The sequence below is a fragment of the Mustelus asterias genome, chromosome 21, assembly GCF_964213995.1.
Source record: "Mustelus asterias chromosome 21, sMusAst1.hap1.1, whole genome shotgun sequence".
In the NCBI taxonomy this organism is placed as follows: Eukaryota; Metazoa; Chordata; class Chondrichthyes; order Carcharhiniformes; family Triakidae; genus Mustelus; species Mustelus asterias.
Window position 1 is genome coordinate 5,054,907 of NC_135821.1, and position 121,896 is coordinate 5,176,802.

General features: G+C 48.8%; 1 protein-coding gene across 2 annotated transcripts; it reads left to right on the forward strand.

Annotated features, from left to right (window-relative positions):
• Positions 1-11,844: 11,844 nt before the first annotated feature.
• LOC144509045 (receptor-type tyrosine-protein phosphatase H-like) lies at positions 11,845-117,147 on the forward strand. 2 transcript variants are annotated; one of them, XM_078237326.1, is made up of 21 exons: positions 11,845-12,036; positions 35,576-35,603; positions 46,273-46,506; positions 47,886-48,158; positions 50,680-50,958; positions 53,571-53,849; positions 57,866-58,138; positions 66,018-66,296; positions 67,160-67,438; positions 76,420-76,692; positions 78,040-78,312; positions 84,321-84,414; positions 87,163-87,216; positions 89,731-89,812; positions 90,059-90,149; positions 100,365-100,441; positions 103,822-103,956; positions 105,283-105,405; positions 110,517-110,674; positions 114,379-114,514; positions 116,652-117,147. In XM_078237326.1, exons 1-21 carry the CDS (start codon positions 11,980-11,982, stop codon positions 116,805-116,807), a joined length of 3,633 nt encoding a protein of 1,210 aa, XP_078093452.1. In that variant the 5' UTR covers positions 11,845-11,979; the 3' UTR covers positions 116,808-117,147. The 2 variants fall into 2 exon arrangements, with proteins under 2 accessions (XP_078093452.1, XP_078093453.1); XM_078237327.1 differs by lacking the exons at positions 67,160-67,438; positions 76,420-76,692.
• The last annotated feature ends 4,749 nt before the right edge of the window (positions 117,148-121,896 follow it).

The window sequence follows — 121,896 nt, forward strand, 5'->3', positions numbered from 1 at the left end:
AGGTGTGGTGCACTTGTTTTCTTCCCGGGTTTTAGAGACTAACAAACTCACTCTACCTTTAGATCATAGAATCCCTAAGTACAGAAGGAGGCCATTTGGCCCATCGAGTCTGCACCGACCACAATCACACCCAGATCCTATCCCCATAACCCTATGCATTTACCCTAGCTAGTCCCCCTGACTCCAAGGGGCAATTTTAGCATGACCAATCCACCTAACCCGCCCATCTGTGGACTGTGGGAGGAAACCGGAGCATCCGGAGGAAACCCACTTCCTCTGATTCAAGAAAACCTGGTTTGATTGGCTCCTTGTTAAATTGGACTGGGAAAGGTGAGGGGGGAGGAGGGGATAAGGGGGAGTTGGGATTTTAAACAAACCTTTGTTGCGACCAACAGTGGGAGTTGAATAAAAGGGGGGAGCCACCTCATTCCTCCTTCCCCCAATCGTAACGATGTTTCAGCTGTTTATCCCTCCTTGTGTGGTAACACAGATTCCAGATGGGTGCACCTACAATTGGATCGCTGTTCAATGCTTGCAAAATCTCACTAACTGTCCTGGCTGGAGACAATACACACCTCTTTAACCTGTGCTTAATCCTCTCTCCACTCCCATTGTCTGTACCTGTAAAGACTTGATTACCTGTTAAGACTCGCATTCCAACCATTATCTTGTAATTGAGTTTGTGTCTATATATGCTCTGTTTGTGAAACAAATCCTACACTCACCTGATGAAGGAGCGGCGCTCCGAAAGCTCGTGCTACCAAGTAAACCTGTTGGACTTTAACCTGGTGTTGTGAGACTTCTTACTGTGCCCACCCCAGTCCAACGCCGGCATCTCCACATCAAATCTCAGAGGAAATCACAATGTGCATTGCATGAGAAGAGGGTTGGCTGATTGGTTGCCGAGTGGACTCTGACGTGCCAGGGAATAGTTAACTGCCAAGCTTTTGTTTAAATTCTCTGGCACGTTCTCCCATGGCGACACCTCTGCCAATGCTGGGGAGGGGTTCTGGGCGGAGAGAACCAAGCTCTGAGATTTGGTATTCTGGCGGATCAGTCACGATGGGTGCAAGATGAAAAACTTTGACAGTGTCTATTATTTTTCAGCAATGCTCAATTTCTGAACCAAGGGAGGATCTATCATGTTCTTGGGAGGTTGCAAAGCACATCACAGACTATCAGTTACTTGTGACTCATTTATACATGGACATGGATATTAACATTAAATTTGATTTTGGTTTCTGGATAATGCCCTAGATTGGAAACTTCGCAGCTCCTCATCAAAGCACGTGAAGGCAAATTACCCACACATCAGTTCAATTATTCACACAAACAACAATGTAACTCTGAAACCAATATTAAAATTAGATGTTTGTTTAATAACATATTCAAATCATGGGATTCAAATCCTCAGCTGCCAAATTCAAAACGCAGGAAAATCAAAACATTTTATCTGTTTGTTTACCTGTGACTGGCCATGCTAACATTTATTACCCATCTCCATAAGTGAATAAAGGGAGCTTTACTCTGTATCTCACCCCGTGCTGTACCTGTCCTGGGAGTGTTTGATGGGGACAGTGTAGAGGGAGCTTTACCCTGTATCGAACCCCCGTGCTGCACCTGTCCTGAGAGTGTTTGATGGGGGACAGTGTAGAGGGAGCTTTACTCTGTATCTAACCCCGTGCTGTACCTGTCCTGGGAGTGTTTGATGGGGGACAGTGTAGAGGGAGCTTTACTCTGTATCTAACCCCGTGCTGTACCTGTCCTGGGAGTGTTTGATGGGGGACAGTGTAGAGGGAGCTTTACTCTGTATCTAACCCCGTGTTGTGCCTGTCCTGGGAGTGTTTGATGGGGACAGTGTAGAGGGAGCTTTACTCTGTATCTAACCCCGTGCTGTACCTGTCCTGGGAGTGTTTGATGGGGGACAGTGTAGAGGGAGCTTTACTCTGTATCTAACCCCGTGCTGTACTTGTCCTGGGAGTGTTTGATGGGGGCAGCGTAGAGGGAGCTTTACTCTGTATCTAACCCCGTGCTGTACCTGTCCTGGGAGTGTTCGATGGGGGCAGCGTAGAGGGAGCTTTACTCTGTATCTCACCCCGTGCTGTACCTGTCCTGGGAGTGTTTGATGGGGACAGTGTAGAGGGAGCTTTACTCTGTATCTAACCCCGTGCTGTACTTGTCCTGGGAGTGTTTGATGGGGGCAGCGTAGAGGGAGCTTTACTCTGTATCTAACCCCGTGCTGTACCTGTCCTGGGAGTGTTCGATGGGGGCAGCGTAGAGGGAGCTTTACTCTGTATCTCACCCCGTGCTGTACCTGTCCTGGGAGTGTTTGATGGGGACAGTGTAGAGGGAGCTTTACTCTGTATCTAACCCCGTGCTGTACCTGTCCTGGGAGTGTTTGATGGGGACAGTGTAGAGGGAGCTTTACTCTGTATCTAACCCCGTGCTGTACCTGTCCTGGGAGTGTTTGATGGGGACAATGTAGACGGAGCTTTACTCTGTATCTAACCCTGTGCTGTACCTGTCCTGGGAGTGTTTGATGGGGGACAGTGTAGAGGGAGCTTTACTCTGTATCTAACCCCATGCTGTACCTGTCCTGGGAGTGTTTGATGGGCATGATGTGGAGATGCCGGCGTTGGACTGGGGTAAACACAGTAAGAAGTTAACAACACCAGGTTAAAGTCCAACAGGTTTATTTGGTCAAATAAACCTGTTGAACTTTAACCTGGTGTTGTTGAACTTCATACTGTGTTTGATGGGGACAGTGTAGAGGGAGCTTTACTCTGTATCTAACCACATGCTGTACCTGTCCTGGAAGTGTTTGATGGGGACAGTGTAGTGGGAGCTTTACTCTGTATCTAACCACATGCTGTACCTGTCCTGGGAGTGTTTGATGGGGATAGTGTGGAGGGAGCTTTACTCTGTATCTAACCACATGCTGTACCTGTCCTGGGAGTGTTTGATGGGGGACAGTGTAGAGGGAGCTTTACTCTGTATCTAACCACATGCTGTACCTGTCCTGGGAGTGTTTGATGGGGATAGTGTGGAGGGAGCTTTACTCTGTATCTAACCACATGCTGTACCTGTCCTGGGAGTGTTTGATGGGGGACAGTGTAGAGGGAGCTTTACTCTGTATCTAACCCCGTGCTGTACCTGTCCTGGGAGTGTTTGATGGGGGACAGTGTAGAGGGAGCTTTACTCTGTATCTAACCCCGTGCTGTACCTGTCCTGGGAGTGTTTGATGGGGACAGTGTAGAGGGAGCTTTACTCTGTATCTAACCCCGTGCCGTATCTGTCCTGGGAGTGTTTGATGGGGGAATAGTGTAGGGGAAACATTACTCTATTTATCTCACATTGTGCTTTGTTGAGCAGTATATAATTGAGCTTTGTACAGCATGTTTTACAGAACAACATTTGATTTCACCCCCTGCAGGTTCTTTCCCCTGTAATCCAAGAATAATGACACCTCAACCCTCTGGTTGGCAATCTGGATAGGTATTGGATAGGCTCAGAGATGCACTCTGCAGGGGGCGATCTTGAGTCCATGCTCACCGTCCGTGAGAATGTCGGCGGTGGCTCAAGATCCGTAAGTCCTAGTTCTCGCTGGCGCCATTGCGATTTCGGATCTTCCGCCTCCCTTGCCACTGATGTCACCAGGTTCACAGGCTTGAACCTGTCTGAAGGTAGTGGTGAACCTGTCGTGGCGGAGAGGCGGGGGGGGCAGTGGGGTGGTTGTGGTGGCCTCTTCCTGGGGACATAAATGTAAGTAGAACCCGCAGGTTAGACAGGCATGGCCAAGCTGTGGCCAACCTAGCAATGCCATCTTGACAGTGTCAACCTGTGCCAAGGGATGGACCCCAATGGGAGCCTTATGGGGAGGGGGGCGGGGTTAGAGTTTCATTTATGTACAGCAGGCAGTAAAGAAGGCAAATGGTATGTTGGCCATCATAGCGAGAGGATTTGATGTTTTGCTGCAGTTGTGTAGAACATTGGTGAGGCCACACCTGGAGTATTCCTATTCCTACAATACGAACCGATGGGCGGCACAGTGGCACAGTGGTTAGCACTGCTGCCTCACAGCGCCAGGGACCCGGGTTCGATTCCCAGCTTGGGTCACTGTCTGTGTGGAGTCTGCACATTCTCCCCGTGTCTGCGTGGGTTTCCTCCGGGTGCTCCGGTTTCCTCTCACAGTCCGAAAGGCGTGCTGGTTAGGGTGCATTGCCCGTGCTAAATTCTCCCTCAGTGTACCCGAACAGGCGCCGGAGTGTGGCGACTAGGAGAATTTCACAGTAACTTCATTGCAGTGTTAATGTAAGCCTACTTGTGACACTAATAAAAATAAACGTAAACTTATTGGGTGCAGTTTTGGTGTCCTTATCTGAGGAAGGATGTCCTTGCTATAGAGGGAGCGCAGCGAAGGTTTACCAGGCTGATTTCTGGAATGGCAGGTCTGCCATATGAGGAGAGACTCAGTCATAGAATCATAGAATCCTACCGTGCAGAAGGAGGCCATTCGGCCCATCAAGTCTGCACCGACTACAATCCTATGCAGGCCCTATTCCCATAACCCCATGCACTTACCCTCTCTAGTCCCCGCTGACACAAGGAGCAATTTAGCCTGGCCAGTCCACCCAACCCGCACATCTTTGGACTGTGGAAGGAAACCGGAGCACCCGGAGGAAACCCATGCAGACATGGGGAGAACGTGCAGACTCCGCACAGACAGTGACCCAAGCCGGGAATCGAACCCGGGTCCCTGGCGCTGTGAGGCAGCAGTGCTAACCACTGTGCCACCGTGCCCACCATCGGTTAGGATTGTATTCATTGGAGTTTAGAAGATTCAGTGGGGATCTCATAGAAACTTATAAAATTCTAACAGGGTTAGACAGGGTGGATTCAGAAAGAATGTTCCCGATGGTGGGGGGAGTCCAGAACTAGGGGGTCATAGTTTGAGGATAAGGGGTCAACATGTTAGGACTGAGTTGAGGAGAAATGTCTTCACCCAGAGGGTGGTGAATGTGTGGAATTCACTCCCACAGAAAGTAGTTGAGGCCAAAATGTTGTGTGATTTCAAGAAGAAATTAGATATAGCTCTTGGGGCTAAAGGGATCGAGGGATATGGGGAGAAGGGGGGAATCAGGATATTGTATTTGATGATCAGCCATGATCAAAATGAATGGCGGAGCAGGCTCGAAGGGCCGAATGGCCTCCTCCTGCTTCTAGTTTCCATGTTCCCATTTGGGTGTTGGCCAGGAGTGGATGGAGGGGCAGGGGATGTGGAGGATGGGTGAGGGACGTGTCTCCGACTGTAGGGGGAGGGCCGAAGATCGAGGGGTTGGGCAGAGAAGGCTGACTGCAGTCAGGGATCGGGAGGGGGAACCTCGGAGGTGGGAGGTTTACTCCAGTTATGATCGGGGCACCCTTTAAACATGGCGCCCTGATCTCTGAGCAGCTGCGTCTAACCAATGAGTTGAGACCCTCCCACCCAGCCCCCCCGCACCCCCCCCCCCTCCCCCACCCTCTCCACACCCCGCATGATGGTGTGAAACAGGCTCCTTTGATGTTTTAGGCAGTGTGGTAAGATCTGGAGAGAAACACACCAGTTTCCTCATTGGAAACACAACACTCTGCCGTGTTTTGGTAAGATTCCCGCTCCCACCCCAGTCTTCCTCTTGACATTCAGTGAAGGAGACACGAAGGTCTGTCCCGGGGGAGGGGGTGGCGGGGGGGAGGGGGGAGGGGGGGGCGGAGCTGCTTCAAGTTGTAACTGTGAGATCACCACAAACTGCACCTGATCCTGTGGATAATGAGAATCAGACAGCACAGCAATAATCACCCCAACACCACCTCTCATATTCATATTGCAGCTCATTATCCTTCAATTTATCCTTCAGCAGGATGTGGTTTTGACCCAGTCAACATGATCACGGAAGGGAACCAACTTCCTCCACTTGCTGTTAATGCCCTGTAATACCAGTTAGTGCACTGTACACTGGTTAGTGCACTGTAATACTGATTAATGCACTGTAATACCGGTCAGTGCATTGTAACACTGGTTAATGCTCTGTAATACCAGTTAGTGCACTGTAATACCGGCTAATGTACTGTAATACCGGCTAGTGCTCTGTAATGCCGGTTAATGCTCTGTAATACTGGTTAATGCTCTGTAATACTGGTTAATGCACTGTAATACAGTTTAATGTCCTGTAATACCGGTTAGTGCACTGTAATACTGGTTAGTGCACTGTAATACTGGTTAATGTACTGTAATACCGGTTAGTGCACTGTACTGCTGCTTAATGTACTGTAATACTGGTTAATGCACTGTAATACTGGTTAGTGCACTGTAATACAGGTTAATGTACTGTAATACTGGTTAATGCACTGTAACACCAGTTAATGCACTGTAATACCGGTTAATGCACTGTAATACTGTTTTATGTACTGTAATACCGGTTAATGCACTGTAATACCGGTTAGTGCACTGTAATACTGGTTAATGCACTGTAACACTGGTTAATGCACTATAATACTGGTTAATGCACTGTAATACTGTTTTATGTACTGTAATACCAGTTAAAGCACTGTAATACTGGTTAATGCTCTGTAATACCGGTTAATGCACTGTAATACCGGTTAATGCTCTGTAATACCGGTTAATGCACTGTAATACAGTTTAATGTACTGTTATACTGGTTAATGCACTGTAATACCAGTTAGGGCACTGTAATACTGTTTAATGTACTGTAATACTGGTTAATGCACTGTAATACCAGTTAATGCACTGTAATACAGTTTAATGTACTGTTATACTGGTTAATGCACTGTAATACCAGTTAGGGCACTGTAATACTGTTTAATGTACTGTAATACTGGTTAATGCACTGTAATACCAGTTAATGCACTGTAATACAGTTTAATGTACTGTTATACTGGTTAATGCATTGTAATACCAGTTAGGGCACTGTAATATTGTTTAATGCACTGTAATAATGGTTAATGCACTGTAATGCCGGTTAATGCACTGTAATACTGGTTAATGCACTGTAATACCGGTTAGTGCATTGTAATACTGGTTAACGCACTGTAATGGGTGTTTTTCCGGTTGGAGGAAGGTAACTAGTGGCGTGCCGCAGGGATCGGTACTCGGGCTGCAACTATTTACCATTTATATAGATGATCTGGAGGAGGGGACAGAGTGTAGGGTAACGAAGTTTGCAGACGACACAAAGATAAGTGGAAAAGTGAATCGTGTGGAGGACGGAGAAGATCTGCAGAGAGATTTGGACAGGCTGAGTGAGTGGGCGAGGATATGGCAAATGGAGTATAACGTTGATAAATGCGAGGTTATACACTTTGGAGGAAATAATAACAAATGTGATTACTATCTCAATGGAAACAAATTAAAACATGCTACCGTGCAAAGGGACCTGGGGGTCCTTGTGCATGAGACGCAAAAGCCCAGTCTGCAGGTACAACAGGTGATCAAGAAGGCAAATGGGATGTTGGCCTATATTGCGAGGGGGATAGAATATAAAAGCAGGGATGTCTTGATGCACCTGTACAGGGCATTGGTGAGGCCGCAGCTGGAATACTGTGTGCAGTATTGGTCCCCTTATATGAGGATGGATATATTGGCATTGGAGGGAGTGCAGAGAAGGTTCACCAGGTTGATACCGGAGATGAGGGGTTTGGATTATGAGGAGAGGCTGAGGAGATTGGGTTTGTACTCGTTGGAGTTTAGAAGGATGAGGGGGGATCTTATGGAGACTTATAAGATAATGCGGGGGCTGGATAGGGTGGAGGCGGAGAGATTCTTTCCACTTAGTAAGGAAGTTAAAACTAGAGGACACAGCCTCAAAATAAAGGGGGGTCGGTTTAAGACAGAGTTGAGGAGGAACTTCTTCTCCCAGAGGGTGGTGAATCTCTGGAATTCTCTGCCCACTGAGGTGGTGGAGGCTACCTCGCTGAATATGTTTAAAGCGCGGATGGATGGATTCCTGATCGGTAAGGGAATTAAGGGTTATGGGGATCAGGCGGGTAAGTGGTACTGATCCACGTCAGATAAGCCATGATCTTATTGAATGGCGGGGCAGGCTCGAGGGGCTAGATGGCCTACTCCTGCTCCTATTTCTTATGTTCTTATGTTCTTATGTAATACAGTTTAATGTACTGTTATACTGGTTAATGCACTGTAATACCAGTTAGGGCACTGTAATACTGTTTAATGCACTGTAATACTGGTTAATGAACTGTAATACTGGTTAGTGCACTGTAATACTGGTTAATGCACTGTAATGCCAGTTAGGGCACTGTAATACTGTTTAATGCACTGTAATACTGGTTAATGCACTGTAATACCAGTTAACGCACTGTAATACCAGTTAATGCACTGTAATACTTGTTAATGCAGTGTAATACCAGTTAATGCACTGTAACACCGGCTAATGCACAGTAATACCAGGTAATGCTCTGTAATACCGGTTAATGTACTGTAATACTGGTTAATGCACTGTACTACTGGTTAGGGCACTGTAATACTGGTTAGTGCACTGTAATACTGTTAATGCACTGTAATACTGGTTAATGCACTGTAATACCGGTTAGTGCACTGTAATACTGGTTAGTGCACTGTAATACCAGTTAATGCACTGTAATACTGGTTAATGCACTGTAACACCAGTTAGGGCACTGTAATACTGTTTAATGCACTGTAATGCTGGTTAATGCACTATAATACCGGTTAATGCACTGTAATACTGGTTAGTGCACTGTAATACCAGTTAATGCAGTGTAATACCAGTTAATGCACTGTAATACTGGTTAACGCACTGTAATACTGGTTAATGCACTGTAATACGGGTTAGTGCACTGTAATACTGGTTAATGCACTGTAATACCGGTTAATGCACTGTAATACCAGTTAATGCACTGTAATACTGGTTAATGCACTGTAATACTGGTTAATGCACTGTAACACCAGTTAGGGCACTGTAATACTGTTTAATGCACTGTAATGCTGGTTAATGCACTATAATACCGGTTAATGCACTGTAATACTGGTTAGTGCACTGTAATACCAGTTAATGCAGTGTAATACCAGTTAATGCACTGTAATACTGGTTAACGCACTGTAATACTGGTTAATGCACTGTAATACGGGTTAGTGCACTGTAATACTGGTTAATGCACTGTAATACCGGTTAATGCACTGTAATACCAGTTAATGCACTGTAATACTGGTTAATGCACTGTAATACTGGTTAATGCAGTGTAATACCAGTTAATGCAGTGTAATACCAGTTAATGCACTGTAATACCAGTTAATGCACTGTAATACCGGTTAATGCACTGTAATCCTGGTTAATGCACTGCAATACCGGTTAATGCACTGCCATACTGGTTAATGCACTGTAATACAGGTTAATGCACTGTAATACCAGTTACTGTACGGCTGGGTCACCAGCAGAGATCTTGAAAAATTATTCCATGAGTATAATTGCTGGCTCGGCCAGCAACTACTGCTCCGCCCCCCCCCCCCCCCCCCCCCACCCGCCCCCCCGTTCCCATAATTGCTCTTGAGAAGGTGGCGGTGGGTCCAGTCTAACAGGAACATCCTTTAGCTCCCAGCCAGATTGATCTGTGGTTGCACTACTGAACTATTCTCGGTGATGGACATTGAAATCTCCCACCCAGAGTACATTCTGCACCCATTTCACTCTCAGTGCTTCCTCCAAGAGCGACACAGCGGCACAGTGGTTAGCACTGCTGCCTCACAGTGCCAGGGACCCGGGTTCGATTCCTGGCTTGGGTCACTGTCTGCGTGGAGTCTGCACGTTCTCCCCGTGTCTGCGTGGGTTTCCTCCGGGTGCTCTGGCTTCCTCCCACAGTCTGAAAGGCGCGCTGGTTAGGGTGCATTGGCCGTGCTGAATTCTCCCTCAGTGTTACCCGAACAGGCGCCAGAGTGTGGCGACTAGAGGAATTTCACAGTAACTTCAATGCAGTGTTAATGTAAGCCTTACTTGTGACTAATAAATAAACTTTAATCAGCAGGAGGTTTCCTTGCCCATTTTTGACCTGACATCATAAGATATCATGGGGACCAGAGTCAATTTTGAGGACTCCCAGGGCAACCCCCTCCCTGCTAGTGAGACAGGATGTACCCAGGAATTGTGATGGTGGTGTCTGATAGAATGAATGATAGAAACCCTACAGTACAGAAAGAGGCCATTCGACCCATCGAGTCTGCACCGACCACAATCCCACCCAGACCCTACCCCCATATCCTTACATATTTACCCACTAATCTCTCTAACCTACACATCCCAGGACACTAAGGGCAATTTTTAGCACGGCCAATGAACCTAACCCGCACATTTTTGGACTGTGGGGGGAAACCGGAGCACCCGGAGGAAACCCACGCAAACACGAGGAGAATGTGCAAACTCCACACAGACAGGACATTATCATAGAATCATAGAGTCCATACAGTACAGAAGGAGGCCATTTGGCCCATCGGGCCTGCACCAATCACAATCCCACCCAGATCCTATCCCCATAACCCCATACATTTACCCTAGCTAGTCCCCCTGACACTAAGGGGCAATTTAGCACAGCCTATCCACCTAACCCGCACATCTTTGGAGTGTGGGAGGAAACCGGAGCACCCGGAGGAAACCCACGCAGACACGGGGAGAACGTGCAACCTCCACGCAGACAGTGACCCAAGGCCGGGAATTGAACCCGGGTCCCTGGCGCTGTGAGGCTGCAGTGCTAACCACTGTGCCACCGTGTCGGAAGGTATGATTCCGCAAATATGGCTACGTCAGGCTATTGCTTGGCTAGTCTGTGAGATAGACGGGGCAGTGGGGGGGGGACCTTGCAGGGTCAACAGGGCTGGGTCTGCCATTGGCTCCAGCACCTGTAAGTGGTTCAAAATCCTAGAACTCCCTAAGCGCACTGTGGGTATACCTACATCACTTGGACAGCAGCGGTTCAAGAAGGCAGCACACCCACCACCTCCTCAAGGGGCAACTGGGGACTGGCCTCACACACATCCTGTGAAAAAAGGAACAAAAAAACACTCGACTGGTTAACCAGTGAGAGGAAGAATTGGTTTCCTCTGATTACATTCACTGGAGTTTAGAAGAGTGAGAGGGGATTTATCTATCTATCAGTGTCACAAGTAAGGCTTACATTAACAACGCAATGAAGTTACTGTGAAAATCCCCCAGTTGCCACATTCCGGCACCTGTTCGGGTAACACTGAGGGAGAATTTAGCACGGCCAATGCACCCTAACCAGCACGCCTTTCAGACTGTGGGAGGAAACCGGAGCACCCGGAGGAAACCCACGCAGACACGGGGGGAACGTGCAGACTCTGCACAGATGGTGACCCAAGCTGGGAATCGAAGCCGGGTCCCCGGCGTTGTGAGGCAGCAGCGCTAACCACGTGCTACCGTGCCAGACAAAGCAACCTGCAGGTGCACACCCGTGTTTAGATCCAGGCTAAATCCCCAGCCACTGACACCCACAACTGGTGTCACTTAATTGTAGGCGTTTTCTCTCTCTCTCTCTGCGGGAGAAGAGAATGGAAATCGCGTTGGCCAGCAATGATTTACTGTAGAACACAGCGTGGAAACCAACAAGACAAAAAAAAATAGATAAAATAAACAGTGCGGCCTTAAATCAATTCCTTTGGGTGGATTGAGTTGAGCTGCTGTGATAAACCCTGTCACCAAAAAAAACTCTCAGCACCCATTTATTTCACTTCCTCATTAGGGTTGGGTGTGCAAAGTCCACACCGCAGTTCTGTGATCTGCTTTATTCCAGTACACACACAGGGACAATGTGGAACTGCTCTGGGAGCAGCAATGAAGGGGTTCTCCGGCAAGCTGACCTCCAGGCAGCTTTCTGAGTTGGAGTTGGTGATTTATTCTTTTGTCTGCCGGCGTGTGAGTGAGTGAAGCCGACACTGGAATGGGTCCTAGTGATAACTGCTGGCTGCTGCTGTTACTGACACTGATCCCAGCCTGGGTAAGATAACTCCAATCTCATTCAATCTTCAAACCTCGCCACTCAAAGTCTTCTCATGTGTCACTCTCTCTCTCGTTGTTTAACACCAACGTCAGTTATTTATTTCAAGGGAGTTGGATTTGGTGAAGTTTATCTGTTAAGTTTTCATCGAGGTAGAGAGAGGGGAGAGGATTGATGTATATTGCAGAGGAGGGAGAGTGAGTGGGGTGAGAATGTTAGTGAGGAGAGAGTGGGGTTGAGAGTGAGGGGGGGGGGAAGTGAGAGTTAGCAAGGGGAGAGTGAGGGGGGGAGTGAGGGTTACAGAGTGGAGAGTGAGGGGGGGGAGTGAGGGATAGTGAGGGGAGAGCGACGGTTACAGAGTGGAGAATGAGGGGGCGTCAGGGGGAGAATGAGGGAGGAGAGAGAGGGGGAGAGTGAGGGGGGAGTGAGGGGAGAGTGAGGGGAGAGTGAGGGGTGAGTGAGGGGTGAGTGAGGGGAGAGTGAGGGGGTGAGTGAGGGAGAGAGTGAGGGAGAGTGAGGGGGTGAGTGAGGGGGTGAGTGAGGGGGGAGAGTGAGGGGGGAGAGTGAGGGGGGAGAGTGAGGGGGGAGAGTGAGGGGGAAGAGTGAGGGGGGAGAGTGAAGGGGGAGAGTGAGGGGGACGAGTGAGGGGGGAGAGTGAGGGGAGAGTGAGGGGGGAGAGTGAGGGGGAAGAGTGAGGGGGGAGAGTGAGGGGGGAGAGTGAGGGGGGAAGACTGAGGGGGAGAGTGAGGGGGAGACTGAAGGGGAGAGTGAGGGATAGTGAGGGGGTGAGTGAGGGGGGAGAGTGAGGGGGAGACTGAAGGGGAGAGTGAGGGGAGAGTGAGGGGTGAGTGAGGGGGAGAGTGAGGGGGGGAGAGTGAGGGGGGGAGAGTGAGGGGGGAGAGTGAGGGAGAGTGAGGGGAGAGTGAGGGGGAAGAGTGAGGGGGGGAGAGTGAGGGGGAGGAGGAGGGGGAGAGTGAGGGGGGAGAGTGAGAGTTACAGATTGGAAGTGAGGGCAGAGTAAGAGTTACAGGGTGGGGAATGAGGGAGGAGTGAGGGGGGAGTGAGGGGGCAGTGGCGTAGAACATGTTTTTTGGCATTTTATTTAATATTTATACCCTGTGGTGGTTTTCCGAATAGAATTGCTTCGGCCTTTCCAAACCCGGGCCGCTTCATCCTGGGTCAGTGTGAAGCTCTGGCGGGGATTGCTGGATGGGTTAGGGTTAGGGTTAGGGCAGACACACTTCCTGTCGAGGCAGCTTCAACTGAAGCCTTCAACCGGAAATGAATTCGACTCTTACCTGAGAAGGAAGCAACATTACAGGGTGAAGGTGGAGAATGGCACTAATTGTTCATTGGGCAAGCACATATGACGGGCTGAATGGCCTCCTCCTGAGCTAGAATGATTCAATGTTAAATTACCCTTGGTGTAAGAGGGAAGTGTAATCACCAGTGGAATTCATTGGCACCTTGTGCCATTGTGACTGGAGATAAATTAATTAAATGGAGAAGTTAATGATTAAGACTGAGGAATTTCCTGGCAGAAGGTGCCAAACCACATCAACTAATTGCGAAGGAAATGTTTGCAGGACTGAAGATTCTTGGGATGGAGGTGCAATTGGCAAAGGGTGGCATTCAGTACCCATCTCTAGTTGTCCTGAGAAGGTGGCAATGGGCCCTCTTCCTGTTGAGTAGGAGGCCTGGTCTTTGTGGTGATGTGACATGGGTGATTTCAGAGGGTCCGTTGCGTCGCCAATGGGACTGGGGTCACCTTGGGCCATTCGAGAGGCAGCATAGTCACTTTATCACTGAGGAAGCCATCACGACATTCTGTAAACTGTCCAACCTTTCCCCAGCTAGGATCTACAGCAAATTGCAGACTTACTCCACAAGACCATTGGCCAGTGGAAAATGCTAGAAAAACTCAGCAGGTCCGGCAGTATCTGTAGAGACAGGAACAGAGCTAACGTTTCGAGTCTGTACAGCTCTTTCTCGGCAGAACCACAGAATCATAGAATCCCTACAGTGCAGAAAGAAGCCATTCGGCCCATCGAGTCTGCACCGACCACAATCCCACCCAGGCCCTATCCCCATAACCCCACATATTTACCCTGCTAATCTCCCTGACACTAAGGGGCAATTTAGTATGGCCAATCCACCTAACCTACACATCTTTTAAAGTGAGAGGGGAAAGATACAAAAGTGTCCAGAGGGGCAATTTTTTTACACAGAGGGTGGTGAGTGTCTGGAACAAGCTGCCAGAGGTAGTCGTAGAGGCGGGTACAATTTTATCTTTTAAAAAGCGTTTAGACAGTTACGTGGGTAAGATGGGGATATGGGCCAAACGCGGGCAATTGGGACTAGCTTCGGGGTTAAAAAAAAAGGGGGCAGCATGGACAAGTTGGGCCGAAAGGCCTGTTTCCATGCTGTAAACCTCTAGGTCAACGGACCGTCACATGCTCTGCCCCTCGCCCGCCCACTCCGATTCCCGTGACGGGTGGGCAGGCCGGTAAAATTCCAGCTGGAATGTTAGCTCTGTGGCCGGAATTCTTCGACCGTTCACGCCAGCGGGATTCTCTGGTCCCGCTTGCAGTGAACGGAGATTTGGCCATGCTCTCTGTCCTCGCTGACAAGGGACGGGCGGGCAGTGAAGGGGCCGAAGAATTCCGACCGGTATCTCACTCCGCTGACAATCGCAGAGATTCTTTCAGTATTTGTTGTTTTTATTTCAGATTTTCCAGCAACTGCAATGTGGTGATTTCATTTTAGAATCTAGGTGCTGTGCTCTTTAAAACTCCATCAGAAAACTCACTGAAACTACTCTCAAAGTGCTTTCTTGATACGAAAAAGGAAGCTCAGTTAGGGGTTGCAAAGGCTACTTCTGCTCCCGATTCAGGTCAGCACTGTGCATGTGTGACCTGGAGTTACTCGAGCTCGACTGGGATCAGATTTGTCCCGTTCTGGTCCCCGCTCGGCACTTTTCCTCTTTAACCTCACGTGGACGCTGAGGGTTCCACAAAACGCGTGCCGGCGTGGGGTGCTGCGGGGTCTCTGCGGTCACACCCACCTTACCGGTTGTCACAGGGGTCCGAGCCGGTTACCAGTGGCAGTGTGACTCTGCTCAAACGTAACAACATTACCGAGCAAAGATGAAATAAATTGACAATGATGAGGAACTGAAACCTCGAGAGGGGGGGGGGGGGAGAGTAAGAACTGTTGGGTGCAAATCTAAAATTAGACTCAGTAGCTGAGAACAATTAAAAGAAGAATTTATAGCCAACGATAGATTCAGTGTTTAGGATGGGGGGTGCCACTTCAGTTATCAAGCGTGGAATTTGACAGACCCTCCCGCCGGTGGGATTTTCCAGTCCCGTCGAAGTCAATGGACTCGTGGATGGCTTGCCGCGAATTTCACAGTAAATTCATTGCAGTGTTAATGTAAGCCTTATTTGTGACTAATAAACTTGAACTTTAAACTTTAAACTTTTAAACTTTAAACTTTTTCTGGCACCTACCGCACCCCCCCCCCCCCCCCCCCCCCCCACCTCCCCTGGCAACAGGACTAGATGATTCCGCCCAAAGGAGTAATCTGGCCCCCTTGTGAATCAACGATCATAGAATGTTCTTGCTCTCGAGAGAGAGTGCAGCGAAGGTTTACCAGGCTGATTCCGGGGATGGCGGGACTGATGTATGAGGAGAGATTGACTAGGTTAGGATTGTTTTCGCTGGAGTTCAGATGAATGAGGGGGGATCTCATAGAGACTTATAAAACTCTAACAGGACTAGACAGGGTAGATGCAGGGAGGATGTTCCCGATGGTGGGGGGAGTCCAGAACCAGGGGTCACAGTCTGAGGATTCAGGGTAGACCATTTAGTGCAGAGATGAGGAGACGTTTCTTCACCCAAAGAGTGGTGAGCCTGTGGAATTCATTACCACAGGAAGTAGCTGATGCCAAAACATTGAATGTATTCAAGAGGCGGCTGGATATAGCACTTGGGGCGAATGGGATCAAAGGTTATGGGGAGAAAGCAGGATTAGGCTATTGAGTTGGATGATCAGCCATGATCGTGATGAATGGCGGAGCAGGCTCGAAGGGCCGAATGGCCTCCTCCTGCTCCTATCCTCTATCTTTCTATGAATCATAGAATGTCTACAGTGCAGAAGGAGGCCATTCAGCCCATCGAGCCTGCACCGATAACAATCCCACCCAGGCCCTGTCCCCGTAATGCCACGTATTTATCCTGCTAATCCCCCTGACACTACGGGGCAATTTAGCATGGCCAATCAACCTAACCTGCACACCTTTGGAGTGTGGGAGGAAAGCGGAGCACCCGGAGGAAACCCACGCAGACACTTGCAGACTCCACGTAGACAGTGAGCCGAGGCCGGAATTGAACCCGGGTCCCTGGCGCTGTGAGACAGCAGTGCTAACCACTGTGCCACCGTGCCTATTGAAGATGCTTTGGTTGATCGATAAGGTTAACAGACAGGAGCAGTGGTAAGCCCAGTCTGGTAAGCCATTCAATGGCTGCCCTTATTGTGACCTTTTATAGAATCATAGAATCCCTACAGTGCAGAAGGAGGCCATTTGGCCCATCGAACCTGCACCGACAACAATCCCACCCAAGCCCAGTTCCTGCCCAACAAAGCTCCGTCTCCCCACCCCACAGCCTCCCCCATAACCCTCGGCACAGGAGTGGACCATTCAGCCCCTTGAGCCTATCCTGCCATCCAAGTGTGTCACAGCTGATCAAAGATTTACTTCTCGCTCTGAGATCCTCAGCGCTTTTCAATCTCCAGGTGCTCCTATTAGTCAAATGTATTAAAAGTAACGCAAATGAGACCCACTTCCCTAAATCTCAGACGCATTTCCTGCCACACTTTCGCTGTCTTGTTTTATCTGATGCATCGCTCATTGTAAAATAGTGTGTCTCTGGGAGTAATGCCATGGGAGATTGGCAAATAGTATGGTAACACGTCCGTGCCTTAGAGACCATAATACTGTAATATGGCATGCAAATATGGCAAAGTTGTAATGCAAATATTTTTGCTTAATGTGGAGGGGGAGGTTGCTTTAGATGGCAGGTCTTTTGAGAAGGCAATTGTTTGCCATTGAGAACCTAACAGAACATTGAGACCTCCAGCTGGGCCTGTGTCCATGGTAAGGTTGGAGGTTGCCCCAGAATCAGGGGATGAGAGGGAATTTACACTGTAGCAAAGCTTTTTCTGGGAGTGTATGATCATAGAATGGTTAGGGTGGCATGGTAGTTAGCACTGCTGCCTCACAGCGCCAGGGACCTGGGTTCGATTCTGGCCCTGGGTGACTGTCTGTGTGGAGTTTGCACGTTCTCCCCGTGTCTGCGTGAATTTCCCCCGGGTGCTCCAGTTTCCTCCCACAATCCAAAGATGTGCAGGTTAGATGGATTGGCCATGCTAAATTGCCCCTTATTGACCCAAGATATACAGACTATGTGGATTGGCCATGCTAAATTGCCCCTTGGTATCCAAAGATGTGCAGGTTAGGTGGATTGGCCATGCTGACTTTCCCCTTAGTATCCAAAGATGTGCGGGTTAGGTGGATTGGCCATGCTAAATTGCCCCTTAGTGTCCAAAGATGTGCGGGTTAGGTGGATTGGCCATGCTAAATTGCCCCTTAGTGTCCAAAGATGTGCGGGTTAGGTGGATTGGCCAGGGTAAATTACCCTTTAATGTTAGGGGCATTAACAGGGTGGGACTACAGGGATAGGGCCTGGGTGGGATTGTTGTTGGTGCAGGTTTGATGGGGGCCGAATGGCCTCCTTCTGCACTGTAGGGATTCTATGATACATCACAGAAGGAAACCATTTAAAAATATATTCTTTTATGGAATGTGGGCATCGCTGTTTAGGCCAGCATTTGTTGCCCATTCCTAATTGCCCTTTGAACTGACTGGCTTGTCCCCATTGTTGTGGCTCTGGAGTCACATGTAGGCCGGACCAGACTTCCTTCCCTAAAAGACATCAGGGAATCAGATGGGTATTTCCGACAATTGGCAATGGGTTCATGATCGCTGTTACAAACTACATTCCAATTCCAGATTTAATAATCGAGTTCAAATTCCACCAGTTACCTGTGGAATTCTTTCCCACAGAGGGCTGTAGAGGTTGGGTCATTACGTATGTTCAAGGCTGAAACAGACAGCTTTTTAATCAGTAAGGGAATCAAGGATTGTAGGGATAAAGCAAGAAGTGGAGTTGAGGATTATATTAGATCTCATTGAAGAGAGGAGTAGACTCAATGGGCCGAATGGCCTATGTCTGCTCCTACGTCTTGTGGTCTATTCTGGGATTTGAACCCGTGTCCCTCAGAGCCTGGGCCTCTGGATTACCCAGCTCAGTGACTTTCCCACCATGCCACCCTCTCCCCAATCAGGCCATTATGTCCGTGCTATCCCTCTGCTGGAGAAACTCAGTTGATCCCACTCCCTTCTCCTGCAGCCTACCACTTTCAATTCTTCAATGATCCAATTCCCTTGGAAAGCCTCGATTGAACCCGCCTCCACCACACTCCCCGGCAGCACATTCCAGATCCTAACCACTCGCTGCAGTTAAAAATAAGCTTTTACCTCGTGTTCACAGAATCATAGAATCCCTACAGTGCAGAAGGAGGCCATTCAGCCCATCGACCCTGCACTGACAACAATTCCATCCAGGCCCTATCCCCATAACCCCATGTATTTATTTTTATTATTTATTAGTGTTAGAAGTAGGCTTACGTTAACGTTGCAATGAAGTTACTGTGAAAATCCCCGAGTCGCCACATCCGACGCCAATTCGGATCAATGTAAAATTGCCCCTTAGTGTCCCAAAATGTGTAGGTTATGTAGCGGGGTAAATATGTGGGGTTATGGGGAGAGAGCGGGGGATGGGCCTAGGCCTAGGTAAGATGCTCTGTCATAGAGACAGTGCTGACTCGATGGGCCAAATGGCCTCCTTCTGCATTGCAGGAATTCTCTAATTTCATTTAAGTTTAAGTTTATTTATTAATGTCACAAGTAGGCTGACATTAACACTGGAATGAAGTTACTCTAAAAATCCCCTAGTCGCCACACTCCGGCGCATGTTCGGGTACACTGAGGGAGAATTTAGCACTGCCCAATGCACCCTAACCAGCACGTCTTTCGGACTGTGGGAGGAAACCAGAGGAAACCCTCGCAGACTCCACACAGACAGTGACCCAAGATGGGAATCGAACCCGGGTCCTTGGCTGTGTGAGGCAGCAGTGTTAACTATTGTGTCACCGTGCCAACCACAGGGCTTGATCCTACTGCAGGTATCTGTGCTAAGAACCCAACTGTTCACATCATATATTAATGATTTGGACGAGGGAAGTGAGTGTATTATCTCGAAGTTTGCAGATGATACAAAGTTGGGTGGGAGGGTGAGCTGTGAGGAGGATGCAGAGTTGCTTCAGCGTGAATTGGACAGGCTGAGTGTGTGGGCATATGCATGGCAGATGCAGTATAATGTGGATAAATGTGAGGTTATCCACTTTGATCGCAATAATAGTAAGGCAGATTATTATTTGCTAGGGTGTAAATTGAGAGAGGTGGATACTCAACGAGACCCTGGTGTCCTCGTGCATCAGTCGCTGAAAATAAGCGTGCAGGTACAGCAGGCAGTAAAGAAGGCAAATGGTATATTGGCCTTCATAGTGAGAGGATTTGAGTATAGGGATAGGGATGTTTTGCTGCAATTGTGTAGGGCGTTGGTGAGGCCACATCTGGAGTATTGTGTGCAGTTTTGGTCTCCTTATCTGAGGAAGGATGTTCTTGCTATAGAGGGAGTGCAGAGAAGGTTTACCAGGCTGAATCCTGGGATAGCAGGTCTGTCATATGAGGAGAGATTGAGTCCAAAAGGATTATGTTCACTGGAGTTTAGAAGAGTGAGAGGGGATCGCGTAGAAACTTATAAAATTCTAACAGGATTAGTTAGACAGGGAAAGTTCAGAAAGAATGGTCCTGATGGTGGAGGAGTCCAGAACTGGGGGTCATAGTTTGAGGATAAGGGGTAAACCTTTTAGGACTGAGGTGAGGAGAAATTTCTTCACCCAGACGGTGGTGAATGTGTGGAATTCACTCCCGCAGGAAGTAGTTGAGGTCAAAACATTGTGTGATTTCTCGAATAAATTAGATATAGCTCTTGGGGCTAAAGGGATCGAGGGATATGGGGGGGAAGGGGGGGAATCAGGATATTGAATTTGATGATCAGCCATAATCAAAATGAATGGCGGAGCAGGCTCGAAGGGCCGAATGGCCTTCCCCATGCTTCTCGTTTCTATGTGAGCCAAAAGGCCGAGTAGTGAACCTCTGAGGAGTTAAGGTCCCAGTTGAAGATTACCCTCGGCGATGAAACTTTATAGAAAGATTTAGCACCTTTCTCAACTTCAGGATTGCTTTACAACCAATGAAATAGTCTTGAAGTGCAGTTCCTGTCATCAACATAGGAAATCTGATTCTTTTTCATTTGTGGGACATGGGCCAGCATTTATTGCCCATCCTTAGTTGTCCTTGAAATTGAGTGGCTTGCAGAGAGGCAGTTGAGAGTCAACCATTTTGCTGTGGCTCTGGAGTCACATGTAGGCCAGACCGGGTAAGGACAGCAGATTTCCTTCCCTGAAGTGACATTAGTGATGGGTTTTTCCGACAATCGACAATGGTGTCATGGCAGATTCTTAATTCCAGATATTTTTTTATTGAATTCAAATTCCACCATCTGCCGTGGCGGGATTCGAACCCAGGTCCCCAGAACATTAGCTGAGTTTCTGGATTAATAGTCTGGTGAGAAGACCACTAGGCCATAGCCTCACCAATGTAGTGCAAACCTTCCGTACAGCAAGCTTGACAAACAGCAACGGAATGAATGATTGAACAACCTGTTTCTCTCGTGTTCAGTGACAGATAAATGTTGACCAGGGAAACTCCCCAAATCTTCTTTGAAATGTTGCCTTGGGATTTTTACACCCACCCAAAAGGGGAGAGACTCAGTGGGCCCTTATTTTACCATTTTGATTCTAAGTGTTGGGCGGACTTGAAACTGGGTGTTTCAGATCCGCCTTTTAGACCCGTTCTCAGGCGCCCCCAGACGCACTCTGACTGAAAAAATATCAGCGAGTCCGAATCGTGCTGCGCAAGACTGTGGGCGGGGCTTAATGCGCCCGAAACCCTGCAGCTCCGCTCGGAGCCTCCAACTGCGCATGCGCAGAAAAAATGATAGAATGCGGCTCCCCTGACATATTGCACCCTGCCCGGATAATGCCTCTCCCTGACCCCCACAGACATTTCCCCACCCCCACACCATTACTGACCCCCTTATTCCCCCCCACCCCCTCCCGCCACCCAGACTGATCGCGGCCCCCTGCCCCCCTTCCCCCCCACTGTCACAGGCAGAGTCACAGCGGACCCCCCCCTTCCCCCCCACTGATCACAGGCAGAGTCACAGTGGACCCCCCCCTTCCCCCCCACTGATCACAGGCAGAGTCACAGCGGACCCCCCCCTTCCCCCCCACTGATCACAGGCAGAGTGGCAGCGGACCCCCCCCCCCTCTTTCCACTCACTGATCACAGACAGAGTCACAGCGGACCCCCCCCCCTTCCCCCCCACTGATCACAGACAGAGTGGCAGCGGACCCCCCCCCTTCCCCCCCACTGATCACAGGCAGAGACACAGCGGACCCCCCCCTTCCCCCCCACTGATCACAGACAGAGTTACAGCGGACCCCCCCCTTCCCCCCCACTGATCACAGGCAGAGACACAGCGGACCCCCCCCTTCCCCCCCACTGATCACAGGCAGAGACACAGCGGACCCCCCCCTTCCCCCCCACTGATCACAGACAGAGTTACAGCGGACCCCCCCCTTCCCCCCCACTGATCACAGGCAGAGACACAGCGGACCCCCCCCTTCCCCCTCACTGATCACAGGCAGAGACACAGCGGACCCCCCCCTTCCCCCCCACTGATCACAGACAGAGTTACAGCGGACCCCCCCCTTCCCCCCCACTGATCACAGGCAGAGACACAGCGGACCCCCCCCTTCCCCCTCACTGATCACAGACAGAGTTACAGCGGACCCCCCCCTTCCCCCCCACTGATCTCAGGCAGAATGGCAGCGGACCCCCCCCTTCCCACTCACTGATCTCAGGCAGAGTGGCAGCGGACCCCCCCCTTCCCCCTCACTGATCACAGGCAGAGACACAGCGGACCCCCCCGTTCCCACTCACTGATCTCAGGCAGAGTGGCAGCGGACCCGCCCCTCTTTCCACTCACTGATCATAGGCAGAGTGGCAGCGGACCCCCCCTTCCCCCTCACTGATCACAGGCAGAGTGGCAGCGGATCCCCTCCTTCCCCCTCACTGATCACAGGCAGAGTGGCAGCGGACCCCCCCCCTTCCCCCTCAACTGACCTCCAGCAGAGAGCCGTTGGATGCTCGACACTTACCTCCTCACTAACTGGAGCACCTGAATCGGACTTTTGTGGAGCATGTCTGTTTTGCGCCGAATCTGGATGGGCGAACGCGGTGGTAAAGGGGGAGGTGCCGTTAAGGTTGGGCGTGCAGCCCATTAAGTCAATTTTAATGCATGCCAATGCATTTAAATGGCCGTCGCGCCTGTTTTGGGCGCGGTCCCGATCGTGGCCATTTTTGGGCCTTGGGAAAAGGGGAACTGATGCGGAGGTGGATGCGGATCGCGCTACTCACCTTGCGCCTGACTTTACCACGTTTCCACGCTCGAAAAGGGGCGCAACCTGATGGTAAACCCAGGCCCAGAATGTGTCATCTGAAAGATGGCACCTCTGACTGTGCAGCACACTCCCTCAGTGCTACATCGGAGTGTGGGCTTCGAACTTTGCTCTCAAGTCTTGGAGCTGGACTTGAACCCACAGCACTGACAAGGGGATACTTGCTACAGCTAGTGTCAAAGGCTAAAGAAAAGGAACATAAAACTGATATTGCAATGCATCTATTAAGCAAGCTGCTGGAAGCAAATGGAAAGTTGTTGTAGAGATATCCAGAGAGAAGGTCATATCAGCCTGTAAACATGTTACATGCTGGGAATTGCAATGAACGTTAATACTCAAAATGGCAGCATTTAATGGGAATAGACCAATGGTCTACACTTCCCGCTGCCTCGGCAAAGCAGCCAGCCTAGTTAAGGACCCCACGCACCCCAGACATTCTCTCTTCCACCTTCTTCCTTTGGGAAAAAGATACAAAAGTCTGAGGTCATGTACCAACCGACTCAAGAACAGCTTCTTCCCTGCTGCTGTCAGACTTTTGAATGGACTTACCTCGCATTAAGTTGGTCTTTCTCTACACTCTAGCTATGACTGTAACACTACATTCTGCACTCTCTCCTTTCCTTCTCTATGAACGGTATGTTTTGTCTGTATAGCGCGCAAGAAACAATACTTTTCACTCTATGTTAATACATGTCACAAATAATAAATCAAATCAAATCAAATGGTTAAAATGAGAGTTCTTCGCTTCCCACTCATTCTTTGAATTGATTTGATTTGATTCACTATTGTCACATGTACTGGGATACAGTGAAAAGTATTGTTTCTTGCATGCTATACAGACAAAGCATACCATTCATAGAGTACATAGGGGAGAAGGAAAGGAGAGTGTTGTGAATAAAAGCCTTTATTCCCGGGTACGTCCTAGCCTCCCGTGTGAATCAATCGCGCATCAGTTACGTTAACCTTTGGGTTGGGAGAAAGGAGAATCATTATCTGGGTAGGGTTGCCAACTGTGATTACATAAGAACATAGAAGCTAGAAGCAGGAGGAGGCCATTCGGCCCTTCGAGCCTGTTCTGCCATTCATATTGATCATGGCTGATCATCAAATTCAATATCCTGATTCTCCCTTCCCCCCCATATCCCTTGATCGCTTTAGCCTCAAGGGCTATATCTAATTTCTTCTTGAATCAGACCATGTTTTGGCCTCAGCTACTTTCTGTGGCAGTGAATTCCACAGATTCACTCTCTGGGTGAAGAAATTTCTCTTCACCTCTGTCCTAAAAGGTTTACCCCTTATCCTCAAACTATGGCCCCCGAGTTCTGGACTCCCCCACCATCAGGAACATTCTTTCTGAAGCTAACCTGTCCAATCCTGTTAGAATTTCATAAGTTTCTACGAAGAGCCCGTCTCGCTCTTAAATTTGATTTGATTTATTATTGTCACATGTATTGGTATACAGTGAAAAGTATTGTTTCTTGTGCACTATACAGACAAAGCATGCCATTCATAGAGAAGGAAAGGAGTGCAGAATGTAGTGTTACAGTCATAGCTAGAGTGTAGAGAAAGATCAACTTAAAATAAGGTAGGTCTGTTCAAAGGTCTGATGGCAGCAAGGAAGAAGCTGTTCTTGAGTCGGTTGGTACGTGTCCTTAGATTCTTGTATCTTTTTCTCGATGGAAGAAGGTGGAAGAGAGAATGTCCGAGGTACATGGGGTCCTTGATTATGCTGGCTGCTTTGCCGAGGCAGCGGGAAGTGTAGACAGAGTCAATGGATGGGAGGCTGGTTTGAGTGATGGACTGGGCTTCGTTCACAACTCTTTGTAGTTCCTTGCAGTCTTGGGCAGAGCAGGAGCCATACCCAGCTGTGATACAACCAGAAAGAATGCTTTCTATGGTGCATCTGTAAAAGTTGGTGAGAATCGTAGCGGACACACCACATTTCCTTAGTCTTCTGAGAAAGTAGAGGCGTTGGTGGGCTTTCTTAACTATAGTGTCGGCATGGGGAGACCAGGACAGGTTGTTGGTGGATACATAAAAACTTGAAGCTCTCGACCATTTCTACTTCGTCCCCATTGATCTAGACAGGGGCATGTTCTCCTTTACGCTTCGTGAAGTCGATGACAATCTCCTTCATTTTGTTGACATTGAGGGAGAGATTATTGTCATCGCACCAGTTCACCAGGTTCTCTGTCTCATTCCTGTACTCCGTCTTGTCATTGTTTGGGATTCACTCCACTACTAAATCTATTCCGAGAGGTTTCATCAAAAAGTTTACCCCCACACTCTGGCCATTAGTCGGCCAACACATCCATCCTTGTGACGTACAGCCTTCCCAAACCAATTGGAAAGGAAAAAGATTCAATACCCAATTGCATGATGTTTGACTGGCAGCCCAGTCAATGGCCAACAGCCATTTTCTAGCTGCCACTAGGCGATGGCCTGGTGGTATTATCGCTAGACTATTAATCCAGAAACTCAGCTAATGTTCTGGGGACCCGGGTTCAAATCCTGTCATGGCAGATGGTGGAATTTGAATTCAATAAAAATATCTGGAATTAAGAATCTACTAATGACCATGAAACTATTGTCGATTGTCAGAAAAAACCCATTGTTGTTTTCTTTTGAACATTTCTCCCCACCAGATAAAATTTTTTAAATTCATTCATGCGACATGGGCAGCGCTGGCTGGGCCAACATTTATTGCCCATCCCTAGTCACCCGAGGGCAGTTGAGAGTCAACCGCATTGCTGTGGCTCTGGAGCCACATGTAGGCCAGACCAGGGAAGGACAGCAGATTTCCTTCCCTAAAGGGACACTAGTGAAGTACAAACCAAAAGGCATGTCTCAGTGTAGCGTACTACACTGGGACATGCCCCTTGGTTAGTGCTACACTGGGACATGCCCTTTGGTTAGTACTACACTGGGACATGCCCTTTGGTTAGTGCTACACTGGGACATGCCCCTTGGTTAGTACTACACTGGGACATGCCCTTTGTTTAGTACTACACTGGGACATGCCCTTTGGTTAGTACTACACTGGGACATGCCCTTTGGTTAGTACTACACTGGGACATGCCCTTTGGTTAATGCTCCACTGGGACATGCCCCTTGGTTAGTACTACACTGGGACATGCCCTTTGGTTAGTGCTACACTGGGACATGCCCTTTGGTTAGTACTACACTGGGACATGCCCTTTGGTTAGTGCTACACTGGGACATGCCCTTTGGTTAGTGCTACACTGGGACATGCCCTTTGGTTAGTACTACACTGGGACATGCCCCTTGGTTAGTACTACACTGGGACATGCCCTTTGTTTAGTACTACACTGGGACATGCCCTTTGGTTAGTACTACACTGGGACATGCCCTTTGGTTAGTGCTACACTGGGACATGCCCCTTGGTTAGTACTACACTGGGACATGCCCTTTGGTTAGTAATACACTGGGACATGCCCCTTGGTTAGTACTACACTGGGACATGCCCTTTGGTTAATGCTCCACTGGGACATGCCCCTTGGTTAGTACTACACTGGGACATGCCCCTTGGTTAGTAATACACTGGGACATGCCCTTTGGTTAGTACTACACTGGGACATGCCCTTTGGTTAGTACTACACTGGGACATGCCCTTTGGTTAGTGCTACACTGGGACATGCCCCTTGGTTAGTACTACACTGGGACATGCCCTTTGTTTAGTACTACACTGGGACATGCCCTTTGGTTAGTACTACACTGGGACATGCCCTTTGGTTAGTACTACACTGGGACATGCCCTTTGGTTAATGCTCCACTGGGACATGCCCCTTGGTTAGTACTACACTGGGACATGCCCTTTGGTTAGTGCTACACTGGGACATGCCCTTTGGTTAGTACTACACTGGGACATGCCCTTTGTTTAGTACTACACTGGGACACGCCCTTTGGTTAGTACTACACTGGGACATGCCCTTTGGTTAGTGCTACACTGGGACATGCCCCTTGGTTAGTACTACACTGGGACATGCCCTTTGGTTAGTACTACACTGGGACATGCCCTTTGGTTAGTACTACACTGGGACATGCCCCTTGGTTAATGCTACACTGGGACATGCCCTTTGGTTAGTGCTACACTGGGACATGCCCCTTGGTTAGTAATACACTGGGACATGCCCTTTGGTTAGTACTACACTGGGACATGCCCTTTGGTTAGTACTACACTGGGACATGCCCCTTGGTTAATGCTACACTGGGACATGCCCTTTGGTTAGTACTACACTGGGACATGCCCTTTGGTTAGTGCTACACTGGGACATGCCCTTTGGTTAGTACTACACTGGGACATGCCCCTTGGTTAGTGCTACACTGGGACATGCCCTTTGGTTAATGCTCCACTGGGACATGCCCTTTGGTTAGTGCTACACTGGGACATGCCCCTTGGTTAGTACTACACTGGGACATGCCCCTTGGTTAGTACTACACTGGGACATGCCCCTTGGTTAGTACTACACTGGGACATGCCCTTTGGTTAATGCTCCACTGGGACATGCCCCTTGGTTAGTACTACACTGGGACATGCCCCTTGGTTAGTAATACACTGGGACATGCCCTTTGGTTAGTACTACACTGGGACATGCCCTTTGGTTAGTGCTACACTGGGACATGCCCTTTGGTTAGTACTACACTGGGACATGCCCTTTGGTTAGTGCTACACTGGGACATGCCCTTTGGTTAGTACTACACTGGGACATGCCCTTTGGTTAGTACTACACTGGGACATGCCCTTTGGTTAGTGCTCCACTGGGACATGCCCTTTGGTTAGTGCTCCACTGGGACATGCCCCTTGGTTAGTACTACACTGGGACATGCCCTTTGGTTAGTGCTCCACTGGGACATGCCCCTTGGTTAGTACTACACTGGGACATGCCCCTTGGTTAGTAATACACTGGGACATGCCCTTTGGTTAGTAATACACTGGGACATGCCCTTTGGTTAGTGCTACACTGGGACATGCCCTTTGGTTAGTGCTACACTGGGACATGCCCTTTGGTTAGTACTACACTGGGACATGCCCCTTGGTTAGTACTACACTGGGACATGCCCTTTGGTTAGTACTACACTGGGACATGCCCCTTGGTTAGTACTACACTGGGACATGCCCTTTGGTTAATGCTCCACTGGGACATGCCCCTTGGTTAGTACTACACTGGGACATGCCCCTTGGTTAGTAATACACTGGGACATGCCCTTTGGTTAGTACTACACTGGGACATGACCTTTGGTTAGTGCTACACTGGGACATGCCCTTTGGTTAGTACTACACTGGGACATGCCCTTTGGTTAGTGCTACACTGGGACATGCCCTTTGGTTAGTACTACACTGGGACATGCCCTTTGGTTAGTACTACACTGGGACATGCCCTTTGGTTAGTACTACACTGGGACATGCCCTTTGGTTAGTACTACACTGGGACATGCCCTTTGGTTAGTGCTCCACTGGGACATGCCCCTTGGTTAGTACTACACTGGGATATGCCCCTTGGTTAGTAATACACTGGGACATGCCCTTTGGTTAGTAATACACTGGGACATGCCCTTTGGTTAGTGCTACACTGGGACATGCCCTTTGGTTAGTGCTACACTGGGACATGCCCTTTGGTTAGTACTACACTGGGACATGCCCCTTGGTTAATGCTACACTGGGACATGCCCTTTGGTTAGTAATACACTGGGACATGCCCTTTGGTTAGTGCTACACTGGGACATGCCCTTTGGTTAGTACTACACTGGGACATGCCCCTTGGTTAATGCTACACTGGGACATGCCCTTTGGTTAGTAATACACTGGGACATGCCCTTTGGTTAGTGCTACACTGGGACATGCCCTTTGGTTAGTACTACACTGGGACATGCCCTTTGGTTAGTACTACACTGGGACATGCCCTTTGGTTAGTACTACACTGGGACATGCCCTTTGGTTAGTACTACACTGGGACATGCCCTTTGGTTAATGCTACACTGGGACATGCCCTTTGGTTAGTGCTACACTGGGACATGCCCTTTGGTTAGTACTACACTGGGACATGCCCTTTGGTTAATGCTACACTGGGACATGCCCTTTGGTTAGTACTACACTGGGACATGCCCTTTGGTTAGTACTACACTGGGACATGCCCCTTGGTTAGTACTACACTGGGACATGCCCTTTGGTTAATGCTCCACTGGGACATGCCCTTTGGTTAGTACTACACTGGGACATGCCCTTTGGTTAGTACTACACTGGGACATGCCCTTTGGTTAGTACTACACTGGGACATGCCCCTTGGTTAGTACTACACTGGGACATGCCCTTTGGTTAGTACTACACTGGGACATGCCCTTTGGTTAGTACTACACTGGGACATGCCCTTTGGTTAGTAATACACTGGGACATGCCCTTTGGTTAGTACTACACTGGGACATGCCCTTTGGTTAGTAATACACTGGGACATGCCCTTTGGTTAGTAATACACTGGGACATGCCCTTTGGTTAGTACTACACTGGGACATGCCCTTTGGTTAGTACTACACTGGGACATGCCCTTTGGTTAGTAATACACTGAGGCATGCCCTTTGGTTTGTACTACACTGGGACATGCCCCTTGGTTAGTAATACACTGAGGCATGCCCTTTGGTTAGTACTACACTGGGACATGCCCTTTGGTTAGTACTACACTGAGGCATGCCCTTTGGTTTGTACTACACTGGGACATGCCCCTTGGTTAGTAATACACTGAGGCATGCCCTTTGGTTAGTAATACACTGAGGCATGCCCTTTGGTTAGTAATACACTGAGGCATGCCCTTTGGTTAGTACTACACTGGGACATGCCCTTTGGTTTGTACTACACTGGGACATGCCCTTTGGTTTGTACTACACTGGGACATGCCCTTTGGTTAGTAATACACTGGGACATGCCCTTTGGTTAGTAATACACTGAGGCATGCCCTTTGGTTAGTACTACACTGGGACATGCCCTTTGGTTAGTAATACACTGGGACATGCCCTTTGGTTAGTAATACACTGGGACATGCCCTTTGGTTAGTACTACACTGGGACATGCCCTTTGGTTAGTAATACACTGGGACATGCCCTTTGGTTAGTAATACACTGAGGCATGCCCTTTGGTTAGTACTACACTGGGACATGCCCTTTGGTTAGTACTACACTGGGACATGCCCTTTGGTTAGTACTACACTGGGACATGCCCCTTGGTTAGTACTACACTGGGACATGCCCTTTGGTTAGTAATACACTGAGGCATGCCCTTTGGTTAGTACTACACTGGGACATGCCCTTTGGTTAGTACTACACTGGGACATGCCCTTTGGTTAGTGCTACACTGGGACATGCCCTTTGGTTAGTACTACACTGGGACATGCCCTTTGGTTAGTAATACACTGGGACATGCCCTTTGGTTAGTACTACACTGGGACATGCCCTTTGGTTAGTAATACACTGAGGCATGCCCTTTGGTTAGTAATACACTGAGGCATGCCCTTTGGTTAGTAATACACTGAGGCATGCCCTTTGGTTAGTAATACACTGAGGCATGCCCTTTGGTTAGTACTACACTGGGAAATGCCCTTTGGTTTGTACTACACTGGGACATGCCCTTTGGTTAGTAATACACTGAGGCATGCCCTTTGGTTAGTACTACACTGGGACATGCCCTTTGGTTTGTACTACACTGGGACATGCCCTTTGGTTAGTAATACACTGGGACATGCCCTTTGGTTTGTACTACACTGGGACATGCCCTTTGGTTAGTACTACACTGGGACATGCCCTTTGGTTTGTACTACACTGGGACATGCCCTTTGGTTTGTACTACACTGGGACATGCCCTTTGGTTAGTAATACACTGGGACATGCCCTTTGGTTAGTAATACACTGAGGCATGCCCTTTGGTTAGTACTACACTGGGACATGCCCTTTGGTTAGTACTACACTGGGACATGCCCTTTGGTTTGTACTACACTGGGACATGCCCTTTGGTTAGTAATACACTGGGACATGCCATTTGGTTAGTAATACACTGGGACATGCCCTTTGGTTAGTACTACACTGGGACATGCCCTTTGGTTAGTAATACACTGGGACATGCCCTTTGGTTAGTACTACACTGGGACATGCCCTTTGGTTAGTAATACACTGGGACATGCCCTTTGGTTAGTACTACACTGGGACATGCCCTTTGGTTAGTAATACACTGGGACATGCCCTTTGGTTAGTAATACACTGAGGCATGCCCTTTGGTTAGTACTACACTGGGACATGCCCTTTGGTTAGTACTACACTGGGACATGCCCTTTGGTTTGTACTACACTGGGACATGCCCTTTGGTTAGTACTACACTGGGACATGCCCTTTGGTTAGTACTACACTGGGACATGCCCCTTGGTTAGTACTACACTGGGACATGCCCTTTGGTTAGTAATACACTGAGGCATGCCCTTTGGTTAGTACTACACTGGGACATGCCCTTTGGTTAGTACTACACTGGGACATGCCCTTTGGTTAGAAATACACTGGGACATGCCCTTTGGTTAGTAATACACTGGGACATGCCCTTTGGTTAGTACTACACTGGGACATGCCCTTTGGTTAGTAATACACTGGGACATGCCCTTTGGTTAGTAATACACTGGGACATGCCCTTTGGTTAGTAATACACTGGGACATGCCCTTTGGTTAGTACTACACTGGGACATGCCCTTTGGTTAGTACTACACTGGGACATGCCCTTTGGTTAGTAATACACTGAGGCATGCCCTTTGGTTAGTAATACACTGAGGCATGCCCTTTGGTTAGTAATACACTGAGGCATGCCCTTTGGTTAGTACTACACTGGGACATGCCCTTTGGTTAGTAATACACTGAGGCATGCCCTTTGGTTAGTAATACACTGAGGCATGCCCTTTGGTTTGTACTACACTGGGACATGCCCTTTGGTTAGTAATACACTGAGGCATGCCCTTTGGTTAGTACTACACTGGGACATGCCCCTTGGTTAGTACTACACTGGGACATGCCCTTTGGTTAGTAATACACTGGGACATGCCCTTTGGTTAGTACTACACTGGGACATGCCCTTTGGTTTGTACTACACTGGGACATGCCCTTTGGTTAGTACTACACTGGGACATGCCCTTTGGTTAGTACTACACTGGGACATGCCCTTTGGTTTGTACTACACTGGGACATGCCCTTTGGTTAGTACTACACTGGGACATGCCCTTTGGTTAGTGCTACACTGGGACATGCCCTTTGGTTTGTACTACACTGGGACATGCCCTTTGGTTAGTACTACACTGGGACATGCCCTTTGGTTAGTACTACACTGGGACATGCCCTTTGGTTAGTACTACACTGGGACATGCCCTTTGGTTAGTACTACACTGGGACATGCCCTTTGGTTAGTACTACACTGGGACATGCCCTTTGGTTAGTAATACACTGGGACATGCCCTTTGGTTAGTAATACACTGAGGCATGCCCTTTGGTTAGTACTACACTGGGACATGCCCTTTGGTTAGTAATACACTGGGACATGCCCTTTGGTTAGTAATACACTGAGGCATGCCCTTTGCTTTGTACTACACTGAGACATGCCCTTTGGTTAGTACTACACTGGGACATGCCCTTTGGTTAGTACTACACTGGGACATGCCCTTTGGTTAGTAATACACTGGGACATGCCCTTTGGTTAGTAATACACTGAGGCATGCCCTTTGGTTAGTACTACACTGGGACATGCCCTTTGGTTAGTAATACACTGGGACATGCCCTTTGGTTAGTAATACACTGAGACATGCCCTTTGGTTAGTACTATACTGGGACATGCCCTTTGGTTAGTAATACACTGAGGCATGCCCTTTGGTTTGTACTATACTGGGACATGCCCTTGCATCATCAGAAAACATTCTGTTAACGTTTAGCTTGTGGTTTGAATCAGCAGACTGTCACATGACTTCCAACTACAGCGCTGACTGCCGTCATTTAAGCTGAAGTATTAGAATTGGATTAGAATCATAGAATCGCTACAGTGCAGAAGCATTAATTCGGCCCATCGAGTCTGCACTGAGTCTTCGACAGAGCATCATACCCAGATTCTATCGGCTTAACTCAATATACTTACACTGTTAATACACCTAACCTTGACATCCTTGAACATTAAGAGGCACATCTTGGGACACTAAGGGCCAATTTAGCATGGCCAATCCACCTAACCTATCCACTTTGGGAAACTAAGGTGCAATTTATCATGGTCAATCAACCTAACGTACACATCTTGGGACATTAAGGGGCAATTTAGCATGGCCAATCCACCTAACGTACACATCTTTGGACACTAAGTGACAATTTAGCTTGGCCAATCCATCTAACCTGCACATCTGTGGACACTAAGGGGACAATTTAGCATTTCATGATTGGAGCATGAGCTCCCTGGTTGAGGTAATGGTTGCTTGTCCAATCAGAGAGTCTCACATGTGTATATATTGAGGAGTGTCATGGCTACTGACCCTCTGGATTCTGATTGTGTCCCTGAAGCAGTCTTGGGAGTGCAATTGAGTTTGTAAATAAAGGGAATCTGGTGAAAGGACACCGACCTCTGAGGAATTATTTACCCTCACAAGTGCATATTTAATGAGCGTTGTTTTTAATTCATTCCTGCAGCCGTGTGGTTAACTGCCCCTCTGAAATGGGCTGGCAAAGCACTCAGTCCAAGGGAAATCAGGGATGGGCTACAAATGCTGGGCCTTACCTAGCGACATCCACATCCCATGAAAGACTAAAATGTATAAACCACTGCCTATATCACTGAATATATTCCAAATCCTGTGATTATGTTACATAATCACAACAATGACCGAGATTCTCGGAGCTCGCCTACGGGTGGGATTTTCCAGACCCGTTGCGGTGAATGGAGATTTGACTGCGTGCCCAATTCTCCAGTCTCGGTACCTCAATCGGGGAGCTCAAACTCCAATCATTACCTCAATCAGGGAGCCCATACTCCAATCATTGCCTTAATCAGGGATCTCACACTCTAATTATTACCTCAATCAGGGAGCTCATACTCTAATCATTTCTGCAATTAGGAAGCTCATACTCTAATCATTTCTGCAATTAGGAAGCTCATACTCCAAGAGGCCAGCCTCATAGGCTTTGTTGAGGTCATGACAAGGAAATCTGCCAACCTTACCTGGGTCTGATAGTCACATAAAGGCCAGACCGGGTAAGGATGGCAAATTTCCTTCCCTAAAGGACATTAGTGAACCAGATGGGTTTTTCCAACAATCGACAATAATTTCATGGTCAGATTTCTATTGAGTTCAAATTTCATTATCTTTTTAAAATTCATTCGTGGGACATGGGTGCCACTGGCTGGTCAGAAATTATTGCCCGTTCCTAGTTGCCCGAGGACAGTTGAGAGGCAACCACATTGCTGTGGCTCTGGAGTCACATGTAGGCCAGACCGGGTAAGGACGGCAGATTTCCTTCCCTAAAGGGACATTAGTGAACCAGATGGGTTTTTCCGACAATCGATGATAGTCGTCATGGTTTCCATAATCAAGACTAGTTTTATAATTCTAGATTTAGTAATCTAGATTTGATTTGATTTGATTTATTATTATCACATGTATTAGTGTCCAGTGGAAAGTACTGTTTCTTGTGTGCAATACAGGCAAAGCATACCATTCATAAAGAAGGAAACTAGAGAGTGCAGAATGTTACAGTGATAACTAGGGTGTAGAGAAAGATCAGCTTAATGCAAGGTAGATCCATTCAATAGTGTGGTGGCAGCAGGGAAGAAGCTGTTCTTGAGTCGGTTGGTACGTGACCTCAGACTTTTGTATCTTTTTCCCCACGGAAGAAGGCGGAAGAGAGAATGTCTGGGGTGCGTGGGGTCCTTGATTATGCTGGCTGCTTTTCCGAGGCAGCGGGAAGTGTAGATAGATTCAATGGATGGGAGGCTGGTTTGCGTGATGGACTGGGCTTCGTTCACAACCCTTTGTAGTTCCTTGTGGTCTTGGGCAGAGCAGGAGCCATACCAAACTGTGATACAACCAGAAAGAATGCTTTCTATGGTGCATCTGTAAAAATTGCAAATTCTAATTCCACCAGCTGCCATGGCGAGATTTGAACTCATGTCCCCCAGAGCATTGGCCTGGTTTTGGATTGCTAGTCCAGTGACATCACCAGCTACACCACTCTCTTTCCCATTTCTCCAACGTGGAGCCCTGCCATAAAGTAGCCCCACTTACCCTCCAAGAGTGTCTCCCACCTTCCAGCCCACTTCCGCCAACAGAACATGCCAGAATGTGGGAGAGGAGTGAGGGGAAAGGGTGAGGGGGCGGAGGTGGAATGACGGAGGGAGAAGGGAGGAAATGAGGGAGGTTGAGGGAGAATGAAGGAGGGAGGAGAGATGAGGGGGGAGGGAGGGAAAAGGGAGGAAATGAAGGCAGCTGAGAGAGGAATGAGGGAGGGAGGAGAAATGAGAGGGAGGGAGGGAGGGAGGGAGGGAGGGAGGGAAGGAAGGAATGGGGTGCGAGAATAAAGAAGGGGGGAATTGGGAGGGAGAGGGAGGAGAGGGACTGGAAAATAGAGGAGTCGGAAGGGGAAGATTTCCAATGATCAGGAATTTGGGAAAAATCGATCATTTAAGGAATGAAGCTTTTGAAAAGTCAATGTAATGCTTTCTGTACTATCCCTTTACTAATGCATATTCTTTCTCAACAGGAGGTCATTGGCAGCAGCAATTGTTCAAGTGAGTCCCACAGTTTTCTTTACATTTGAATATTTGATAAGTATTCTGTTAGATTGCTCTGCTCAATATTCTGTTTGTCCTTTTCATGTTAACTGATTTCTTGCAAAGCTAACATTCTAACTTCAGGCTAAAGTGATCTGGTAGCAAAGCGACATTGGTTTGATCAGGCACTGCAACTTTTCACAATGCTACATGAGCAATTCTCTCATTTATTATCACATGTAATGCGATACAGTGAAAAGTATTGTATCTTGCATTGCTCTACAGACAAAGCATACCATTCATAGAGTACATAAGGGAGAAGGAAAGAATCGTAGAATCCCCACAGTGCAGAAGGAGGCCATTCAGCCCATTAAACTTGCACCGACAACCCACCCCGACACTATCTCTGTAACCCCATGTATTTACCCCATAGTCCACCTGTCACTAAGGGACAATTTAGCATGGCCAATCAACCTGGGCGGCACGGTAGCACAGTGGTTAGCACTGCTGCTTCACAGCTCCAGGGTCCCGGGTTCGATTCCCGGGTCGGGTCACTGTCTGTGTGGAGTTTGCACATTCTCCTCGTGTCTGCGTGGGTTTCCTCCGGGTGCTCCGGTTTCCTCCCACAGTCCAAAGATGTGCGGGTTAGGTTGATTGGCCAGGTTAAAAATTGCCCCTTAGAGTCCTGGGATGTGTAGGTTAGAGAGATTAGCGGGTAAATGTGTGGGGGTAGGGCCTGGGTGGGATTGTGGTCGGTGCAGACTCGATGGGCCGAATGGCCTCCTTCTGCACTGTAGGGTTTCTATGATTTCTATGAACCTAACCTGCACATCTGTAGGGATTCATTGGCCATGCTAAATTGTCTCTCAGTGTCCAAAGATGTGCAGGTTAGGTGGATTGGCCATGCTAAATTGTCTCTCAGTGTCCAAAGATGTGCAGGTTAGGTGGATTGGCCATGCTAAAATGCCCCTTAGTGTCCAAAGATGTGCAGGTTAGGTGGATTGACCAGGCTAAATTGCCCCTTAGTGTCCAAAGATGTGCAAGTTAGGTGGATTGGACATGTTAAATTGCCCCTTAGTGTCCAAAGATGTGCAGGTTAGGTGGATTGGCCATGCTAAATTGCCACTTAGTATCCAAAGATGTGCAGGTTAGGTGGATTGGCCATGCTAAATTGTCCCTTAAGTGTCCAAAGATGTGCAAGTTAGGTGGATTGGCCATGCTAAATTGCCCCTTAGTGTCCAAAGATGTGCAGGTTAGGTGGATTGGCCATGCTAAATTGCCCCTTAGTGTCCAAAAGAGGCGCACGCTTTAAGATATACTTCTGTAGGGATTCTATGATGGATTACCCGCAAGGATGAATTGAGTTGTCAGGATGGCATCCTTCTCTGGAGAGCATGAGTCATTGTCCCTGTACCCAACAGAGAGCTACTTCTATTGGAATTACATCGTGTTCATCTCGACATCTCGAAGATGAAGATGCTCGCCAGAAGTTATGTCTGGTGGCCTGGCACTAATGCCAATATTGAGAGCCTGGGCAAGCACTGTGAACAGTGCCAATTGCAACGAAGCTTACCTGAGGCAGGCCCACTACACCCTTGGGAATGCCCTGGCCAGCCATGGGTATGAGAAGGATGAAGAGGCTTTGGAGAAGGTACAGGAAAGATTTACCAGGATGTTGCCTGGTATGGAGGGCTTTAGCTATGAGGCGAGGTTGGAGAAACTTGGTTTGTTCTCACTGGAACGACGGAGGTTGAGGGGAGACCTGATAGAAGTCTACAAGATTATGAGGGGCATGGACAGAGTGGATAGTCAGAAGCTTTTTCCCAGGGTGGAAGAGTCAATTACTAAGGGGGCATAGGTTTAAGGTGCGAGGGGCAAGGTTTAAAGGAGATGTACGAGGCATGTTTTTCACACAGAGGGTGGTGGGTGCCTGGAACTTGCTGCCGGGGGTTGGGGGGTGGGGGGGGGGGGGCTAGTGGGAGCAGATACGATAGTGACTTTTAAGGGACGTCTTGACAAATACATGAATAGGATGGGGATAGAGGGATATGGTTCCTGGAAGGTTTTATTTCATACGGGGAATATGGTCGGTGCAGGCTTGGAGGGTGGAAGGGCCTGTTCCTGTGCTGTAATTTTCTTTGTTCTTTGTTTTTTGTTCTATTCATATCAATCAACACGGTCACTTATGGTGGATGATGTTGTGTGTGAGGAATTTTGGTAGTGGGTCGAATTGGATCCCTGAAATCATCTCTAAAGCTCTTTTTTTTTGATTGGTGGTTGGCTGGCCAGTATTTATTGCCCATCGCTGAGGGCATTTAAGAATCAACCACATTGCTGTGGGTTTGGAGTCACATGTAGGCCAGACCGGGTAAGGATGGCAGATTTCCTTCCCTAAAGGGACATTAGTGAACCAGATGGGTTTTTCCAACAATCGACAATGGCTTTATGGTCATCAGTAGATTCTTAATTCCAGATTTTTAAAATTGAATTCAAATTCCACCATCTGCCGTGACGGGATTCGAACCCGGGTCCCCAGAACATTAGCTGAGTTTCTGGATTTAATAGTCCAGCGATAATACCACTCGGCCATCGCCTCTCCCTGGTCTACTGGGGGGGGCGGCACGGTGGCACAGTGGTTAGCACAGCTACCTCACATCACCAGGAACCCGGGTTCAATTCCGGCCTCGGGTCACTGTCTGTGTGGAGTTTGCACGTTCTCCCCGTGTCTGCGTGGTTTTCCTCCGGGTGCTCCGGTTTCCTCCCACATTCCAAAGATATGCGGGTTAAGATGATTGGCCATGCTAAATTGACCCTTAGTGTCAGGGGGATTAGCAGGGTAAATATATGGGGTTACAGGGATGGGGCCTGGGTTGGATTGTGGTTGGTGTCGGATCGATGGCCGGATGGCCACCTTCTGCACTGTATGGATTCTATGGATTCTACACTAGCATGACCCTTGCGACGTGTAGTGGATCCTATGACTGTGAATATGTTTCCACGTGTGTTCTCCTGTCTGGGAAATGAACTGAAAAGGAACCCAGTGAGAGGGGTTGATCAGGTGTGTCTACGTGGAACAAATGAACGTAAACAGAATATATTTTTCCATTGAGTTGCTGCCTCTATCCCAATAGACTCAACTGATTAACAGGTTAGCTGTCCCTGAGCTACCTGGAACATGACTCATTTATGTTTTTCCGTTCACTCGCCGTGACTAACGTCAAACATCTCTAAGTTTGTTCACCAAGCTTACTTCCCACACTGCCTGAAATCGAAAGAGCCAGCAACACCGGTGGCTGAGATAGTTCCTCACTTGTCCGACCATTTGCATGACTGACTTACAGGCGCCATGTCCCATCAACCCACCAAGTTCAAGATCTCCCTTGGCAACCCATTGGTTGGAAGTTCCTCAGTGCGATTGTATTAACCAATAGGAATTTTGAGTGAGATAAATGGAGTTGTGAGGGTGTTCATGTTTGCCAATGATTTGTGCCTCGCCTCTGAAGTAAAAATGGACTCTCTGTAGATTCGATATTATTATTAAAAATTCATTCATGAGATGTGGACATGGCAGCTTGTCCTTGAACTGAGTTCTGGTAGGGTTCTGAAGAATGTGGAGGAACAGAGAGATCTTGAGGTTCATATCCACAGATCTCTGAAGGTTGCCACTCAAGTGGATAGAGCCGTGAAGAAGGCCTATAGTGTGTTGGCGTTCATTAACAGGGGGTTTGAGTTTAAGAGCCGTGGGGTTATGCTGCAACTGTATAGGACCTTGGTGTGACCACATTTGGAATATTGCGTGCAGTCTGGTCACCTCACTATAAGAAGGATGTGGAGACACTGGAAAGAGTGCAGAGGAGATTTACCAGGATGCTGCCTGGTTTGGACGGTAGGTCTTATGAGGAAAGGTTGAGGGAACTGGGGCTTTTCTCTTTGGAGCGGAGGAGGTTGAGAGGGGACTTGATAGAGGTTTACAAGATGATGAGGGGGAGAGATAGAGTGAACGTTCAATGATTATTTCCTCGGGCGAATGGAGCGGTAACTACAGGGGCATAACTATAGGGTTCATGGTGGGAGATATAGGAAGGATGTCCGAGGTAGGTTTTTTACTCAGAGAGTGGTTGGGGTGTGGAATGGACTGCCTGCAGGAATAGTGGAGTCAGACACTTTAGGAACATTTAAGAAGCTATTGGATAGGTACATGGAGTACTTTGGGATGATAGGGAGGAAATAGCTTGATCTGGGTTTCAGACAAAGCTCGGCACAACATCGTGGGCCGAAGGGCCTGTTCTGTGCTGTACTGTTCTATGTTCTATGATCTATGAGTTGCCGGAATTTTACCAGCACGCCCGCCCCGATTCCGGGGCAGGCGAGGCTCGCAGAACGGCATTCCCGGTTGGCCTTGGGCAGAATCTAACGAGCCTCGAGCAAGCAAGGCAGTAAAATTCCAGCAAGTGTCTTGCTCGGCCATTTCAGAGGGGCAGTTAAGAATCAGCTACATTGCTGAAGGTTTGGAATCACATGTAGGCCAGGCCAGGTAAGGACGGCAGATTTCCTTCCCTGAAGGGACATTAGTGAACCAGGTGGGTTTTCCCGACAATCGACAATGGTTTCATGGTCATCAGTAGATTCTTAATTCCAGACATTTTTACGACAATCGATGATAGTTGTCATGGTCACCATTACTGAGACTAACTTTATAATTCCAGATTTCATTCGACTCATAGAATCCCTACAGTGCAGAAGGAGGCCATTCAGCCCATCGGGCCTGCACTGACAACAATCCCACCCATCCCGCATCCCCGTAACTCCACGTATTTATCCTGCTAGCTCCCCCTAACTTTAAGGGGCAATTTAGCACGGCCAATCCGCCTAACCCACACATCTTTGGACACTAAGGGGTAATTTAGAATGGCCGATCCACCTAAACTGCACATCTTTGGAGAGCTGTGGGAGGAAACCGGAGCATCCAGAGGAAATCCATGTGGATACGGGGAGAACGTGCAGACTCCACACAGACAGTCATCCGAGGCCGGATGCGAACCCAGGTCTCTGGCACCGTGAGGCAGCAGTGCTAACCAGCGCTGCCGTACCATCCTAAGTTATTACCCATCCCTAATCACCCCTTGAACTAAATGGTTTGCTGGGCAATTTCGGGAGGGCAGTTATGAATCAACCACATTGCTGTGGCTCTGGAGTCACATGTAGGCCAGACAGGGTAAGGACGGCAGATTTCCTTCCCTAAAGGGGACATGAGTGAACCAGATGGATTTTAACAGCAATCGATGACAGTTGTCAAGGTCACTCTTAGTAGTAGTTTATTTATTAGTCGCATGTAGGCATACATTAACACTGCAATGAAGTTACTGTGAAAATCCCCTCGTCGCCACACTCCGGCGTCTGTTCGGGTTACACTGAGGGAGAATTTAGCACGGCCAATGCACCCTAACCAGTCTTTCGAACTGTGGGAGGAAACCGGAGCACCCGGAGGAAACCCACGCAGACATGGGGAGAATGTGCGGACTCTGCACAGACAGTGACCCAAGCCGGGAATCGAACTCGGGTCCCTGGCGCTGTGAGGCAGCAGTGCTAACCCACTGTGCCACCGTGCACTGAAAGGCGCTTTCAATTCCAAATTTCACTCAATTGAATTTAAATTTCACCAGCTGCTGTGTCCCGTGTCCCCCAGACATTTAGCCTGGGGATTCTGGATAACTAGCCCAGTGACATTAACATGGCTGTCTCCCCACTCACCCCCTATCCTCCTGGTTCAATTAAATGACGGGTGTATGTTTGCCAGTAAATGCCTTTCTAAACTTTGTCTAATTGTGCAACATTGATTCAAGGAAAATCTTCTCCTGGTCACATAAAATACAGGCAAAAAATATAACACTGGGATTTATAACTGATGGACTTTCACATGGTGAAAACACCATGGCAACCAGCACAGGAAACCCATTGATTGGAAGTTCCTCAGGGAGATTATATTTACCAATAGGAAAATGTTGAGTTGGATAAATGGAGTTATGAGGGTGTCCATGTTTGCCAATGATTTGTGCCTCGCCTCTGAATAACAATGGATGTTCCTCAGTTGAGCCTGTTAACCAACCCATTCGCTAATGTCTCAGCTCTGCACGGGTCACAGTAGCTGTTCAGACCTAGTTGGGGAGGCGATGGCCTGGTGGTATTATTGCTAGATTAGTAATCCAGAAACTCAGCTAATGTCCTGGAGACCCGGGTTCGAATCCCGCCACGGCAGCTGGTGGAATTTGAATTCAATTAAAAATATCTGGAATTAAGAATCTACTGATGACCATAAAACCTTTGCCGATTATCGGAAAAACCCACCTGGCTCACATGGAAAGGAAATCTGCCGTTCTTACCCGGTCTGGCCTACATGTGACTCCAGAGCCACAGCAATGCGGTTGACTCTCAACTGCCCTCCAAGGCAACTGGGGATGGGTAATAAATGCTGGCCCAGCCAGCGATGCCCATGTCCCACGAATGAATAATAGCGAGTGTGCAGAGTGGTCCAAGTGCCCGTTCTGTCTTGGTGAGTATTGGAAGGACTGCCCACCCACATCAATATCAAGCTCTGTAAAACAAAAGGTCTTTCTTGAAGAGGAACGCCGCATAGTAACGTTAACATTGTATTGTGAATGGGAATTGACATCATCAGCCCTGGTCACACCCGACCTAATGACATCAAATCTGACCTTAAAACTAAATTTTGAGACCGGATGCCAAGAGGGAGTGCTTGGATCTGAGGTAAACTGATGAGATATGACGCCTCCAAGTGAGTAGGCGTGGCAGAAATGGGGCGGCACGGTGACACAGTGGGTTAGCGCTGCTGCCTCACAGCGCCAGGGACCTGGGTTCGATTCCCGGCCTCGGGTCACTGTCTGTGCAGTGTCTGCACGTTCTCCCCGTGTCTGCGTGGGTTTCCTCCGGGTGCTCCGGTTTCCTCCCACAGTCTGAAAGACGTGCTGGTTAGATTGCATTGGCCGTGCTAAATTCTCCCTCAGTGTCCCCGAACAGGCGCTGGAGTGTGGCGACTAGGGGATTTTCACAGTAACTTCATTGTAGTGTTAATGAAAGCCTACTTGTGACACTAATAAATATACTTAAATTGAATTGTAGAATTCCTGCAGTGCAGAAAGAGGTCATTCGGCCCATCGAGTCTGCACCGACTCTACGACAGAGCATCTTACCCAGGCCCAACACCTGCCCTAACCCCACGACACCATATATTTACCATGGCCAATCCACCTATCTACACATTTTGGACACTAAGGAGACAATGTCGCATAACCAATACACCTAACCTACACATCTTTGGACACTAAGGGGTGATTTAGCACGGTCAATCCACCTAGCCTACACATTTTTGGACACTAAGGAGACAATGTAGCATAACCCAATCCACCTAACCTACATATCTTTGGACACTAAGGGGCAATTTAGCAAGCCAATCCACCTAACCTGCACATCTTTGGACACTAAGGAGACAATTTAGCATGGCTAATCCACCTAACCTGCATACCTTTGGACACTAAGGGACAATTTAGCATGGCCAATCCACCTAACCTACACATCTTTGGACACTAAGGGGCAACTTAGCATGGCCAGTCAACCTAACTAGCACATCTTTGGTCTGTGGGAGGAAACCAGAGCACCCGGAGGAAACCCACGCAGACATGGGGAGAACGTGCAAACTCCACACAGACAGTGACCCAAGGCTGGAATCAAATCAGAGTCCCTGGCGCTGTGAGGCAGCAGTGCTAACCACTGTGCCACCATGCCGCCCATGGAATGAACCAATAGCCAACATTTTTAATGGCATCTTCTTTGACGTTTGTTCAGTGTAAGCACCGAAATACTAGCCTGATCTTCTGTCCTGAAGCCCTATTTTGAGATGTAGTTGAAATTTAAGCTCGTAATTAAACATATTACCCATGCTATGATGCAGAAGACGTAAGAATGTGGAACCAGCCCAGAGAAAAAGCAATGGAAAGCCTTTCTTACCACTTTTATTGTTGTTAATCTATCAAATCCTGTTATCGCAGCGATTTCATGACCTTGTGGGAAGTTTGAGAGAAAATTGACTCCCGCCCTGTATCTGTGCAGCAGTGTTTCTTTGTATCATTATCTTTCTTTTAAAATTAACTTAAGCACTGAATAAATGTTAACACAGGGTTGGGATTGTATACCCTGGAGCAGGCAATGGGTAGAGAAAGACTTTGGTGGACTGGTCAAAACTGTGAAGGTAAAACTTACATAGAGTAACCAAATAGGAAGGTTCCCAGTGACAGGAGGGTCAGGTTCCAGAGTTTTACAATAGCAATTTACCTTTCTATAATAAAACGCCCTGAAATGCTTTACAGAAACAGTTATCAAACACGATTTGGCACCAAGCCACAGAATGAGGTGGTTGCCAAAAGCTTGGTCATAATGGTAGGCCTTAAGAGGCCTGAAAGAGGTGGCTGAGATAGCAAGGCAGACATATCTGTGTACAGTCCTGGTCACCCTATTATCGAAAGGATATTTTTAAACCAGAAAGAGTGCAGAAAAGATTTATTAGGATGCTACCGGGACTTGATGGTTTGAGTTACTAGGAGAGGCTGGACAGACTGGGACTTTTTCCCTGGAGCGTAGGAGGTTGAAGGGTGATCTTATAGAGGTCTATATAATAATGAGGGGCATAGATCAGCTAGATAGGCAACATCTTTTCCAAAAGGTAGGACAGTCTACAACTAGAGGGCATAGGTTTCAGGTGAGAGGGGAGAAATACAAAAGTGTCCAGAGGGGCAATTTTTTCACACAGAGGGTGGCGAGTGTCTGGAACAAGCTGCCAGAGGTAGTAGTAGAGGCGGGTACAATTTTGTCTTTTAAAAAGCATTTAGACAGTTACATGGGTACGATGGGTATAGAGGGATATGGGCCAAACACGGGCAATCGGGACTAGCTTAGTGGTTAAAAAAAAAGGGGCGTCATGGACAAGTTGGGCCAAAGGGCCAGTTTCCGTGCTGTAAACCCTTGTGACTCTGTATCGGGCAGGATTTTCCAGCCGCACTTGCCCCGAGGATGGGAAATCCCGCCCAATATCAACGCTCCTTTGCACGGTCCGTGTCCCGCCCACTACGATTCCCGTGGCAAACGGGACGGGAAAATTCCACCCATCTGGTTAGGAAGGGAATTCCAGAGTTTCAGAAAATCGGAAATGCTCAAGAAGCCAGAATCGTCAGAGTGCAGTGAACCGGCGGGATGGGGTTTTGGGGGTTGGGGTTTTGGGGGGTGGAGTTTCAGGGGGTGGGGTTTCAGGGGGTGGGGTTTCAGGGGGTGGGGTTTCAGGGGGCTGGGGTTTCTGGGGGGTGGGGTTTTGGGGGTGGAGTTTCGGGGGGTGGAATTTCGGAGGGTGGGATTTTGGGGAGGGTGGGATTTGGGGGGGTAGATGTGGTGAGGAGGGCTGCAGGGCTGGGAAAAGTTACAATGATAGGGAGAGATGAGACTGTGAGAGGATTTCAAAGCAAAGAATCCTACAATATAGAAGAAGGCCATCAGGCACTTCAGGTCCCACCCAGGCACTATCCTCGTAACCCCATGTATTTAACCTCCTAATCCCTAAGGGGCAATTTAGCATGGCCAATCCCTACAGTGCAGAAGGAGGCCATTTGGCCCATCGAGCCTGCACCAACAACAATCCCACCCAGCCCCTATCCCCGTGACCCCACGTATTTACCCTGTATTTACTTGTATGCACAGGGGTGACACGGTGGCACAGTGGTTAGCACTGCTGCCTCACAGCGCCAGGGTCCCGGGTTCAATTCCTGGCTTGGGTTACTGTCTGCATGGAGTTTGCACATTCTCCCCGTGTCTGCGTGGGTTTCCTCCGGGTGCTCCGGTGTCCTCCCACAGTCCAAAGATATGCTGGTTAGGTGAAATGGCCATGCTAAATTCTCCCTCAGTGTACCTGAACAGGCGCCGTGTGGCGACTGGGGGATTTTCAAAGTAACTTCATTGCAGTGTTAATGTAAGCCTACTTTGACTAATAAATAAACTTTAAAACGTTTTAATCCCCCTCACACTAAGGGGCAATTTAGCATGGCCAATCCACCTAATCTGTACATCTTTGGACTGTGGGAAGAAACCGGAGCACCCGGAGGAATACCACGCAGACACATGGAGAATGTGCAAACTCCACACAGACAGTGACCCAAGCTGGGAATCGAATGCTAAAATTGCCCCTTAGTATCAGGGGGACTAGCTAGTGTAAATGCATGGGGGTTATAGGGATAGAGTCTGGGTGGAATTGTGATCAGTGCAGTCTCAATGGGCCGAATGGCCTCCTTCTTCACTGTCGGATTCTCTGATTCTATGGTCTACCTCTCCACTCACCTGAGGAAGAAGCAGCACTCCGAAAGCTCGTGATTCCAAATAAACCTGTTGGACTTTAACCTGGTGTTGTGAGACTTCTTACTGGAAGGAAGTGTGTCATGCTAATCCAGTTTGAGTTTCACTTTGTCTTTCAGTAGAGCGCATTTTGAACACTTCAGCGAATTATAACTAATTATACATCTTGTGGCCTTTTGGGGGTGGGAGGGGGGAAGTCCCCTCATGGTGATTCATTGTGAAGAAAAACTCATGAATATACAAATAGTTTTTAACGACATTTCTTTCGTTGCTCTACCAGACACAATCGTCTCCATCGTTCCTGTTAACACGACCGCCCTGGAAGTCACTTGGAGCAATCTGACCGAAGATTTTCAACTGATTAATTTGACTTTAAGGGGAGTCGTGAGGACATCAAACGAGAGCAGCGGCCATGTTATATTCAGTGGCCTTGAGCAAGGGATGAAGTATAACGTTTCCATTCAGGTTGAATATGTAAACTGTTCGTCCATGTCTACTCAACCAGGGACAACAAGTAAGTTTGCAATGAGGTGCAAGTCAAAACATTGCGTGAGGAAACCCTCACTTCCTCCTCGCTTCCTCCTCGCTCCCCAATCCTCCCAAAATTACACCCTTGGTTCTATGTCTGGGCTCAGCTGATTGGTAACATTCAAGGACCCTACAGGAGGAAAGGGATCAGTCAGAGGTCTCACTCGTTGATGCACATCAATTTAGACACAGTGCTAACCACTGTGCCAACGATGGTTCACCACACTCGTGGAGACTCTCCTCATGAGAGTCATGTTTTGACATCAGAAGAGGGCAATGTCAAGCCTGAGGTCAAGCCTGTCATTGTACAATGCATTGTGGGAATGAGTTGCTCTGGCATCACCCTGGAGCACGGCATTGATAAAGGCCTCTGAACCTGGCACCATCTGTTCCCCTTCAGTGAGAAACACAGCTCCATCCAGGCTAAAATTACACTTTCTCATAGAATCCCTACAATGGGGAAGAGGCCACTCAGCCCATCGAGTACACACCGACTCTCTGAGAGAGCATCTCACCCAGGCCCTCTCCCCCAAGGTCAATCCCACCTAACCGGCACATCTTTGGACACTAAGGGGCAATTTAGCATGGCCAATCCCACCTAACCGGCACATCTTTGGACACTAAGGGGCAATTTAGCATGGCCAATCCCACCTAACCTGCACATCTTTGGACACTAAGGGGTAATTTAGCATGGCCAATCCCACCTAACCTGCACATCTTTGGATTGTGTGAGGAAACCGGAGCATCTGGAGGAAACACATGCCGATACAGGGAGAATGTACAAACTGCACACCGACAATCACCCGAGGCCGGAATTGAACCCGGTCCCTGGCGCGGAGAGGCAGCAGTGCTAACCACTGTGCCACCGTGCTGCCCTGGGGCAGCCAAAGGCTGCAAACCCCTGTACTAAGTCCTCTTATCAATAAATACTTGTTGCTCCTTTGATGCCATCATAGCCACAAAGTGACAATTCCAAAGTAACGAGAAAGAATGGAGACATCGCTTGAGACGGTTATATTGGCCAGGGAGAATTCCCAGTGCCACTTTGGGAAGCGCCATAGGATTTTTTAAATCATTGAAACCATCAGAATGGGCTTCAGTTTAAAGTGTTAGCCGGTAGGTGGTACCTCTGAGAGATATTGCCTTTGTCCTGCAGAGTATATAGACATTATGCATGTTTTTATCCATTATGTATCAGATGTGATTTACGCCAGAATATCTGTCGCTGAGGCCCTTCTGATGTCTGATTGTAGGGTTGCCCCATAACTCCTGACAACACCTAAAGGGGACCAGACACCTTGAACCACAGGACAGAGAATAACTCACTCGAATTAACTCTCTCTCACTCTGCCTTTCTGCTCACAGATCCCTCACCGGTTACCAATCTGTCTCTGCTAAACAGGACAACAAACTCATTGGCAATAAACTGGACGGTGCCCAACGACGGGAGAGAGTCGCAATACACGTACAGGATCACGGTCACGAATGATACAGGACAAAAGGTCTACTCTATCGGGCCGGGGGAGCATGCTTTCCAAGTGACAGGCCTGCAGCCTGGGGTCCTGTATAACGTGACGGTGAAGTCAGTCACTCCTGAAAACACAACGAGTACTCCTGAGATCGTGACAGGCACCACAAGTGAGTTATCCGCCTCCTCTTAAAGGGGCATGACACTGCGGACTCAAGGTGGTAACGTCAGGTACAGGCTGAGACACACACAAAGCTGAGGATTCTGGGTCCAAACGCATCCTGCACAGTGATAACTGATGTCAGTCGGGGTCAATTATTGGGACAGGGCAATTGGCTTGAGTATCTCCTGGCAACAGAATGGTGGTGGGGGGGGGGGGGGGGGGGGGGGGTGGTGGTTGGGGGTGGGTGGAAATAATCAATTGGGGGTTATAACCTCAGGAACTCAGTCTACCCAGTCTCTCGTCATAGCTGAAACACTCCAGCCCAGGCAACACTCTGGTGAATCTCCTCTGCACCTTCTCCAGTGCAATCATATCCTTCCTATAGCATGGCTTCCAGAACTGCACACAGTACTCTAGCTGTGGCCCAATGAGTGTTTTATACAGCTCCCATCATAACCTCCCTGCTTGGTACAGTAGCACAGTTGTGAGCACTGCTGCTTCATAGTGTTGAAGTGGAAACTTTTCCTGCTTCTTGACTGTGAAAGATAGACTCTACAAAATGTGTTTTGTCAATATAACAAACATTTATTTACTAATAACTGCATGCAGTATATGGCTGAGACTTGAGGTCAGAGAGCAGTTGATACAGCTGCTAATTCTTCCACAAGTCCGCAATTACACAGAGAAACGGTTCAGTATTTATACATAATCATTATCAGTTTTCGTGACCAGAGCATATTCAGGAATTCGATTAGTAATAGAATCGTGAGCAATATCATTAATCAGGTTTTAACTTGCTGACCTCCTAGAACTCTTTGTCCCATTATTCATACCCTTATCTTGTCCTTTGATGGAACAGAAGGAGGTCGGTGACTCCTTCCTCCCTGACTTTATCTTGTTTTATTTACTCATACAGCCTTATTAACTCTTACAGGGGTCTGGCATTTTGAAATAGCTTTGGTCAGCCGTTCTTTATGTTGTAACAAATAGTTGACCAATTTTCCCGTCATGCCCTTACTAAGTTCGTACAACTTCACAATAGCACCAGGGACCTAGGTTCGATTCCCGGCTCGGAATACTGTCTGTGTGGAGTTTGCACATTCTCCCCATGTCTGCGTGGGTTTCCCCCGGGTGCTCCGGTTTCCTCCCACATTCTGAAGTTTGATTTGATTTATTATTGTCACATGTATCGACATACAGTGAAAAGTATTGTTTCTTGCGCGCTATACAGACAAAATAATACCATTCATAGAGAAGGAAAGGAGAGAGTGCAAAATGTAGTGTTACAGTCATAGCTAGGGTGTAGAGAAGGATCAACTTAGTGCGAGGTAGGTCCATTTAAAAGTCTGACAGCAGCAGGGAAGATGCTGTTCTTGAGTCGGTTGGTACGTGACCTCAGACTTTTGTGTCTTTTTCCCGAGGGAAGAAGGTGGAAGAGAGAATGTCCGGGGTGCGTGGGGCCCTTAATCATGCTGGCTCCTTTGCCGAGGCAGCGGGAAGTGTAGACAGAGTCAATGGATGGGAGGCTGGGTTTGCGTGATTGTTTGGGCTACATTCACGACCTTTTGTAGTTCCTTGCAGTCTTGGGCAGAGCAGGAGCCATACCAAGCTGTGACACAACCAGAAAGAATGCTTTCTATGGTGCATCTGTAAAAGTTGGTGAGAGTCGTAGCTGACATGCTGAATTTCCAAAGATGTGCGGGTTCGGTGCATTGACCCGAACAGGCGCCGGACTGTGGCGACTAGGGGAATTTCACAGTAACTTCATTGCAGTGTTAATGCAAACCTTAGTATTAATGTTGATGTAAGATTAACAAATAAACTTTAAACTTTATATTCAATGCCTCGGATAATAAAGACCAGTATCCCAAAGAGGATTTACGAGGATGTTGCCAGGATTAGTGGGCCTGAATTATAGGGAGCGGTTGGCCAGGCTGGGAATTCATTCCTTGGAACGCAGGAGAATGAAGAGTGACCTTACTGAGGTGTATGAAATCATGAGGGGAATAGACAGGATGAGACACACATAGTCTTTTTCCCAGGGTACAGGGAATTGAAAACTAGAGGGCATAGGTTAAAGGTGAGGGGGAAAGATTTAAAAGGGGCCGGAGGGGCAACTTCTTCACGCAGAGGATGGTGCGTGGATGGAATGAGCTGCCAGAGAAAGTGGTTGAGGTTCAATAGCAACATTTAAAAAGCATCTGGATAAGTACATGGATGGGGAAGGATTAGAGGGATATGGGCCAAACGCCGGCAATTGGGACTGGCTGGGAGGGCGCCATGGTCAGCATGGACCTGTTGGGCTGAAGGGCCTGTTTCTGTGCTGTATTTTTCGATGACTCTCTGACTCCACCTTATCTACCTGTCCTGCTGCCTTCAGGGATCTATGGACATGCACCCCAGGGTCCCTCTGTAATTCCTCGTCTTACCGTTCATTGTCTATTCCCTGGCCTTGTTTGTCCTCCCAAGATGCATCAGAGCAGAGGCCCTTTCACACTGATGAACTCTCTTTGCCTTTCTGCTCACAGATCCCTCGCCGGTTACCGGTCTGTCTCTGCTGAACAGGACAACAAACTCATTGGCAATAAACTGGACGGTGCCGATGGACAGCGGAGCGTCGCAATACACGTACAGGATCACGGTCTCAAGTGATACAGAAGCTTCCACAAAGGTCTACTCTACCGGGCCGGGGGAGCATGCTTTCCAAGTGACAGGCCTGAAGCCTGGTGTCCAATATAACCTGACGGTGAAGTCAGTCACTCCTGAAAACACAACGAGTACTCCTGAGATCGTGACAGGCACCACAAGTAAGTTATCCGCCTCCTCTTAAAGGGGCATGACACTGCGGACTCAAGGTGGTAACGTCAGGTACAGGCTGAGACACACACAAAGCCGAGGATTCTGGACCCAAACGCATCCTGCACAGTGATAACTGATATCAGTCAGGGTCAATTATTGGGACAGGGCAATTGGCTTGAGTATCTCCTGGCAACAGAATGGTGGTGGTGGGGGGGGGGGGGGGGGGTGGGTGGTTGGGGGTGGGTGGAAATAATCAATTGGGGGTTATAACTTTAGGACCTCAGTCTAACCAGCCTCACTTCATAACTGAAACACTCCAGCCCAGAAACATCCTGGTGAATCTCCTCTGCACCCTCTCCAGGGCAATCACATCCTTCCTGTAGCGTGGCGACCAGAACTGCACACAGTACTCTAGCTGTGGCCTAACGAGTGTTTTATACAACTCCCATCATAACCTCCCTGCTCTTATATCAATATCTCGGCTAATAAAGGCCAGTATCGCAAAGAAGATTTACGAGGATGCTGCCAGGACTTGTGGGCCTGAGTTATGGGGAGAGGTTGGCCAGGCTAGGACTTTATCCTTGGAACGTCGGAGAATGAGGGGTGAACCTACTAAGGTGTATAAAATCATGAGGGGCTTATATAGGATGAACGCATACAGTCTTTTTCCCAGGGAGGGGGAATTGAAAACTAGAGGGCTTAGGTATAAGGTGAGAGGGGAAAGATTTAAAAGGGGAAACTTCTTCACACAGAGGGTGGTGCGTGTATGGAATGAGCTGCCAGAGAAAGTGGTTGAGGCAGGTTCAACAGCAATATTTAAAAAGCATTTGGATAAGTACATGGATGGGAAAGGAGCAAAGGATAAAAGCAAAATACTACGGATGCTGGAATCTGAAACCAAAAGAGAAAATGCTGGAAAATCACAGCAGGTCTGGCAGCATCTGTAAGGTGCTGATGTTTCGAGTCCAGGTGAGCCTTTGTCAAAGCTTTAAGAAAGGGTTATCTGGACTCCAAACGTCAGCTCTTTTCTCTCCTTACAGATGCTGCCAGACCTGCTGAGATTTTCCAGCCCTTTCTCTTTTCGATGGGAAAGGATTAGAAGGATACGGGCCAAACGTAGGCAATTGGGACTCGCCGGGAGGGCACCACGGTCGGCATGGACTGGTTGGGCCGAAAGGCCTGTTTCTGTGCTGTATTGCTCTCTGACTCTATGACTCCATCTTATCTACCTGTCCTGCTGCCTTCAGGGATCTATGGATGTGCACCCCAAGGTCCCTCTGTAATTCCTAGTCTTACCGTGCATTGTGTATTCCCTGGTCTTTGGTAGGAATGGGTTAACTGCAACCTTCTACTTTAGACCTGATTTGCATGTTAAATTTTTAATTGTACTCGCTGGGTATATATAGGGGTTAGAGGTGCCACTGGATGTTGGGTGTGTAGTGGAGTTGTAAAAGGAAATAAAGTGTGTTTGTGGAGAACAAACAACAACAAAGAACAAAGAACAATACAGCACAGGAACAGGCCCTTCGGCCCTCCAAGCCCGCGCCACTCCCTGGTCCAAACTAGACCATTCTTTTGTATCCCTCCATTCCCACTCCGTTCATGTGGCTATCTAGATAAGTCTTAAACGTTCCCAGTGTGTCCGCCTCCACCACCTTGCCCGGCAGCGCATTCCAGGCCCCCACCACCCTCTGTGTAAAATACGTCCCTCTGATATCCGTGTTAAACCTCCCCTGCCTCACCTTGAACCTATGACCCCTCGTGAACGTCACCACCGACCTGGGAAAAAGCTTCCCACCGTTCACCCTATCTATGCCTTTCATAATTTTATACACCTCTATTAGGTCACCCCTCATCCTCCGTCTTTCCAGTGAGAACAACCCCAGTTTACCCAATCTCTCCTCATAACTAAGCCCTTCCATACCAGGCAACATCCTGGTAAACCTCCTCTGCACTCTCTCTAAAGCCTCCACGTCCTTCTGGTAGTGTGGCGACCAGAACTGGCCGCTGTATTCCAAATGCGGCCGAACCAACGTTCTATACAACCGCAACATCAGACCCCAACTTTTGTACTCTATGCCCCGTCCTATAAAGGCAAGCATGCCATATGCCTTCTTCACCACTTTTTCCACCTGTGCCGTCACCTTCAAGGATCTGTGGACTTGCACACCCAGGTCCCTCTGCGTATCTACACCCTTTATGGTTCTGCCATTTATCGTATAGCTCCCCCCTACGTTAGTTCTACCAAAATGCATCACTTCGCATTTATCTGGATTGAACTCCATCTGCCATTTCTTTGCCCACATTTCCAGCCTATCTATATCCTTCTGTAGCCTCTGACAATGTTCCTCACTACCTGCAAGTCCAGCCATTTTCGTGTCGTCCGCAAACTTACTGATCACCCCAGTTACACCTTCTTCCAGATCGTTTATATAAATCACAAACAGCAGAGGTCCCAATACAGAGCCCTGCGGAACACCACAAGACCGGAAGAAGCTAGACTTACATCATCTTTTATTACTGGACTGCAACTGAGAGGCTTGGCAGCCTTGTCCGTCCTCCCACAATGCACCAAAGCAGAGGCCCTTTCACACTGATATCTTTGTCGTTCTGTTCACAGATCCATCTCCGGTTACCGGTCTGTCTTTGCTGAACAGGACAACAGAATCACTGGCAATAAACTGGATGGTGCCCGCGGATTTGAAAGCGTCGCAATACACGTACAATATCACGGTCACGAGTGATTTTGGGCTTCCCACAAAGACAGACTCTACTGGGCCGGGGGAGCATGCTTTCCAAGTGACAGGCCTGCAGCCTGGGGTCCCGTATAACGTGACGGTGAAGTCAGTCACTCCCGAGAACACAATGAGCGCCCCTGAGGTCGTGACAGACACCACTAGTAAGTTATCCGCGGAGGAATCTCTTCACTCAAGAGGGTGGTGGATCTTTGGCGTTCCCTACCCCAGAGGGTCAGCCATTATATTCAGGACAGAAATTGGCACATCTCTAGATATTAAAGGCATCAAGTGCAGGAAAATGGCACTTGATGTCGAGGATCTAATTGAATGGTGGGGCAGGCCCGAGGGGCTGAATGGCCTACTCCTGCTCCTGGGTAAGATGCTATTTCGGAGAATCAGTGCAGACTCGATGGGCTGAATGGCCTCCCTCTGCACTGTAGAGGTAACTGCTTGTCTGGAATTTGAGGCAATCTCCCCATTGTCTCCAAAGAGGTGCTGAAATTTCACATCCACCCCAACCAGACGGAGCCCTGGTTTAAAACGTCATCAATAAAATAGCACTTCCTGTTGGGTTATTAGAATCATAGAATCCCTACAGTGCAGAAGGAAGCCATTCAGCCCATCAAGTTTGCCCTAACTCTCTGGCAAGTGTATCTTACCCAGACACTCTCCCTTTGCCCTATAGCAATAATCCCACATATTTAGCCCACTAATCCCCCTAACCTACACATCTTTGGACACTAAGGGGCAATTTATCATGGCCAATCCCCCTAACCTACACATCTTTGGACACTAAGGGGCAATTTATCATGGCCAATCCCCCTAACCTACACATCTTTGGACACTAAGGGGCAATTTATCATGGCCAATCCACCTAACCTGCACATCTTTGGACATTAAGGGACAATTTAGCATGGCCAATCCACCTAACCTGCACATCTTTGGACATTAAGGGACAATTTAGCATGGCCAATCCACCTAAACCGCAAATATTTGGACTGTGGGAGGAAACTGGAGCACCCGGAGGAAACCCACGCAGACACGGGGAAAACATGCAAACTCCACACAGTCACCCAAGGCCGGAATCGAACCCGGGTCCCTGGCGCTGTGAGGCAGCAGTGCTAACCACTGTGCCACCATGCCACAGCTCTTGACACAAACTTATTTTTTGCAAAAATATACTTTATTCATATGGGTGCCATGGTGGCACAGTGATTTCCCCCGGGTGCTCCGGTTTCCTCCCACAGTCCGAAGATGTGTGGGTTAGGAGGATTGGCCGTTCTAAATTGCCCTTTAGTGTCAGAGGAATTAGCAGGGTAAATATGTGGGGTTATAGGGATCAGGCCTGGGTGGGATTGTGTTGGTGCAGACTCGATGGGCTGAATGGCCTCCTTCTGCACTGTAAGGATTTTATGATTCCAAAAAATACCCGAAAGAACGATAATATTCAGATTCTGTACATACATCATGTCGCATTCTGAGATGCTTCACTAATGTGTGGTGTCTGCACGTTCTCCCCGTGTCTGCGTGGGTTTCCTCCGGGCGCTCCGGTTTCCTCCCACACTCCAAAGATGTGCGGGTTAGGTGGATTGGCCAGGCTAAATTGTCCCTTACTGTCCAAAGATGTGCGGGTTAGGTGGATTGGCCAGGGTAAATTGTCCCTTAGTGTCCCAAAGTTGCGTAGGTTGGGCAGATTGGCCATGCTAAATTGCCCCTTAGTGTCAAAAGATGTGGGAGTTAGATGGATTGGCCATGCTAAATTGCCTCGGAATTAGCAGGGTAAATGCGTGGGGTTACGGGGGATAGGGCGTGAGTGTGATTGTGGTTGATGAAGACTCGATGGGGCAAATGGCTTCCTTCTGCATTGCAGGGATTCTATGATTCTATGAATACAAAGAAATGTTACAAACATATCAGAAATGGTCATTACAAATGGTGCAAGTGTATTTGAGTTGTCTGCACAGATCAGATTACACCCTAAGGTGCTTCCCTTGTGATACGCGTAATAATCACTGTCTACATTCATCCTCGTAAGAAGTCTAACAACACCAGGTTAAAGTCAAACAGGTTTACACATTCACCCTACCCAGCACTAACACACTAACACGCTACGCTAATGATTGGTAAGCCAAACACAGAGCTCTTTACTGGGGAATGGCAGGGTTCCAGGAGAACTCATTATACCCGTATTACCTGTAGATCAACACAGCTCCAGTTACCATATCACATGGTAACTTGCATCATTTCCTGAGACTAATACTGTGATATTTCCACATAAGCCCCGTGTGTTCCACAGGGAATCACTAACTGATCTCCCAGTGCGGCTTGTTGAGTACGAGTTCCCTTGGTAACCGACTGCCCCGCTGTAACTCACAGCCTGAGCCCTCCAGAGGGCAGACACTGGGAGGGGTCTTTTTTAAATTCATTCATGAGACATGGACATCGCTGGCTGGCCAGCATTTTTGTTTAAAGTTTATTTATTAGTGCCACGAGTAGGCTTACATTAACACTGCAATGAAGTTACTGTGAAAATCCCCTGGTCGCCACACTCCAACGCCTGTTCGGGTAACACTGAGGGAGAATTTAGCACGGCCAATGCACCCTAACCAGCACGTCTTTCGGACTGTGGGAGGAAACCGGAGCACCCGGAGGAAACCCACGCAGACACGGGGAGAATGTTCAGACTCCGCACAGACAGTGACCCAAGCCGGGAATCGAACCCGGGTCCCTGGCGCTGTGAGGCAGCAGTGTGAATCACTGTGCCACCCTGCCGCCCATCCCTTCTTGCCTGAGGGCAGTTGAGAGTCAACCACATTGCTGTGGCTCTGGAGTCACATGTAGGCCAGACCGGGTAAGGACGGCAGATTTCCTTCCCTAAAGGGCATTAGTAAACCAGATGGGTCTCTCCGACAATGGACAATGGTTTCATGGTCATCAGTAGATTCTTAATTTTCTTTTACTGAATTCAAATTCCACCATCCGCCGTGGCGGGATTCGAACCCTGGTCCCCAGAACATTAGCTGAGTTTCTGGATTAATAATCTAGCGATAATACCACTAGGCCATCGTCTCCTCATGGGCAGAACAGTGTCCCTGTTGGGACTTATCATAGAATCCTTACAGTGCAGAAGGAGGCCATTCGGCTCCCTGACAGAGTACCTTATCCAGGCCCTCTATCCTGCCCAATCACTGCAATCCCATGCATTTACCATGACCAATCCACCTAACCTACACACGTTGGAACACTAAGGGACAATTTAGCGCGGCCAGTCCACCTAACCCGCACTTCTTTCGGTCTGTGGGAGGAAACCGGAGCACCCGGAGGAAACCCACGCAGACACGGGGAGAATGTGCAAACTCCACACAGACAGTGACCCGAGGCTGGAATCGAACCTGTTTAACAGTAAATAACATTCCTTTCCAGTTGGGCTTCCTGACCTATTCCACAGTATGTCAATCAGTATGCGTAATGCAAAGCAATGTGACAGCGGCCCTAATACTGCCTCACTTACTGCACTGACAAGTTGCCTTTGCCCCGCACTCTGCTGTTTGGGGCATTTTGATGTCTCTGATGTGAATGTGTATCAGTTCTGAATGCAGGTGACTGCGACACTGCCAGCATTGCCCTAAAGCCAACCATGCTGCCAAGGAACACATTGGGCAGAGAACCTCTCGCACTAACTCTCCTCTTTCTCTCCCCCTCATTCTTTCTCACTCTCTCTCTCTTGCACTAACTCTCCCTCTCACCCTCTCGCACTAACTCTCCCTCTCACCCTCTCGCACTAACTCTCCCTCTCTCTCTCTCTCACTAACTCCCTCTCTCTCTCTCCCTCTCCTGCACTAACTCTCTCTCTCCCTCTCACTAACTCTCTCTCTCGCACTAACTCCCCCCTCTCACTCTCTCTCTCTCTCCCCCTCTCCCTCCCTCTCCCTCTTCTACTAACTCTTTTCTCTCTCTTACACTAACCACCCCCCTCTCTTATTCTCTCTCTCTCTACACTCTCTCTCTCTCCTTCTCTCTGTCTCTCTCTCTCCCTTGCTCTGTCTGTCTCTCTCTCTCTCACACACTAACTCTCTCTCTCTCTCTATCTACACACTCTCTCTCTTTCTCCCTCTCGCACTCACTCTCTCTCTCTCCCTCTCTCTTGCACTAACTCTCTCTATCTCTCTGTACATAGATCCATCTGTGGTCACTGGCCTGTCTCTGGTGAACAGGACGACAGAATCGCTGGTAATAGCCTGGACACCACCCAATGATACGAGAGTCTTGGAATACACATACAATATCACCGTCACCAATGACACTGGGACTGTGACCTACGCCACGGAGACAGGAGAGAAAGAATTCATCGTGACAGGCCTGAAACCTGGGATAAACTATAACCTGACGGTGGAGTCAGTCACTCCTGAGAACACAGTGAGTGATCCTGAGAATATGAACACCAACACAAGTAAGTTACCCGGCCCCTCCCACTATCTCTTAAAGGGAAAGCCGCCCCACTGAGGGCTCAATGTGTATGGATTATAACTAACATTTACCTGCAGTCTGCAGAGAGTTTGTTAAAATACTTCACAGGAAGTGGGCGTTGTTGGTTGGAGCAGCATTTTTTTCCTCCTAATTACCACTTGAGAAGGTGGTGAGTGAGCCGCCATCTTGAATCGATGAGGTCCATATGGTGTAGGTACACCCACAGCGCTGTTAGGGAAGGAATACCAGGATTTTGACTCAGCGACAGTGGGGGGGGGCGGCACGGTGGCACAGTGGTTAGCACTGCTGCCTCACAGCGCCAGGGACGTGGGTTCAATTCCCGGTTTGGGTCACTGTCTGTGTGAAATTTGCGCATTCTCCCCGTGTCTGCGTGGGTTTCCACCGGGCCCTCCGGTTTTCTCCCACTGTCCAAAGATGTGCAGGTTGGGTGGATTGGCCATGCTAAATTGACCCTTAGTCTCCAAAGATGTGTAGGTTAGTTGGATTGGCCATGCTAAATTGCCCCTTAGTGTCCAAAGATGTGTAGGTTAGTTGGATTGGCCATGCTAAATTGCCCCTTAGTGTCCAAAGATGTGCAGGTTAGGTGGATTAGTGGGATCAATACATGGAGTTATGGGAGTAAATGGCATTTGCTACCAAATAAACCTGTTGGACTTTAACCTGGTGTTGTTAAAACTCTTACTGTGTTCACCCCAGTCCAATGCCGGCATCTCCACAACACATTATGGGAGTAGGACAGGGATTGGGCCTGGGTGAGTTGGTGCAGACCCGGTGGGCCGAATGGCCTTCTTCTGCACTGTAGGGATTCAATGACAATGAAGCAAAGGCTGGTCTATTTCCAAGTCAGGATGGCGGGTGGCTTGGAGGCAGGGAGTTAAATCTAGGAGTTTGTTACAGAGAATAGACTAATCCACTTCCCTTAACAACAAAAATGTTTATTGATTGGTGTCACAAGTCGGCTTACATTAACACTGCAATGAAGTTACTGTGAAAATCCCCTAGTCGCCACACTCCGGCACCTGTTCGGGTACACTGAGGGAGAACTTAGCATGGCCAATGCAGCCTAACCAGCACGTCTTTCGGACTGTGGGAGGAAACTGGAGCACCCGGAGGAAACCCACGGGGAGAGTGTGCAGACTTTGCATAGAGAGTGACCCAAGCCAGGAATCGAACCCGGGTCCCCAGCGCTGTGAGGCTGCAGTGCTAACCATAGTGACAATCTTTATTAAACCTACAGTGCCCAGAGATAGGATTACAAACTTGGGTGCTAGGATAGCTCCAACTCTACAGACACAAGGGAAAATGCACTTGTAGATGTCCGATCGGAAGAGAAAGCCACTGATGAAGAAGAGTGACAGGGACATGGTTACATTAGCACTGACTGTAGGCAGATAGACAGAACCTGTTAGATATGTGCTTGGTGAAGGATTGTGAAAGGAGACCCACAGAGTAGGCCTCATAAAGCTTGGGAACTCTTTATTACCGGTGTGCACCCTCACACAGTCAAGCCTAGGCTGCTTAACCGGGTTCCACACTGTAAAAGTAAAGTTTATTTATTAGTCACAAGTAAGACTTACATTAACACTGCAATGAAGTTACTGTGAAATTCCCCCAGTCGCCACACTCCGGCACCTGTTCAGGTCAATGCACCCTAACCCGCACGTCCTTCAGAATGTGGGAGGAAACCGGAGCACCCGGAGGAAACCCACGCAGACAACGTGCAGACTCCGCACAGACTGTGACCCAAGCCGGGAATCGAACCTGGGTCCCTGGCGCTGTGAAGCAGCAGTGCTAACCACTGTGCCACCATGCCGCCTGATGCACCATCAATCGAACAAAGACAAGAACAAATAGGCTTTTATTAGCAAACGACTTGGAGCACACCCATGCCGATGAACTGGTCCAGACTGAGGCAGGGGGGTGGGGAGCAGTCGCCTTTATACCTGGACCAGGGTGGGGGAGGAGTCTCGGGTAGGGCCGGCAGGGATGTGTCCAGGCATGTCACATATACAGGTAATAAGCTAACAGTGGTTTACCACACTGCCCCTACATTGGGAGGGGCTAACCCCCCTGCCCCCCCCCCCCTCCCTTCCCCTCCTCAGGGTCACCAGACCCACACTCTTAAAGGGACAGTACGCACCTCAAGTCCCGCAACATACATCTATCACAGACTTGTGTATCTGAAGAACATTTCACAATCTCAACAGGTACTAAAACAATTTTCAGCAAATGAATTCATCTCGAGTTGCAGTGACTAGTTGTAGTGGTGGCCTAGTGGTGTTATTGCTGGACTATTCATCTGGAAACTCAGTTAATGTCCTGGGGACCCGGGTTTGAATCCCAGCGCGGCAGGTGGTGGAATTTGAATTCAACAAAACAAATTCTGGAATTAAGAATCTTCCAATGACGTGAAACCATTGTCGATTGTCGGAAAAATCCATCTGGTTCCTTTAGGGAAGGAAATCTGCCGTCCTTACCTGGTCTGGCCTACATGTGACTCCAGAGCCACAGCAATGTGGTTGACTCTCAACTACCCTCTGAAATGGCCGAACGAGACACTCAGTTGAAGGGCGAATAGGGATGGGCAATAAAGCCTGGCCCAGCCAGCGACGCCCATGTCCCACAACTGAATAAAAAAATACCTAAATGGTGTAATTTCTGAAGGATGCCTTGGGGAAAGTTCGACGTAGAGTTATCAGAATGATAGCTGGAGTTTGTTTAAAAAGCAAGGAGAGATTGCACAAACTAGGCATTGTGTTCTGTGGAATATAGAAGGCTGAGAGATCAGTATAAAGATACCGGGGGAAGCTGATGGGATAGATGGATAGCAACTATTTTCACTGGTTAGGGAATCTAGGACGAGGGGGTGTAGTCTAAAGATTGTAGGATTGAGATTGGGAAACCCGTCCCACACATAACCACATGGGGGTAAAGGCTCGGAACTCACTCCGAATGGTCATTGATGGTAGATCAGTCATTCATTTTTAAAGCAGGGGTAAATGGATTTTGTTGGCTGAACATATCAAGGGGTGCGGGGTGAAGGCGGAGCATAGAATCCCTACAGTGCAGAAGGAGTCCATTCAGCCCATCGAGTCTGCACCAACCACAATCCCACCCAGGCCCTATCCCCATAATCCCACATATTTACCCTGCTAATCCCCCTGACACTGAGGGAGAATTTACCCTGGCCAATCCATCCAAGTAAGAGTTTTAACAACACCAGGTTAAAGTCCAACAGGTTTATTTGGTAGCAAATACCATTAGCTTTCGGAGCGCTGCTCCTTCGTCAGATGGAGTGGAAATCTGCTAATTGTAGTGATGGCCTAGTGGTGTTATTGCTGGACTATTAATCTGGAAACTCAGTTAATGTCCTGGGGACCCGGGTTTGAATCCCAGCACGGCAGGTGGTGGAATTTGAATTCAACCAAAAAAAATTCTGGAATTAAGAATCTTCCAATGACTGTGAAGCCATTGTCGATTGTCGGAAAAATCCATCTGGTTCCTTTAGGGAAGGAAATCTGCCGTCCTTACCCGGTCTGGCCTACATGTGACTCCAGAGCCACAGCAATGTGGTCGACTCTCAACTACCCTCTGAAATGGAGAGCAGATTTCCACTCCATCTGACGAAGGAGCAGCGCTCCGAAAGCTAATGGTATTTGCTACCAAATAAACCTGTTGGACTTTAACCTGGTGTTGTTAAAACTCTTACTGTGTTCACCCCAGTCCAACGCCGGCATCTCCACATCAATCCATCTAACCCGCACATCTTTGGACACTAAGGGACAACTTTGCATGGCCAATCCACCTAACCTGCACATCTTTGAACACTCTTTCAAGAATGGTGGTGGACAATTAAACAACTCACTAGAGGAGGAGGCTCCACAAATATCCCCATCCTTGATGATGGAGGAGCCCAGCACATCAGTGCAAAAGATAAGGCTGAGGTATTCGTAGCCATCTTCAGCCAGAAGTGCCGAGTGGACGATCCATCGCAACCTCCTCCAGTGGTCCCCAGCCTCTCAGATGCCAGCCTCCAGCCAATTCGATTCACTCCACATGATACAAATAGTTGGCGGCACCGGATGCTGCAAAGGCAATGGGCCCTGATTACATTCCGGCAATAATACTGAAAACTTGTGCTCCAGGACTTGCCGCTCCCCTAGCCAAGCTCTTCCAGTACAGTCAGATCACTGACATCTACCCAACAATGTGGAAAATTGCCCAGATATGTCCTGTACACAAAAAGCAGGACAAACCCAACCTGGCCAATCACCGCCCAATCAGTCTACTCTTGAAGTAAAGTGATGGAAGGGGTCATCGACAGCGCTATCAAGCAGCACCTGCTCAGCAATAACCTGCTCAGTGACCCCCAGTTTGGGTTTCGCCAGGGTCACTCAGCTCCTGACCTCATTACAGCCTTGGTTCAAACATGGACAAAAAGAGCTGAATTCCGGAGGTGAGGTGAGAGTGACAGCCCTTGACATCAAGGCCGCACTCGATTGAGTGTGGCATCAAGGAGCCCTGGTAAAACTGGAATCAACGGGTATCAGGGGGCAAACTCTCCGCTGGTTGGAGTCATACCCGGCACATAGGAAGATGGTTGTGGTTGTGGAGGGTCAGTCATCTCAGCTCCAGGACATCTCCGCAGGAGTCCCTCAGGGTAGTGTCCTAGTCCCAACAATCTCCAGCTGCTTCATCAATGACCTTCCCTCCATCATAAGGTCAGCAGTGGGGATGTTTGCCGATGATTGCACAATGTTTAGCACCATTCGCGACTCCTCAGATACAGAAGCAGTCCATGTTCAAATGCAACAAGATCTGGACAGTATCCAGGTTTGGGCTGACAAGTGGCAAGTAACATTCGCGCCACACAAATGTCAGGCAATGACCATCACCAATAAGAGACACTCTAACCACCACCCCTTAACATTCAATGGTGTTACCATCACTGAATCCCCCACAGTCAACATCCTTGGGGTTACCATTGACCAGAAACTCAACTGGACTCACCACATAAACACAGTGGCTACAAGAGCAGGTCAGAGGCTGGGAATACTGCGGCGAGTAACTCACCTCCTGACTCCCCAAGGCCTATCCACCATCTACAAGGCACAAGTCAGGAGTGTGATGGAAAACTCCCCACTTGCCTGGATGGGTGCAGCTCCAACAACACTCATGAAGGAATCCACTATCCAGGGCAAAGCAGTCCGCTTGATTGGCACCACATCTACAAACATTCAATCCCTCCACCACCGACGCTCAGTAGCAGCAGTGTGTACCATCTACAAGATGCACTGCAGCAATTCACCAAAGATCCTTAGACAGCACCTTCCAAACCCACCACCACTTCCAACTAGAAGGACAAGGGCAGCAGATACATGGGAGCACCACCACCTGCAAGTTCCCCTCCAAGCCACTCACCGTCCTGACTTGGAAATATATCGGCCGTCCCTTCGCAGTCGCTGGGTCAAAATCCTGGAATTCCCTCCCTAACGGCATTGTGGGTCAACCCACAGCACGTAGACTGCAGCGATTCAAGAAGGCAGCTCACCACCACCTTCTCAAGGGGCAACTAGGAGTGGGCAATAAATGCTGGCCCAGCCAGCGACGCCCATGTCCCTTGAATGAATAAAAAATAAACTAACCAGCACATCTTTGGACTGTGGGAGGAAACTGGAAACTCAGGCAGACATGGGTAGAACGTGCAAACTCCACACAGACAGTGACCCAAGGCCGGAAATGGCAGCGGATCCCTGGCGCTGTGAGGCAGCAGTGCTAACCACTGCGCTGCCGTGCCACCCTATATATATATATATATATATGGAGTTAGGTCACAAATTAGCCATTGAATGGCAGTTGGGACAGGCCCAAGGGACTGAAGGGCCTCCTCCTGTTCCTATGTTCCTGGTTAATTTGCACACAGCGAGATCCCACAAACGGATGATAGTTAAGACAGAAATGCGCACCTGGAATTTTGAGAGATGTCCCTGCCTTTTGCTCTGAAGGGGAACGTTGCTCCACATTGGAGCGCCAGTTTAACACAGATGACGCCTTAGCAATGCCTCAGTTACTGCACTGACGTGACACTTTCTCCCCGTGTGGGAGGGGTTGCAATGTTTCAAGCATGTTTCTATCTCGGATGTCAACGCTGATCATGTTAACGTCGAATGTTAGTATGTGATGAAGAAATAATATAGCAGCTTGCCGATTACCTTCAGCAAGTTTATTCGGCATCCAACTCAGCCAGGATACAAATTCCTTGTGGTTCCCGTACAGCTGCTATTCCAGCTGTGCCTATTTCTACTCTCTCCAGCCAATAGCCATTGCCGGTCTTTAATAAGAAAATAACAAAGGTGGCCAAGGTGATTAAGAAGGCACATGGCATGCTTGCCCTCATCAGCCGGGGCATTGAGTACAAGAGTTGGGAAATCATGCTGCAGCTATATAAAACCTTGGTTAGGCCGCATTTGGAGTATTGCATGCAGTTCTGGTCACTACACTACCAGAAGGACGTTGAAGCTTTGGAGAGTGTAAAGAAGGTTCACCAGGATGTTGCCTGGTCTCGAGGGTGTTGGCTACGAGGAGAGGTTGGATAAACTGGGATTGTTTTCACTGGAAAGACGGAGGCTGAGGGGAGACCTGATAGAGGTCTACAAAATGATGAGAGGCACAGACAGGGTGGATAGTCAGAGGCTTTTTCCCCAGGGTGGAAGTGTCAATTACTGGGGGGGGGCACAGGTTCAAGGTGAGAGAGGGGGGGTAAGTTTAAGGGAGATGTGCGGGGGAAGTTTTTCACGCAGAGAGTGGTGGGTGCCTGGAACGCGCTGCCAGAGGGGGTGGTGGAAGCAGGCACATTAGCAACATTTAAGAGGCATCTGGATGGGTACGTGAATAGGGAGGGAATAGAGGGATAGAGTAAGGGCAGTAGCATTTTTTTTAATTGTTAGGGCATCATGATCGGCACGGTCTTGGAGGCCCGAAGGGCCTGTTCCTGTGCTGGACTTTACTTTATTCTTGTTCTAACTCAACAACATAATTGCCAAAGCTTGCAGACACATTGACATATCAGCTGATATTTCAATGTCTGAGCATAAGATTTAGATTGGATTTGATTTATGATTGTCACATGTATTACGATACAGTGCAAAGTGGGGCAACAGAGTGGCACAGTGGTTAGCACTACTGCCTCACAGCGCCAGGGTCCCAGGTTCGATTCCCGGCTTGGGTCACCGTCTGTGCGGAGAATGCACGTTCTCCCCGTACCTGTGTGGGTTTTCTCCGGGTGCTCCGGTTTCCTCACACAGTCCGAAAGACGTGCTGGTTAGGGTGCATTGACCTGAACAGGCACTGAAGTGTGGCGACTAGGGGAATTTCACAGTAACTTCATTGCGGTGTTAATGTAAGCCTTACTTGTTAAACTTTAGTATTGTTTCTTTCACGCTATACAAAGCATACCGTTCATAGAGAAGGAAAGGAGAGAGTGCAGAATGTAGTGTTACAGTCATAGCTAGGGTGTAGAGAAAGATCAGCTTAATATAAGGTAGGTCTATTCAAAAGTCTGACAGCAGCAGGGAAGAAGCTGTTCTTGAGTCGGTTGGTACGTGACCTCAGACTTTTGTATCTTTTTCCTGACGGAAGAAGGTGGGAGAGAGAATGTCCGGGGTGTGTGGGGTTTTTAATTATGCTGGCTGTTTTGCCAAGGCAGTGGGAAGTGTAGACAGAGTCAATGGATCAAAGGCCACTGCGAAACCACAGCCAATAATGGCTCATATTATCCATGGGCGCACAGGGTGAAGAACATCTTACGCTAACCTTCTCTCTCTTTGCCTTTCTGTTGACAGATCCATCTCCCGTCAGGAGTCTGTCCGTGCTGAGCAGGACAACAGATTCACTGGTAATAAACTGGACGGATCCCGAGGATCAAAGAGTCCGTGAATACACGTACAATATCACAGTCACCAGCGATACTGGAGCTTTCATTGCGGCCTACGCCACTCCGAGAGGACAGAATAAGTTCAACATGACAGGCCTACAACCGGGGGTCAGATATAACCTGATAGTGCAGTCGCTCACTCCCGAGAACACACTGAGCGCTCCAGAGAATATGAAAGGCACCACAAGTAGGTAACCACCCCCCACAACCCACCCCCCCAGCCCCCACCCGCTACCTCCATCTCTTAAAGGGACAGTCCCTCCATTGGACAGTCAGTGACAGGCGGAATTGTGCAAACCACGACAGTGCTGGACTCAAACGCAGCTTGTGCTGAGATTGTCGATGTCAGGCGAGCAGTGGTTGGGACAGTGCAGTTGGCCTCAGTGCCCCACTGCGTATTGGAAAGGAGGGAACGCGTCAGCGAGGGTGTAGAGAAAGATCAACTTAATACCAGGAAGGTCCATTCAAAAGTCTGATGGCAGCAGGGAAGAAGCTGCTCTTGAGTCGGTTGGTACGTGATCTCAGACTTTCATATCTTTTTCCCGACGGAAGAAGGTGGAAGAGAGAATGTCCGGGGTGCGTGGGGGACCTTAATTATGCTGGCTGCTTTTCCGAGGCAGTGGGAAGTGTAGACTGAGTCAATGGATGGGAGGCTGGTGTGTGTGATGGACTGGGCTTCGTTCGCAACCCTTTGTAGTTTCTTGCAGCCTTGGGCAGAGCAGGAGCCCATACCAAGCTGTGATACATCCGGAAAAGATGTATCACATAGTGCAACTATGAAAATTGGCGAGAGTCGTAGTGGACATGCCAAATTTCCTTAGCCTCCTGAGAATGTAGAGATCTCGCTCGGTACGGCATTGAGGAGGAGACATTGCCCCATGTGTTAGGCATGTGACCTGGTACCTCTGCCATATCTTTCGACAGCAAGTCTCACTCCAGAGGCAGGTTCGTCACAGAGTCACTGTGAACCCACGGGCATCTGGTGGCAAGAACACGTAGAGCTGCCGGTGTCTCATGTGAATTATTCTCTCTTTGCCTTTCTGTCGACAGATCCATCTCTGGTCACTAATCTATCCGTACTGAGCAGGACAAGGGAGTCTCTGGTAATAAAATGGACAGCTCCCAACAATTCAAGAGTCGATGAATACACATACAATGTCACAGTCACCAACGATACTGGAGCTCTGAATGAGAGCAGCTCCACTCTGATAGGACTGAATGAGTTCCAAGTGACAGGCCTGAACCCTGGGATCAAATATCACCTGACGGTGCAGTCCGTCACTCCTGAGGACACACAGAGCGATCCCAACAAGATCGAAGGCACCACAAGTAAGTTCCTCCCCCCAACCGGGGGACCTGGGTTCGAATCCCGGCCAGGGTAGATGGTGGAATTCGAATTTAATTTTTAAAAATCTGGAATTAAGAATCTACTGATGACCATGAAACCATTGTCAATTGTTGGAAAAACCCATCTGGTTCACTAATGTCCCTTTAGGGAAGGAAATAGAGCAAAGAACAAAGAAAATTACAGCACAGGAACAGGCCCTTCGGCCCTCCAAGCCTGCACCGACCATGCTGCCCGTCTGAACTAAAACCCCCTACCCTTCCGGGGACCATATCCCTCTATTCCCATCCTATTCATGTATTTGTCAAGACGCCCCTTAAAACTCACTATCGTATCCGCTTCCACTACCTCCCCCGGCAGCGAGTTCCAGGCACCCACCGCCCTCTGTATAAAAAACTTGCCTCGTACATCTCCTTTAAACCTTGCCCCTCGCACCTTAAACCTGTGCCGCCTAGTAATCGACTTCCACCCCGGGAAAAATCTTCTGACTATCCACTCTGTCCATGGCTCTCATAATCTTGTAGACTTCTATCAGGTCGCCCCACAACCTGTGTCGTTCCAGTGACAACAAAACCAAGTTTCTCCAACCTCTCCTCATAGCTAATGCCCTCCGTAACAGGCAACATCCAGGTAAATCTTTTCTGTACCCTCTCCAAAGCCTCCACATCCTTCTGGTAGTGCGGCGACTAGAATTGAACACTATATTCCAAGCGCAGCCTAACTAAGGTTCTACAAAGCTGCAACATGACTTGCCAATTTTTAAACTCAATGCCCCGGCCGATGAAGGCAAGCATGCCGTATACCTTCTTGATGACCTTGTCAGCCGTCCTTACCTGGCCTACATGCGACTCCAGAGCCACAGTAACGTGGTTGCTCTCAACTTGGGCAACTAGGGATGGGCAATAAATGTTGGCCCAGTCAACGATGCCCATGTCCTACGAATGAATAAAGACAAAAGAGTGTCTGCACATGTTGACTGTCCAATAATTGCGACTGGAGAGTGAAAACATGGGTGGCGAGCGAGGAGAGGGTGGGGTTGTAAGGGGCTCTGTGATTGGATAGCCAGCTGAGATGTACTAAACAAAGAACAGTACAGCACAGGAAACAGGCCCTTCGGCCCTCCAAGCCTGTGCTGCTCGTTGGTCCAAATAGACCATTCGTTTGTATCACTCCATTCCCAGACTGCTCATGTGACTATCCAGGTACGTCTTAAACGATGCCAGCGTGTCTGCCTCCACCACCCTACTTGGCAGCGCATTCCAGGCCCCCACCACTCTCTGTGTAAAAAAATGTCCCTCTGATATCTGAGTTATACCTCGCCCCTCTCACCTTGAGCCCGTGACCCCTCGTGATCGTCACCTCCGACCTGGGAAAAAGCTTCCCACCGTTCACCCTATCTATACCCTTCATAATTTTGTACACCTCTATTAGATCTCCCCTCATTCTCCGTCTTTCCAGGGAGAACAAGCTCAGTTTACCCAATCTCTCCTCATAGCTAAGACCCTCCATAGCAGGCAACATCCTGGTAAACCTTCTCTGCGCTCTCTCTAAAGCCCCCATGTCCTTCTGGTAGTGCGGCGACCAGAACTGGATGCAGTACTCCAAATGTGGCCTAACCAGCGTTCTATACAGCTGCAACATCAGCCTCCAGCTTTTATACTCTATACCTCGTCCTATAAAGGCAAGCATACCATGTGCCTTCTTCACCACCTTCTCCACCTGTGTTGCCACCTTCAAGGATTTGTGGACTTGCACACCTAGGTCCCTCTGTGTTTCTATACTCCTGATGACTCTGCCATTTATTGTATAACTCCCCCCTCCATTAGTTCTTCCAAAATGCATCACTTCGCATTTATCTGGATTAAATTCCATCTGCCATTTCTCCGCCCAATTCTCCAGCCTATCTATATCCTGCTGTATTGTCCGACAATGTTCATCACTATCCGCAAGTCCAGCCATCTTTGTGTCATCTGCAAACTTGCTGATTACAAGGCATACTGTCTGAAAACTTGCACCATGAGAAGTTTGAGTTTGTTGGAGTTGATGAGAATTTGATCGGAATGGCCGGGAGGTTATGAAAGTTAGAGGAGATTGTTTGTGGTGATGATGTCACTGCACTAGTGATCCAAACACCTGGACAGCTCTGAAGACGTGGATTCCAGTCCCACCCGGGCAACCAGTGCAATCTGAATTCCATCAATAAATCCGCAGTTGAAGGCTTGTCTCAGTAATGGTGTCCATGACAACTGATGGCATTGCTGCCTCACAGCGCCAGTGGCCCGGATTGAATTCCGGCCTCGGGTCACTGTGGAGTCTCCATGTGTCTCCCGTGTCTGCGTACGTTTCCTCCGGGTGCTCCGATTTCCTCCTACAGTCCAAAGATGTGCAGGTCAGGTGGATTGGCCATGCTAAATTGCCCCTTAGTGTCAGGGGCATGAGCAGAGTAAATACATGGGGTTACAGGGATAGAGCCTGGGTGGGATTGTTGTCAGTGCAGACTCGATGGGCTGAATGGCCTCCTTCAGCACAGTAGGAATTCTCTGATTCCATTTTTAACTGTTGTAAAACCTCACCTGGGATGGGCAACATATACCCACATTCCATAAAAGAATATAATTTTAAAAACCTGATCAAATATTGTCTGCCTTCTTGACAATTGTCTAGAGATGTGTGTGTGAGAGTGTGAGTGTGTATATGTGTATATGTGTGCAAGTGTATATGCATGTGAGTGTGTGTGTGTATATGTGTGTGTGTATGTGTATCTGTGTGTGTGAGTGCGTGTGTGGGATCAGTCACTCCCAGAGTCAGACTGGGATCAGTCACTCCCAGATTCAGACTGGGATCAGTCACTCCCAGATTCAGACTGGGATCAGTCATTCCCAGATTCAGACTGGGATCAGTCACTCCCAGATTCAGACTGGGATCAGTCACTCCCAGAGTCAGACTGGGATCAGTCACTCCCAGATTCAGACTGGGATCAGTCACTCCCAGAGTCAGACTGGGATCAGTCACTCCCAAAGTCAGAATGGGATCAGTCACTCCCAGAGTCAGACTGGGATCAGTCACTCCCAGAGTCAGACTGGGATCAGTCACTCCCAGAGTCAAACTGGGATCAGTCACTCCCAGAGTCAGAATGGGATCAGTCACTCCCAGATTCAGACTGGGATCAGTCACTCCCAGATTCAGACTGGGATCAGTCACTCCCAGATTCAGACTGGGAGGTTAGCGAATGTTGTCCCATTGTTTAAGAAGGGGAACAGAGACTTCCCCGGGAATTATAGACCGGTGAGTCTCACTTCTGTTGTCGGCAAGATGTTGGAAAAAATTATAAGGGATAGGATTTATAGTTATTTGGAGAGTAATGAATTGATAGGTGATAGTCAGCATGGTTTTGTGGCAGGTAGGTCGTGCCTTACTAACCTTATTGAGTTTTTTGAGAAAATGACCAAGGAGGTGGATGGGGGCAAGGCAGTGGACGTGGTATATATGGATTTTAGTAAGGCGTTTGATAAGGTTCACCATGGTAGGCTTCTGCAGAAAATGCAGATGTATGGGATTGGGGGTGATCTAGGAAATTGGATCAGGAATTGGCTAGCGGATAGGAAACAGAGGGTGGTGGTTGATAGTAAATATTCATCATGGAGTGCGGTTACAAGTGGTGTACCTCAGGGATCTGTTTTGGGGCCACTGCTGTTTGTAATATTTATTAATGATCTGGATGAGGGTATAGTTGGGTGGATTAGCAAATTTGCTGATGACACCAAAGTCGGTGGTGTGGTAGACAGTGAGGAAGGGTGTCGTAGTTTGCAGGAAGACTTAGACAGGTTGCAAAGTTGGGCCGAGAGGTGGCGGATGGAGTTTAATGCGGAGAAGTGTGAGGTAATTCACTTTGGTAGGAATAACAGATGTGTTGAGTATAGGGCTAACGGGAGGACTTTGAATAGTGTGGAGGAGCAGAGGGATCTAGGTGTATGTGTGCATAGATCCCTGAAAGTTGGGAATCAAGTAGATAAGGTTGTTAAGAAGGCATATGGTGTCTTGGCGTTTATTGGTAGGGGGATTGAATTTAGGAGTCGTAGCGTTATGTTGCAACTGTACACAACTCTGGTGCGGCCGCACTTGGAGTACTGTGTGCAGTTCTGGTCCCCACATTACAGGAAGGATGTGGAGGCTTTGGAGAGGGTGCAGAGGAGGTTTACCAGGATGTTGCCTGGTATGGAGGGGAGATCCTATGAGGAGAGGCTGAGGGATTTGGGATTGTTTTCGCTGGAAAGGCGGCGGCTAAGAGGGGATCTTATTGAAACATATAAGATGATTAGAGGTTTAGATAGGGTGGATAGTGATAGCCTTTTTCCTCTGATGGAGAAATCCAGCACGAGGGGGCATGGCTTTAAATTGAGGGGGGGTAGTTATAGAACCGATGTCAGGGGTAGGTTCTTTACCCAGAGGGTGGTGAGGGATTGGAATGCCCTGCCAGCATCAGTAGTAAATGCGCCTAGTTTGGGGGCGTTTAAGAAATCCGTAGATAGGTTCATGGACGAAAAGAAATTGGTTTAGGTTGGAGGGTCACAGTTTATTTTATTTTTTTTTAACTGGTCGGTGCAACATCGTGGGCCGAAGGGCCTGTTCTGCGCTGTAATGTTCTATGTTCTATGTTCTATGGGATCAGTCACTCCCAGAGTCAGACTGGGATCAGTCACTCCCAGAGTCAGACTGGGATCAGTCACTCCCAGAGTCAGACTGGGATCAGTCACTCCCAGAGTCAGACTGGGATCAGTCACTCCCAGAGTCAGAATGGGATCAGTCACTCCCAGATTCAGACTGGGATCAGTCACTCCCAGAGTCAGAATGGGATCAGTCACTCCCAGATTCAGACTGGGATCAGTCACTCCCAGAGTCAGACTGGGATCAGTCACTCCCAGAGTCAGACTGGGATCAGTCACTCCCAGAGTCAGACTGGGATCAGTTACTCCCAGAGTCAGACTGGGATCAGTTACTCCCAGAGTCGGACTGGGATGTGTGTGTGTGTGAGTGCGTGTGTGTATATGTATGTGTGTGTGTGTGTCTGTGTGTGTGTGTGTGTGTCTGTGTGTGTGTGTATGTGTGTCTGTGTGTGTCTATGTGTGTGTGTGAGTGTGTGTCTGTGTGTGTCTGTGTCTGTGTGTGTGTGCGTGTGTGTGTGTCTGTGTGTGTGTGTCTATATGTGTGTGTGTCTGTGTGTGTCTGTATGTGTGCGTGTCTGTGTGTGTGTGTGTCTGTCTGTGTGTCTGTGTCTGTGTGTGAGTGTGCGTGTCTGTGTGTGTGTGTATGTGTGTGTCTGTGTGTGTGTGTGTCTATATGTGTGTGTGTCTGTGTGAGTGTGTGTGAGAGTGCGTGTCTGTGTGTGTGCGTGTCTGTATGTGAGTCTGTGAGTGTGTATATGTGTGTGTGTGTGTTTTGCGTGTGTGTGTATGTCTGTGTGTGTGAGTGTGTGTGTGTATATGTGTGTGTTTTGCGTGTGTGTGTATGTCTGTGTGTGTGTGTGTATATGTATGTGTGTGTATGTAAGTGTGTGTGTGTGTATATGTATCTGTGTGTGTGAGTGCGTGTGTGGGATCAGTCACTCCCAGATTCAGACTGGGATCAGTCACTCCCAGATTCAGACTGGGATCAGTCACTCCCAGATTCAGACTGGGATCAGTCACTCCCAAAGTCAGAATGGGATCAGTCACTCCCAGATTCAGACTGGGATCAGTCACTCCCAGAGTCAGACTGGGATCAGTCACTCCCAGAGTCAGAATGGGATCAGTCACTACCAGATTCAGACTGGGATCAGTCACTCCCAGAGCCAGACTGGGATCAGTCACTCCCAGAGTCAAACTGGGATCAGTCACTCCCAGAGTAAGACTGGGATCAGTCACTCCCAGAGTCAGACTGGGATCAGTTACTCCCAGAGTCAGACTGGGATCAGTTACTCCCAGAGTCGGACTGGGATGTGTGTGTGTGTGAGTGCGTGTGTGTATATGTATGTGTGTGTATGTGTCTGTGTGTGTGAGTGTGTGTGTATGTGTGTCTGTGTGTGTCTGTGTCTATGTGTGTGTGTGAGTGTGTGTCTGTGTGTGTGTCTGTGTGCGTCTGTGTGTGTGTGTGTGTATGTGTGTCTGTGTGTGTCTGTGTGTGTGTGTATGTCTGTTTGTGTGTGTCTATATGTGTGTGTGTCTGTGTGTGTGTGCGTGTCTGTATGTGTGCGTGTCTGTGTGTGTCTGTCTGTGTGTGTGTGTCTGTGTGTGAGTGTGTGTGTGTGCGTGTCTGTGTGTGTGTGTGTATGTGTGTGCGTCTGTGTGTGTGTGTGTCTATATGTGTGTGTGTCTGTGTGAGTGTGTGTGTGAGTGCATGTCTGTATGTGTGTGTGTCTGTGTGTGTGTGTGTGCGTCTGTGTGTGTGTGTGAGTGTGTGCGCGTGTCTGTGTGTGTGTGTATGTGTGTGTGTGAGTGTGAGTGCATGTCTGTGTGTATATGTGTGTGTGTGAGAGTGAGTGTGTGTGTGTATGTGTGAGTGTGTGTCTGTGTGTGAGTGTGTGACTGTGTGTGTGCGTATCTGTGTATCTGTGTGTGTATGTGTCTGTGTGTATGTGCGTGTCTGTGTGTGTTTGTGCATGTGTGTGCGTGTCTGTGTGTGCGTGTCTGTGTGTGTGTGTGTGTGTGTGTGTGTATGTGTGTGGGTATGTGTGTGTATGTGTCTGTGTGTGTGTGTGTATGTGTGTGTATGTGTGTGTGTGTCTGTGTGTGTATGTGTGTGTGTGTGTGTATGTGTGTCTGTGTGAGTGTGTATGTGTGTGTGTATGTGTGTGTATGTGTCTCGGTGTGTGTATGTGTGTCTCTGTGTGTGTGTGTATGTGTGTGTGTCTGTGTGTGTGCCTGTGTGTATGCGTGTGTGTGTGTATGTGTGTGTATGTGTCTGTGTGTGTGTGTGTGAGTGTGTGTGTCTGTCTGTGTCTGTGTGTGTGCGTATCTGTGTATCTGTGTGTGTATGTGTCTGTGTGTGTGCGTGTCTGTGTGTGTGTGTGCATGTGTGTGCGTGTCTGTGTGTGTGTGTGTCTGTGTGTGTGTCTGTGTGTGTGTCAGTGTGTGTGTGTGTCTGTGTGTGTGTTTATGTGTGTGTATGTGTGTGTGTATGTGTGTGTATGTATCTGTGTGTGTGTCTGTGTGAGTATGTGTCTGTGTGTGTGAGTGTGTGTGTCTGTGTGTGTGTCTGTGTGAGTGTGTGTCTGTGTGTGTATGTGTGTGTGTCTGTGTGTGTATGTGTGTGTGTGTGTCTGTGTGTCTGTGTGTGTATGTGTGTGTATGTGTCTGTGTGTGTGTGTCTGTGTATGTGTCTGTGTGTGTGTGTATGTGTGTGTGTATGTGTGTGTATGTGTCTGTGTGTGTGTGCGTGTATGTGTCTGTGTGTTTCTGTGTGTGTGTCTGTGTGTGTGTCTGTGTGTGTGTGTGTGTCTGTGTGTGAGTGTGTGTCTGTGTGTGTGTATCTGTATGCGTATGTGTCTGTGTGTGCGTGTCTGTGTGTGTCTGTGTGTGTCTGTGTGTGTGTGTGCATGTCTGTGTGTGTGTCTGTGTGTGTGAGTGTGTGTGTGTGTGTATGTGTCTGTGTGTGTGTGTATGTGTGTGTATGTGTCTGTGTGTGCATGTGTGAGTGTGTGTGTGTGTATGTGTCTGTGTGTGTGTGTCTGTGTGTGTGTCTGTGCGTGTGTGTGTATATGTGTGTGTATGTGTCTGTGTGTGTGTATGTGTGTGTCTGTGTGTGTGTGTATGTGTGTGTGTATGTGTGTGTATGTGTCTGTGTGTGTCTGTGTGTGTGTATGTGTGTGTGTGTATGTGCCTGTGTGTGTGTGTGAGTGTGTGTCTGTGTGTGTTTCTGTGTGTGTGTGTGTGTGTCTGTATATGTGTGTCTGTATGTGTGTGTGTGTGTGAGAGTGCGTGTCTGTGTGTGTTTCTGTGTGTGTGTGTCTGTGTGTGTGTGTGTGTCTGTGTGTGAATGTGTCTGTTTGTGTGTATGTGTGTCTGTGTGTGTGTGTCTGTGTATGAGTGTGTGTCTGTGTGTGTCTGTGTGTGTGTGTCTGTGTGTGTGTGAATGTGTCTGTTTGTGTGTATGTGTGTCTGTGTGTGTATGAGTGTGTGTCTGTGTGTGTGTGTGTGTCTGTGTGTGTGTCTGTGTGTGTGTGAATGTGTCTGTTTGTGTGTATGTGTGTCTGTGTGAGTGTGTGTGTGAGTGTGTGTCTGTGTGTGTGAGTGTGTGTCTGTGTGTGTGAGTGTGTGTCTGTGTGTGTGAGTGTGTGTCTGTGTGTGTGTGAGTGTGTGTCTGTGTGTGTGAGTGTGTGTCTGTGTGTGTGAGTGTGTGTCGGTGTGTGTGTGAGTGTGTGTCTGTGTGTGTGAGTGTGTGTCTGTGTGTGTGAGTGTGTGTCTGTGTGTGTGTGAGTGTGTGTCTGTGTGTGTGAGTGTGTGTCTGTGTGTGTGAGTGTGTGTCTGTGTGTGTGAGTGTGTGTCTGTGTGTGTGAGTGTGTGTCTGTGTGTGTGAGTGTGTGTCTGTGTGTGTGTGAGTGTGTGTCTGTGTGTGTGAGTGTGTGTCTGTGTGTGTGAGTGTGTGTCTGTGTGTGTGTGAGTGTGTGTCTGTGTGTGTGAGTGTGTGTCTGTGTGTGTGAGTGTGTGTCTGTGTGTGTGTGAGTGTGTGTCTGTGTGTGTGAGTGTGTGTCTGTGTGTGTGAGTGTGTGTCTGTGTGTGTGTGAGTGTGTGTCTGTGTGTGTGAGTGTGTGTCTGTGTGTGTGAGTGTGTGTCTGTGTGTGTGAGTGTGTGTCGGTGTGTGTGTGTCTTTGTGTGTTTATGTGCCGTGTTCTTGCTGTCACGTTGCAGAGCGAGTCTCCTGTGCAATCTATAGATCAGAGGCGGTTTTGCACTAATTAACTCTCTCTCTGTCTCTGCCTATTTGTCCACAGACCCTTCTCCAGTCACCGATCTGACTCTGACCAACAGGACAGCAAACACTCTGACGTTACGGTGGAACGCGTCCCATGATATCAGAGCCTCGGACTACACATACAAGGTCAATGTTGAGAACTCGAACTTGACTGCAACTAAAACCACCCCACCAGGAATGACCCAAATCCAAATGGGATCCCTTGTCCCTGGGGTACAATATAAGCTGCGGGTGGAGTCAGTCACGCCAGAGAACACCACGAGCGTAGCTCAGAGTCTGAGAGCTGCCACGGGTAAGTAGCGCTCTGCAAGAGTTAAAGTGACTGTGCCAATGGACAGCGACTTACTTAATCACCCACCCACCCAGCGACTTCCTGTCCTGAGGGCGCTCTCTCTCGCTGCCCCTACAGCTTCATACCAGCGTGTGGAAAACTTTCTGCGCCGTTCTGGACAGAATATATCCTGCCCCTCTCCCCCACCCCTCTCTGCTCTTCCTCTACCCTCATCTTGTCCCGCCCTCTTGTCCCTCTCACCCCCCCCCACCCCCTCACACCCATTCCACTCCCATCTCCCTCCCTCTTACCCTCCCCTCGTCCAACCTTCTTTCTCACCCCCCCTCTTTGGCCCCTGCCCCCTTTCTCTGTCAACCCCTTTCTCTCATCCCCATTTCTTTCTTGCTCCTTTTTCTCTTGCCCTCTCCCACCCACTCGTCTCTCTCTCCCCCCTCTCTCTCTCTCTCTCCCCCCGCTCTCTCGCTCTCTCCCTCTCTCTCTCCCCCTCTCTCTCTCTCTCTCCCCCCTCTCTCTCTCTCTCTCCCCTCTCTCTCCCTCCCCCCTCTCTCTCCCCCCACCCTCTCGCTCTCTCCCTCTCTCTCTCTCTTCGCCCCTCTCTCTCTCCCCTCTCTCCCCCTCTCTACCCCCCGCCCCCCACTCTCTCTCCCCCTCTTTCTCTCCCCCCCTCTCTTTCACACCCCCCTCTCTCTTTCTCCCCCACCCCCTCTCTCTCTCTCCCCCTCTCTCTCTCCCCTTCTCTCTCTCTCCCCCTCTCTCTCCCCCTCTCTTTCTCCCCCTCTCTATCTCTACCCCTCTCTCTCTCACCCCCTCTCTCCCCTTTTCTCTCTCCCCCTCTCTCTCCCCCTCTCTTTCTCCCCCTCTCTATCTCTACCCCTCTCTCTCTCTCTCACCCCCTCTCTCTCCCGTTTTCTCTCTCTCTCCCCCCTCTCTCTCTCTCTCACCCCCTCTCTCTCCCGTTTTCTCTCTCTCTCCCCCTCACTCTCTCTCTCCCCTCTCTCTCTTTCTCTCCCCCCTCTCTCTTTCTCTCCCCCCTCTCTCTCCCCTTGTCTCTCTCTGCCCCTTCTCTTTCCCTTTCTCTCTCTCTCTCTCTCATTGCCCCCTCCAGCATGCATGCTCTCAGTCCCACTTCTAACCTACACCACTAACCCCCCCCCCCCCCCCCCGGCCAACCGCCCCTATCTTTTGTGTGGACATTATTCTTTCTTTTGCCGTTGGAGTTTTGTCGATTTGATTATCATTGCCCCTGTTGTGAGCTTCACCCCGCGCCATGATATTATTCAAATGTAACTCCCATCATCACCAAAGTCGGGACACAGCTCAGCCTAATCTCTCCGTCTCTTTTAACAGTTCCTGGAACCGTCTTCAACATCCAATGTGCCTGGGTCACAGGCTACAAGATCCTGGTGGAATGGTCCAATCCAATGGGAAACTTCACCGGATTTAACATCGCCGTGTACGACGGAACGCATTTGCAGTCAACTCAGACCATCAGTGAGGACAAGGACACCGTGATAATCAACAGCTTACAGCCTGCACGTAAATACACAGTCCACGTTGAAACACAAACGGGCCACGATTACAGTGAGGGGGTGCCTGTGCACTGTCAGACTAATTCAACACGTAAGTATTCGGAATCTCAATGTTTCTCCTCTGTACATACACGTGTGTGTGTCTGTTGCGACCCTGCTGGCCTCTTCTCACAGAGTGGCCAAGCCAGATGGATCTAAAGTTTACTTATTAGTATCACAAGTGGGCTTACATGAAGTTACTGTGAAAATCCCCTAGTCGCCACACTCCGGCGCCTGTTCGGGTACACCGAGAGATGGCCAATGCATCTAACCAGCACATCTTTCAGGCTGTGGGAGAAAACCGGAGCACCCGGAGGAAACCCACGCAGACACGGGGAGAATGTGCAGACTCCGCACAGACAGTGACCCAGGCCAGGATTCAAACCCGGGTCCCTGGTGCTGTGAGGCAGCAGTGCTAACCACTGTTCCACCATGCACAGTAACTTCATTGCAGTGTTAATGTAAGCCTTACTTGTGACTAATAAATAAACTTAAAAATTCCCTAGTCGCCACACTCCGGCACCTGTTCGGGTAACACTGAGAGAGAGTTTAGCACAGCCAATGCACCCTAACCAGCACGTCTTTCGGGCTGTGGGAGGAAACCGGAGCACCCGGAGGAAACCCACGCAGACACGGGGAGAACGTGCAGACTCCGCACAGACAATGACCCAAGCCGGGAATCGAACCCGCGTCCCTGGCGCTGTGAGGCTGCAGTGTTAACCACACGACCAGAAGAACGTGGAAGCTTTGGAGAGAGTGTAAAGAAGTTTAACCAGGATGTTGCCTGGTCTCGAGGGTGTTGACTATGAGGAGAGGTTGGATAAACTGGGATTGTTTTCACTGGAAACACAGAGGCTGAGGGGAGACCTGGTAGAGATCTACAAAATTATGAGAGGCAGAGACAGGGTGGAGAGTCAGAGGCTTTTTTCCCAGGGTGAAAGTGTCAATTACACAGGGGGCACAGGTTCAAGGGGAGAGAGGGAAGGTTTAAGGGAGATGTGTGGGGGAAGTTTTTCACGCAGAGAGTGGTGGGTGCCTGGAACGCGCTGCCAGAGGAGGTGGTGGAAGCAGGCACATTAGCAACATTTAAGAGGCATCTGGATGGGTACGTGAATAGGGAGAGAATAGAGGGACACGGACTGAGTAAGGGCAGAAGGTGTTTTTTTAGTTTAGTGAGGGCATCATGATCAGCACAGGCTTGGAGGGCCGAAGGGCCTGTTCCTGTGCTGGACTTTGTCCTTTGTTGCTAACCACTGTGCCACCGTGTTGCCCTGTCTGTTGTGCCCCAATAAGGATCAATATCTCCCGGGTGCTGGCCTTCATACCTAAAGGGCTGGAGTATAGGGATGCAGATGTTACGCTGAAGTTGTACAAAACACTAGTTAGAACCTACTTAGAGTTCTGTGAGCAGGTATGGGCACCACACTTTAGGAAGGATGATCTTAGCCCTGGAGAAAGTTCAATACAGGTTTACAAGAATGACACCTGGGCTTCATGGACTAAGTTACAATGAGAGATTAGACAAATTAGGCTTTTATTCTCTCGAATTCAGAAGGTTGACCAGTAGGCCATGAGCAGGCCACATTTGGAATACTGTGTCCAATTCTGGTCACCACACTATCAGAAGGACATGGAGGCTTTGGAGAGAGTACAGAAAAGGTTTACCAGGATGTTGCCTGGTATGGAGGGTATTAGCTATGAGGAGAAATTGAATCCGTCTATCCAGGGATTGTTCTCCCTGGATAGACGGAGGCTGAGGGGGCGACCTGATAGAAGTTTATAAAATTATGAGGAGTATAGGTAGAGTGAACAGTTGGAAGCTTTTTCCCAGGGCAGAAATGACAATTACAAGGGGGCACAAGTTCAAGATAAGGGGGGAAAGGTTCAGTGGAGATGTGCGGGGGAAGTTTTTACACAGAGGGTGGTGGGGGCCTGGAATGCACTGGAAAGTGAGGTGGATGAGGCAGTTACGTTAGCGACATTTAAGACTTATCCTGATAGGCACATGAACAGACGGGGAATGGAGGGATATAGGCAGTTGGTTTAGATAGGTAAACGTGAGTGGCACAGGCTTGGAGGGCCGAAGGGCCTGTTCCTGTGCTGTACTGTTCTTTGTTCTTTGTTGAGGGGAGATCTGATAGAGGTCTACAAAATATTTACAGGGAAGGACAGGGTGGATAAGGCTCTAGAACTAGGGGCCGTAATCTAAAAATTAGGGCCAAGCCATTCAGGAGAGATGTTAGAAACACTTCTACACGCAGAGAGTGGGGGAGGTTTGGAACTCTCTTCCTCAAACAGCGGTGGATGCTGGTTCAATTGTTAGGTTTATGTCTGAGATAGACACAGTTTTATTGAGCAGAGATAGCAAGGGATATGGCCCTAGGGTAGGTTCCAGCTTCGGATGACTGTCCGTGCAGAGTCTGCACGTCCTCCCCATGTCTGCGTGGGTTTCCTCCGGGTGCTCCGGTTTCCTCCCACACTCCAAAGATGTGCGGGTTAGGTTAATTGGCCGTGCTAGATTGCCCCTGAATGCCAGGGGAATTGGGAGGGTGGCTATGTGGGATGACAGGGATAGGACAGGATCTGGGTGGGATTGTTTTTGGTGCAGACCAGATGGGCCAAATGGCCTCCTTCTGCAGTGTAGATTCTTTGATTCTATGATTCTGTGAGTTAGGCCACTGAAGAGCCAAGATCTTATTGACTGGCGGAGCAGGCTTGAGGGGCTGAATGGCCTACGCCTGTTTGTAAGAGTATATTGAAGAGGAAAGGAAGAATGATTGGCTCCAGGTTTCCTCTTCTTTACACCAATGGGGCTGTTGGTCTAACTGCCACAGGGGTGAGATTTTCATTCCCTTTTGCAACAGGAGATGAATCTCACTGGACGAGTAATTCAGAGTCCCAGCCTAACGCTCTGGGGACAATGGGTTCAAATCCCACCACAGCAGCTGATGGAATTTAAATTTAATTAAGAAAAAACATTCATAATTTTTTTTAAATGTAGAATTGAAAGCATGGTAACCATGACAATTGTCATTTTAAAAACATCTGGTTCACTAATTCCCTGTCGGGAATGAAATATAACCATAGAATCCAGACAGTGCAGAAAGAGGACATTCGGCCCATTGAGAGTGCACTCTCAAAGAACAAAGAACAATACAGCACAGGAACAGGCCCTTCGGCCCTCCAAGCCCGTGCCGCTCCCTGGTCCAAACTAGACCATTCTTTTGTATCCCTCCATTCCCACTCCGTTCATATGGCTGTCTAGATAAGTCTTAAATGTTCCCAGTGTGTCCGTCTCCACCACCTTGCCTGGCAGCGCATTCCAGGCCCCCACCACCCTCTGTGTAAAATATGTCCTTCTGATATCTGTGTTAAACCTCCCCCCCTTCACCTTGAACCTATGACCCCTCGTGAACGTCACCACCGACCTGGGGAAAAGCTTCCCACCGTTCACCCTATCTATGCCTTTCATAATTTTATACACCTCTATTAAGTCTCCCCTCATCCTCCGTCTTTCCAGGGAGAACAACCCCAGTTTACCCAATCTCTCCTCATAACTAAGCCCCTCCTTAAGCGCATCCCATCCAGGCCCCCCCTCCACCCTATCCCAGTAACCCCATACATTTTTACCATGGCCAATCCACCCTACCTACATATCCTTAGACACGAAGGGGCAATTTAGCATGGCCAATCCATCTAACCTGCACGTCCTTAGACACTAAGGGGCAATTTACCACGGCCAATCCACCAAACCTGCATATCATTGGACACTAAGGGGCAATTTAGCATGGCCAATCCACCAAACCTGCATATCATTGGACACTAAGGGGCAATTTAGCATGGCCAATCCACCTAACCTGCACATCTTTGGATACCAAGGGACAACTTAGCATGGCCAATTCACCTAAGTTACACATCTTTGGTTACTATGGGGCAAATTAGCATGGCCAATCCACCTGACCTACACACCTTTGGACACTAAGGGGCAATTTAGCACAGCCAATCCACCTAATCTACACACCTTTGGACACTAAGAGGCAACTTAGCATGGCCAATCCACCTAACCTGCACATCTTTGAACACTAAGGGTTAACTTAGCACGGCCAATCCCCCTAACCTGCACATCTTTGGGCACTAAAGGGCACTTTACCATGTCCAATCCACCTAACCTACACATCTTTGGACACTAAGGGGCAATTTAGCATGGCCAATCCACCTAACCTTCATATCTTTGGAGTGTGAGAGGAAACCGGAGCAACCGGAGGAAACCCACGCAGACATGGGGAAAATGTGCAAACTGCACACAGTCACGCAAGGCTGGAATTGAACCCAGGTCCCTGGCGCTGTGAGGCAGCAGTGCTAACCTCTGCCATGCTTACCCAGTCTGGCCTACATGTGACTCCAGAACAACTGCAACATACCTTGTGTAAACTTGTAAAAGGCCTGGGAAGCTACTCAGCTCAAGTGGAACTGTGGATGGGCAACAAATGTTGGCCTTGCCAGTGATGCCCACATCTGATGAACAATTAAAAATAATTTATATTTGACCCATATTGCCCAAGCCCACTTGCTGTGAAATTGTGCTCCTGCCATTGATTCTGGTGCCATCTTTCAGATGATATTTTAGACCAATATCCCTCAGCTGGACCTGGAGGATCACAGGGCACTATTTCAAAGAGGAAATGGGGAGCTCTCCCCTGTGTCCTGGCCAATATTTATTGTCTGGCCTTGCTTGCCGAGGTCTATATGACAAACAATTGCTGGGTGCCTTCCTGTGGTAGCTGAAATAACTCCTCACAGGCCGGTGTCCCTTCACCAGATTCCCTCTATTTACAAACTCAATTCCACTCCAAAGAGTGATTCAGGTAGAAAATCAGAATCCAGAGTCAGTAGCCCTGATGCTCCTCAATATATACACAGCTGAGAGTCCCTCATTGGGCAAGCAATCATTACCTCAATCAGGGAGCTCATACTCCAATCACTACCTCAATCAGGGAGCTCATACTCCAATCATTACCTCATTCAGGGAGTTCACACTCCAATCATTACCTCAATCAGGGATCTCACACTCCAATCATTACCTCAATCAGGGAGCTCATACTCCAATGATTACCTCAATCAAGGAGCTCATACTCCAATCATTACCTCAATCAGGAAGCTCATACTCCAATCATTACCTCAATCAGGGAGCTCATACTCCAATCATTACCTCAATCAGGGAGCTCATACTCCAATCATTACTTCAATCAGGGAGCTCATACTCCAATCATTACCTCAATCAGGGAGCTCATAGTCCAATCATTACCTCAATCAGGGAGCTCATACTCCAATCATTACCTCAATCAGGGAGCTCATACTCCAATCATTACCTAATTCAGGGAGCTCATACTCCAATCATTACCTCAATCAGGGAGCTCATACTTCCAATCATTACCTCAATCAGGGAGCTCATGCTCCAATCATTACTTCAATCAGTGAGCTCATACTCCAATCATTACCTAATTCAGGGAGCTCATACTCCAATCATTACCTCAATCAGGGAGTTCACACTCCAATCATTACCTAATTCACGGAGCTCATACTCCAATCATTACTTCAATCAGGGAGCTCATACTCCAATCATTACCTCAATCAGGGAGCTCATACTCCAATCATTACCTCAATCAGGGAACTCATACTCCAATCATTACCTAATTCAGGGAGCTCATACTCCAATCATTACTCCAATCAGGGAGCTCATACTCCAACAGGCCACCATCATAGGCCTCGGTAAAGTCATTACAGTAGCATGGCTCCTTTAAGGCGGCAATTCTTCGTGGGCCAATTGAGTGAGAGGTTATGAATATGGGCCAACTGGGAGTGAGGGTGAGCAGTCCAGAGGCTAGAGGGCTTCAGTTGGAATCAGGGTGTTGTTGAGGAGTAGACCTGTATTGGGTATGCTGTTGAACCTTCATGTAGATAGTTCTTCTTATCAATAAATCCTTTAGTTCCATATTGAGTCGCTGCGAGTTATTACATTTCCTTCAGACTAACTATCCAAAATCTCTGTATTCTGTGCAGCCATTATCATTGGAGCAGTCATAGGCTCATTCCTGGGTCTAATCCTGATTGGTTTTCTGCTGTATTTCATCTTGACCAAGCGGGTACCATGGACGTAAGTGGTTTTGAAAGAAATGTTTCCAACACCTCTGCCCTTCAGGAATCAAACACTGTTTCCAAATGCATTGCATTCCGAAGGAGATGGGACACGGCTACCTCGCAGCGCCAGGGACCCGGGTTCGATTCCGGCCTTGGGTCTGTGTGGAGCTTGCACGTTCTCCATAGGAGGGAATTTTCCCGTTCCCCCCGCCACCCGAGTCGTAGAGGGTGGGGTGGGGTGGGGAGGGGGGAACCATGCAACGGTCCATTGACCTCCATAGAACCATAGAAAATTACAGATCAGAAACAGGCCTTTTGGCCCTTCTTGTCTGTGCCGAACCATTTTATGCCTAGTCCCACTGACCTGCACTTGGACCATATCCCTCCACACCCCTCTCATCCATGAACCCGTCCAAGTTTTTCTTAAATGTTAAAATTTACCACTTTATCCGGCAGCTCATTCCACACTCCCACCACTCTCTGCGTGAAGAAGCCCCCCCTAATATTCCCTTTAAACTTTTCTCCTTTCACCCTTAACCCATGCCCTCTGGTTGTTTTCTCCCCTAGCCTCAGCGGAAAAAGCCTGCTTGCATTCACTCTATCTATACCCATCAAAATCTTATACACCTCTATCAAATCTCCCCTCAATCTTCTACGCTCCAGGGAATAAAGTCCCAACCTATTCAATCTCTCTCTGTAACTCAGCTTCTCAAGTCCCGGCAACATCCTTGTGAACCTTCTCTGCACTCTTTCAATCTTATTTACATCATTCCTGTAACTAGGTGACCAAAACTGTACACAATACTCCAAATTCGGCCTCACCAATGCCTTATATAACCTTACCATAACACTCCAACTTTTATACTCGATACTCCGATTTATAAAGGCCAATGTACCAAAGGCACTCTTTACGTGAGGGGTTTTCCGGTTTTGGGGGCGAGGGCAGCTGGAAAACCCCTCCTCCCCCGTGTCTGCGTGGGTTTCCTCCGGGCACTCTGGTTTCCCCCACACTCCAAAGGTGTGCAGGTTAGGTGGATTGGCCGTGGTAAATCGTCCCTTTTGGGTATTTTTCATCCAGTTTTTTGGTGGGTGTGGAACTGTAGCACAATACTATCGAAAATCCCTTCCAAACTGAGACCATTTGTCAACTGAGTACAGGGATATGATGCAAGTTCGCTGAATGATATCCTGTTGGTATAGGAGGAGAATATGAGAATAGCATTAAGCCAATGTGGAGGGAATTTTACTTTGCATCTAACCCCGTGAGGTGTCTGTCCTGGGAGTGATTCATGGGGACAGTGTAGAGGGAGCTTTACTCTGCATCCAACCCCGTGCTGTACCTGTCCTGGAAGTGTCTGATGTGGACAGTATAGAGGGAGCTTTACTCTGTATCTAACCCCGTGCTGTACCTGTCCTGGGAGTGTTTGATGGGGACAGTATAGAGGGAGCTTTACTCTGTATCTAACCCCGTGCTGTATCTGTCCCGGGAGTGTTTTGATGGGGGACAGTGTAGAGGGAGCTTTACTCTGTATCTAACCCCATGCTGTACCTCTCCTGGGAGTGTTTGATGGGGACAGTGTAGAGGGAGCTTTACTCTGTATCCAACCCCCAGCCTGTACCTGCCCAGGGAGTGTTTGATAGGGACATTGTAGACGGAGATTTACTCTGTATCGAACCCCGTGCTGTACCTGTCCTGAGAGTGTTTGATGGGGGACAGTGTAGAGGGAGCTTTACTCTGAATCTAACCCCGTGCTGTACCTGTCCTGGGAGTGTTTGATGGGGGACAGTGTAGAGGGAGCTTTACTTTGTATCTAACCCCGTGCTGTACCTGTCCTGGGAGTGTTTGATGGGGGACAGTGTAGAGGGAGCTTTACTCTGTATCTAACCCCATGCTGTACCTGTCCTGGGGGTGTTTGATGGGGACAGTGTAGAGGGAGCTTTACCCTGTATCTAATCCCGTGCAGTGCCTGTCCTGGGAGTGTTTGATAGGGACAGTGTAGAGGGAGCTTTACTCTGTATCTAACCCCGTGCTGTACCTGGCCTGGGAGTGTTTGATGGGGACAGTGTAGAGGGAGCTTTACCCTGTATCTAATCCCGTGCAGTGCCTGTCCTGGGAGTGTTTGATGGGGACAGTGTAGAGGGAGCTTTACTCTGTATCTAACCCCGTGCTGTACCTGTCCTGGGAGTGTTTGATGGGGACAGTGTAGAGGGAGCTTTACTCTGTATCTAACCCCATGCTGTACCTGTCCTGGGAGTGTTTGATGGGGGACAGTGTAGAGGGAGCTTTACTCTGTATCTAACCCCATGCTGTACCTGTCCTGGGGGTGTTTGATGGGGACAGTGTAGAGGGAGCTTTACTCTGTATCTATCCCCGTGCTGTACCTGTCCTGGGAGTGTTTGATAGGGACAGTGTAGAGGGAGCTTTACTCTGTATCTAACCCCGTGCTGTACCTGGCCTGGGAGTGTTTGATGGGGACAGTGTAGAGGGAGCTTTACTCTGTATCTAATCCCGTGCAGTGCCTGTCCTGGGAGTGTTTGATGGGGACAGTGTAGAGGGAGCTTTATGTTCGATCCGATATTCTCATGGGTAGATTAAGGACTACGTGGCCTTAATGATGAGTAATAAAAAGAATGCCTTTCGCTCCCTCAATATGGGAGATATTCTCAGGCAGACCTTTGAATGTTGAAGCTGGAATGAAATCAGGTGCTTACAGTTAGATTCAGCCACATTTTCTTCTGGTAAACACTTCTATTATTGTTCCAGAAAACAGCCAACTTCAGACTTTGCACCAATGACTGCAATTCCGAAAGAAGTCAAGTAAGTGGAATTAATTCCTGATATTTCTCGCTCTTCCCTGTCCCCTCACCAGCTCCCTTCAGGACAGGTTGACTCTGATTGGTCAAGCCAATCCCAGTTTGGATATTTACAAACCCTGACAGTTGACTGTCATTCATCAGTGAACTGGTGCCTTCTCCATGACAACGCCTCTACCAATCGCAGTCTGCTTACCAGTCAATCAGCTCTCTCTTCTCGTGAAGTACAAATTGTTGTTCCTCTTACAGTTAGTATTCCTGCCAGTGTCCTGATGAGTGACACGGTGGCACAGTGGTTAGCACTGCGGCCTCATGGCGCCAGGGACCCAGGTTCGATTCCCGGCTTGGGTGACTGTCTGTGTGGAGTTTGCACGTTCTCCCCGTGTCTGCGTGGGTTTCCCCCGGGTGCTCCGGTTTCCTCCCACAGTCCAAAGATGTGTAGGTTAGGAGGATTGGCCATGCTGAATTGACCCTTAGTGTTGGGGGGATTAGCAGCGTAAATACGTGGGGTTACTGGGATAGGGCCTGGGTGGGATTGTTGTCAGTAGACGCTCAATGGGCTGAATGGCCTCCTTCTGCACTGTAGGGATTCTATGATTCTATGTGTGTCTTTTATCAGGTGTTCAGCATTATCAGACAACTATAAAGAGTATCTCATAGAGTCATCGAGATATACAGCATGGAAACAGGCCCTTCAGCCCAACTTGTCCATGCCGACCAGGTTTCCTAAACTGAGCTAGTCCCATTTGCCTGCGTTTGGCCCATATCCCTCTAAACCTTTCCCATCCATGTTCCTGTCCAAATGTCTTAACAATGTTGTAATTGTACCCGCCTCTACCACCTCCTCTGCCAGCTCATTCCATACATGCGCCACCCTCTGTGTGGAAAAGGTGCCCCTCAGGTCCCTTCCAAATCTTTTCCCTCTCACCTCAAACCTGTGCCCTCTAGTTTTGGACTCCCCCTACCCTGGGGAAGGACCTTGGCTATCCGCCCTATCTATGCCACTTATGATTTTATAAACGTCTATAAGGTCACCCCTCATCCTCCTACGCTCCAGGGGAAAAAGTCCCAACCTATCCAGCCTCTCCTTACAATTCAAACCTTCCGGTCCCGGTGTCATCCTTTCCTTTGCATCCTTTCCAGTTTAATTTTTTAAAATCATTCATGGGATATGGACATCGCTGGCTGGGCCAACATTTATTGCCCATCCATAATTGCCCCTTGAACTGAGTGGCTTGCTAGGCCATTTCAGTGGGCAGTTGAGAGTCAACCACATTGCTGTGGCTCTGGAGTCACATGTAGGCCAGACCAGGTAAGGACGGCAGATTTCCTTCCCTAAAGGGACATTAGTGAACCAGATGGGTTTTTTCAACAATCGACAATGTGTTTCATGGTCATCAATAGATTCTTAATTCCAGATATATTTTATTGAATTCAAATTCCACCATCTGCTGTGGCAGGATTCGAACCTGGGTCCCCAGAATGTTAGCTGAGTTTCTGGATTAATAGCCTAGCGATAATACCACAAGGCCATCGCCTCCCCAGTTTCCAGTTTAGTAACATCCTTCCTATAGCAGGGCGACCAGAATTGCACGCAGTACTCCAAATGGGCAGCACAGTGGTTGGTACTGCTGCCCCACTGCGCCAAGGACCCGGGTTTGATTCCCGGCTTGGGTCACTGTCTGTGCGGAGTCTGCACATTCTCCCCATGTCTGCGTGGATTTCTTCTGGGTGCTCCGGTTTCCTCCCACAGTCTGAAAGACGTGCTGGTTAGGGTGCATTGGCCGTGCTAAATTCTCCCTCAGTGTACCCGAACAGACGCCGGAGTGTGGCGACTAGGGAAATTTCACACTAACTTAACTGCAGTGTTAATGTAAGCCTTACTTGTGACTAATAAATAAACTTAACTTTAAATGTGGCCTTACCAATGTCTTGCACAGTTGTAACATAACGTTACCGGAGAGGGTACAGAAAAGATTTACCAGGATGGCGCCTGGTATGGAGGGCATTAGCTATGAGGAGAGGTTGGAAAAACTTGGTTTGTTCTCACTGGAACGACGGAGGTTGAGGGGCGACCTGCTAGAAGTCTACAAGATTATAAGAGGCATGGACAGAGTGGATAGTCAGAAGCTTTTTCCCAGGGTGGAAGAGTCAATTACTAGGGGGCACAGGTTTGAGGTGCGAGGGGCAATGTTTAAAGGAGATGTACGAGGCAGATTTTTTACACGGAGGGTGGTGGGAGCCTGGAACTCGTTGCCGGGGGAGGTAGTGGAAGCGGATACGGTAGTGACTTTTAAGGGGCGTCTTGACAAATACATGAATAGGATGGGAATGGAGGGATATGGTCCCCGGAAAGATAGGGGGTTTTAGTTAAGTCGGGCAGCACGGTCGGTGCAGGCTTGGAGGGCCGAAGGGCCTGTTCCTGTGCTGTAATTTTCTTTGTTCTTTTCTTTGTTCTCTTGTCCCAACTCCTGTACCCAATGAAGTAATTTCACCCTCACTCTATTTTGCTTACCAGGCCAATTCCGGTCCGTCAGTACGAGGGGTACTTTCAGAGCAAGCACGCCGACACAGATTTTGGTTTCGCGGAGGAATATCAGGTACGGAGGAGGGTCGGGAACGGGGTTTGTACTTTGCAATGTTCAATCTTGGCACTGGGAAACGCCTCGCGTTCCCTGTGATTGGTGAGTCTTGATGTTCCGCAGTGTGCGGACAGCACACTGCAGGGTTCATCCTCCCGTTGAAGTGAGCCCGGAGGAGAATGATCGTAACATTACCGTGAATGTCGAACCTTTTGCCAGAAGCTGACCAATGACATCACCCCCTCTCCTATTCATGAACCGCAGAGTCTGAGCATGGTTGGAACGGGACAATCTGTGAGTGCTGCCCAGCAGATGGAAAACAAAGGAAAGAATCGCTACACCAATGTCCTCCCGTGTGAGTAACCGAGATGTTAAAATCCAGAACTGGGAACCAGAACTGCTGGAAACACTCAGCGGGTCAGGCAACAGAGAGAAGCAGAGTTATTGTTCAGGGTTACTGACCTCTGGGACCAGTGTGTGGTTCATGCTGTATTGAATCATAGAATCCCTACAGTGCAGAAGGAGGCCATTCAGCCCATCGAGCCCGCACTAATGACAATCCCACCTAGGCCCTATCCCCACGTATTTACCCTAGCTAATCTTCCTGACACTGAGGGGAAATTTAGCATGGCCAATCCACCTAACCTACACATCTTGGGACACTAAGGGGCAATTTAGCATAGAACATAGAACATTACAGTGCAGCACAGGCCCTTCGGCCCTCGATGTTGCGCCGACCAGTGAAACCAATCTAAAGCCCATCTAACCTACACTATTCCAATATCATCCATCATCCACGATAAGGAGGATGTGGAAGCGCTGGAAGGAGTGCAGAGGAGATTTACCAGGATGCTGCCTGGTTTGGAGGGTAGGTCTTATGAGGAAAGGTTGAGGGAGCTAGGGCTGTTCTCTCTGGAGCGGAGGAGGCTGAGGGGAGACTTAATAGAGGTTTATAAAATGATGAAGGGGATAGATAGAGTGAACGTTCAAAGACTATTTCCTCGGGTGGATGGAGCTATTACAAGGGGGCATAACTATAGGGTTCGTGGTGGGAGATATAGGAAGGATATCAGAGGTAGGTTCTTTATGCAGAGAGTGGTTGGGGTGTGGAATGGACTGCCTGTGGTGATAGTGGAGTCAGACACTTTAGGAACGTTTAAGCGGTTATTGGATAGGCACATGGAGCACACCAGGATGATAGGGAGTGAGATAGCTTGATCTTGGTTTCAGATAAAGCTCGGCACAACATCGTGGGCCGAAGGGCCTGTTCTGTGCTGTACTGTTCTATGTTCTCTATGTTCTATGTTTATCCAATGACCATTTAAATGCTCTTAATGTTGGTGAGTCCACTACTGCTGCAGGCAGGGCATTCCACACCCTTACTACTCTCTGAATGAAGAACCTACCTCTGACATCTGTCCTATATCTATCACCCCTCAATTTAAAGCTATGTCCCCTCATGCTAGCTATCACCATCCGAGGAAAAAGGCTCTCACTGTCCACCCTATCTAATCCTCTGATCATCTTGTATGCCTCTATTAAGTCACCTCTTAACCTTCTTCTCTCTAACGAAAACAACCTCAAGTCCCTCAGCCTTTCCTCATAAGACCTTCCCACCATACCAGACAACATCCTAGTAAATCTCCTCTGCACCCTTTCCAATGCATCCACATCCTTCCTATAATGCGGCGACCAGAACTGTACACAATACTCCAAGTGCGGCCGCACCAGAGTTTTGTACAGCTGCAACATGACCGCCTGGCTCCGAAACTCAATCCCTCTACCAATAAAAGCTAACATTCCGTACGCCTTCTTAACAACCCTATCAACCTGGGTGCCAACTTTCAGGGATCTATGCACATGGACACCGAGATCTCTCTGTTCATCCACACTACCAAGTATCTTATCATTAGCCCAGTACTCTGTAATCCTGTTACTCCTTCCAAAGTTATCTCTGGTTTGTTACCCGTGCCACGTGATAGTGAGGAGAGGAATAGGGAGAGAGAGCAATTGAACACGTGGCTACAGGGATGGTGCAGGAGGGAGGGATTCAGATACCTGGACAATTGGGGCTCATTCTGGGGTAGGTGGGACCCCTCTACCAGAGGGGTACCAATATCCTGGGGGGGAAATTTGCTAATGCTCTTCGAGAGGGTTTAAACTAATTCTCCGGTTTTCTCCCGCAGTCCAAAAATGTGCGGGTTAGGTGGATTGGCCATGTGAAATGTGTGGGGTTATGGGGAGAGGGTCTGAGTAAGATGCTCCAAAAGGAATTTGAATGGTCAAATGGGGGAAACAGGCAGGGGTGAGGGGGACAGAGCGAGGCAGTGAGATAGACTGAATTGCTTTCCAGGGAGACTGAATGGATTTGATGGCCAGACTGGCCTCGTTCTGTGCGGTAATGGCTCTGTGATCCTGAGCTGACGTTACCGTGTACAGATGGCCCATGGGATGTTGGGTAACATACCGTCACTGTCATGGTTACTTCCTAGATCATGTTTTTACCCACATTTTAAAATTAATTTTATGTGTTGTGGGCGTCACTGGCTGGGCCAGCATTTATTGCCCATCCCTAGTTGTCCTTGGAGGGCAGTTGAGAGTCAACCACATTGCTGTGGCTCTGGAGTCACATGTAGGCCAGATCAGGTAAGGACGGCAGATTTCCTTCCTTAAAGGACATTAGTGAATCAGATGGGTTTTTCCGACAATCGACAATGGTTTGATGGTCATCAGTAGAATATTAATTCCAGATTTTTTACTGAATTCAAATTCCACTATCTGCTGTGGCAGGATTCGAACCTGGGTTTCCAGAACATTACGCTGGGTCTCTAGATTCTAGTCTAGTGACAATCCCATGAGGCCACTGCTTCCCCGAGATTTGGGGAGTCGGATAGGAATTTTCCAGAACTTTTCATAGAATAGAATCATAAAGTCCCTACAGGGCAGAAGGAGGCCATTCGGCCCATCGAGTCTGCACCGAACACAATCCCACCCAGGCCCTATTCCCGTAACCCCTCATATTTACCCTGCTAATCCCCCTGACACTAAGGGGCAATGTAGCATGGCCAATCCACCTAACCCACACACTTTTCAGACTGTGGAAGGAAACCGGAGGAAACCCACGCAGACATGGGGAGAACCTGCAGACTCCGCACAGACAGTGACCCAAGCCGGGAGTCGAACCCGGGTCCCCGGCGCTGCGAGGCAGCAGTGCTAACCACTGGGCCAATGAACCGCCTTCGTCCTGGCCTAGACGTTTTTGTTTTGCTGCTCCTCAGAGATGTGTGATTGGGGCAGAGGGTCAGGCTGCTTTATGACTGAATGGATAGTACGCAATGAATCTTTCTCCACCCATCTTCCTCATATGTTTATAGGACACAATGTCCGCGAGAGGCAGCCCGGGCCTGTTGTTAGGTTTCGGATAACATAAGAACATAAGAACTAGGAGCAGGAGTAGGCCACCTGGCCCCTCGAGCCTGCTCCGCCATTCAATAAGATCATGGCTGATCTTTTTGTGGACTCAGCTCCACTTACCCGCCCGCTCACCATAACCCTTAATTCCTTTGCTATTCAAAAAGTTATCCATCCTTGCCTTAAAAACATTCAATGAGGTAGCCTCAACTGCTTCACTGAGCAGGGAATTCCACAGATTCACAACCCTTTGGGTGAAGAAGTTCCTCCTCAACTCAGTCCTAAATCTGCTTCCCCTTATTTTGAGGCCATGCCCCCTAGTTCTAGTTTCACCCGCCAGTGGAAACAACTTCCCTGCTTCTATCTTATCTATCCCCTTCATAATCTTATATGTTTCTCTCAGATCTCCCCTCATTTTTCTGAATTCCAATGAGTTGTTGGTCAGGGAAAATGTTACAGCGGTACTCAGGCAGGATAGATTAGGGAGCTTGTCTACAGAGGCCCTATGGGTGGAGCTGAGAAACAGGAAAGGTATGACCACATTAATGGGCTTGTATTATAGACCACCCAATAGTCAGCGAGAATTGGAGGAGCAAATCAGCGGAGAGATAGCTGACAACTGCAAGAAACACAAAGTTGTGATAGTAGGGGATTTTAATTTTCCACATATAGATTGGGACTCGCATTCTGTTAAAGGTTTAGACGGGGTAGAGTTTGTAAAATGTGTTCAGGAGAATTTTCTACATCAGTATATAGAGGTGCCAACTAGAGAGGATGCGATATTGGATCTCCTATTGGGAAATGAGTTAGGGCAGGTGATGGATGTGAGTGTGAGGGAACACTTTGGATCCAGTGATCATAATGCCATTAGTTTCAACCTGATCGTGGATAAGGATAGATCTGGTCCTCGGGTTGAAGTTCTGAACTGGAAAAAGGCCAAATTTGATGAAATGAGAAGGGATCTGGGAAGTGTGGATTGGCACAGGCTGTTCTCTGGTAAGGATGTAAATGGAAAGTGGGAGGCCTTCAAAGGAGAAATTTTGAGAGTGCAGAGTTTGTATGTTCCTGTCAGGATTAAAGGCAAAGTAAATAGGAATAAGGAACCTTGGTTCTCGAGGGAGATTGTAACACTGATTAAGAGGAAGAGAGAGTTGTATGAAATGTACAGGCAGCAAGGAACACATCAGATGCTCGAGGAGTATAAAAAGTGCAAGAAGCTACTTAAGAGGGAAATCAGGAGGGCTAAAAGAAGACATGAGGTTGCTTTGGCAGACAGAGTGAAGGAAAATCCAAAGAGCTTCTATAGGTATGTTAGGAGCAAAAGGATAATGAGGGATAAAATTGGTCCTCTTGAAGACCAGAGTGGTAGACTGTGTATGGAACGAAAAGAGATGGGGGAGATACTAAATGGGTTTTTTGCATCCGTATTTACTGAGGAAATGGGCATGGAGTCTACGGAAATAGGGCAAACTGGTAGGGAGGCCATGGAACCGTTACAGATTAAAGGGGAGGAGGTGCTTGCTGTCTTGAGGCAAATCAGAGTGGATAAATCCCCAGGACCGGACAGGGTATTCCCACGGACCTTGAGGGAAGCTAGTGTTGAACTTGCAGGGGCCCTGGCAGACATATTTAAAATGTCAGTATTCACGGGGAAGGTGCCGGATGATTGGAGGGTGGCTCATGTTGTTCCGTTGTTTAAAAAAGGTTCCAAAAGAAATCCGGGAAATTATTGGCCAGTAGGTTTGACGTCGGTGGTGGGCAAGTTATTGGAAGGTGTGATAAGGGATAGGATCTACAAATATTTGGATAGACAGGGACTTATTAGGGAGAGTCAACATGGCTTTGTGCGTGGTAGGTCATGTTTGACCAATCTATTAGAGTTTTTCGAGGAGGTTACCAGGAAAGTGGATGAAGGGAAGGCGGTGGATGTTGTCTACCTGGATTTCAGCAAGGCCTTTGACAAGGTCCCTCATGGGAGGTTAGTTAGGAAGGTTCAGTCGCTGGGTATACATGGGGAGGTAGTAAATTGGATAAGACACTGGCTCAATGGAAGAACACAGTAAGAAGTTTAACAACACCAGGTTAAAGTCCAACAGGTTTATTTGGTAGCAAAAGCCACACAAGCTTTCGAAGCTCTAAGCCCCTTCTTCAGGTGAGTGGGAATTCTGTTCACAAACAGAGCTTATAAAGACACAGACTCAATTTACATGAATAATGGTTGGAATGCGAATACTTACAACTAATCAAGTCTTTAAGAAACAAAACAATGGGAGTGGAGAGAGCATCAAGACAGGCTAAAAAGATGTGTATTGTCTCCAGACAAGACAGCCAGTGAAACTCTGCAGGTCCACGCAACTGTGGGAGTTACAAATAGTGTGACATGAACCCAATATCCCGGTTGAGGCCGTCCTCGTGTGTGCGGAACTTGGCTATCAGTTTCTGCTCAGCGACTCTGCGTTGTTGTGTGTCGCGAAGGCCGCCTTGGAGAACGCTTACCCGAATATCAGAGGCCGAATGCCCGTGACCGCTGAAGTGCTCCCCAACAGGAAGAGAACAGTCTTGCCTGGTGATTGTCGAGCGGTGTTCATTCATCCGTTGTCGCAGCGTCTGCATAATTTCCCCAATGTACCATGCCTCGGGACATCCTTTCTTGCAGCGTATCAGGTAGACAACGTTGGCCGAGTTGCAAGAGTATGTACCGTGTACCTGGTGGATGGTGTTCTCACGTGAGATGATGGCATCTGTGTCGATGATCCGGCACGTCTTGCAGAGGTTGCTGTGGCAGGGTTGTGTGGTGTCTTGGTCACTGTTCTCCTGAAGGCTGGGTAGTTTGCTGCGGACAATGGTCTGTTTGAGGTTGTGCGGTTGTTTGAAGGCAAGAAGTGGGGGTGTGGGGATGGCCTTGGCGAGGTGTTCGTCTTCATCAATGACATGTTGAAGGCTCCGGAGGAGATGCCGTAGCTTCTCCGCTCCGGGGAAGTACTGGACAACGAAGGGTACTCTGTCCACTGTGTCCCGTGTTTGTCTTCTGAGGAGGTCGGTGCGGTTTTTCGCTGTGGCGCGTTGGAACTGTTGATCGATGAGTCGAGCGCCATATCCTGTTCTTATGAGGGCATCTTTCAGCGTCTGGAGGTGTCTGTTGCGATCCTCCTCATCCGAGCAGATCCTGTGTATACGGAGGGCTTGTCCGTAGGGGATGGCTTCTTTAACGTGTTTAGGGTGGAAGCTGGAGAAGTGGAGCATCGTGAGGTTCTCCGTGGGCTTGCGGTACAGTGAGGTGCTGAGGTGACCGTCCTTAATGGAGATGCGCGTGTCCAAGAATGCAACCGATTCCGGAGAGTAGTCTATGGTGAGCCTGATGGTGGGATGGAACTTGTTGATGTCATCATAGAGTTGTTTCAGTGATTGTTCACCATGAGTCCAAAGGAAGAAAATGTCATCGATGTATCTAGTGTATAGCATCGGTTGAAGGTCCCGTGCGGTGAAGAAGTCTTGTTCGAACCTGTGCATGAAGATGTTGGCATATTGAGGTGCAAATTTGGTCCCCATGGCTGTTCCGTGTGTCTGGATGAAGAACTGGTTGTTGAAGGTGAAGATATTGTGGTCCAGGATGAAGCGGATGAGATGTAAAATTGCATCTGGAAACTGGCAGTTGTTGGCGCTGAGCACTGAGGCCGTTGCAGCAATGCCATCGTCATGGGGGATGCTGGTGTAGAGTGCCGAGACATCCATTGTGACGAGGAGCGCTCCTGGTTCAACTGTTCCATGTGTGCCGAGTTTCTGTAGGAAGTCCGTCGTGTTGCGACAAAAGCTGGGGGTTCTTTGTACAATGAGTTTCAGGATGCCCTCGACATAGCCGGAGAGGTTCTCGCACAGGGTCCCATTGCCCGATACGATGGGACGGCCGGGAGTGTTTGCCTTGTGTATCTTCGGGAGGCAGTAGAGATCTCCAACGCGGGGAGTACGTGGGATGAGAGCACGGAGGGTGTTCTGAAGGTCCGGATCAAAGGTCTTGATCAGAGTGTTGAGTTGACGGGTGTGTTCTTTGGTCGGATCTGCAGGTAACTGTCTGTAGTGTTCCTCGTTGTTGAGTTGTCGGTACACTTCTTTGCAGTAATCCGTTCTGTTCAGTATGACGATGGCCCCTCCTTTGTCTGCTGGTTTGATGACAATGTTGCGGTTGGTCTTGAGAGCGTGGATGGCGTTACGTTGTGCTTGGGTGATGTTCGGGGCTGTCTTGTGAGTGCAGCTGATGAATTTGGTGTTGACGCACCTCCTGACGGCTTGGGCATACATGTCAAGTCGAGGGCAGCGGCCTTCCGGAGGAGTCCAATAGACTACTCTCCGGAACCATTGACTACTCTCCGGAATCGGTTGCATTCTTGGACACACGCATCTCCATTAAGGACGGTCACCTCAGCACCTCACTGTACCGCAAGCCCACGGATAACCTCACGATGCTCCACTTCTCCAGCTTCCACCCTAAACACGTTAAAGAAGCCATCCCCTACGGACAAGCCCTCCGTATACACAGGATCTGCTCGGATGAGGAGGATCGCAACAGACACCTCCAGACGCTGAAAGATGCCCTCATAAGAACAGGATATGGCGCTAGACTCATTGATCAACAGTTCCAACGCGCCACAGCGAAAAACCGCACCGACCTCCTCAGAAGACAAACACGGGACACAGTGGACAGAGTACCCTTCGTTGTCCAGTACTTCCCCGGAGCGGAGAAGCTACGGCATCTCCTCCGGAGCCTTCAACATGTCATTGATGAAGACGAACACCTCGCCAAGGCCATCCCCACACCCCCACTTCTTGCCTTCAAACAACCGCACAACCTCAAACAGACCATTGTCTGCAGCAAACTACCCAGCCTTCAGGAGAACAGTGACCAAGACACCACACAACCCTGCCACAGCAACCTCTGCAAGACGTGCCGGATCATCGACACAGATGCCATCATCTCACGTGAGAACACCATCCACCAGGTACACGGTACATACTCTTGCAACTCGGCCAACGTTGTCTACCTGATACGCTGCAAGAAAGGATGTCCCGAGGCATGGTACATTGGGGAAACTATGCAGACGCTGCGACAACGGATGAATGAACACCGCTCGACAATCACCAGGCAAGACTGTTCTCTTCCTGTTGGGGAGCACTTCAGCGGTCACGGGCATTCGGCCTCTGATATTCGGGTAAGCGTTCTCCAAGGCGGCCTTCGCGACACACAACAACGCAGAGTCGCTGAGCAGAAACTGATAGCCAAGTTCCGCACACACGAGGACGGCCTCAACCGGGATATTGGGTTCATGTCACACTATTTGTAACTCCCACAGTTGCGTGGACCTGCAGAGTTTCACTGGCTGTCTTGTCTGGAGACAATACACATCTTTTTAGCCTGTCTTGATGCTCTCTCCACTCCCATTGTTTTGTTTCTTAAAGACTTGATTAGTTGTAAGTATTCGCATTCCAACCATTATTCATGTAAATTGAGTCTGTGTCTTTATAAGCTCTGTTTGTGAACAGAATTCCCACTCACCTGAAGAAGGGGCTTAGAGCTTCGAAAGCTTGTGTGGCTTTTGCTACCAAATAAACCTGTTGGACTTTAACCTGGTGTTGTTAAACTTCTTACTGTGTTTACCCCAGTCCAACGCCGGCATCTCCACATCAATGGAAGAAGCCAGAGAGTGGTTGTGGAGGATTGCTTCTCTGAGTGGAGGCCTGTGACTAGTGGTGTGCCGCAGGGATCGGTGTTGGGTCCATTGTTGTTTGTCATCTATATCAATGATCTGGATGATAATGTGGTAAATTGGATCAGCAAGTTTGCTGATGATACAAAGATTGGAGGTGTAGTGGACAGTGAGGAAGGTTTTCAAAGCTTGCAGAGGGATTTGGACCAACTAGAAAAATGGACTGAAAAATGGCAAATGGAATTTAACGCAGACAAGTGTGAGATATTGCACTTTGGAAGGACAAACCAAAGAAGAACGTACAGGGTAAATGGTAGGACTCTGAAGAGTGCAGTTGAACAGAGGGATCTGGGAATACAGGTGCAGAATTCCCTAAAAGTGACGTCACAGGTGGATAGGGTCGTAAAGAGTGCCTTTGGTACATTGGCCTTTATAAATCGGAGTATCGAGTATAAAAGTTGGAGTGTTATGGTAAGGTTATATAAGGCATTGGTGAGGCCGAATTTGGAGTATTGTGTACAGTTTTGGTCACCTAGTTACAGGAAGGATGTAAATAAGATTGAAAGAGTGCAGAGAAGGTTCACAAGGATGTTGCCGGGACTTGAGAAGCTGAGTTACAGAGAGAGATTGAATAGGTTGGGACTTTATTCCCTGGAGCGTAGAAGATTGAGAGGAGATTTGATAGAGGTGTATAAGATTTTGATGGGTATAGATAGAGTGAGTGCAAGCAGGCTTTTTCCGCTGAGGCTAGGGGAGAAAAAAACCAGAGGGCATGGGTTAAGGGTGAAAGGAGAAAAGTTTAAAGGGAATATTAGGGGGGGCTTCTTCACGCAGAGAGTGGTGGGAGTGTGGAATGAGCTGCCGGATAAAGTGGTAAATGCGGGGTCACTTTTAACATTTAAGAAAAACTTGGACGGGTTCATGGATGAGAGGGGTGTGGAGGGATATGGTCCAAGTGCAGGTCAGTGGGACTAGGCAAAAAATGGTTCGGCACAGACAAGAAGGGCCAAAAGGCCTGTTTCTGAGCTGTAATTTTCTATGGTTCTATGGAGTATAGCCCCAGTCTACTCAGTCTCTCCTCATAAGCCAACACTCTCAACTCCGGAATCAACTTAGTGAATCTCCTCTGCACCCCCTCCAGTGCCAGTGTATCCTTTCTCAAGTAAGGAGACCAAAACCGTACACAGTACTCCAGGTGTGGCCTCACCAGCACCTTATACAGCTGCAACATAACCTCGCTGTTTTTAAACTCCATCCCTCTAGCAATGAAGGACAAAATTCCATTTGCCTTCTTAATTACCTGCTGCACCTGCAAACCAACTCCTTGAGATTCCTGCACAAGGACACCCAGGTCCCTCTGCACAGCAGCATGCTGCAATTTTTTACCATTTAAATAATAGTCCATTTTGCTGTTTGGATGGCGATGACTGACAGTGTTTTCTCCCTCTCTCTTCCTTCAGATGATGCATCGAGGGTTAAACTCGTCCCTCAGCCAGAGAACTTTGTTTCTGATTACATCAATGCAAACTATATGCCCGTAAGTGTCTCATAATCAAGATTAAGGAGAGGTCTGCTTCTGTAACCATGACAACCCTGACCCCAGTCTAAAGGAGATTATTATATTGAATTTAGAGGGGTCACTAAGAAAGCTAATGGAGACTAAAAAGTAAGAAAAGATGTCTTCCATCAAACGCAATAATTTAATGAGAAGCCAGCCATCTCCCCTTGACATTCCATCACTGAATCCCCACTATCGACATCCTGGGGCTTACCATTGACCAAAAACTGAACCGGACTCGCCACATAAATACAGTGGCTACAAGAAGCAGAGTAAGAAGTTTAACAACACCAGGTTAAAGTCCAACAGGTTTATTTGGTAGCAAAAGCCACACAAGCTTTCGGAGCCCCAAGCCCCTTCTTCAATTTCCCTGGTTTCGTGGAAGTGGAAATGACTAGGGTTGGGAAGCATTTTCCGATCAGGGCCATTGTGATCTCCTGGACTCGTTTCGATCGCCTCAGGGGGTCGGAGAGGAATTTCCCAGATTTTTTTTCCCCATATTGGCCCTGGGGTTTTTCACTCTGGGTTTTCGCCTCTCCCTGGAGATCACATGGTCTGGAATGGGGGGGGGTGGGGGTGAGTTAATAGGTTGTAATGAACAAAGCATCGTAGCTGTGAGGGACAGCTCGGTGGATAGGATATTGGTATGTAGATAGGCTGGAAAATTGGGCGGGGATCCTGGATTCAGGATTCAATCCTGGACCGGGGAGCGGCGCGGGCTTGGAGGGCCGAAGGGCCTGTTCCTGTGCTGTATTGTTCTTTGTTGTTCTTGTTTGTTCAGGTGAGTGGGAATTCTGTTCACAAACAGGGCATATAAAGACACAAACTCAAAATGCGGTCACGGGCATTCGGCCTCTGATATTCGGGTAAGCGTTCTCCAAGGCGGCCTTCACGACACACGACGGCGCAGAGTCGCTGAGCAGAAACTGATAGCCAAGTTCCGCACACATGAAGACGGCCTCAACCGGGATATTGGGTTCATGTCACACTATTTGTAATCCCCACAGCTTGCCTGGACCTGCAGAATCTCACTGGCTGTCCTGTCTGGAGACAATACACATCTCTTTAGCCTGTCTTGATGCTCTCTCCACTCACATTGTTTGTATCTTAAAGACTTGATTAGCTGTAAGTATTCGCATTCCAACCATTATTCATGTAAATTGAGTTTGTGTCTTTATATGCCCTGTTTGTGAACAGAATTCCCACTCACCTGAAGAAGGGGCTTGGGGCTCCGAAAGCTTGTGTGGCTTTTGCTACCAAATAAACCTGGACTTTAACCTGGTGTTGTTAAACTTCTTACTGTGTTTACCCCAGTCCAACACCGGCATCTCCACAACATTACAAGAAGCAGGCCAGAGGCTAGGAATACTGCCGCGAGTAACTCACCTCCTGACTCATAGAATCATAGAATCCCTACAGTACAGAAAGAGGCCATTCGGCCCATCGAGTCTGCACCGACCACAATCCCACCCAGGCCCTACCCCCATATCCCTACATATTTTACCCGCTAATCCCTCTAATCTACACATCCCAGGACACTAAGGGGCAATTTTTTAAAATTTTTTTTTAGTATGGCCAATCAACCTAACCCGCACATCTTTGGATTGTGGGAGGAAACTGGAGCACCCGGAGGAAACCCACGCAGACACGAGGAGAATGTGCAAACTCCACACAGACAGTGACCCAAGCCGGGAATCGAACCCAGGTCCCTGGAGCTGTGAAGCAGCAGTGCTAACCACTGTGCTACCGTGCCGCCCCAAAGCCTGTCCACCATCTACAAGGCGCAAGTCAGGAGGGTGATGGAATATTCCCCACTTGCCTGGACTCCAACAACACTCAAGAATGTTGACATCATCCGGAACAAAGCAGCCCCACTTGATTGCTATCCCTTCCACAAACATTCACTCCCTCCGCCACCGATGCACAGTGGCAGCTGTATGTACCATCTACAAGATGCACTGCAGCAATTCACCGAGGCTCCTTAGGCAGCACCTTCCAAACCCGCAATCTCTACCATCTAGAAGGACAAGGGCAGCAGGTACATGGGAACACCACCACCTGCAAGTTCCCCTCCAAGTCACTCACCATCCTGACGTGGAAATATAGAATCCTACAGTGCAGAAGGAGTCTGTACCGACCACAATCCCACCCAGGCCCTATCCCCACAACCCCATGCATTTACCCTAGCTAGTCCCCCTGACACTAAGGGGAAATTCAGCATGGCCAATCCACCTAACCCGCATATCTTTGGACTGTGGGAGGAAACCGGAGCACCCGGAGGGAACCCATGCAGACACAGGGAGAATGTGCAAACTCCACACAGACAGTGACCCAAGCCGGGAATCGAACCCGGGTCCCCTGGCGCTGTGAGGCAGCAGTGCTAACCACTGTGCCACCGTACCGCTCCTTCACTGTGGCTAGGTCAAAATCCAGGAGCTCCCTCCCTAACAGCATTGTGGGTGCACCTACAGCACACGGTACAAAAGGAAGATCTATCGCCCCCTTGGGTGCAAATCAAAATGGGCAGTTTTCCAATGAGGCCCACTGCATCCCAAAGTCACATTCAAGGGAATTATCCTAGCCCTAGTGAGACAGAAACTACATTTTAAGGGCTGTTATCTGTCTCTCTGTGTTGGAGGCCCTTATTTTGCTCGATTCCCATGCAAACAATCATTGCTCAGATAACAACATTGTTCATCATACCTCAAGGGGAGGCGATGGGCTAGTGGTATTATCACTAGATTATTAATCCAGAAACTCAGCTAATGTTCTAGTAATCTGGGTTCGAATCCCGGCACAGCAGATGGTGGAATTTGAATTCAATAAAAAAATCTGGAATTATTCAGAATCTACTGATAACCATGAAACCATTGTCGGAAAAACCCATCTGGTTCACTAATGCCCTTTAGGGAAGGAAATCTGCCGTCCTTACCCGGTCTGGCCTACATGTGACTCCAGAGCCACAGCAATGCGGTTGCCTCTCAACTGCCCTCAGGATGGGCAATAAATGCTGGCCCAGCCAGCGACGCCCACATCCCATGAATGAATAAACACAAAAATACAGCAAGTGGTCTCTGCCACTAGTTGGCATCAATAAGCAGTGGTGGTACCTCCCCATTGCCCCAATTCTGTGCCCTGCCTTGCCCAGGGTTGCCTGGTGTTGGCACTGCTGAATTTCTGGGTTGGACATTATGGTTGTTGCTGAGTTAGCTTTGTCTCTGTTTACCTTCGTCCCCTCCCCACCCTGCCTCCTGTTCTAAATATCCACCCCATCACATTCCAGTCAGGACTATATCCCTGACTTATTCTTGTTCCGATGGTTCCTGTTCAGAATTCACATTCCCGCTGGTTATTTGTAGTGTTACAGGACCGGAAGTGAGTTCATCGCTGCCCAGGGACCACTGCCAAGCACCGTGGCGGACTTCTGGAGAATGGTTTGGGAGCAGGGTTCGGAGGTCATCGTGATGCTGACGAACTGCGTGGAATTAAATCGGGTGAGTCCCTGACTGTCTGTTTGAACCGGACGGCACGGTGGTCAGCACTGCTGCCTCACAGCGCCAGGGACCCGGGCTTGATTCCGGCCTCGGGTCACTGTCTGTGTGGAGTCTGCACGTTCTCCCCGTGTCTGCGTGGGTTTCCTCCGAGTGCTCCCCTTTCACCATCATGGGGAGGCAGTGGCATAGTGGTATTGTCGCTGGACTAGTAATCCAGAGACCCAGGGTAATTCTCTGGGGACCCGTGTTCAAATCCCGCCACGGCAGATGGTGAAAATTGAATTCAATAAAAATCTGGAATTAAGAATCTACTGATGAACGTGAAACTATTGTCGATTGTCGGAAAAACCCATCTGGTTCACAAATGTCCCCTTCAGGGAAGGAAATCTACCGTCCACAGCAATGTGGTTGACTCTCAGCTGTTCTCTCAAGGGCAACTAGGGATGGACAATAAATGATGGCCCAGCCAGCGAAGCCCACATCCCATAAAGGAATAAACAAGAAAGGATGTTATTAAATTAGAAAGAGTGCAGAAGAGATTTACGAGGATGCTACCGGGACTTGATGGTTTGAGTTATAAGGAGAGGCTGGATAGACTGGGACTTTTTTCCCTGAAGCGTAGGAGGCTTAGGGGTGATTTTATAGAGGTCTATAAAATAATGAGGGGCATAGATCAGCTAGATAGTCAATATCTTTTCCCAAAGGTAGGGGAGTCTAAAACTAAAGGGCATAGGTTTAAGGTGAGGGGGGAGAGATACAAAAGTGTCCAGAGGGGCAATTTTTTCACACAGAGGGTGGTGAGTGTCTGGAACAAGCTGCCAGAGGTAGTAGTAGAGGCGGGTACAATTTTGTCTTTTAAAAAGCGTTTAGACAGTTACATTGGGTAAGATGGCTATAGAGGGATATGGGCCAGACGCAGGCAATTGGGACTAGCTTAGTGGTTAAAAAAAAAGACGGGCATGGACAAGTTGGGCTGAAGGGCCTGTTTCCATGCTGTAATCTCTATGACTCTATGAAGAAAAATCTGGCATGATGGGATTTGAACCCGGGTCCCCAGAACATTTCTCCAGATTATCAGTCGAGTAACAACACCACTACACCACCACTGCCTCCCCTGGAGAAGTGACCAGTAAAGTTGCATCTTAGGGGAGACTAGACAAGCAAATGAGGGAGTAAGGAGATAGAGATTGAGATGGGGAAGGTTAAGAAGATGGAGGCTCGAGTGGATCATAGTACGGAAAGGTTGGGCCGAATTGCCTGCTTCTGTGCGGTTTATGCTATGTAATTATTTTGGATGAAGCCCTCTTAAACATGCTTTTGTTCCAGGTCAAATGTGAACACTATTGGCCCCTGGATTACACCCCCTGTACCTATGAGGATATCACAGTGACTGTCACCCAGGAGACCATCCTCAACGAGTGGACCCTCCGAGATTTCAGGATCAAACGGGTGAGAGGCCGCACAAAATGATGGAAAGACCGTGTTCCATCCAGTTCTACCATGGCTGCATGATGCAATAATCTCCTTGATTTATCATTGTATTCAATAACAGTAACACCACAACGGCAAAAAGAGAGAATCTAACCATCTCCCCTTGACATTCAATGGCATAATCATCACTGAATCCCCATTCCCCCCCCCCCCCCCCCCCCCCCCCCCCCCCCCCGCCCCCAACCTCCCCACCTCCAACTTCCCCACCTCCCCGTCAACAACCCTGGAGATTTACCATTGAACAGAAATATAGCAGATCCAGCCCTTATAAATACTGCAGCTACCAGAGCAGATCGGAGACTGGGGATCCTTTTTTTTATTTATTTGTGTCACAAGTAGGCTTACATTAACACGGCAATGAAATTACTGCGAAAATCCCCAAGTCGCCACACTCCGGCGCCTGTTCGGGTACACTGAGGGAGAGTTTAGCACAGCCAATGCACCCAACCAGCACGTCTTTTGGACTGTGAGAGGAAACCCACGCAGACACGGGGAGAAGGTGCAGACTCGGCACAGACAGTAACCCAAGCCGGGAATTGAACCTAGGTCCCTGGCGCTGTGAGGCAGCAGTGCTAACCATTGTGCCACCATGCTGCCAGTAACTCACCTCCTGACTCCCCAAAGCCTGTCCACCATCTACATGGCACAAGTCAGGGGTGTTACGGAATATTCTCCACTTGTCTGGATGGGCGCAGCTCCAACAACACTCAAGAAGCTTGACACCATCCAGGACAAAGCAGCTTCGCTTGATTGGCACGCAATCCATCACTTTAAATTTCACTCCCTCCTCGACTGACGCAGCCGTGTGTAACGTCTACAAGATGCACTGCAGCAACTCACCTTCCAAACCCATGACTTCTACCATCTAGAAGGACAAGGGCAGCAGATACATGGAAACACCGCCACCTGGAGGTTCCCCTCAAAGTCACACCCCATCCCTGACTTGGAAATATATCGGCCGTTCTTTTGCAGTCGCTGGGTCAAAATCCTGGAATTCCCTCCCCAACAGAAGCAGAGATTGACTAAAATGGCACATGGGTCGGAATTTTACCGTCCCGCCCGCCAAGGGAATCGGAGCGGGCGAGGGGCGGACCATGGAAAGATCCGTTGACCTCGGGTGGGATTTTCCGGTTTCAGGGTGAGCGAGGCTGGAAAATTCCTCCCACTGTCTTAAAAGGTCAAATTATGACAGAGATGAGAGACACCAGGGTTTGTGTTTCCTGGAATTTAGAAGATTTAGAGGTGATTTGACCAAAGTTTGGAAGGTGGAGTCATAGAGGTTTACAGCATGGAAACAGGCCCTTCGGCCCAACTTGTCCATGCCGCCCCCTTTTTTTTAAACCCCGAAGCTAATCCCAATTGCCCGCATTTGGCCCATATCCCTCTATACCCATCGTACCCATGTAACTATCTAAATGCTTTTTAAAAGATAAAATTGTACCCGCCTCTACTACTACCTCTGGCAGCTCGTTCCAGACACTCACCACCCTCTGTGTGAAAAAATTGCCCCTCTGGACACTTTTGTATCTCTCCCCTCTCACCTTAAACCTATGCCGTCTAGTTTTTGACTCCCCTACCTTTGGGAAAAGATATTGACTATCTACCTTGTCTATGCCCCTCATTATTTTATAGACCTCTATAAGGTCACCCCTCAGCCTCCTACGCTCCTGAGAGAAAAGTCCCAGTCTATTCAGCTTCTCCTTATAACTCAATCCATCAAGTCCCGGTAGCATCCTAGTAAATCTCTTCTGCACTCTTTCTAGTTTAATAATATCCTTTCTATAATAGGGTGACCAGAATTGCACACAGTATTCCAAGCGTGGCGTTACCAATGTCTTGTACAACTTCAACAACTTGACCCAACTCCTGTATTCAATGTTCTGACCAATGAAACCAAGATCTTAGTGGGAACAATGGTGTCGACAGATAGAAACTATTTCAGGTGGCTGGGGAGAGTCGGAGTAGGGGGATCATCTAAACATTTGAGCCAGACCTTTCAGGGATGAAATTCACAAAATACTTACAGTGCAGAAGAGGCCCTTCGGCCCATCGAGTCTGCACCGACGCATGAACTGCCCTGACTTGCCCACCTAATCCCACTTGCCAGCACTTGGCCCATAGCCCTGAATGTAATGATGTGCCAAGTGCTCATCCAGGTACTTTTTAAAGGATGTGAGGCATCCCGCCTCCACCACCCTCCCAGGCAGCGCATTCCAGACCCTCACCACCCTCTGAGTAAAAGGTTTTTTCCTCAAATCCCCCCTAAACCTCCCACCCCTCACTTTTAACTTGTGTCATAACTGACCCTTCAAGTAAGGGGAACAGCTGCTCCCTATCCACCCTGTCCATGCCCCTCATAATCTTGTACACCTCAATCAGGTCGCCCCCTCAGTCTTCTCTGCTCCAACAGAAACAACCCAAGCCTATCCAACCTCTCTTCATAAATTAAATGCTCCATCCCAGGCAGCATCCTGGTGAATCTCCTCTGTACCCCCTCCAGTGCAAACACATCCTTCCTATAATGTGGCGACCAGAACTGAACACAGTGCTCCAGCTGTGGCCTCACCAAAGTTCTATACAACTTCAACATGACCTCCCTGCTTTTGTAATCTATACCCCGATTGATAAAGGTGAGTGTGCCATATGCCTTTTTCACCACCCTATTAACTTGCCTTTCCGCCTTCAGAGATCTATGGACAAACACGCCAAGGTCCCTTTGTTCTTCGGAACTTCCCAGTGTCAGACCTTTCATAGTATACTTCCTTGTCAAACTACTCCTTCCAAAGTGCATCACCTCAGGCTTTTCAGGGTTCAATTCTAGGAAGGTAATTGCCCTCAAAATTAGGTAAAATGTTTACACCCACATAGTAGGAGAAGTTTGGAATTCCCATCACCCAACTGACCCCTTGATGATGGATCACAGAAAGTCGGTACGCAGGTGCAGCCTGTAATAAAAAAGGCAAATGGGATGTTGGCATTTATTGCAAAGGGGCTGGAGTATAAAAGTAGAGAAGTGTTGTTGCAATTGTATAGGGTGTTGGTGAGACCACATCTGGAGTATTGTGTCCAGTTTTGGTCTCCTTATTTGAGGAAGGACGTGGCGGCATTGGGGGCAGTTCAGATTTCTTTTAAAGTTATTTTTTAGTGTCACAAGTAGGCTTACATTAACATTGCAATGAAGTTACTGTGCAAATCCCCGAGTCGCCACATTCGGGCGCATGTTCGGGTTACACTGAGGGAGAATTTAGCACGGCCAATGCATCTAACCAGTCTTTCAGACTGTGGGAGGAAACCGGAGCACCCGGAGGAAACCCACGCAGACACGGGGAGAATGTGCAAACTCCGCACAGACAGTGACCCGAGCCGGGAATCGAACCCGGGTTCCTGGCGCTGTGAGGCAGCAGTGCTAACCACTTTGCCACCTCAGACGAGGTTTGCCAGATTGCTTCCGGGGCTGAAAGGGTTAAAAATATAGAAACTTAGAAACTAGAAGCAGGAGGAGGCCATTCGGCCCTTCGAGCCTGCTCCGCCATTCATTTTGATCATGGCTGATCATCAAATTCAATATCCTGATCCCCCCCATATCCCTCGATCCCTTTAGCCCCAAGAGCTATATCTAATTCTTGAAATCACACAATGTTTTGGACTCAACTACTTTCTGTGGGAGTGAATTCCACACATTCACCACCCTCTGGGTGAAGAAAAGACGTATGAGGAGAGATTAAAGAGTTTGGGTTTGTACTCGCTGGAGTTTAGAAGGACGAGAGGGGAATCTGATCGAGGGATATAAAATACTAAAAGGGATTGATAAAGGAAATGGAGACCAAATGTTTCCCCTTGTGGGGCAATCTCGAACAAGAGGTCACAGGGATAGGTTGAGAGGCGGTAGATTTAAAACTGAGATGAGGAGGAACTACTTCTCTCAGAGGGTGGTGAATTTGTGGAACTCGCTGCCCCAAAGCGCGGTGGAGTCTGAATCATTGAATGGTTTCGAGAAGGAGATGGATATATTTCTAATAATAAAGGGATAAGGGGGTATGGGGAACAGGTGGGGAGGTGGGTTTGAGACCAGGGAGAGATCAGCCATGATCTGATTGAATGGTGGAGCAGACTCGAAGGACTGAATTTGCCGACTTCTGCTCCTAGTTCCCGTGTTCCTGTCTTGGATCAATTGTAAATTCTTAATCTGAGATTGCAAGATCATAGAATCATAGAATCCCTACAGTGCAGAAGGAGGCCATTCAGCCCATCAAGTCTGCACCGACCACAATCCCACCCAGGCCCTATCCCCATAACCCCATGCATTTACCCTACTAGTCCCCCTAACACTAAGGGGCAATTTAGCATGGCCAACCCACCTAACCAGCACATCTTTGGACTATGGGAAGAAACTGGAGCGCCCGGGGGAGACCCACGCAGCCACGGGGAGAATGTGCAAACTCCACACAGACAGTGATCCAAGCCGGGAATCGAACTCGGTCCCTGGCGCTGTGAGGCAGTGCTAACCACTGTGCCACCCAAGTCTGAATTTTTCAGCATTTTCTCTTTTTTGGTTTTCTTTATTTAAAATATTTATTTATAGGGGACATGGGTGTCGCTGGCTGGTCAGCATTTGTTGCCCGTCCCTAGTTGATTGACAATAGTCATCATTAGACTTTTAATTCCAGATCTGTATTGAATTCAAATTTAACCATCTGTCGTGGTGGGATTCGAACCCGGGTCCCCAGAACATCAACCCGGATCACTGGATTGCTAGTCCAGTGATAACTACTATGTGCCACTGCCACACCCGATATATCTTTACCCAATATTTAGTTGACCAACACTATTCTGTCAGGATTCTATGATTCTATGCTATCATTGAGTGTTGGAACAGGGATTAAGGATTGGGTTTGGCCAGGTCACTCAACTGGTGGGAAGTCCCATCAGACTTTCCCAGACTGGGTACAGGTTTGAGGCGGGTGTTTGAGCGAGGGAGGGAAGCCCCAGTGGTTACGTCAGGAGGGAGTGCCTTCAGGCAAGGAGGAGTGAGAGTTAAAGGAGACTGAATCTCTGCCTCTTCTGGATAGGCTGGGTCCTCGGAACAGCGCTTGGTCACACACTTTCACTTCACTGCCTGGCCGGATCACGGCGTTCCCAAAACCACGGACAAACTGCTAGCATTCCACCAACTCATCCGGGATCGCCTGAATAGGAATCAGCAAGGCCCACCTGTCATACACTGCAGGTAAGGAGTCACTGTGATTGCAACTTTCTGCTCTGGTTTGTTACCTTGCTGCAGAGGGATCTGGGCGTCCTAGTCCATGAATCAGAGAAATTTATTTATTTAAAGTTTATTTATTTATTAGTGCGACAAGTAAGGCTTACATTGACACTGCGATGAAGTTACTATGAAAGTCCCCCAGTCACCACACTCCGGCGCCTGTTTGGGTACACTGAGGGAGAATTTAGCACAGCCAATGCACCTAAACAGCACTTCTTTCGCACTGTGGGAGGAAATCGGAGCACCTGGAGGAAACCCACGCAGACACGGGGAGAGCATGCAGACTCCACACAGTGACCCAAGCCAGGAATTGAACCCATAGAAACCATAGAAAATTACAGCTCAGAAACAGGCCTTTTGGCCCTTCTTGTCTGTGCCGAACCATTTTTTACCTAGTCCCACTGACCTGCACTTGGACCATATCCCTCCACACCCCTCTCATCCATGAACCCGTCCAAGTTTTTCTTAAATGTTAAAAGTGACCCCGCATTTACCACTTTATCCGGCAGCTCATTTCACACTCCCACCACTCTCTGCGTGAAGAAGCCCCCCCTAATATTCCCTTTAAACTTTTCTCCTTTCACCCTTAACCCATGCCCTCTGGTTGTTTTCTCCCCTAGCCTCGGCGGAAAAAGCCTGCTTGCATTCACTCTATCTATACCCATCTAAATTTTATACACCTCTATCAAATCTCCCCTCAATCTTCTACGCTCCAGGGAATAAAGTCCCAACCTATTCAATCTCTCTCTGTAACTCAGCTTCTCAACCCGGCAACATCCTTGTGAACCTTCTCTGCACTCTTTCAACCTTATTTACATCCTTCCTGTAACTAGGTGACCAAAACTGTACACAATACTCCAAATTCGGCCTCACCAATGCCTTATATAACCTTACCATAACACTCCAACTTTTATACTCGATACTCCGATTTATAAAGGCCAATGTACCAAAGGCACTCTTTACGACCCTATCCACCTGTGACGTCACTTTTAGGGAATTCTGCACCTGTATTCCCAGATCCCTCTGTTCAACTGCACTCTTCAGAGTCCTACCATTTACCCTGTACATTCTACTTTGGTTTGTCCTTCCAATGTGCAATATCTCATACTTGTCTGCGTTAAATTCCATTTGCCATTTTTCAGCCCATTTTTCTAGTTGGTCCAAATCCCTCTGCAAGCTTTGAAAACCTTCCTCACCGTCCACTACACCTCCAATCTTTGTATCATCAGCAAACTTGCTGATCCAATTTACCACATTATCATCCAGATCATTGATATAGATGACAAACAGCAATGGACACAACACCGATCCCTGCGGCACACCACTAGTCACAGGCCTCCACTCAGAGAAGCAATTCTCCACAACCACTCTCTGGCTTCTTCCATTGAGCCAGTGTCTAATCCAATTTACTACCTCCCCATGTATACCCAGCGACTGAACCTTCCTAACTAACCTCCCATGAGGGACCTTGTCAAAGGCCTTGCTGAAATCCAGGTAGACAACATCCACCGCCTGCCCTTCATCCACTTTCCTGGTAACCTCCTCGAAAAACTCTAATAGATTGGTCAAACATGACCTACCACGCACAAAGCCATGTTGACTCTCCCTAATAAGTCCCTGTCTTATCCAAATATTTGTAGATCCTATCCCTTATCACACCTTCCAATAACTTGCCCACCACCGACGTCAAACTTACTGGCCTATAATTTCCCGGATTTCTTTTGGAACCTTTTTTAAACAACGGAACAACATGAGCCACCCTCAAATCATCCGGCACCTCCCCCGTGAATACTGACATTTTAACACCAGATTCCTGGCGTTGTGAGGCAGCAGCGCTGACCACCATGCTACCCATGAAAGCTAGTATATAGGTGTAGCAAGGAATAAGGAAACCAAATGTGGGCGGCACAGTGGTTAGCACTGCTGCCTCATAGCACCAGGGACCCGGGTTCAATTCCGGCCTTGGGTGACAGTCTGTGTGGAGTTTGCATGTTCTCCCCGTGTCTACCGGGGTTTCCTCCGGGTGCTCCGGTTTCCTCCCACACTCCAAAGGTGTGTAGATTAGGTGGATTGGCCATGTTAAATTGCCCCTTAGTGTCAGAGGGATTGGAGGGTAAATACTTTGGGTTACGAAGATAGGGCTGGGTGGAATTGTTGTCGGAGCAGACTCGATGGGCCGAATGGCCTCCTTCTGCACTGTAAGGATTCAGTGAGAAATGGAATTGTGGCATTCATTGCTAACAAAATAGAATATATAAGTAGGGAGGTGCTGTTGCAACTGTGTAGGAGATTGGTGAGACCACATCTTGAGTATTGCGCACAGTTTTGGCCCCTTTACCTGAGGAAGGGTGTAAATGCATTCGAGACGATTCACTAGATTGATTCCAGGAATGACGGACTTGTTTTATGAAGAGAGGTTGAGGAGTTTGGGCCCAGACCTGCTGGAGTTTAGAAGAATGAGGAGATCTAATTGAGGTGTATAAGATGCGAGACGGGGGTTGACAGGGTGGACGTAGAGAGGATGTTTCCCCTTGTTGGACATTCTAGAACGAGAGGCCATAGTTTTAGACTAACGGGAGGCAGATTTAAAACAGAGATGAGGAGGAATTACTTCGCTCAAAGGGTGGTGAATCTGGGGTATTCTCTACCCCAGAATGCGGTGGATGCTGGAACACTAAATAAATATACCGAGGAGATGGATAGGTTTTTCATTAGTAATGGGATGAAGGGTTATGGGGAGTGGGCAGGAAGTTGGAGGTGAGATTAGTCACAATTGTATCGACTGTGGAAGGAGGTTCAAGGGGCTGAATGGCCTTCTCCTGCTCTTAGTTCGTAGGTTATGTAGCCGTAAGATCCTGATTTTTGAAAAACACCAGGAATGTTGTGGTTAGTGTGAAGAAACTGGATTAATATCAGTAGAGATTTTTTTCTATTCATTCATGGGGCAGGGGCGTCGCTGGCTGGGCCATCATTTATTGCCCATCCCAAGTTACCCTTGAACCGAGTGTCTCGCTCGGCCATTTCAGAGGGCAGTTGAGAGTCAACCACATTGCTGTGGCTCTGGAGTCACATGTAGGCCAGATGGGGTAAGGACGGCAGATTTCCTTCCCTAAAGGACATCAGTGAACCAGATGGGTTTTTCCGACAATCGACAATGGTTTCATGGTCATCATTAGATTTTTAAATACCGATATATTTTTATTGAATTCAAATTCCACCATCTGCTGTGGTGAGATTCGAACCCGGATCCCCAGAACATTAGCTGAGTTTCTGGATTAATTGTCTCGCGATAATACCACTAGGCCATCGCCTCCTACAGTCCGTAACATAGGGTGCTGGGGGGAGAGGGGTTACTGAGCGACAGTGTGAGGGAGCTGGATTAACATCAATAGAGATACAGTCAGTAACACAGGGTGCTGGGGGGGGGGAGAGGGATTCTTGAGTGACAGTGTGAGGGAGCTGGATTAACATCAGTAGCGATACAGTCAATAACACAGGGTGCTGGGGGAGAGAGTGACTGTGTGATGGTGTCAGGGAGATGATTGCTACAATGAGCCCCAATACTTTGATCCAAATACTTTCAGACAGTCCGTGTCATGAGGGAGCTGAGAGAGGGAGATGTGCTGCGTATCTGTTTAATGCCCCTGATTCTCTTGTTTGATTCTCAGTGCTGGCGTTGGGCGGACTGGTACACTAATAGCCCTGGACTATCTGTTGCAACAAATCGAACATGAAGATGTCATTGATGTTTACGGAATTGTCCATAAAATGAGATGTAACCGGCCGCTGATGGTTCAGACAGAGGTGAGTTGTACTCTGTGTGTGTTTAATGTCACATTCCTTCAATCCCTGATCCAGCTCAGTGGAGGTGGGGGGTGCGGGGTTGCGGCGAGGAGCTGACTTGATATGCACCTCCCAGCCTCTTGCTCCTGCTCTGCGCTACCTGTCTCTGACCTCCCACAACTGAAATTCCCAGCATGGAATCCCTCCAAATCCTGGGAAAAACTACTCTCTAAAGACACGTGCCTGGACAGTTTAGCGCGTCGACCATTGTTCTCATTGGCTGAACATTCCCGCCTCTTAGTCAGAACCACAGAATCATAGAATTGCACTGCAGAAGGAGGCCATTTGGCCCATCGAGTCTGCAACGACTCTCTGAAAGAGCATCCCACAAAAGCCCACCGCCCCGTCCTATCCACAAAACCCTGCACAATTATAGAATCATAGAATCCCTCAGTGCAGAAGGAGACCATTCGACCCATCGAGTCGGCACCGACCACAATCCCACCCAGGCCCTCTTCCCACAACCCCACATATTTAACCTGCTAATACCCCTGACAATAGAATCAATTTAGCCTGGCCAATCCACCTAACCTGCTACACTTTGGACACTAAGGGGCAATTTAGCACGGCCAATTCATCTAACCTGCACACCTTTGGGCATTAAGGGGCCATAGCTCCGGGGGCCCAGGGCTCCGGGGGCCGGAGCTCTGGCTACTGCAGGTAGTGAGGAAGGGAAGTGGGCTGGTCCATGGGGAAGTCGTGTTCATGGGGTCTGAGCTTCTCTAGATGAATGAGGAAGAACTGAGCCACGTTCCGGGCTCCTTCCTCATTTCTTCCAACACTACAGGCGATTGGAAAGTACTCCCTCCAGAAAGATGATGTTCAAAATCAGAATGTGATGAGGGACACTCCACATTTTGGACTTTCATCTTTTAGGATTGGATTCTAACCTAACGCTGACTGATGGAGTGGGTCTCTCTTGTCTGCAACCTCGAACAATCCCTGTATGACAAAAGTTTGGATATCTCGGCTTAGTCCCTGTTGATCTTTTAGTCCGTAGCACACTCTCAAACTATAGAGATCACGTGGCTAGGTATTGGAATAGAAATAGAAATGGCACAGTGAATTAGAAAATGTTCTGAAGTTCGAGAGAGCTTTACTCTGTATCTCACCCCGTGCTGTACCTGTCCTGGGAGTGTTTGATGGGGGACAGTGTAGAGGGAGCTTTACTCTGTATCTAACCCCATGTTGTGCCTGTCCTGGGAGTGTTTGATGGGGACAGTGTAGAGGGAGCTTTACTCTGTATCGAACCCCGTGCTGTACATGTCCTGGGAGTGTTTGATGGGGACAGTGTAGAGGGAGCTTAACTCTGTATCTAACCCCGTGTTGTGCCTGTCCTGGGAGTGTTTGATGGGGACAGTGTAGAGGGAGCTTTACTCTGTATCTAATCCCGTGCTGTACCTGTCCTGGGAGTGTTTGATGGGGACAGTGTAGAGGGAGCTTAACTCTGTATCTAACCCCGTGCTGTACATGTCCTGGGAGCGTTTTATGGGGACAGTGCAGAGGGAGCTTTACTCTGTATCTAACCCCGTGCTGTACCTGTCCTGGGAGTGTTTGATGGGGGACAGTGTAGAGGAAGCTTTACTCTGTATCTAACCCCATGCTGTACCTGTCCTGGGAGTGTTTGATGGGGACAGTGTAGAGGGAGCTTTACTCTGTATCTAACCCCGTGCTGTACCTGTCCTGGGAGTGTTTGATGGGAACAGTGTAGAGGGAGCTTTACTCTGTATCTAATCCCGTGCTGTACCTGTCCTGGGAGTGTTTGATGGGGGACAGTGTAGAGGGAGCTTAACTCTGTATCTAACCCCGTGCTGTACCTGTCCTGGGAGTGTTTGATGGGGACAGTGCAGAGGGAGCTTTACTCTGTATCTAACTCCGTGCTGTACCTGTCCTGGGAGTGTGTGATGGGGGACAGTGTAGAGGGAGCTTTACTCTGTATCTAACCCCGTGCTGTACCTGTCCTGGGCGTGTTTGATAGCAATGGTTCTAAACAGTACCTTATTTAAATAACCATAGGATTTGCCTTAATTAAGGATGTTTATTGGTTATTTGGTAATGTGTAAACTTTCCATTCTGTTTCCCATTGGCTGCATTTTAGCCTCAGTACGTCTTCCTTCATCAGTGCATGTTGGATAGAATCCAATCAAAACAGCCCCAAGAGGCGATATACCAGAACCAGCAGGAGCTGCAGACGGAGCAGGACCTGATCTACGAGAATGTTAGTGCCATCAAAACTTCTGATCGGCTGGTTTAGTTCGTAGCAGCACCTTTCCTTGCTGTGTTGCCATGGGACTGGGCTGGAATATGTCTCCAATCGTACGCGTGCCTTTATTCCCAACCCGACCCACTCCGGCCACTCAAAGGCGACAAACTCAATTCAATCCAATGTCGACAATTGGCCATCTCCGGTGGAATCTCCGGAATCACTGCCTTTCACCAATCCTGCATGCTGCTGGTGTCTCCATGTTGAAATGCCTTTTGTGATGCCTGCCTGTCTGCCAGTCTCCTCATGCGTCTGCCAGTCTCCCCATGCGTCTGCCAGTCTCCCCATGCGTCTGCCAGTCTCCCCATGCGTCTGCCAGTCTCCCCATGCGTCTGCCAGTCTCCCCATGCATCTGCCAGTCTCCAAGTGCATCCCATGCTCTTCCCCCCTGCGCCCCACTCTCTCCCCCCCCTGTGCCCCACTCTCTCTCCCCCTGCGCCCCACTCTCTCCCCCCCACTGTGCCCCACTCTCTCCCCCCCCCTGTGCCCCACTCTCTCCCCCCCCTGTGCCCCACTCTCTCCCCCACTGTGCCCCACTCTCTCTCCCCCTGTGCCCCACTCTCTCCCCCCTGCACCCCATGCTCTCCCCCCCGTGCCCCACTCTCTCCCCCCCGTGCCCCACGCTCTCCCCCCCATGCCCCATGCTCTCCCCCCCTGCATCCCCGCTCTCCCCCCCGTGCCCCACTCTCTCCCCCACTGCACCTCTTTCTCCCCCGTGCCCCACTCTCCCTGGGGGTCCTTGTGCATGAGACGCAAAAGCCCAGTCTGCAGGTACAACAGGTGATCAAGAAGGCAAATGGGATGTTGGCCTATATTGCGAGGGGGATAGAATATAAAAGCAGGGATGTCTTGATGCACCTGTACAGGGCATTGGTGAGGCCGCAGCTGGAATACTGTGTGCAGTATTGGTCCCCTTATATGAGGAAGGATATATTGGCGTTGGAGGGAGTGCAGAGAAGGTTCACCAGGTTGATACCGGAGATGAGGGGTTTGGATTATGAGGAGAGGCTGAGGAGATTGGGTTTGTACTCGTTGGAGTTTAGAAGGATGAGGGGGGATCTTATGGAGACTTATAAGATAATGCGGGGGCTGGATAGGGTGGAGGCGGAGAGATTCTTTCCACTTAGTAAGGAAGTTAAAACTAGAGGACACAGCCTCAAAATAAAGGGGGGTCGGTTTAAGACAGAGTTGAGGAGGAACTTCTTCTCCCAGAGGGTGGTGAATCTCTGGAATTCTCTGCCCACTGAGGTGGTGGAGGCTACCTCGCTGAATATGTTTAAAGCACGGATGGATGGATTCCTGATCGGTAAGGGAATTAAGGGTTATGGGGATCAGGCGGGTAAGTGGTACTGATCCACGTCAGATCAGCCATGATCTTATTGAATGGCGGGGCAGGCCCGAGGGGCTAGATGGCCTACTCCTGCTCCTATTTCTTATGTTATGTGCCCCATGCTCTCCCCCTGCGCCCATGCTCTCGCCCTGCGTCCCACTGCCTCTCCCTGTGTCTCCCTGCCAGCACCCTGCGTCCCCACTCTCTCCCCCGTGTGTCCCACGCTCTCCTTGTGTTGTTGCCCTGTCTCCATGCTCCCGCTGTTCCATATTCCTGCTGCGTACGATCCCGGGTTATTAGCGTGACGGGTTCCTGTCTGGGTGACTGCGGGCTCTGTCCTCCCACGGGGAAGCAGCCTCCTGGATTTTTCTGATTGCACTTTACATTGTTTACCTGGGACGACAGGATCTCTGCACGGCCCCACGGTTCCTGACAGTGACTCTGGGGGAGGGGGAAGGGAGGGGGTGGGGGGTTATGGCGCGGGTGGGGGCTGGTTGGGAGCGGTGAGGAAGACCACTTTTACACAGTGAGTGGTACTGACCCGGGAGTCTCCCCCTCTGAGCGTGACAGAACAAGCATTGACCTTCGGAGGGGGTGGGATGGGCCATTGAGGGAAAGACACTCGGGAGGGTTACAGAGAAGGAGCGACGGACTGGGGCTGGCTGGATCGCTAAGCGGAGAGCCGACATGGACTCAATGGGCCGAATGGCCTCCTGTGTTGCAAAGACTCCATCGCTCTACGAATTGGATCCCCACAAACCGGGGCCATTGGGCTTCTGAATTTCTGTTTTATGTTGTAAATCCAAGTTGAAACTTACCTCCCCCTCAATCCTCTCATAGAAACTAGAAACAGGAGGAGGCCATTCAGCCCCTCCAGCCTGCTCCACCATTCATGTTGATCATAGCTGATCCTTGAATCATAGAATCCCTACAGTGCCCATTGAGTCTGCACCGACCACAATCCCACCCAGGCCCTTTCCCTATGATTCTGTGTTCGCTCCCATATCCCTTGATCCCTTTAGCCCCAGGAGCTTTATCTCATTGGTTTCTACCTCAGCCTAGCCCTCAAACCCACACTGGAAACTTTTTAAAAATTCATTCATGGTACATGGGCGTCACCGGCTGGGTCTGCATTTATTGCCCATCCCTATTTGCCCTTGGAGGGCAGTTGAGAGTCAACCACATTGCTGTGGCTCTGGAGTCACATGTAGGCCAGACCGGGTAAGGACGGCAGATTTCCTTCCCTAACGGGGATATTAGTGAACCAGATGGGTTTTTCCGACAATGGGTCATCGGTAGAAGCTTAATTCCAGATATTTTTTATCGAATTCAAATTCCACCATCTGCCGTGGCGGGATTCGAACCCAGAGCATTAGTTGAGTTTCTGGATTCATAGTCTAGCGATAATACCACTCGACCATTTCAGAGGCCAGTCGAACCTGACCCATGGTGTCTGGAGTGGGAGATCTCCGCCATGTCGCTCTTGGGCAATGGGAAGGGGGGCTTTTTTTTCTGGGGGGGAAGAGGGGATGGCTGCCTTCCTTCCTTCCTGAAGGTTGGGACTGACGCTGATGGAACTGCCCACAATCTCAGTCGCTGCCCTCTTCGCTGCATTTTAAAATAGAATTTTAAAATAATTGTGACCCCCCCGCCCCCCCGTTTATACGAGGTATCCCCGAGGAGTGACTTTCCCAGGACCCTGGGCCATTCCAATCTGTTTCACCAACGTGCCTGTAGATAGAATGAATTCCAGCCATCTCACTAAACAAACGCCACGTCCGCGTGACACGTGCTCCACGTATCTGAATGTAATAATTATATAATTTTATACTATTTGTAATTCTGATTTTTTTTTGACTGAAATCTGTTTGGCCGGTGAGGAATGTGGATTCACACCCCAGACGCTAACCATGCCCATCATTCACTGGACTGCGTGTGAGTGTGTGGATCCACATCTTCTCTCTTCATGTTTGCGATTGTACAAAGAAATAAAGATTAAGTTTATTTGTTGTAAATTGGTGAAAGATACAATTTGTATGGAGGGCTGCGCGATAGCAGCTGACTGTGTGTGTGCGTGTGTGTGGGAATAAGGAAGTGTGAGTGAATGTCAGAGATCTAGAGTGTGACTGACTGAGGATGGGAGTGTGAGTGAGGAGAAAAATGTATGAGGCAATTTGTGAGTGTGCGTGGGCATTAGCATGTGTGCATGTATGTGTGTGCGTGTGTTAGCATGCGTTTGTGTGTGCATGTGAGCGTGCAAGTGTGTGTGTGAGTGCGCGAGCCCGTGTGTGCGCGAACATGCAAGCGTTTGTACGTGTGTGTGTGTGTGTGCGAGCGAGCGAGTGCATGTGCAAACTGTCATGTGGAAGTTGCAATCTTTGCACCCTATTTCCACCCAACCTGCGTCCCATTGTGCCAGATAACCCCCTCTGCCCAAAGCCCCTCTACCCATAGCCCCTCTGCCGGGGACATGTTGCCCCAGCAGGACTTGGAGTGGATGCTGGGGGGGGGGGAGGAGATGTGGTGTGGGAGTGGGGCCCGGTGGTGGGGGCGCGGTGTGGCGGTGGGGGCCGGCTGTGCGAATGGGATGTGAAATTTTCCGCAGAGCGAGTTTGTGCTGTTCTGGAACTTTCCGCACACAGACTGGCAGACAATCGCTGATTGTCAATCACAGGAAAATTTAAAGTTTATTTGTTCATGTCACAAGTGGGCTTACATTAACACTGCAATGAAGTTACTGTGAAATTCTCCTAGTCGCCACACTCCGGTGCCTGTTCGGGTACACTGAGGGAGAATTTAGCACGGCCAATGCACCCTAACCTGCACGTCTTTCAGACTGTGGGAGGGAACCGGAGCACCCGGAGGAAACCCACGCAGACACGGGGAGAACGTGCAGACTCCACACAGACAGTGATCCAAGGCCGGGAATTAAACCCGGGTCCCTGGCGCTGTGAAGCAGCAGTGCTAACCATTGTGCCACTGTGCCACCTGTAAATTGGACTCGCAGTTGAGGGAAAGGGCTACAGGGATGGGACAGGGGAAACAGGACTGACAGGATTGCTTTGAGATCCAGTGTAGACTCGATGGGCCGAATGGCCTTCTGTAAATAAATCAATGTTCACCAGCGCTCTGCAATGAGCTTCACCCCCGGTCTGAGCCAAGGCTGACACCTAGTGTAGGTTGCAGAGTATTGCAAGTGGATAATCTAATGTCAGATTCCCCCAGAACCTCATGGGCAGATTGCACAGCTCAGCAGCAGCAAGGGGGAGCTGGGAGAAGGCGGCAGATTTCTGAAGATAGGGTGAGAGGGTTTATTGAGAATGTTAGTGGATGGGAGTGTTGAATAAAGTGACGGACGCCAGCTTCAGAAACTGTGAAATGGGCCTCAGTGCTAAAAGGAGGCTTTAGTCTGGGGGCGCACAGTGACACAGTGGTTAGCACTGCATCGCCAGGGACCCAGGTTTGATTCCGGCCTCGGGTGACTGTGTGGAGTTTGCATGTTCTCCCCGTGTCTGCTCCTTCAGTACTGACCCTCTGACAGTGCGGCACTCCCTCAGTACTGAGCCTCTGACAGTGGCGGCACTCCCTCAGTACTGACCCTCTGACAGTGCAGCACTCCCTCAGTACTGATCCTCTGACACTGCAGAACTCCCTCAGTACTGACCCTCTGACAGTGCGGCACTCTCTCAGTACTGAGCCTCTGACAGTGCGGCACTCCCTCAGTACTGAGCCTCTGACGGTGCGGCACTC

Excerpts from the sequence above, each read along its gene's own strand:
- LOC144509045 (XM_078237326.1), top strand. The coding sequence starts at position 11,980 with ATGGGTCCTAGTGATAACTGCTGGCTGCTGCTGTTACTGACACTGATC. Across the intron at positions 110,675-114,378 it reads CCACCTGTCATACACTGCAG|TGCTGGCGTTGGGCGGACTG; the intron begins GTAAGGAGTCAC and ends TTTGATTCTCAG. Across the intron at positions 114,515-116,651 it reads CGCTGATGGTTCAGACAGAG|CCTCAGTACGTCTTCCTTCA; the intron begins GTGAGTTGTACT and ends GCTGCATTTTAG.